Raw genomic sequence first — 144,179 nt, 5'->3', positions numbered from 1 at the left:
ATATATATATATATATATATATATATATATATATATATATATATATATATATATATATATATATATATGAGGGAATATAAATATATGAATGCAAGGATTATGTGGATTAAAATAAGGGTCGGATGCGAAAAGTAGGTCATAATAAGTGTGTATGCACCTGGAGAAGAGAGGAGTGTAGAGAAGAGAGAGAGAGATTTTGGGAGATGTTAAGCGAGTGTGTAGGAACTTTTGAACCAAGTGAGAGAGTAATTGCGTAGATGACCTAAATGTTAGAGTAGGAGAAACATTTAAAGAGGGTTTGGTAGGTAAGTTTGGGGAGCCAAGTGCAAATGATAATGGGGACCCTTTGATTGAACTGTGTATAGAAAGGAAGTTGGTTATGGGTAATACGTATTTTAAGAAAAAGAGGATAAATAAGTATACAAGATATGATGTAGGGTGTAATGACAGAAGTTTGTTGGACTATGTATTGGTAGATAAAAGACTTCTGGGTACACTTCAAGACTTCAAGATGTACATGTTTATAGAGGGATGACAAATATATCAGATCACTTTTTAGTTGTAGCTACAGTGAGAGTAAAAGGTAGATGGGATACAAGGAAAATGGAGGCAGCAGGTAAGAGAGAGGTGAAGGTTTATAAGCTAAAGAAGGAAGAAGCAGTTAGGGTAAGATGTAAACAACTATTGAAGGATAGATGGGCATGTGAGAACATAGGCAATGGGGTTGAAGATGTATCGGGTAAGTGTTAGAGTGTCCAGCAGAAGTTTGTGGTTACGGGAAAGTGGGTGTGGGAGGGAAGAAGAGCGATTGGCGGAATGATGATGTAAAGAGATTAGTATGAGAGAGTTTTTTACAAAGTAGAAGTGATGCAAGAAGGGAGGAGTATATGGAGAGGAAAAGAGAAACTAAAAGAGTGGTGAAGCATTGTAAAATGAGAACAAATGAAAGAGTGGGTGAGATGTTATTAACAAATTTTGTTGAAAACAAGAAAAAGTTTTGGAGTAAGATTAAGAAGTTGAGGAAGCCCAGGAAACGAATGGATTTGACAGTTTAAAGTATGAGAGTTATTAAACGGAGAGTTAGAGGTATTTGGAAGATGGAGGGAATATTTTGAGGAATTGTTGAATATTGATGAAGATAGGAAAGTTGTGATGTCGTGTATAGGCAAGGAGGAATAACATCTTGTAGGAGTGAGTGTGGCGGAACTTTGTGAGGCAGTGGGTAGAATGAAACGGGGTAAGGCAGCTGGGATTGAAGGGATAAAGAGAGAAATGTTAAAAGCAGGTGGGGATATAGCTCTTGAGTGGTTGTTGCTTTTATTTAATAAATGTATGGAAGAGGGTAAGGTATTCAGGGATTAGGCAGAGAGCATGCATAGTTCCTTTGTATAAAGGCAAAGGGAACATAAGAGAGTGCAAAATTATAAGGGAATAAGTCTGTTGAGTATACCTGGTAAAGTGTATGGTAGTTATTATTGAAAGAATTAAGAGTATGATGGCAGATGAACAAGGAGGCTTTAGGAAGGGCGTGTGGACCAAGTGTTTACAGAGAAACATATGGGTGAACAGTAATTAGATAAGGATAAAGCAGTTTTTGTGGCATTTATGTATCTGGAAAAGGCGTATGACAGGGTTGATAGGGAAGCAATGTGGAAGATATTGCAAATGTATGGAATTGGAGGTAGGTTATTGACAGCGGTGAAAAGTTTTTACGAGGATAGTGAGGCACAGGTTACAGTATGTAAGGAGCGAGGGAGACTATGTCCCAGTAAAAGAAGGCCTTAGACAGGGATGTGCGATGTCACCGTGGTTGTTCAATATATTTATAGATGGGGTTGTAAGAGAAGTGAATGCTCGGGTGTTGGTGAGAGGTGTGGAATTAAAAGATAAAAAATCTAACACAAAGTGGGAGTTGTCACAGATGCTCTTGGCTGATGACACTGTGCTTTTGGGAGATTCTGAAGAGAAGTTACAGAGGTTGGTGGATGAGTTTGGTAAGGTATGTAAAAGAAGGAAATTAAATGTGAATATAAGAAAGAGTAAGGTGATGAGGATGACAAAAAAAATAGGTAATGAAAGATTGGATATCAGATTGGAGGGAGAGAATATAGAGGAAGGGAATGTATTCAGATATTTAGGAGTGGACGTGTCAGTAGATGGGTCTATGAATGATGAGGTGAATCATAGAATGACGAGGGAAAAAACGTGAGTGGAGACAAAAAAAACTTTGTCCATGGAAGCAAAGAGAGGAATGTATGAGAGTATAGTTATACCAACGCTCGTATATGAGTGTGAAGCATGGGTGGTGAATGTTGCAGCAAGGAGAAAGCTGGAGGCAGTGGATATGTCATGTCTGAGGGCAATGTGTGGTGTGAATATAATGCAGAAAATTCGTAGTTTGGAAATTAGGAGGAGGTGCAGGACTACCAAAACTATTATCCAGAGAGACGAGGAGGGGTTGTTGAGGTGGTTCGGACATGAAGAGAGAATGGAACAAAACAGAATGACTTCGAGAGTGTATAAATCCGTACTGCAGGGAAGACGGTGTAGGGGTCGGCCTAGGAAAGTTTGGAGGGAGGGGGTAAAGGAGGTTTTGTGTGCGAGGGGCTTGGACTTCCAGCAAGCATGCGTGAGCATGTTTGATAGGAGCAAATGGAGACAAATGGTTTTTAGTACTTGACGTGCTGTTGGAGTGAGAGAAAGGTAACATGAAGGGATTCAGGGAAACCGACAGGCCGAACTTGAGTCCTGGAGATGGGAAGTACAGTGTCTGCACTTTGAAGGAGGGGTGTTAATGTTCCAGTTTTATAACTGTAGTGTAAGCGCGCCTCTGACAAGACAATGATGGGGTGAATGGTGAAAGTTTTTCTTTTGGGCCACCCTGCCTTGGTGGGAGACTACAGGTGTGTTAATAATAAAATATAATAAAAATATATAATATATATATATATATATATATATATATATATATATATATATATATATATATATATATATATATATATATATATATATATAATGTCGTATCGGATAGGTAAAAATGTTCAGTTAGCAAGAACTCGTTTCAAATTATGTCCTTTATAAAATATTCTCTTATACGTTTGAAGATATATTTTTTCATTTACGTTAATGTAAAATTTAATAAATTTGTACCAAAAGAACCTTAGAAAACTTACCTAACCTTATTATAAAGAGCGCAATTTAATTTAGTCTAATCCAACTAAATATGTTTTAGATAAGCTTACAATAATTTAATAATGAACAAACACAATGAAATATATTTTTTTCGTTAGGTTCAGAATGATTTTTGCGAAATTATTGCATACACAGATATCGCTTTCTTTATTTGGCAATAATTATATATATATATATATATATATATATATATATATATATATATATATATATATATATATATATATATATATATATATATTACACTCCTCCTCCTCCTGCCTCACCTCACCTGGCTACAGTATATAAGCCACGTCTACGGCTCTGTTCTGTACTTTCTACAAGATTGATAGACTGAACACATCGACTCCAGGCTGACTGAGTACCTCAAACCCCTCCTCTCCTTATTCCTTCCTGCTTTGTATAAGACTGATGAAGCCACTTTGTGGTGAAACGTTTCTTCATTAAAGATTCCCATATGTTGCACAAGTGTCTCAGTTCTTCAACTTGTCAGTTTTCAAAACCATTCATCACAACAAAAATGTAACAGAAACATTTACTCGAGTGTTAATGGCCATAAATATCACAAAAATACCCGCTGCTAAAAAAGTTTTAACTCTTTTTGAAAAACTATCTATTACATAGATACGTTATTTTAGTTACACCACTAGATTTATCGAAGTTAATGTTTTATTTTAGTTACACCACTAGATTTATCGGAGTTAATGTTTTATTTTAGTTACACCACTAGATTTATCTGAGTTAATGTTTTATTTTAGTTACACCACTAGATTTATCTGAGTTAATGTTTTATTTTTCATTTCGAATATTTTTAGAAGCTTAAAAGAAGCGACAACTGAAGAAGACTGAGGTAGTTGGTCTCCAGTGATGTACCACCGACAGCATCATCCAGGAGGACAGGAAGACTGAGGTAGTTGGTCTCCAGTGATGTACCACCGACAGCATCATCCAGGAGGACAGGAAGACTGAGGTAGTTGGTCTCCAGTGATGTACCACCGACAGCATCATCCAGGAGGACAGGAAGACTGAGGTAGTTGGTCTCCAGTGATGTACCACCGACAGCATCATCCAGGAGGACAGGAAGACTGAGGTAGTTGGTCTCCAGTGATGTACCACCGACAGCATCATCCAGGAGGACAGGAAGACTGAGGTAGTTGGTCTCCAGTGATGTACCACCGACAGCATCATCCAGGAGGACAGGAAGACTGAGGTAGTTGGTCTCCAGTGATGTACCACCGACAGCATCATCCAGGAGGACAGGAAGACTGAGGTAGTTGGTCTCCAGTGATGTTCCACCGACAGCATCATCCAGGAGGACAGGAAGACTGAGGTAGTTGGTCTCCAGTGATGTACCACCGACAGCATCATCCAGGAGGACAGGAAGACTGAGGTAGTTGGTCTCCAGTGATGTTCCACCGACAGCATCATCCAGGAGGACAGGAAGACTGAGGTAGTTGGTCTCCAGTGATGTAGCACCGACAGCATCATCCAGGAGGACAGGAAGACTGAGGTAGTTGGTCTCCAGTGATGTACCACCGACAGCATCATCCAGGAGGACAGGAAGACTGAGGTAGTTGGTCTCCAGTGATGTACCACCGATAGCATCATCCAGGAGGACAGGAAGACTGAGGTAGTTGGTCTCCAGTGATGTACCACCGACAGCATCATCCAGGAGGACAGGAAGACTGAGGTAGTTGGTCTCCAGTGATGTACCACCGACAGCATCATCCAGGAGGACAGGAAGACTGAGGTAGTTGGTCTCCAGTGATGTACCACCGACAGCATCATCCAGGAGGACAGGAAGACTGAGGTAGTTGGTCTCCACTGATGTACCACCGACAGCATAAACCAGCAGGAAGACTGAGGTAGTTGGTCATCCACAGCATCATCCAGGAGGACAGGAAGACTGAGGTAGTTGGTCTCCAGTGATGTACCACCGACAGGAGGACAGGAAGACTGAGGTAGTTGGTCTCCATGATGTACCACCGGAGGACAGGAAGACTGAGGTAGTTGGTCTCCAGTGATGTACCACCGACAGCATCATCCAGGAGGACAGGAAGACTGAGGTAGTTGGTCTCCAGTGATGTACCACCGACAGCATCATCCAGGAGGACAGGAAGACTGAGGTAGTTGGTCTCCAGTGATGTACCACCGACAGCATCATCCAGGAGGACAGGAAGACTGAGGTAGTTGGTCTCCAGTGATGTACCACCGACAGCATCATCCAGGAGGACAGGAAGACTGAGGTAGTTGGTCTCCAGTGATGTAGGTAGTTGGTCACCGACAGCATCATCCATGAGGACAGGAAGACTGAGGTAGTTGGTCTCCAGTGATGTTCCACCGACAGCATCATCCAGGAGGACAGGAAGACTGAGGTAGTTGGTCTCCAGTGATGTACCACCGACAGCATCATCCAGGAGGACAGGAAGACTGAGGTAGTTGGTCTCCAGTGATGTTCCACCGACAGCATCATCCAGGAGGACAGGAAGACTGAGGTAGTTGGTCTCCAGTGATGTACCACCGACAGCATCATCCAGGAGGACAGGAAGACTGAGGTAGTTGGTCTCCAGTGATGTACCACCGACAGCATCATCCAGGAGGACAGGAAGACTGAGGTAGTTGGTCTCCAGTGATGTACCACCGACAGCATCATCCAGGAGGACAGGAAGACTGAGGTAGTTGGTCTCCAGTGATGTACCACCGACAGCATCATCCAGGAGGACAGGAAGACTGAGGTAGTTGGTCTCCAGTGATGTAGCACCGACAGCATCATCCAGGAGGACAGGAAGACTGAGGTAGTTGGTCTCCAGTGATGTACCACCGACAGCATCATCCAGGAGGATAGGAAGACTGAGGTAGTTGGTCTCCAGTGATGTAGCACCGACAGCATCATCCAGGAGGACAGGAAGACTGAGGTAGTTGGTCTCCAGTGATGTACCACCGACAGCATCATCCAGGAGGACAGGAAGACTGAGGTAGTTGGTCTCCAGTGATGTACCACCGACAGCATCATCCAGGAGGACAGGAAGACTGAGGTAGTTGGTCTCCAATGATGTAGCACCGACAGCATCATCCAGGAGGACAGGAAGACTGAGGTAGTTGGTCTCCAGTGATGTACCACCGACAGCATCATCCAGGAGGACAGGAAGACTGAGGTAGTTGGTCTCCAGTGATGTACCACCGACAGCATCATCCAGGAGGACAGGAAGACTGAGGTAGTTGGTCTCCAATGATGTAGCACCGACAGCATCATCCAGGAGGACAGGAAGACTGAGGTAGTTGGTCTCCAATGATGTAGCACCGACAGCATCATCCAGGAGGACAGGAAGACTGAGGTAGTTGGTCTCCAATGATGTAGCACCGACAGCTGTCACTGTAGATTGGTCTTCATATGCACCTCCCACCAGAAGATGGAAGTCTAAAGTCTTTTCAAGATTATCTATACCTTGGACAGGTAAAAAAAAACAGCATACAAGTTATATACTTATTTCAAGCTTTAAAATATATAATGGTATATAATGGAGTTTAACTGATTTTCCAGTCTTCATCTGGAAGGTCACTAAACCAACCATTATTTTCCAGTCTTCATTTGGAAGGTCACTAAACCAACCATTATTTTCCAGTCTTCATTTGGAAGGTCACTAAACCAACCATTATTTTCCAGTCTTCATTTGGAAGGTCACTAAACCAACCATTATTTTCCAGTCTTCATTTGGAAGGTCACTAAACCAACAATTATTTTCCAGTCTTCATTTGGAAGGTCACTAAACCAACCATAATTTTCCAGTCTTCATTTGGAAGGTCACTAAACCAACCATTATTTTCCAGTCTTCATTTGGAAGGTCACTAAACCAACCATTATTTTCCAGTCTTCATCTGGAAGGTCACTAAACCAACCATTATTTTCCAGTCTTCATTTGGAAGGTCACTAAACCAACCATTATTTTCCAGTCTTCATTTGGAAGGTCACTAAACCAACCATTATTTTCCAGTCTTCATTTGGAAGGTCACTAAACCAACCATTATTTTCCAGTCTTCATTTGGAAGGTCACTAAACCAACCATTATTTTCCAGTCTTCATTTGGAAGGTCACTAAACCAACCATTATTTTCCAGTCTTCATTTGGAAGGTCACTAAACCAACCATTATATCAACATCATTAAAAATCCCAAACGTAAATTTATAATTAATTATATGTTCCAAGTTTTTACTATTACGAAAAAATAGCTGTCATTCTACTGTGTTAATATTATTATTAAAGGTGGTTACATTACGCTTTGTTAGAGGATACGTACTTGTAATTCTGCTGTGTTGACTTTAGAGGATGAATGGTGTTCTCAGTTATTTATCTAAGTAATTTCTTTGTCTCTAAATTAATAACTTTTTTCTAGATTAGTTATATTAGTTATATTTGTTATATTAATAGCTTTATCCCTCTTTCCCTATTTTAATTATCTGATGTTTGTGACTGATCGCTTCCGCACTCATGATGATGATTATTATGACCTATCATGATTGAGTTAACGGTGATACTGATTATTATAATGATTTATTCCTTATCTGTCTCATCCTATACTCTATATACTATAGTAGATTTACTCATCATATGTCTATTAAATCAAAGAAAATGCTTATCTGCTGATAAATGACTTCAGTGAAATTCATTTTACTAGGTAAGATAATTCCCGAGGTTAGTTATGTGTCCTAGTCGTCTTGCGCGTCCATCGCAGCAAATGTGTGTGTGTGTGTGTGTGTGTGTGTGTGTGTGTGTGTGTGTGTGTGTGTGTGTGTGTGTGTGTGTGTGTGTGTGTGTGTGTGTAACTTAATTCGTAGATGGGTGAAATTATTTACAAACATTATGGCTCACTTCACAGCAAGATTCGAACCTGCACACTCTGCAAAGTACGCAGTACTTTAGTCACTCAGCCAGACCCCAGCTAAGTTAAGCATTTCACAATCTCTTTCGAAGTTCACTGCATGTAACAGGATTTGATGAAATAACTTATCACTAACCTGGTGTTCAGGGGCATGGGAGTGACTGCCCAGTTGACTGGCTAAAGTATTGCATAGATCGAACCCACGACCCTGCGCGGGTTCGAATCCTGCAGACTGTGATCTCTTTATGCTCTCCTGTTTCTGCGTGGTGGATTGATATAAAAATCGATTATGAGATCAGAACATACAGGAGGAGAGGCTCATGCTTGAGGCTCACTGGTATGCCCGGGCTGGGAAGAAACGTCAGACATCTCTGGCTGAATGATGTAGACTAGAGGGTCAATTAGGGAACGCTGACAGTCACCCCTTTGTGGGTTCGAATTCTGCTGACTACGATCTTTCTCTGTGTATGTATATACACAGAAACAATGTCGTGCCTAATAAGCCGAATCGTCCAGTTTGGCCTATTGAAAAAGTTTTGGCCATAAATCAGCGGAAATCGATGTGAGAATAACGAAAAAAAATATTTATCATAGATTTAATTTAATATAATTAAGTTGATCGACGATATATATAGCAGAATTTAGCTAAAAAAATTAACACTTTTAGCGATGTTAGGTGAGGTTTCTAAGTTAGTTTTAGTCCAAACATAAAAATTATATTATTGATAGTAAAAAAAGATTAGCTATCTATAAAAATTTATGGGCAAAAGATTGATTTTTAAGTGAGTTCAGCCTATTCGGTAATTTCGGCTTATTTAGTACGACATATATATATATATATATATATATATATATATATATATATATATATATATATATATATATATATATATATATATATATATATATATATATATAACATTTAATTTGTCATTGTGTAGACTGTAGAGTCGAGCACCGCATCCCTGCATGCGCTAACCTGAACCTTACACACTGCATAAAGGTTTTCATTACCCTGTCTCCTCCTCTTCCATACATTTACAACATCTGCCACGTGACTTACCTATCCAGTCTCTCACATGCTTTTGCTAAATCCATTAATGCCATAAACAGGTCCTTACGATTATCTAAGTACTACTTACTACACTACTCTCGGTCTACTCATCCCCTGTCCTTCGTAAATTTTCCCTGTTCCTCTGAAATTTTTTTTGTTCTACCTTTATTTCTCTCCATAACAATTCTGCCATAAAGCTTACCTTGTATACTCAGTAGGGTTATCCCTCTATAATTCCTTATCGTTTTTGTTCCTTTTTCCTGTATATAAGGGAACTATGCACTCTCTCTGTCAATCCTTTGGTACTTTCCTTTCTTTCATACATTAAGTGAGCAGGTACACCAACCACTGAAATACTATACTAACATCTGATTTTAAGATCTCTATTTTAATTCTAACTACCCAAGCCGCTTTACCCACTGTCATTTTTCCCACTGACTAACTCACTTTCCCTACATCCACCACAGGCTCCACCCCATTTATATACAATGTTATCTTTGCCTTCCCTTTGCATGAAATCATCACCTCCCCTTCATTACAAACATCTGCCAACTCGTCAAAATATTCTCTCTTTCTTTCAGGAAATCATATATTTGCTGAATAAGTAGAGTGAAAATGTGTGGATGCAGTAAATTAGCGTAAAACAGAATGAACGTACTGTAAATTTGTGTTTCTTCAAGAGAAACTTTTTCCGTGTACTCTAGGAATAATCTTCCTCATAGATCCATCAAGCTGTAGTGATAAAGACAGCAACTGAATTCTATCGTCGAGGCATGAGTGTCTTGGGAGACAATGGCGAGGGTTACACTAGTGGGGCACTGTACTGGCAGCTTAATCATATCTGGCAAGGGGCATCTTGGGCATCAATTGGTAAGTTAAATGCTCTAGCACTCAGCATACCCTGCTATTCAGTATACTTTGGTGTTCAGTATATTCTTGTACTAAGTATACACTGGTACTCAGTATACTCTGGTGCTCAGTGTACACTGGCACTCAGAGTAACTAATACTAAGTATACACCTGTACTCAGTGTACACTGGTACTCAGTTTACTTTGGTGCTGCTAAGAAAAGACACAATAAATCTAACTGTTAAAAGGACCACTATTTTCTACATGTTGTAACTCTGAACATACCAAATACGTATGTATATATACTCCTGAGAGGTAAGACAGAAACATGTGAGAAACATGTAGGGATGATATGAGTGAAATCATTCGAGTGTGGTGAATCGCGAGCTCATGGCAGCAAGTACACTTCAATAATAATATAATCTTTATTTCTACAAGTACATGTACAGTCCTAGCTGACATCAATCACGTACTACTATACAGAAAGCCCCTTGTTATGAAGAGCATTTCGGGCAAATTAGGTCAGTTTTGTCCCCAGGATGCAACCCACACTAGTCGACTAACACCCAAGTTAGTCGACTGATAGGTGAACATGGATAGCAGGTGTCTTACGGAAACACACCTAATGTTTCCACCCTTGCCGGGGCTTGCACCACGGACACTCAGTGTGTGTGAAGCGAGAGCTTTGCCTACCAGGCCATGGGCCATGGTCACATATGTTGAAATGTCATCTGGTTACTGGCTGTTACGTTTTGTCCCATTGCTGGACAACTCTACTTCCAACAACTGTCCCGTAATATGATGCTTGTAAAGTGACTTAGGTAAAATTAACATGCCGTAGTTTTGGCCACTCGTATTCTACGTATCATTTGCAGGGAACAAGGTAACTGTTCCCTGCAGTACATATACGTAGTGGAGAAAGTATGTCACTGGTGAAGGTCAGGTGATGGCGTCAGGTCATCAAATAGGAAGGTAAAGTGGCAGAAGGGACGGCTGTGAGATAATGCCGTCACCTGATCTTCACCAGCGACCTGCTTTCTCCACTATTTCCTTTAGAGTGACGTAGATCCCAGAACTCAAACATATCCAGTAAAGATGTTCGAAGTGTCATTTTACCCATATTTTTACTATGGTTATATACTCTACTTTGTAGATGAATGGTTCAGAGAACCGACATGTTGATAAATTAGACACATGTGCAACTCTTGGGTATCTTTATTGAGGAAACGTTTCGCCACACAGTGGCTTCATCAGTCCATACGTAGGAGAAACTTGAAGAACAGGAGGAGAATGAGGTAATCAGTCCCTCAACCTTGAGTCGATGTGTACAGTCCATCAATCTTGAATATCAACATGTCGGTTCTCTGAACCATTCATCTACAAACCTGTCAGACACTGCAACTTCCTGGGATCTTAATACTTAGGAATTCTTCGCTTGCCTAATTCTTGGGCACGACCTACTTCCACATTGAACAAATGTGACACCACCTATGACTGCTGCACCTCTCCTGCCATACGGTTTATAAGCTGCTTCTACGCTCATATGCCGTATTCTATTCAAGATTGATGGACTGTACACATCGACTCAAGGTTGAGGGACTGATTACCTCATTCTCCTCCTGTTCTTCAAGTTTCTCCTACGTATGGACTGATGAAGCCACTGTGTGGCGAAACGTTTCCTCAATAAAGATACCCAAGAGTTGCACATGTGTCTAATTTATCAATATACTCTACTTAAAATATAATGTTCCGTGTACTCTTACACAAATAACCAGCACATAGGAGAGAGGCGCTAATGACGACGCTTCAGTCGTGACTATGTCAGTGGTCCAGGTCGAACCGAAATGTTATCGTAAACTTGTCTCTGCTATGTGAGGGTTATTTCTATGTTGTTCCAATTACGGTATTGTGCCTTTTTCTTCTTTAATGTACTGTTCATCACAACCATCACAGAAAATGGTGCACACTCCAGTGCTAATGTTGTTTTGGCTGTTGTGTTCTGTTGTGATGAAATTTATGGTGTTTTATGTAATGGCTGAATCATTAAATTCACTGTATATCTGCATAAAAGAAATTATACATATATAGTAATAATCATCCTCTTTGGGGGCAAAAATGATTTTCTGGTCCCTTTGTTTGTAATCAAGAAGACTTGTGAAGGAAAGTGCTGTGTTGTGAAACTGTACTAACAATGTCACATTCCTCTTCAAAATATTCGGCGCTGCTGTTCCTATAACTTTTCAGAAAGAACCCAGTCAAAACTTTTCATTTAGTTCTATCGCGATAAAAGAAACGTTATTTTTGGCCTAGTTTGATAGGCTGGCCATCAAGAAATAGAAAGGTGGGCGTGGGAGTGTTTGAGTTGGACCTGCCTAGTAATACATTCTTAAGTGTCTTTTTCAGAGTCACAGGTCTTTATATTAAACTCCTTTAGCCCACAGTGGCTTCTCAGACCTATATAAACATGAGGGGCTGTAACCACCCCTTTCTGAACTCATTAAGTTCATCATTTATGTATTACTAACCTTTTTACATTTACTGTTCTATTGTGTCAAGGGTTATAATGATTTAATTGAAATGAGAGTATTAAGTAATAAGTGGATTATTTTGTGTGACCATTCACAAGATAACTGCTAGTCTAGTCAAAACACAGCAGCACTCACAAGATAACTGCTAGTCTAGTCAACACACAGCAGCACTCACAAGATAACTGCTAGTCTAGTCAACACACAGCAGCACTCACAAGATAACTGCTAGTCTAGTCAACACACAGCAGCACTCACAAGATAACTGCTAGTCTAGTCAACACACAGCAGCACTCACAAGATAACTGCTAGTCTAGTCAACACACAGCAGCACTCACAAGATAACTGCTAGTCTAGTCAACACACAGCAGCACTCACAAGATAACTGCTAGTCTAGTCAACACACAGCAGCACTCACAAGATAACTGCTAGTCTAGTCAACACACAGCAGCACTCACAAGATAACTGCTAGTCTAGTCAACACACAGCAGCACTCACAAGATAACTGCTAGTCTAGTCAACACACAGCAGCACTCACAAGATAACTGCTAGTCTAGTCAACACACAGCAGCACTCACAAGATAACTGCTAGTCTAGTCAACACACAGCAGCACTCACAAGATAACTGCTAGTCTAGTCAACACACAGCAGCACTCACAAGATAACTGCTAGTCTAGTCAACACACAGCAGCACTCACAAGATAACTGCTAGTCTAGTCAACACACAGCAGCACTCACAAGATAACTGCTAGTCTAGTCAACACACAGCAGCACTCACAAGATAACTGCTAGTCTAGTCAACACACAGCAGCACTCACAAGATAACTGCTAGTCTAGTCAACACACAGCAGCACTCACAAGATAACTGCTAGTCTAGTCAACACACAGCAGCACTCACAAGATAACTGCTAGTCTAGTCAACACACAGCAGCACTCACAAGATAACTGCTAGTCTAGTCAACACACAGCAGCACTCACAAGATAACTGCTAGTCTAGTCAACACACAGCAGCACTCACAAGATAACTGCTAGTCTAGTCAACACTGCTAGTCTAGTCAACACACAGCACACTCACAAGATAACTGCTAGCACTCACAAGATAACTGCTAGTCTAGTCAACACACAGCAGCACTCACAAGATAACTGCTAGTCTAGTCAACACACAGCAGCACTCACAAGATAACTGCTAGTCTAGTCAACACACAGCAGCACTCACAAGATAACTGCTAGTCTAGTCAACACACAGCAGCACTCACAAGATAACTGCTAGTCTAGTCAACACACAGCAGCACTCACAAGATAACTGCTAGTCTAGTCAACACACAGCAGCACTCACAAGATAACTGCTAGTCTAGTCAACACACAGCAGCACTCACAAGATAACTGCTAGTCTAGTCAACACACAGCAGCACTCACAAGATAACTGCTAGTCTAGTCAACACACAGCAGCACTCACAAGATAACTGCTAGTCTAGTCAACACACAGCAGCACTCACAAGATAACTGCTAGTCTAGTCAACACACAGCAGCACTCACAAGATAACTGCTAGTCTAGTCAACACACAGCAGCACTCACAAGATAACTGCTAGTCTAGTCAACACACAGCAGCACTCACAAGATAACTGCTAGTCTAGTCAACACACAGCAGCACTCACAAGATAACTGCTAGTCTAGTCAACACACAGCAGCACTCACAAGATAACTGCTAGTCTAGTCAACACACAGCAGCACTCACAAGATAACTGCTAGTCTAGTCAACACACAGCAGCACTCACAAGATAACTGCTAGTCTAGTCAACACACAGCAGCACTCACAAGATAACTGCTAGTCTAGTCAACACACAGCAGCACTCACAAGATAACTGCTAGTCTAGTCAACACACAGCAGCACTCACAAGATAACTGCTAGTCTAGTCAACACACAGCAGCACTCACAAGATAACTGCTAGTCTAGTCAACACAGCAGCACTCACAAGATAACTGCTAGTCTAGTCAACACACAGCAGATAACTGCTAGTCTAGTCAACACACAGCAGCACTCACAAGATAACTGCTAGTCTAGTCAACACACAGCAGCACTCACAAGATAACTGCTAGTCTAGTCAACACACAGCAGCACTCACAAGATAACTGCTAGTCTAGTCAACACACAGCAGCACTCACAAGATAACTGCTAGTCTAGTCAACACACAGCAGCACTCACAAGATAACTGCTAGTCTAGTCAACACACAGCAGCACTCAAACTATAAAAGGCTTCAGAGAAACATAACTGTTTAGAAAATTATATATTGATATTAATATTATTTACAGCATATATTCAGTCACAAAAATGGGTAAGCCATGTTCCTCTCATGGCAGAAGTCACACTAACAACACCCTAACAAGTCCACCATCATGTTACTCTCATGGCAGAAGTCACACTAACAAGACCCTAACAAGTCCACCATCATGTTACTCTCATGGCAGAAGTCACACTAACAACACCCTAACAAGTCCACCATCATGTTACTCTCATGGCAGAAGTCACACTAACAACACCCTAACAAGTCCACCATCATGTTACTCTCATGGCAGAAGTCACACTAACAACACCCTAACAAGTCCACCATCATGTTCCTCTCATGGCAGAAGTCACACTAACAACACCCTAACAAGTCCACCATCATGTTACTGTCATGGCAGAAGTCACACTAACAACACCCTAACAAGTCCACCATCATGTTACTGTCATGGCAGAAGTCACACTAACAACACCCTAACAAGTCCACCATCATGTTACTGTCATGGCAGAAGTCACACTAACAACACCCTAACAAGTCCACCATCATGTTACTCTCATGGCAGAAGTCACACTAACAAGACCCTAACAAGTCCACCATCATGTTACTCTCATGGCAGAAGTCACACTAACAACACCCTAACAAGTCCACCATCATGTTCCTCTCATGGCAGAAGTCACACTAACAAGACCCTAACAAGTCCACCATCATGTTACTCTCATGGCAGAAGTCACACTAACAAGACCCTAACAAGTCCACCATCATGTTACTCTCATGGCAGAAGTCACACTAACAAGACCCTAACAAGTCCACCATCATGTTACTCTCATGGCAGAAGTCACACTAACAACACCCTAACAAGTCCACCATCGAGAAATGCTATGGTGAAACCTAACATTTCAAAAAATTTGATAAAAAAACTAGCTACCATCACTACACTCTACATCTACCATCAGTACACTATACTTCTACTGTCTCTACACTACACATCTAACACCACTACATTATACATCTACCATTACTACACTATACATCTACCACCACTAAACTACACATCTACCACCACTAAACTATACATGTACCATCACTATGCTATACATCTCTCATTACTACACTATACATCTACCACCACTACACTCCACATCTACCATCATAACACTACACATCTACTATCACTACTCTATATATCTACCATCACTACACTATACTCCTACCACCACCACTACACTTTCCATCTACCACCACTAAACTTCACATCAACAATTACTACACTATATTTCTGTCATCACTACACTAAACATCTACCACAACCACAATATATATCTACCACCACTACACTATATATCTACCACCACTACACTAAACATCTACCACAACCACAATATATATCTACCACCACTACACTATATATCTACCACCACTACACTAAACATCTACCACAACCACAATATATATCTACCACCACTACACTATATATCTACCACCACTACACTATACATCTACTTTCACTACTCTAAATATCTACCATCACTGCACTACACATCTAACACTATTATGGTAAACATCACTACACTGTATATCTAGCAACACTACCCTATACATTTAGGACCACTACACTACAGATCTATCACCACTACACCACACATATACCACCACTACACTATACATCTACTGCCACTACGCTATACATCTACTGCCACTACACTATACATCTACCACCACTTCACTATACATCTGCCATCAATGCATTATACATCTGCCATCACTGCAGTATACATCTACTATCAGTACACTATAAATCTACCATCACTACACTATACATCTACCATCACATCACTATACATCTATCACTGCTATACTTTACATCTTCCATCACTTCACTATACATCTACAATCACTACACTATACATCTACCATCACTATACTATACATCTAACATCATAACACTATACATCTATCACTACACTATACGTCTACCACCAATTCACTATACATCTACCATCATTTTGCTATACATCTACCATCATTACATTGTACATCTACCATCACTACACTATACATCTACCATCATTACATTGTACATCTACCATCACTACACTATACATCTACCATCACTTCACTATACATCTTCCATCACAACACTATACATTTTCCATCACTACAACTGTTCATCACTATACAAGTGTTATCGTCACTACAAATTATTACAACTCTCACTTTGATTATGGTACTGCTGCCACTTCAGTAATCACTTTAGTAAACACTTCAGTAAACACTTCGCTAAACACTACTAAACACTTCAGTAAGCACTTCATTAAACACTCTACTAAATACTTCAGCAAACAATTTACTTAAAACTTAACTGATTACTTTTCTAAATACATTGACACAACTTCATTCGAGAGTAAATATATTTGCTACTAAAGTTATATTAAGTGTATAATTAGATCATCACATATTACATAAGTTACAGTTTGTATGACTCTTCAAAATATACTCAAGAATATCAAAATGAGTTTCTAAAAAGTCTTGGTGTGCTCTTGCACATTGCTGTGTTTTGTTGGGCTTTTAGTGTACTTAGTAACATGGGTGAGATAACTGGAGAAAGAGAGACAACACCTCTTGCTGGAGGTGACGGAAGCCACAGATGGTTGTAAAACCTCCGCTCAAATACTTTGCTAATCAACCTGGATTGACGCAGTCTTCAAGTGTCCTGGCGACACAGATCCCCCTTAATTACCAGACCATCATTCGCCGCTTGACCTGAGCAGAGTGCGGACGTGTGACTACTGCCCTCTGCTGGCCATTGGAGGAGACTTATATTTTCACAACATGGCGCAGTCTGTGAGAAGGCGTGTGCACACGGTGTACCTTGGTGCGTGGTGCAATAATGCCTCAGTCTGCGCAAGCGCTTTTACCGCAAATTATCCGTGACACCTATGGTGTTGCGGATCAAGAACTGTATGGTGTGGCACTAAATGGTGCCTATCGTATTTTCGTCAAGTTGAGATCAGCTGGAGTGTATGAACGGCTGGTTGACAAGTACCAGGACGGGAGTGTGGACGTTAATTCAGCGATACGTGTTCGACTAATCGACGTGTCTAAGCATTACACATGGGTGAAAGTCCGAAATGTGCCATTTGAGGCGGACGAGACTGATCTGCGGTATGTATTTGAACAGTATGGACCTGTACACCTGGCTATGGCTGGTAAATGGACGGATGGGGCGTATGCCGGCTTGCCGGATGGTACGTTCACGATCAAGATGGCGTTGAGGCATGCCATCCCGTCTTACGTCATACTGGAAGCATTTAGGACACAGGTAATGGTGTACTACGCTGGGCAGCAGAAGACGTGTAGGTTATGTGGTGCATATGACCATATGGCGGCCCAGTGTGGGAGATGGCAGCGGAGAAAGAACCTAGGTAGTGAGATGGTGAAAGAGCCAGAACCAGAGGTGGGTCATGCTGATGAGTCACCTGTACATAGAAGTGGCACTTCCTGGAGTGAGGAAGTGGAGCGTGAGCTGCCACTGGTGGGTACCAGCCCATCACTGTCACAGTTAGTGGGAAGTGAGGCATCTGCCTTGGAGAACGTGAAGACTGTGCAGATTGGTGACGTGCGGGTAGAGGAAGGCCTACTGGTGAACGTGCAGGAAAAATCCTTTGAGAAGCAGGTTGCTGAGGATAACTTGAGTATGGTGAGGAGTACTGTTCAGATTGAAGATGAGCAACTTGGAAGATTGGCGAACATGGCAGATGACTCGCCAGGAGTGGTGGAAGTGATTGAGGTGACTGCTGAGATTCACAGGGAGGCATCCAGTGAGTTAGAAATGGATGCAGAGTGTGTCAACCGTAAGAGGGCGGCGACATATTCCGACTCGGATGATGTTTTGACCCCGGCACAGAGACCGGGGAAAAAGCCGTGGGTTGATGTGGTGCGTGGGAGCACTAAAGGCACGCCTGGTCGGGTGTTGGATCAGGGGAAGCCACCAGTGGGCAGTGGAGAGAAAAGTGGACGAAGCAGACACACTGAAAGCGTGTCAGTGAAAGGTGAAAAGGGGCAGAGGGTGAAATCACATAAGTAGGTTTCCGGTGCATGACAGTGAATATTAATGGATTGTGTGCGAGTGAGAAGCGTCTGTGGGTAAAGGGATTTTTAAGACGTTATGCTATAGACATTGTTTTTGTGCAGGAACATAATTTCAAGCTGGGAAAGGAATTGGAGGTGGATGGGTACAGAGTGTTTGTGATGTATTCGGAGCGAATGAAGGGAGGGGTGGGAATCCTGATCCGAGAGACGAGCCCGTTTGTTGTTCTTAGGAGTGAAGGGGGGGGGGGGTCGTGTGTTAAGAATAGATGGGTGGTGGAGAGGTGAGCGGATGGCAGTCGTTTGTGTGTATGTGCCGGCTGAGAATGATGTAAGGGTAAAGAATGAATTTGTGAATAACGTATTGGTATATTATTTGCGGTCATTACCGTCAGTGACAATAGTTGGTGGCGACTGGAACTGTGTGGTGCGCAGGAAGGATGTGGAACCGAGAGGGGCAGGGTGTTTTTTGGCAGATTTAGGGGATCTATTGAGAGGTGTGGGATTGAGGGATATAGTTGATGGAGGGGATTGCGAGATAGAGCACACATTTCATAGAAAGGGATATGCTGCACGATTAGATAGGTTGTATGTGACAAGGGGAGTGAGGGTGACGCGGGTGCAGACGGTGAATGTCGTTTATTCAGATCATAGGGCGGTTTATGCTGATTTAAATTGGGACGGTTTGCCTAAGAGATATTTGGGGTACTGGAAGCTGAATGTACGACTACTGGGTGAGGGGGTGGAGGGAGGGGATTTTGAAAGTTTGTGGGAGGACTTATGGGGTGGGGGTAAGAGTGCAAGCGATTTATTGGGTGGTGGGATGGGGTTGCAAAGACGAGGATCAGGCAATATTATGTGCGAATGGGAAAGAATGAGGCATGGATGACATATGGGCTTCAACAGTATTTAGAGGGGCGGTTGCAGGGTTGTTATCAGAGGGGTGCTGTGACAGGTGTGTATCCAATGGAGGAAATTGAAGCATTAAAGTGGCAGATAAGGGATATGCACAATGAGAGATTTGATGAGGCGAGGGTGCAAGGTGGGTTAGAGGAGGCGATTTGGGGTGACAGGCCGTCAGCCTGTGTGTTACGGGGTCAGCGGAGACGCAGGTTGGCAATGGAAATTGATAAGGTGGTAGTACACGAGAACTTAGGTGGGTATACGAAGGGTCAGGAGTTGAGAACTACTGAGGGTATGAGTGGTTTTATGGATAGTTGGTTTGGAAAATATTTGCGGAGTGTAGGAGTGAACGGTGAGGATTTAGAGAGATTGGGAGAGAATGTATCTTGTGTGCTGAGTGGAAGTGATCGTATGGCATTGGGAGGGGATATTGAAGAGGGGGAGGTATGGAGAGCTTTGGAGAATATGGCGAGAGGTAAAGCGCCAGGTATAGATGGGTTACCTTGTGAATTCTATGTGAAGCATTGGAGTGTGTTGAAGGATTTTTTAGTGAACCTGATGAATGTGATGAAAAGTGAGGGGAGGATGGGTGAGTTGCAGCGTCCCGCAGTAGTAGTATTGATTTCAAAAGGGGGAAGGCCCTACTACAGTGCAGAACTACAGGGCGTTGTCGTTATGTGCCGATTATAAGATATTCGCAAAAATCTTGGGGAACAGGCTGAAGTGCGTGATAGAGTTGTTGCGAGAGGTCAGTATGGGGTGCCTGGAAGGACGATGTATGAGGGACATGGAATAATAAAAGATTTTGTGGAAAGTATGGAGGGGGAGCATGAAAGGGGGGAGGTGTCTTAACAGTGGATTGGCAGGCTGCGTATGATTGCGTAGAACGAAAGGCACTGTGGCATATCTTACGGAGGCAGGGTTTTGGGGAAGAGATGGTACGTTGGATTGAGACTTTGTATAATAGGGTAGGTGTACGTGTGCAGGTGAATGGGAAATTGGGCGAGTGGGTTTCAATGGGTAGAGGCATAAGGCAGGGTTGTCCTCTGTCTCAACTGTTGTTTGCTTGTATACAGGACCCTTTATATAGGGCAGTGGGGCGATGTTTAGGGGTGGTACGTGGTGTGGAGAATGGTGGGATGGGAATAATAGGGTATGTGGATGATACAACAATTCTAATGAGCAGGGAGGAAAGTTTACATGAGGTGGAGGATGTAATTGGTGGTTTTGAAGGTGTTACAGGTTTAAAAGTGAATGTGGAGAAATCGAAATTATTGGTCTTAGGGAATTGGGTAGGGAGGGCGCGATGGGAAACAGCTGTGCGTTGGTGTGTGGTGGATAGACTAAAGGTGTGTGGGATAATTTATATGGGGAATGCCGGGGAAGCACGGATGCTTAATTCTGGGAGGGCAGTGGATAGGTTGGTGGGTAGGTTAAATGTTTTGAGACCCTTGCATTTGACGATACATCAACGTGTAATAGTGATGAATGTGATGTTATATAGTATGGTCTGGCATGTGGCAGCAGTATATCCGTTGGCAGGACCGGACATTAATAGAATGCTAAAAAAGGTTTTTCGATATATATGGGGTTCTGGGTGTGATTGGTTGGGTAGAAGTGTTGTTATGCTACCGGTCGACAAAGGTGGATTGGGTTTAATAGATATAAGATTAAGGGTTAAGTGTATATATTTGAAGAGGGGGTTTCTCCGAGTGGAAGGTCGTGTGGGGAAGGGTGTGCAAGCATTATATGAGGAGGCACGAAGGTGGTGGGTAGGATCAGAGATGAGAGAGTGTGAGGATGTGCTGCGAGCTTTATTGTATGTTAGAGATCCGTCTAGGATACGGGTAGGTGTTCTGGAGCGTGCTGTAGGGGTGAGGGTGATTGCAAATGTTGAGGGCATATACCCAATGTATGCATGGGGAGATATTTGGGTAAGGTTGCGGTTGGTGCGCATCAGACCAAGAGTGAGAGAGGTAATGTTTCGTTTCCTTCATGGAATATTGCCGTCTGGTGTGGTGCTTCGGGAGAGAGGGTTGATGGTGGAGGACGTATGTAGGGTGTGTGGGGATAGGGAGACAGCTTTTCATGTAGTATATTTTTGTAAAAATTTGGAGTGTATACGGGAGTGGATGGGTGGGATTTTGAGGAGGGTGGGTGGGGGAGGGATATCGGTATTAAGGGCATTGAGTTTAGATGTGGGAGGTGTGGAAGAGTCTGTGCAGCGTGCTTTGGTGTACATCATAGCGGATTTTGTTTTCGTATCATGGGCCATGAGGGGTAATGGGGATTGGATGGTGCGAAAGAAGGTATTGGCTGCAACAATGTACAAAACACTTAGTCGTAATAGGGGGATATATGGAAGTAGATGGGAAAGGGTTTTTCCTGAAGGATATCGAAGTATGAATGTCAGAGGTTTGTTGGCGGAGTGAGGGGAAAAAAAAAAAAAAAAAAAAAAAGGGGGGGGGATGTGTTTGGATTTTCAGGGGTTGCACCGGGCTCGTCTCAGAATTTGGGAATGTATGAGGAGTTCCGTGATATGGTGTGAAATGGCAGCGTAGTTGTGGAGTGTGTTTTAAGTAAGTTTGTGGTGGTTTGTAAGGGAAAAGTTAAGATTTTTATGGACATGGAAATGAGCAATATTTGTGTGCATGTGAAAAGTATACGGTCATACTCAGGATGGTATACTGATGTATGTTATGGATAAGTTAAATTTGGAATATGTTGTAATGTATTATCAGGATTGGTGGTTGTATTAAAGCAAAGGACATGAGGGCGTGATAAATATGTCTGTGTACCAAATGTACTGCTAATAATGAGATAATGTAATGTGTGTGATTTTTATCATACATCAAGTGTATATAGCAGTATGTAAGAGAGAATTTCATGTACTCAGTATGGGTTGTATATTGGTATTCGGTGAAGTTCAATGAATATTATTGACGAGTGATGGGTATATAAGGACGTGTTCATGTACAATGTGTTAAGTAGGGTTAGGATGGTGAGGCAAGAACTGCTGCGGTCTGTAGAATAAGAATATAGTCTTGTTTAAGTTAATGTTTAATAGTAATGACTATGTATATTTCATTATATGGTAGAAAAAGTTTGTTACTTAAAACTGGAAATTATATTTGAAAAATATTACTGAATATATGTGATTGTGTAAGTTCGCTTGTGTGATGAATGTAGTGTATGGAAGTGAGGTGGGATGAATGTAGTGTATGTTCACTTGTAGGACGAATGTAGTGTATGTTCACTTGTAGGATGATGTAGTGTATGTTCACTTGTAGGATGATGTAGTGTATGTTCACTTGTAGGATGATGTAGTGTATGTTCACTTGTAGGATGATGTAGTGTATGTTCACTTGTAGGATGATGTAGTGTATGTTCACTTGTAGGATGATGTAGTGTATGTTCACTTGTAGGATGATGTAGTGTATGTTCACTTGTAGGATGATGTAGTGTATGTTCACTTGTAGGATGATGTAGTGTATGTTCACTTGTAGGATGATGTAGTGTATGTTCACTTGTAGGATGATGTAGTGTATGTTCACTTGTAGGATGAATGTAGTGTATGTTCACTTGTAGGATGATGTAGTGTTTGTTCACTTGTAGGATGATGTAGTGTTTGTTCACTTGTAGGATGATGTAGTGTTTGTTCGCTTGTAGGATGATGTAGTGTTTGTTCACTTGTAGGATGATGTAGTGTTCGTTCGCTTGTAGGATGTAGTGTTTGTTCACTTGTAGGATGATGTAGTGTTTGTTCACTTGTAGGATGATGTAGTGTTTGTTCACTTGTAGGATGTAGTGTTCGCTTGTAGAATGATGTACTGTTTGTTCACTTGTAGGATGATGTAGTGTTTGTTCGCTTGTAGGATGATGTAGTGTTTGTTCGCTTGTAGGATGATGTAGTGTTTGTTCGCTTGTAGGATGATGTAGTGTTTGTTCGCTTGTAGGATGATGTAGTGTATGGAAGTGAGGTGGGATGAATGTAGTGTATGGAAGTGAGGTGGGACGAATGTAGTGTATGGAAGTGAGGTGGGATGAATGTAGTGTATGGAAGTGAGGTGGGATGAATGTAGTGTATGGAAGTGAGGTGGGATGAATGTAGTGTATGGAAGTGAGGTGGGATGAATGTAGTGTATGGAAGTGAGGTGGGACGAATGTAGTGTATGGAAGTGAGGTGGGACGAATGTAGTGTATGGAAGTGAGGTGGGACGAATGTAGTGTATGGAAGCGAGGTGGGACGAATGTAGTGTATGGAAGTGAGGTGGGACGAATGTAGTGTATGGAAGTGAGGTGGGACGAATGTAGTGTATGGAAGTGAGGTGGGACGAATGTAGTGTATGGAAGTGAGGTGGGACGAATGTAGTGTATGGAAGTGAGGTGGGACGAATGTAGTGTATGGAAGTGAGGTGGGATAATGTAGTGTATGGAAGTGAGGTGGGACGAATGTAGTGTATGGAAGTGAGGTGGGACGAATGTAGTGTATGGAAGTGAGGTGGGACGAATGTAGTGTATGGAAGTGAGGTGGGACGAATGTAGTGTATGGAAGTGAGGTGGGACGAATGTAGTGTATGGAAGTGAGGTGGGATGAATGTAGTGTATGGAAGTGAGGTGGGATGAATGTAGTGTATGGAAGTGAGGTGGGACGAATGAATGTAGTGTATGGAAGTGAGGTGGGACGAATGTAGTGTATGGAAGTGAGGTGGGACGAATGTAGTGTATGGAAGTGAGGTGGGACGAATGTAGTGTATGGAAGTGAGGTGGGACGAATGTAGTGTATGGAAGTGAGGTGGGACGAATGTAGTGTATGGAAGTGAGGTGGGACGAATGTAGTGTATGGAAGTGAGGTGGGACGAATGTAGTGTATGGAAGTGAGGTGGGACGAATGTAGTGTATGGAAGTGAGGTGGGACGAATGTAGTGTATGGAAGTGAGGTGGGACGAATGTAGTGTATGGAAGTGAGGTGGGACGAATGTAGTGTATGGAAGTGAGGTGGGACGAATGTAGTGTATGGAAGTGAGGTGGGATGAATGTAGTGTATGGAAGTGAGGTGGGATGAATGTAGTGTATGGAAGTGAGGTGGGATGAATGTAGTGTATGGAAGTGAGGTGGGATGAATGTAGTGTATGGAAGTGAGGTGGGACGAATGTAGTGTATGGAAGTGAGGTGGGATGAATGTAGTGTATGGAAGTGAGGTGGGACGAATGTAGTGTATGGAAGTGAGGTGGGATGAATGTAGTGTATGGAAGTGAGGTGGGATGAATGTAGTGTATGGAAGTGAGGTGGGACGAATGTAGTGTATGGAAGTGAGGTGGGATGAATGTAGTGTATGGAAGTGAGGTGGGATGAATGTAGTGTATGGAAGTGAGGTGGGACGAATGTAGTGTATGGAAGTGAGGTGGGACGAATGTAGTGTATGGACGTGAGGTGGGACGAATGTAGTGTATGGAAGTGAGGTGGGATGAATGTAGTGTATGGAAGTGAGGTGGGACGAATGTAGTGTATGGAAGTGAGGTGGGATGAATGTAGTGTATGGAAGTGAGGTGGGATGAATGTAGTGTATGGAAGTGAGGTGGGATGAATGTAGTGTATGGAAGTGAGGTGGGATGAATGTAGTGTATGGAAGTGAGGTGGGATGAATGTAGTGTATGGAAGTGAGGTGGGATGAATGTAGTGTATGGAAGTGAGGTGGGATGAATGTAGTGTATGGAAGTGAGGTGGGATGAATGTAGTGTATGGAAGTGAGGTGGGACGAATGTAGTGTATGGAAGTGAGGTGGGATGAATGTAGTGTATGGAAGTGAGGTGGGACGAATGTAGTGTATGGAAGTGAGTTGGGATGAATGTAGTGTATGGAAGTGAGGTGGGACGAATCATTTGTTATATTGTACTGTGTTTAGTTTTTCTGTGGTGAGGTGTGGAGATTGTTATTTTCTAACCTTTATTTGTTTCTTAATTATTGAGGTGTTACGTATTATGTATTTGATATGAAGTTTAATATACAACAATAATAAGTGTGTAAAGAATTTTTGGATAATTGAGAATGTCTTCGTACGTACAGTTTTATGTAAAATGTCAATACCTGTGACATTCTTTGGGTTATATTGCATATTGTGTTTATGGCTGCAATTTTGGATGTACTAAACCCACCTGTATATGAAGCTGTGGGCTGTCTTTAGTTTAGTTCTTATGTATAAGTTTAGTGCTACGGTAGAGAATGTGGAGTTTTCTTTTGTTATATATAATGGATACGTTTCATTGCTTACATTGTCTACATGTATAACTATGTATTGCGTTTTTCAATAAAATATAAAAAAAAAATGATTGCTCTAGTCTCTGTTGTTGGTATGAGTTACCAAGGTTTATCATCAGTCTTGTTTCTGATGCTGGCATAGTATGGGAGGTTCTTCCATTAACCAGTATACTAATTTGTTGAATCAATGAGTTTTGACAGGAATTGGCAGGTGCTTATGTAGTTTGGCGTTAGTTAATAAGGTTTTTTTTTAATATTTTATTTAAAACATATTACAAAAAATATAATATATAAAACTCATGTAGGGCTATAACATTAACACAATCCTACCTACAGCTAACATTACACACCACACTTACAACTCCGTGTGGGTACAACCCCCCCCCCCGTCTGTTCCCTCATCCAATCACTTAAACCAAACCTGTTGGAGATACCCAACAGAATTACACAATATGAACAACACTTATCTACACATTCCTCGAAATGTTACATAATCTGTACCCTCAGAGACATCCATTTTCTTCCCACATTCAGAATGTAATCGACCACTACAGACCATGCACTGAACATATTACACACAGACATATTACCCCCCCCCCCGTGGTTATCCAACCACCCCACTATTTACAACCTAACAACCTACTACAATCGATGGATGTTACCTAATTTAATTTCACTATCATTTACCTCCCAACTATGATGTCTCAACCTTTACATTGATAATGTTGCAAAGAAATACTGACTGAAAAACAGGTATTTTTTTTTTTTTTTTTTTATTTAAAACTTCATGTACAAATATTTATAGGTACATATATTAATATGTAACACTGACACTGATGATGAGCAATAACATTCACTACACAATCTACTGAATAAGCACATACATAAGGCCCTTAAAATAAACTTAACACAACCTACAGACTGCCGTACGTACATTGTTTCACAAGTACACAAGGGTTCATAGATATAATGGTACCTACCCATTATTACTTAGTCCCCTCTCCCCACCAATGAATACAGTCCACATTCCCTTGTTCACTTAAAATTAAAAACAAAAATGAACAAGGACAACATCAATAAAACAATATATAAACACAAAACAATCCAGGCAACATCTGACAGTCTACTATATACAAGTTTTTAAAACATATCACAATTTAAGAAGGAATAAAGGTATAATAACAAAGGCCACAAAATGGCTATAAATAAAACTCCTAAAATTACAACCTCAACACAATAATGCACCAAGCTTAATGACAATCACCCGTAATACAACTCGCAACAAATTACACCAGACCTACAATATGCCTTATTAAGAAACCTGTGCTGCAACACAGGTGACCCATCATCCCTCCCCCCCCACTCACACACGCACATTGAAAACTAAGACTGGTTATAAATGACCATAATTTTTAAAGGGGTGGACCGGTAAGCCAGCGGAAGGCATTGAAAACTAAAACATTTGTCCTGTTTCCTGACGAACCTTACCTAACCTAACCTAATTGAAAACTAACCCTATCACCAACCTGAATAATCATGACATTAATTATCCTCAATTTAGATTATTATGACACATGTCACTTGAGGAAACATTATTTACAACCATGAATGGTACAGGACTACCAAAATTACAATACCTTAAATAAGAATAATAATAATAGGTAATTACGTCAAAACTGATGCTGGACCACGTTACAAAAAAGGCAAAAATAACTCAGTGCTTCAAGGAAATAGTGAAAGGAAAACCCTCTCAAGAAAATTCAAATTCAATTGCAATACCAGTGCAAGTGGAACATAATACGCTACCAAAGAAATATACATGTTATATAATTTATAGGTTATACATTAATACATGTTATATATTTAATCTGCTCCTTACACCTTCCCCATCAAGGGAACTAAGCAAAACTTATCTTGCACAACCTCTCATCTGGTCACACACTAGTACCTCCAATCACACCCAACCATATCACTGCATTCCCAAGGAGGTGAGCCCGTTGAAATCCCCTGAACCCCCCCCCTTTTACCAACCTACTCACCCCGGCAGTTAAAGCCCCTTATAACGCCAATAAATTCCCTATTGTTAGTCCTCTATAACCCTCAGAAAAATACTCTTCCCACCTTTTCCCAAAAATGTCTCTATTGCGACACAAAGTTCGATAAAACGTCGCCGCCAAAGTCCTTCTCATCACATCCCCACCCACCTTCCCCCTCATACCCCATAAAACATATATGTAGTCCACGATGACATATGCTAAACCTCTTACCACACTCTCATCCACACCACTCATATCAAGACTCAACGCTCGCAATACCGACACACCTTGACCCCCCACCCTCACCACTACCTTACTCATCCATACCCTGATGCACTCCAAACCTTCACAAAAATAGACGACATGATACGCAGTCTCTTCCCCACTGCATCTGCCACACCCCCCACCCTCAATAACCTTCCTATCTCGGAGCATCGCTCCCGTTGGCAAAATCCCATGCAGGAAACGGTACATAACCTCACGCGCCCTAGGTCGTATCCTTAATTTACTAAATCTTCGCCATATTACATACATGGGGTAGATCCCTTCAACTGGCGCCACTACATATCCCCCTAACGATTTACACAAAGTTCCCACCTTTACTTTTCCCGGTTCCCTGGCTAACATTAAGGCACGTAACACCGTTTCACATTCCTTCATTTCCGCCCCTCCATACCATTTCCTCATGTGAGCATGTACCTTATCTAGCTGACCCTCCCTCCATCCACCTGCACGCATCACTTCCCTCTTAATGAGCACACATTTCACGCGCTTTCTCAAGTCCAACAAACCCAACCCTCCCCTACATACCGGAAATGTCACTACCTCCCTTCGCAACCAGTTGCACCCTGAACCCCACAAAAATTTGAACACCATACTCGTGATCGCCGTTCCTGTTAACGGCATCACAGCCAAAACAAACCAGACTTTACTATATAGTAATACATTGATGACGATTGCACGTTGCCTAAGGGTTAAATGGTGAGGTCGCAGCATTCCCAAACGTCGCTGCACCTGTTCCACCATCCTATTCGAATTGCTAACCCTTGCAGCACTCAGGTCAGCCTCATACATGACACCGCAGATTTTCAGACTCCCGGTCCTCCGCTGCACAACATCACATCCCCAATCTAATCTCTCTGTCCACTCTCCCAGCCCCATGATCATTGACTTTTCCAGATTTACCTTCATCCCAGTAGCTCTCCCAAAAGTGTGTACAACTTCCCCCAAAAGTCCTAACCGTGTCTCCTCACTTACCAAAATAGTGGTATCATCAACATAGCCCACCAAACCAGGCCACGGCTTCAGCTCACCATCCCTCCCCCCCGTCCTTAGACGATCCTCCACCATCCTATAAAAGGGATCCTGAACACATGCAAACAATATTTGTGATAAAGGACATCCCTGCCGAAGACCCCGCTCCATGTTGAATCCCCCCCCCACACATCCATTGATTTGCACCCTTACCTTCGCGTTTGAGTACAACGTATCCACCCACCCCACTATTTCTTCGCCAAACCCCTGACCTCGTAAGAGAATATCCCTCAAAGCCTTTCTTTCCACCCTATCATAAGCCCCTTGCCAATCCAACGCCACCAACGCCCCTCTTCCCCTTTCCATGTCCTCCAGGAACCCCTTGATAATCCCGTGGCCCTCGCCCATTGACCTACCAGGTAACCCAAACTGAGACTCAAACACGACCCTCCCCACAACACATTTAAGCCGATTCCCAAGAATTTTCGCAAATAATTTATAATCAGCACAAAGCAACGAAATGGCTCGGTAATCCCGAAGGGTACTCTGCTGTTTACCCTTTGGGACCAACACCACCACCGCCGTTGCCTGAGATTCTCCCATCTTACCTCCGTCTTTCATGGCATTCATTAACCTTACTAGGAAACCCCTAAGCAGACCCCAGTGCTGTACATAAAATTCGCTTGGTAAACCATCGATCCCGGGTGCCTTACCCTTCCTCATGTCCATAAGGGCTCTCCATATTTCCCCCTCCTCAATGACCCCACCCAGTGCCTCCCGATCACTCCTCCCCAGTTTGCACGGCACATACTCACATACCTTCCCAAGAACCTCGCCATCCACCCCACTACTTTTCCCGTATTACTCAAACCATGTATCTGCATATGCACTCATCCCCTTGGTGTCCCTTAATACCTGACCCTTCTAAAACCCCCCACAGAAGATATTACTTGCAAACCCGGTATTGTAGTCGTTCGCTGTCGTACCTTCTGTCCTCGCAGCACACAAGCTGATGGCTTGTCGCCCCAGAGTACTTCGTCCAACCCCGCCTGTACCCGTACAGCTGCAAAACGTTCTTCTTGCAAATCCCGTATCCTGTCCTTCAACATGTGTACATCCTCCACCGGGTACACCCCGGCCACCGCCCCCCCCCCTCGTAACAATCCCGTAATCTAGATTCTAAATAATTTGACAAACCATACCGCAATTGATTAATGCGTTTGCCCTCCCTCACATAAAATTGACGTATTCTTAACTTAGCCACACTATCCCACCATCCTACCACATCCTCCTCAGTCCTTTTGTCTGCCCAGAGCTGTTCCCAAAATACTGCAAAACCTTCCAGTCCCTCCCTATCCCTCAAAACCATCGTGTTCAGTTTCCAATAACTTCCCTGCCTACGAGCCAAAGCATCCCATCCCACCTCCACTAATACCGCCCTAGGATCGGAAGACACCATCTCAATAGTTTTAAAAGACTACCAAATCCCTCTGAGATAAATATAACCTGTCCAAACGAGCCGCATATCCCCTTCTTATAAACGTATGTTCCACCTCCCACAGACCTCCCCCGAAAGCATCACGTAACTGAAGATCTCTAAGCAGGCCCCCCAAGACTGAGGAAAAATATCCCGCTCCTCTGGGTTCCACGTCTGTCCTCTTAATTACACAATTCCAATCCCCCCCCACAATCGCCACAGACGGTAACGTGCGTAGGTAGTACACGAGCTCCTCCGGCACAAAATCCATCTTCACTTTTACGTCACTTTCTGCTGGGGCATACACACACACAAACGCCACTCTCTCTCCCATCCACCATCCTTCCACACGTAATACTCTCCCCCCTCCCCCCCCTCTTTCCTATGCAATACAAACGGGCTCGCCTCCCTGATCAACACACCCACTCCTCCTTTTAAACGCTCAGACGGCAACACATAAGCCTGATACCCAGCCACCACTAATTCACGACCAAGCTTAAAATTGTGCTCCTGCACAAAAGCTACGTCAACCTCGTACCTATTCAAAAACATCCTGAAGCACTCCCGTTTAACACCATCACACAGACCATTAATATTTATCGTTACACACCTGAGGCCAGTTTAAGGTTTCCTTCCCCGCCTCATGTCAAGATTCTTCCCTTTCAGACCGTTCCCCTGGACTGTGCCTTTGCCACAGACTCCCCCCTCCTTCCCAACCATCCCCCCCTTCTGTTGTGGCCCTCTCGCAGAGTCACTCTGGGTACCATAACCCCATGTCTTTTTCCCCGGCCTTTGCGCCGGCGTCAGAACATCGTCCGAATCTGACGCTGCTGCCCTTTTCCTTGTAGCTCCCTCAGTTTCCATATCTGAGTCCTGGGAGCCAGCACAATGGACTTCCACCTCTACCACCCTTAATCCGCCTCCATGTCCTTCCATGGCACTCGCACTGTCCACCACAGGTGCCACCTGATCCTCCCCTTCCCCACACACACCTTCTGCCCTGATCCCAGGTTCTTGTTCGCTGTAACTCTCCACCTCCGTAGACTGTAACATAGCCTGTATCACCGTCTCCAACTCCTCCTCAATAGCCTTCACTGCTGCGCCCTCCTGCACCTCCTCACTTGACAACTGTACTGTTGATGGGCCAGGTGATTCATGGATCACCACTTCTTCCGATTCCACAGGAGGAGCCACCACCTCTTCACTCCACATGCGACCACGCCCTCCTCCTTGCACCCGTTCTTACTTAGGCATCGGGTGCTCATGCGCAGGTGCTCCGCCCCTTGCCGGCCCAGGAGCCACTGTTGATGGGCCAGGTGATTCATGGATCACCCCTTCTTCCGATTCCACAGGAGGAGCCACTACCTCTTCACTCCACATGCGACCACGCCCTCCTCCTTGCCCCCGTTTTTCCTTAGGCATCGGGTGCTCATGCGCAGGTGCTCCGCCCCTTGCCGGCCCAGGAGCCATACTCCGCTTGCCACAGTCTGCCGCCATATGGTCATATTCGCCACACAGTCGGCACGTACGTCTCTGCCCCGCATACGCTACCATTACCTGGGTTCTAAACTCTTCGAGATATACATACGAGGGTATAGGATGCCTTAGCGTCATCTTGAGATTAAAAGAACCCTCAGGAAATCCTGTGTAAGCACCTCTTACTCATTTGCCAGGTTGGGCCAGATGTACAGTTCCATAACGTTCGAATACATTTCGAATATCTACCTCATCAGCCTCAAAAGGCACGTTGCGGAGCTTAACCCACGAATAATGTCGTGATACTTCCGTCAACTTGACCCTCACTGCCGGTGTTACGTTAATGCTGACATCTTGGTAACGATCAACCAAAGCCTCGTATACTTAAGCAGTTAGCACTTTCACGAAAATTCTATATACACCGTTCAGTGCCACTCCATATAAATCCTCGTCTCTGATGCCGTATGTCTCTCTTATAATTTTGGGCAATAACACATCGACTAACGTAGGCATTAAAGCCCCACTAATGAGTTCAATGCCCACAGTATTCTCTCTCCTGCGCACACCTGGCGCCATGTTGTTGACTGAGTAGCTCGTCTGGGAAACAGTAGAGGGGTGCAAAGCACGACCGCACTCTACCTCATCCAGGCAGCGAATGCACAACACCTCCTCGTACCACTGCTGTCAGGTTACTGAGGAGCGTCAGGCAAGGGGGTCTACACGGCCCAAGAGCGATGCAGACAATGATAGTTAATAAGGTAGCGAGATGACTAGTTGGTGAGTTGCCTAGTTGGTGAGTTGATTACTCGGGGTGTTGACTAGTTGGTGAGCTGTCTAGTTTGTGAGTTGACTAGTTGGTGAGCTATTGAGTTGGTGAGGTGATTAGTTGGTGAGATGACTAATTGGCGAGTTGACTAGTTGATGAGCTGTCTAGTTGGTAAGTTAATAAGGTAGCGAGATGACTAGTTGGTGAGTTGCCTAGTTGGTGAGTTGATTACTCGGGGTGTTGACTAGTTGGTGAGCTGTCTAGTTTGAGTTGACTAGTTGGTGAGCTATTGAGTTGGTGAGGTGATTAGTTGGTGAGATGACTAATTGGCGAGTTGACTAGTTGGTGAGCTGTCTAGTTGGTGAGTTGACTAGTTGGTGAACTATTGAGTTGGTGAGGTGATTAGTTGGTGAGATGACTAATTGGAGAGTTGGTTAACTAGGCAGTTAATAAGTGGGCGATGTGAATTATACTAAATATACAAATATATTACTAAGAAATATATTTGTTTATTCATTTATAATATAAGCAACCTTAACCTGCACGTAACACTCTCCATCGATGAATTAACTCAACTAATGAAGATACCAGGACGAAACGTTATATAATAAATGTGTCCTAATGTTTGCTTACCTGTCTTTCTAAACTAACTTGTCGGTATCTATTACTGAAGTTTATACAACTCTCTATCCTCTTCTCAGCAACACCCTCCATCCTCCCCTCCTCAGAGTCACCCTCCATCCTCCCCTCCTCAGCGTCACCCTCCATCCTCCCCTCCTCAGCATCACCCTCCATCCTCCCCTCCTCAGCATCACCCTCCATCCTCCCCTGCTCAGCATCACCCTTCATCCTCCCTTCCTCAGCATCACCCTCCATCCTCCCCTCCTCAACAACACCATCCATCCTCCCCTCCTCAGCAACACCCTCCATCAATCCCTTCCCCCTAAGAAAATAACACCCGCCATTATTTCCCCATCCATCACCCTAACCCCCTCCTCCCCACCATCACCACGCCCACCATGACCTTTCTATTTACAACACCTCCATCAATCAGCTCTGCAACCCCAACTCCCCTTCACTGTAGGTTCTTGTTTTTGTTACGTGGATGCAGTGGTACATGGCATGTGTCTGTTCCTTTATTAGTAATAAAATATACAGAGGAATGACGGGAAATTGGTAAATAGAGCCAAAGACAGTGAGCCAGAGGCAGATTACTGGGATTTATGTCAAGAAGTATTAGCAACAGAAGTCCAACGATTATACTACAGCTCCTCACTTATATTATGCAGCTCATTTCTGGTCTTCATATTACAGAATGGATAAAAATTCGTTAGAAGTGAGGAAAAGAATGACATTAATAAATAGCATAAGAAATCTTTCTTATGAAGAAAGATTGAAGTCTAAGGTCTTAATTTACATTCTCTTGTAAGACGAAGAATGAGAGGAGACATGATTGACGTGTATAAGTGGAAGATGTTTATCAACAAAGGAGATATAAGAAGGTCCTGAGGATATCCCTCCTAGAGAGAACCCTTAATAATGGATTCAATTTCGATAAGTTTAGATTTGTAAAGGCTGTAGGAAAGTATTGTTTTGGAAATAGAGTAGTCGATGAGTGGAACAGATGGCTTAGTAGGGTTATTGAAATTAAACCTTGAGTAGAAGCAAAACTCTTTTTTCAGGCTGAGGGACTGACCACCTCAAAACTACGTCTTCAAGGATGATGGACTGATTACATCGTCTTCATATCTCTACTGCTTCTGCTAACTGTTCTGTACTCGACTGAAGAAGCCTACTGAGTAGGCGAAACTTTTCAGAATAAAGATAAAACTGTTGCACATGCGTCTTACTTACCAAAAGAGAATGCAAATTAAGAGACTTCAAGCCCTACTACGTAGACTGCAAGGGCGTGGCCATTCGAGTGAGAATGAGGTAGGTTGCAGGGCGCTCATACTTAGAGAGGTGAGCATCACCACATTTGAAGTCCGACAAGCGCAGCCTTCTCTCGGTCACCCATTCTTTTCCTTTCGACTTTCTTAAGACACTTCATGTTGTATTACGCAGTGGAAAAAAATAGCTTTGACGTGGCAGATCGAGTTTTTTCCCCATGGCTATACAGAGGTAAAGAAATGAGGGAGAGAATAAGAGAAAAAAAAAACTCACTAGGATCGTGGTAAAAATTAAACTAAAAATCGAAAACGATTAATGCATCATAAAAGATACTCTCTTGAATGAACTATAGTCTGGAACAGTAGTATATCATTGTATAGTACGTGTTCGAAGCAGGCGCCAAATGTTCCTGGTGCAGTTCATTACGAAGTAATTGTAACTGAAGCAGAATGTAATTAAAGTTTTGTTAGAAATTATAATTGAATTTTCAGATTAGGTATAAGCTAGACTTGTCTTGCTTATACCTGCTTAAATTACATCATAAAACTAAGGCTAATGGCAAAATGAATGTACACATCAAATAGTACACAACTGTAGCTTCTGGTGTGACTCTTCTTGTTAAGGTCACGTCCTGAACGTGAACTGCAGAGAGTCATTTTTTACTTGTGCTTCATGAGACTGGACCCCTTTCCTTAATCGGAGTGGAGAATTGTTGACGAATAGGCGTTTTGTTTCGTTAGGAGCAAAGTTTATTTTTGAATGCTGGAAGCCATTGGTTATGAATTCTCGTATGAATAAACGTTAATGGTTTTCATGAACATCTCTCACTAGTGAATGAGAAACCATTTCTTATTACGTTTCATAATTTTGATATTAGGGATGACTTATTGGGAAGTTAAGTATGTTAACTGGCTTCCAAGTTAGTATTGTAATATTTTATACAGTTTCATGAGGGCAAAGGTCAAGGAAGGAGAGTGAAAGGCAAAAGTAACAGAAATAAGGTCACTATATCGCCAAAACTATCGTTTCCTTCATTAGTTTTTAAATTATATTTTTTCACTACTGCTATATTGTGATATTACATAACAAATTCTGAGTCATGAATATTAAATCTGCAAAGATGAAAGAGGAAAGCTATTTAACACAGTCTGTTAGTTCGGTCAACTGGACTGTGCTTGTGACAAACTTATGATTCTCCTTTTACACCGTATAGGTTCTTAGTTTATTGACAGGCTGGAGCTAGGAACAAAAGTGTAGTGAATATAATTTGAATGGAAACCTCAGAGGAAAGTATAATTTCCAAAGCATCTTCTGAAGTACAGTATTTTAGTCTCCATTAAGAAGTACCTGACCATACACACTTATCATACATATTTAAAACATTGTAATGACAGAAGAATGCTGAGAATTTAAAAGAGAAGAAAGATGATGCACTGTAGAAAATAACTGAAAGAGCTAGTGGGAATAACAGCAGTACACAGAAGCACTCGTCTATGTTGTCATATTTTAAGAGTAAGACAGAGAAGTTAATCAAGTCCAGCCAAAATGATTTGAAACGAAGATCATTAACTAAGACAACTCCTGCATTCTATTGCATGTGACCAACTGCCACTGAATATTGTAAAGAGTTGTACTTTCCTGGACCTTCATTTAGAAGCAAAACCGAAATTTGTGATTCCTACATGGTCAACAATTAGAAACACTTCAGCATTCGCAAGAAAGATGGAGGCTAGGGTAACATTAGTTCTCTGGACCAATCACAAAATGATGCCATTCCTTTGGAACAAGAACTGGTAACTGTAGTTAAGAGTTCTTGCTTGTCATACTTTAAGAGAAACTTACTGTCTTCAAAATAGCAACTGCATATGAGGAGCTGTTTGACGTTATGTTATCAGGAAATCCTCTTTAAGGGGGGCTCCTTGTCGTGGTAAAGAGGCTCTTGATCTGAGGAATTGGACCCTCTGGTCTTCTTCCTCAGACCGAATCTAATTATCACTCAATCCCCCTTCCCTATCTCATCCTCCCCATCTCCCCTTTTCCCTTTCCTCTCTCCCTCCCATCACTTCCTTTTCCCCGTCCCATTTGTAGCCTCTGAGGTCCTTCCCTTTGACATTACGTTTTCTAGGCAGGGGGAAGTGTGCAGGGGCTCATCCCGCTCCTTGGGATTTCTTGGGAGTGGTGTAGTTTGCCGTGGAATCTGGACGATTTGAAAGCGCCCTTCTCCCTTCCCGGATTTCCAGGAGGTGGGGTAAGGTGTCCTGCAGGTGATGGGTGTATCTCGAGAGGCTGCCTGCCGGTTCTGGGAGGTGGCAGACGAAGGAGGTATGCTTTGTGGTGGGATGTGAGGTTGCTATCCCAGAGTGCTGGTTTACTGGCGTGAAAGGTAGGGTATGGCACGGGTTCCACACTGCATCTGCACTGCTGGCGGTGCCGAGGTCATCTTGGATGAGAGGGGACTCTTACGGCCCATTCATGCCTTCTAGTAACTGTCCCTAGGCTGTCCCTCTTCCTTTTTTTTTCTTTCCTTCTTTCATTTTTTCCTTAAAATAATAATCAGAAAAAGGAACCACCACCATGGAGTCTTCGTTCCATGACCCCCCATCCCTTCTCCCAGGCCCCTTTTTGTTACCGCATCCTGTTCTGACCCGGCTTCGTTACTGGACTATCCTCCAGACTTTTCCCATACCGCTATACCTTCTGCTGGTGACGCATCGTCACCTGGTCCAGGTATCGAGCCTCCGCCCATTTCTTCTAGTGCCTCTGCCCCTTACACGTCTTTAACTATGCGTCCAGCTTCCCCAAATACTGTGCGACGGTTTTCGGATTGCCCACCTGCCTCAGGTCAGGCCACCTGCAGTCCTATGTCTAAACGTTGCAGACCATTTGCTGACGATGGCTATTCCATTTCTACTCATTCCACCGAGAAACGACCTACATGACACCTACTTCCCTTTCGCACCATGTTTACAAGTACACAGTGAACCAATTTTTTTTCCTCCCAGCCGACGTCTCCAACCGATTATCTTTAAGACCACCGTATCGGTAAAGCTCTTTTGCGACACGTTAGGCAAAATATATCCTTTCACACCCTTCAGAACAGTGCACACATTGTTACAGTTCAGAACGCAGGCCAACCTCATGACCTTTCCCATCTTACTTCCATTGATAACGTTCCTATCACAGTTCATAAGCATGCTACTCTCAGTTCTTGCAGTGGTATAGTCGTCTTACCGCATACCATTGTACAGTGTGATTTTGTGTCTTGCGGGTGACAATATTTTAGAGCAATTAGCCATTCAGGACCATCCGATTCTCAAAGTGGATACATATGTCCTGCCCGCTCGTGGGCGGAGGTGCTTTCCCAGTAACATCGCCCGCTTAATCTTTGACTGTCGTGAACTCCCGTCTTCTGTTTATATCGCGGAACATCGTCTAGGGGTCAGTAAAGTGGTTCCTACACCCCAACAGTGAAGAAATTGTTGACGTTTCAAGCATCCAGCTAAATACTGCAGGTCTGAACGGAGTGCCCGGTGGTGCCATGGATCATACGTCTTGCAGTCATCCCCCCACTTGTCTTATTTACAACGATCCTCGCCCTTTTTTTTTCCTGCTGATGTCAGGTCTATCTTAATGAACATTAAATCCATTGTCTCAAGGAGAGCGAAGGCCTTACTTATGTTATGGCTGTCTCTCGGCTCCGCCTTCAGGGGAATCTTCCTCGTGTTCCTTATTCTCGAGTAGCTAGGAGACCTCCAACCGATGCAGTGTCTTCCGGGGTCTCCCCCATCTCTAATTCTTTTGAAGTTTTACTCTCTGAAATCCCCGCCTCCTTACCTCTTCCTACCACTACTTCTTCATCTTCTCGCCCGCTAGTTTTTCAGTCTGTTAGGCCTCACAAGCCTGCACCTTCTTCGCACCTATCACCTGTAAAGCTGAACCTGTGGCCTAAGGACATGTCTCTTCGCATTCCTTTGATGATTAGAATTCCCCAGCAGCTCTCCTTTTCGGCCTCGGTGCCCAGTTCTCATCCTTTTTCTAACTCTCACGCGAAAGTGGAGGTTCATTAACCCTCCTGTGGTCTCCTCTATTCCTGTTCCCACGAGACTTCTTCCCCAGTCCCCTTCCAGCCTTCTTCCTCTCCTGTTCCACTGCAGGACTCTTCTGTCCCCGATGGCGCATCTCTCCAGGTTCATACTCCACTCCCCTCTCAGACTTCTTTGGTTCCCTCCATAGTCTCCTTGATCACTACTTGCTCTACCTCACCTGTATCTAAAGTCATGATATCGGCATCTTCCCTGTCTGCTGAAACACTTGACGCTATGTCTCACTATATTGCGGAGACGAAACCCTCGAAGGACACTGATGTCTGCAGACAGGGAAGATGACCCTTCTTATTTTTCACAACTCTCGCAGCAATCTTTTCCTTCACTGCATTCCTATTCCTCCAAGCTTACACGCTTTCCGTTGCCTCCACACACTGACTTCACTGACCCAACTAGCCCGTAGATTTTTATCTCTTCTCATTGTTGGTATACTTATCTTTGTGAATAATGACTTATTTACAATGGAATAATCGTGGCCTCAGGAGTAATCAGGCAGAGCTCCAGGTGTTGTTCTCCCAGTTTTTCTCAATACGTGTCGGTTTACAAGAGCCTCTCCGGTTTTAGATCTAAGCAGTAAAGTATATTGTGGGAAACGAAGCTTCTTTGGTTATGTGTAATCTTCCTGGATCTGAGTTAGAGCAGCAAATAATACGTATATTTTCTCCATTTCTTTGGCTCTGATTGAAAATGTAATTAATGGTATTCCTGCTCATTGTTCAAGTACTTACATTAAAATACAAAATATGAAGCAAAGTGTTTGCTTATTACATCGAATATTTAACATTGATTTCGACATTAATAAAATACGAAGCAACTAAAGAAAATTTACAACAAAATATCAAAATGAGCAGGAATACCATTAATTACATTTTCAATCAGAGCCAAAGAAACGGAGAACATATGCCTATTATTTGTTACTTTATCTCAGCTAAAGATCCAAGAAGATTACACATAACTAAAGAAGCTTCGTTTCCCACAATATACTTTACTGTGTAGATGTAAGACATAATAATATATTCATTCAGAACAATTTGAATAAGGAACCTACACTTCAAAAGGCGAAACAAAATTGGAATAATAGCTGAAAAGAATTGTTGCAGAAACTTGCAAATGAAGTATTTTGCAACGTTTAAAATAATGAAAATAATATTGACCTTCATTGTGTATAGCTAGGTGAGAGCGAAATATTTTTTTTTTTGTCCAATTTCAATGAGATTTTTACAGTGATTTTTGCAGCATTTAAAAACCTACACACTGTGTTTGTAGTGACTTTTTGCTTTGAAGTCAGATAGAAAAAATAAATTTTGCAAAATTTTATGAGGTATAAAGCTCTCCTTTTCCTACAAAATTGGGAAGATGTACAATGCTCTAGTAGACATTAGATGAAAGATAAAAGCTAGATAATTGTTAACCCTCACCGTCTGAGCGAAAATGTCAGTAGATTCCATAATAAAAAAATGTTGAATCTTGTGATTTTTTTGTTGTTTTTTTGGGGGGGAAAAAATAAAAACAAAGCTGTAAAAAATATCACAAATCTTCCCTGGGTGTTAGTAGAACCATCATTACTCAACAACTTATGCAAAAATCATTACACTCCTTTTAATACTTTTCGCAAAAAATGAAACACAATGTCATTAACTTATTTCTGAGTTGCTCACAAACTGTTTTCTGTAAAACTCTATGGTTACGGCGTGCCAAATCTCAGTGTGTTGCACACATCAACACAAGTTGAGACCCCACAGGCGACTGAGCTGTCATGAGTCCGGGCACTTGAATGGAGTCCTCAGAGATGTTGCTTTGTAGTATATTTCAAATCAATCAATCATGAAAATTGTAATTTTTGGAGACAGAAAAAAAAAGAAACACTAATTGCCATTCTGTCTTTTTTATGAGAGCAATTACAAAAAAATTGCATTTAAGGAAAAACATACTTAGAAATATAATAGAAACAAGCTGATTACATCAAATTGTTGCCAGAATTATGCACTATTTTTTCGGTAACAAAACACTATTTTCCATAATTTTTCAATGTTCCTTTCTTTATCACTCCAAAAATGCTCGCACCTCCCTTAGTTATGTGAAATCTTCCTGGATCTTTAGCTAAGTTAGAGTAACAAATAATACGCTTATGTTCTCCATTTCTTTGGCTCTGATTGAAAATGTAATTAATGGCATTTCTGCTCATTATTCAAGTACATTGTTTTCGACATTAGTAAAATACGAAGCAACTAAAGAAAACAATTTACAACAAAATATCAAGTAATTGTATTTGTAATTTGTTATTGTTCTGACCAACTAATTGTAATAGTAATATATTATTTTTCTAATCGAGTAATTATAATACTATTTGAAAACCTGGAAGAGGAATTGAAATTGATTTGGAATCACAAAATAACTTCAAGTCTTCAGTTCATTATTTCTGCTACTACAGGGACTATATTTCCTGAAGAGTGATAACAACAGGTCTCTAGTGAGGCGACAATATTACTACAAAGGCTGGGCTTTGGCATGGCAGCATTGCCGACAAATACTTACGAGACTGCACGGAGCCTGCACCCAAGAATCCTGGAATCAACAACATATGCAAGTGACACATAACCAAAACAATGCTTGTGACATTCATTGCAACAAATAGGCACAGTTAAATGACTAGACTAAACCTGAAATGACATAAAAAACAATAAATTAAACGAAACAGAGTTAAGAAGTACGTATACAGATTTCTATTACTATCGGATAGAACCACATATATAGTTTTCCATTACTATCGGATAGAACCACGTATACAGATTTCCATTACTATCGGATAGAACCACGTATACAGATTTCCATTACTATCGGATAGAACCACGTATACAGATGGGCATTTACCATCGTGAAACCGCTAGTTAATATTGTTTTGATAATTTCCAAAACACTTTCTACAGGTGACCCAGCAACTTACCAACGTTACTACCCCATTATCAGTCACCTGGTCAAACTTTCCTCTACGTCCCCATCTTTGTGTATATCGCCGTGACGTATGTGCTATGTATTGTCTTCAAAAAAGTTGTCATCAAGCGAACATTGTCTTCACACAAAAATGTTCAGCATATAGTGTATTCTTACCAAAGGTTTCGTTCTCAAAGTCATTTAAAATAGCTATATTAATAAAACAGTAAATAAAAAGTTGTTAGGTGTAACTTTGCCATGTTTTAATGTTAAAACTATAACCAATAACAACTCTGTGCAAGAAATCATATTGATTTTTCCATTATTTTATTGACTGGACTAATCCCTTTAACTAGTTTTACAGTCTATGGTCACTTAATCACATCTTGAATAGAAAAATAACATACTCGGCATATTCTTCATGGAGAGACGATGAACACATAAATGCTGAACTGACTGTAAGCAATTTGTACCATAAAAATGAAAAAGGTCGCTAAAGTGTAGACAAAAAGTTTTGGCTCAATTGGTAAACCCAGAGCTTTAATATTCATGAAATTTAATGAAAGTGTGTTATTGCAAAAATGAAATTTCCTATAAAAACGGAAACAAATAATGGTGATAAAATTCAGCTAACACTGCAATGACATGTCAAACTCCTGAAGAGAAAATGTTAGAAAATAGATTTTAAAATTTGAAGAATTACTGTGCAATAGTTACATCACAAGTAAATAACACAATATAAATTAAGACTGTGCATCTTGCACCGAGAATTGCAGAAGTGTTGCACAAGTAAATATGCTGTATGAGATATTGTGTATATTTTTAATATTATATATTGCAAACTCTGACATCACTCTTTAGAAGCAAAAATATTTCTAGATTTTGCTTATGAATTACAAAAGAAGATTAGTTACTACATTGCAAAAAATAACTGGGTAAGTTACTGATTACAATATAGCAAGAAAGATGATTCTGTCACACTAGAAAGAACTGCTTTCTCAATTCATATATGGAAAACTGAGAGTTGTAGAAATGTTGAACGACGAACCACAAGATGGAAGTCACAATTAGAGGCACCGGTGATGCTCGCAAACTCGGCAATGACACTAGTTACACCAGCAAAACATTCAGGTCCACAATCATTGACGAACACAACAGAACATCCTCAGCACTAGGAAAGGAACACACAGGTGGAAGGCACAACACTCACTCCTTCCTATCTTCTGTTCCCCTCGTCTCTTTGGAAGCGTTGCTTGATCCAGCTAGTGATCTTTCTCTGACAGATTTAACACTTTTCTTAATTACTGATTTGAGGAGTTCGTTGTATCCACTCAATATCCGTTATCAAAGGAGGCTACACAACTCTAAACAATAGGTTAGTCTGAGCGGTTAGACATTTTTTGAGAAGATACAAGGCACCGCGATCGATAGATTATTCCACATCATTTTTCTCAGTTCGTCCTCGGGTACACTATAGCCTGATGATCCAGTGATGCTCCCGGTAGTCTGTTGGGTTCTTAGCTGAGACTTCTGGCAAGATATATCTGAAATCAGTAATGCTTGGCTGGTTGGTTTGGAAGACTATCTCTCGAAGATCTGCTCTCACGGACTCCTTCGTAACTTCGAGAGCACCATCATGGTACCAGATCCTACTGCTCATTCTAGAAGTGAGTTCTCTTACCGCTATAGAAAAGAGGAAGCGGGAGAATGGATCTCCTTGCCGGACGCTCTATAACTAGGTGATTTCATGTTAGCAGAATACCATACTCGGATCTTTGTTGTAACAAATTGGAAGAAATAGGGATACGCTCTTGAAAGACTCCCAAAACCATGTCTCGTTTCACAAAGTTAAATGCATTTTTGTTATTTTTTAACTACGATTTTATCTACAGGTAAGTCCCCGAGGCTTACTGCCTTCCTTGCCTTGAGATATCTATGGTTTGGTTAAAGTAAGCTTGCAGCGTTTGTGTAAATGTCTGACTGCCCCTTGACATCGAGACATCGGTGTTACTATGGGCGATGGGCCTGATTTTTCTTGTCCCTTTACAATGCCCATAATGATGCAAACACCGTATTAACAGTTTTTTTAATGAGCATTGGTCGTATTCCAGTGTAACACACCGCAAAATTAGTCATCGATAGAATTGACTTGCAAAATTAGTCATCGATAGAATTGTTAGTGGCATTGACCGCCATGGAATCGAGCTAATCTCTCAATATTTGAGCTGTGGTAGCATCTCTGAGGTAATTTTGTCTTCAGTGGAAATTATTCCGATTCCCCTACTGAGTTGCCGTCTTGATTTTTTTTTTTTTGCTGATTTGTGCGCAAACTTTCTCGCACTATTTTTGCACTATTCTATTCCAATGACTTATAAGGATAGCGATTTGCTGACATTTACGGGCGATACTAAATAAACGTTGCCAAGCACGAGCAAGTTATGCAATGTCCCAACGGTACTTCGAGCTTCTAGGTTACTGGACCTTCCATTTACCTACCTGAGGAGGTCTGTAAATTTACCTACAGCACGTAAACGAGCTACTTTCTGCATGAGAGAGACTTCTCCTTGCAGATTTGATTGCCAATAGAAGGTGGCAATTTCACCACAGCCACTCTCACCATAGCCACTCTCACCAGAGCCACTCTCAATACAGCTACTCTCACCACAGTCATTTTCACCACAGCCACTCTCACCACAGTCATTTTCACCACAGCCACTCTCACCACTGTCATTTTCACCACAACCATTCTCAATGCAGCCACTCTCACCACAGCCTCTCCCACCACAACTACCACCTCACTACCACAGTGAGGACCACAATAACCACCACTCCATCACCACATCACAACTACCAACACAGTAACGCAGTCGGCAACACAATCATCACCTCCACCACACCACTGCAACACTACACATATAATACCACCACCACAATACAATACCACCCTCAACACCACCACTACACAACCACACTCAATACTACAATCACTACTACCAAACCACAACCACCACCACACGACGATCACGAACTCAAGTTAGCTCAAACACAAGAGTCAATAAGAAACACAGAAGGAAGTCATGTCAGTCTTAAGCAGTAATGTGCCATCGTAAATATTCACGATAGATAATCACAAGATTATTGAAAGCACCACAAATGGTTAACAAGGCAATCATTGTCTGAATGGCAAAGGGACACTTTGTTACCTAGCCTCCTAATGACCAATCAGGCACGAGTTCCTACTTGCAATAAGCATTCTGATTGCATCTTAATGAAAATAGATTAGCGGACAATCAGGGCAAGCAACTAGTATAACAGTGGACTAATGTCAGAGTAATCCTTGGCTCTGAACTGGTCGTTCGTAGTGGGTGCTTAGTTGACGCTCAGAAGCTCTTGTTTCGAGGAACCGGATCATATCTAGTTTCCCACTGCCCATGTGCTGCACAACCCCTATGGGTTTAGGGCTTCCTCATGGCTATAGTAATAATGTAGTTTGTTTCAACTCAAACTCCTCGACCCTTCCAAGGAATGTTCTCTGATACTAAGAGATCTTGATCCAAGGAGCTGGACTTGTCCTCTCTTTTCTTGGATCAATCAAGACAATCTTCCACTGTCAAGGCTGCGCGTGTTTCCTACGGATTTAGCGCTTTCCATTAAATATAATATTTTAATAGCTATCTATCACAACGTATACAGAATAATATTAGTCATGGAAAAGCGCTGAAACCGTATGGGTCACGTAGCATCCACGGCATTGGAGATATTCAGGATTGATCCTAAGTAGACGAGGGACTCTCTCTCTCTCTCTCTCTCTCTCTCTCTCTCTCTGAAACAAACCGAAAAAAGTTAAACGATGTTCTAATATCGTCATAGCGGATACGAGGAGAGCAGTGCAGGTAATTCCCCGTGGATGGATTCTCACGAACGCGGCGAACATTCGTGAACCAAATGGCGAGGAATCTCTCAGTTTATTAATTGTTTTTCCCACATTTGTCTTGATCAACGTTTCAACCGTCAGCTTAAACGTTTATGGGTGCCCAGGGGTGTGTTTATGCTAACTGATGATGCAGGTTTCTGCCTCTCCTTTTCAACTACTACTGATATATGCTTTATGTATTCGGCTAGAATCTTTGACATACATATATATATATATATATATATATATATATATATATATATATATATATATATATGCAAAACAACCACTCTGAAAGAATAGAGAAATTCCAAGCGCTTTCGTGACTACTACTAGTTGCTTGATAATGTGAGTAGTAGGCAGCCAGCTTTCAGGGAGAAGGCTTACAGCTTTTCATCTCATCCCCTGCATGCATCAGCCTTACTAGAGATTTGAACAATGCAAGGAATTCGCGAGTCTCCTTCAGCCAGAGATCAGTGTTTGTGTATATTTCGCATGCTCTCGCGAATTACTTGTATATATATATATATATATATATATATATATATATATATATATATATATATATATATATATATATATATATATATATATATATATATATATATATATATATATATATATATATATATTTGAATCACTGTCTGAATGCCACAACATAGGACCTGTTACACAAAGTTCCCCGGTTTGTTTTCTGTCGATTTCCTGTAAATATGCGAGTGAGAGAGAGAGAGAGAGAGAGAGAGAGAGAGAGAGAGAGAGACATCCTACCACCTATAACAGGAACTTGCACAGGCAAGCCTGTAGGCATATGGGTGACGTTCAAAAGTGGGCCATTGCTAAATGGGAGGTGGACACTAAAAGAAAGCTAGCATCAGGTAGGGTAGGCTCCAAAACCTGGTGGTCCCTGGTCAAGGACAGACAAGGTTATCTGCCTGATGAACTCATTCCACCTCTAAATCGACAGGATGGGACCACCTCTACTAGTAGTCAAGAGAAGGCGGACCTCTTTGCTGAACACTTTGCTACCAAAATGCAAGTTCCTGATCCAGCAAGGGACCCTCCTTGGCTAGCTGCAAGAACTGTGTCAAAACTGTCAGTGGTGACAATAAGGCAGGAGGAGGTGCATTTCCTTCTTAAATCGCTTGACCAAGAAAAGGCTGTGGGCCCAGACAAGTTGAGCCCAAGATTGCTGAGAAGATGTGTAGACCAGCTAGCAGCACCTCTAACTCGCATCTTTCAGCACTGCCTAGTACAGTGTAAATGGCCCTCTCTATGGAAAGAGGCAAATGTAGTCCCTGTTCACAGAAAGAGCAGAGCAGAAATCAGCGACTACAGACCAGTGTCACTCCTGTCAATCACTGGTAAGATCCTTGAGACAATCTCAAGACAAATGACAGAGTTTTTTGACTACCACTCACTACTTTGTGATCGTCAATATGGCTTCAGGAAAGGTTACTCTGCTGCTGATCTGTTGTTAAACCTCTCCACTAAGTGGCACCAGTCACTGGATGAATCCAAAGTCAGCTGTGTGGTAGCACTGGACATTGCTGGCGCTCTCGACCGGGTGTGGCACCAGGGCCTCTTAGCAAAACTTCAAGCACTGGGAATTGCAGGCTCTACGTAATGTCTCCTCAGTGATTACCTTCATGGTAGATCTCTAAGTGTAGTTCTCAATGGAACGGAATCAGCAAGACATCCTATTGGGGCAAGTGTTCCACAAGGAAGCGTACTGGGACCATTGTTATGGAATGTTTACTTCAACGACCTTCTTCATCTCATCCCAGAATCACATGCATATGCAGACGACTGTACACTGACATTCACTTATCCAAGAGAAGAAATGCCAGCTGCTCTAAGTTACATCAATCACCAGCTGAGAGCTATATCATCTTGGGGAAATAGATGGCAAGTAACATTTGCACCTGAGAAAATGCAAATGATGATAGTCTCTAGGCACCATGATGGTAATGCTGGTGCAGTAGTAAGGATGAATGGGAGGGTGATGGCACCTGGAGAAGAAGTTGATATCCTTGGGGTGAAATTTGACTCCAAACTAATCATGAAGAACCATATTGTGAACCTTGCAAACAAGGCAGCCAGGAAGCTTACAGCACTTCGCCGTATCTCGCATCTGCTTGACAGTAGGGGTTGCAAGATTCTGTGCGAGGCACAAGTACGCTCACACCTTGAGTATGCTCCACTTTCTTGGTTTGCCTGCCCCCCACTCTCATCTGCGACTGCTTGACAGAGTAGAGAACAGAGCAAGACGTCTCATCTCTCGCCTGGACCCATCCTGGATAGATCTGTCATTTCAGCAGAGCCTTCAACATAGGAGGGATGTGGGTGGCCTTACTGTTATGTACAAGGCCAATATTGTCAAAGTACCACACTTGGATCCACTTCGAGGACAGCGTGAAACAAGCTTTATTGCCACAAGACGGGCAGAAAGCAGCAACTTCACTCTGGCTGTACCCTTCTCCAGGACCTCACTCCATCTGAGATCATATATACCCAGGATGACTCGAGTGAGTATGGAACACATTCGTACAGCATAATGATGTCAACGAGATAAAGTCAGTTGATCACATGAAAATGCTGGCCCACAGATGGCTCCAACTTCATCCTGTTCCCTACTTGTATGTCTCATAACAATAAAAATGCTTTCAAATGAGCTGATGTAGGTAACAGCTCTTAGCTTGCCAATAAAGTTAGGAATCCTTAACCTGTAAATAGCTTGTCAATAAAGCTAGGGATCCTTAACCTTGTCAAACCCTGTGTAAAAAAAAGAGAAAGAAAGAGAGAGAGAGAAATGATTGCCTCGAAGTGCTGAAAACCACACATTAGAATTTCAGGCCTAGCCAGGTATGCTAGCTCAGTGTTCGAATCCTGGTACCAATAAGAAGACTTCTTAAAATAAGTACGAGAACTGAAAAAAAAACTGAAGAACAAACATCATGCACAGAACAACTAGGCGGGAGAGCTATTAGAATACATGTTAAGTTTTGCAGACAGGCGAGTAAAGGATTATGGATCGCGATTCATCCCACCAGCCTTCCCTATAATGAATCTTGTGTGTTGCATCAAGCTGTATTATGTTGCAGTGATGAATTATACTGACCTTTCTCGCCTCTCTCTATTCATTGTTATTCTCTTCTTTCTCGTCCATCTCTTGCTCCATCCCTCTCCTCATTTTCCTACATTCTCAACATACTTTCTCCCTCAATGTTTTCCTTGATCATCATTCCTTTCTCTTTTCTCATTCTTCTTCTATCTTATTAACCAATCTGGCATCATCTACCCATTTAATTTCTCCTTCTCCTTTGATCTATCTCTATATTTTTTCAGTTATTCGCTTTCCTCTTTTCCTTTCTTACCATTTTCTCCTCTATTCCTTCGTTCCTACAAGCACAAAATATGTTCAAATATATTTTTGAAATCGCTTCCTCGCTACTACTTACAAACATAGGTCTGGTTCGGCAATTTTTCGGTGTTAAGAATAATGGATTATGAATTCCAAGAACCTACTCTGTTAATTGTTTTCCATATCTATTTCTGTCTCTCTCTCTCCCTCCCTCTCTCTCTCTCTCTCTCTCTCTCTCTCTCTCTCTCTCTCTCTCTCTCTCTATATATATATATATATATATATATATATATATATATATATATATATATATATATATATATATATAATATATATATATATATACACACATATATATATCTTCTTTCAACAAACCGGCCGTATCCCACCGAGGCAGGGTGGCCCAAAAAGAAAATCGAAAGATTCTCTTTTTAAATTTAGTAATTTATATAGGAGATGGGGTTACTAGCCCCTCGCTCCCGGCATTTCAGTCGCCTCTTACAGAACCATCCCTCTGAACGAATCTGCTGAGATTTCTTACGTATTTCTGCATCTTTGCAAGCTCCTGATGATGTGTTGATTGCATCACGAAAGGTTGTTTGTAAAATTATTAAAAGATATTATGTTTGATACTGTTGTTGCTGAGAAAGTTACTCGTGCACATCGTTACTGGTGCTGCTGAGAAAGTTACTTGTGTAGCTCGTTACTTTTGTTGCTGAGAATGTTACTTGAGCAGCTTGTTACTGTTGTTGCTGAGAATGTTACTTGTGCAGTTTGTGACTGTTGTTGCTGAAAATGTTACTCGTGCAGCTTGTTACTGGTGTTGCTGAGAAAGTTACTTGTGCAGTTTGTTACTGTTGTTGCTGAAAAATTACTCCTGCAGCTTGTTACTGGTGTTTCTGAAACAGCTGCACGTGGAGGTTGCTACGTTACAGCCTGTCGCAGTAATGAGATCACTTTTAAGTAACGTAGCTTAACTCTAGAGTGCACACTAAACACCTATCAGATCTATCCAGGATCATTACTGTGTGGTATAATATACAAGGAATGAAGCATCAACAGGACATGGTGATGTATAGGAGATGGGTAGAGTACAGGACCTGAACCCGGGCTCTGCGATGAACTTTTGAGGGGCCTGAGCCTGGGATCTGCGATTAAGTAACTATTGAGGGTCCTGAGCCCGGGCTCTGTGATTGACTACTGAGGGACCTCAGCCCGGGCTCAGTGATTAACTACTGAGGTACCTGAGCCCGGGCTATATGACTAAGTAATTACTTACGTGCCAGCGATCAAGCCAGTGCTGGGTCACCAGGTACTTAGTATAACTGATCAAGCCACGTTGCACATGGTAAGCCAGCCATCGCTGGCTTACCAGGGGCTAGGTTGTAAGGTGAAAAGAAACCCAAGTCATTCACTGACGTGGGTACTAGAAAAAGAGACAAATGTTAGAAGGATTATACTCTGACGTGAAGTATATCTTGTAGCGTAAAGTACCTTATGCCTTGAAGAACATTATAACGTATAGAATATAATAACGTGAAGAACATTATGACGCGAATTACATTATGTAACGTACATTATGACTTTTGACTGTGGTTATATTACAGATTCAGATATCACGTGATTCCCGTGAGCTTCTTGCAATATATATATATATATATATATATATATATATATATATATATATATATATATATATATATATATATATATATATATATATATATATATATATATATATATGTATATGTATATATATATATATATATATATATATATATATATATATATATATATATATATATATATATAGATATATAATGTGAAGTACATAAACATGGGTACTAAAGTATATTAGCCTCCCTTCACACATAAGAGAGATTACGATTAGCCACGAGGGGGCGCTGACCCTCTAAACATCTTTCAGGTATCTTCCAGACTGACGTAAATTACATTAACCTGAAGTTCATAATCCAATGAGGTGAAGCCCATTATCCACGAACGTGAAGAAGAATGACTATGATAATCCCTTGAAATGTATTGAGGGATCACTGATCTCAAGACTAAAAGAGATCTGAAAGAAAATACTGGAGGCACGAAGCATCACGCTGAGGGAGATGGGGCAAACTGAGGACAGAGTCAAGAGTAGATCGAGTGGCATTTACATGGAGATAGAGTCGTGCCGAATACGTAAACTTGCGATTTTGGCTTAAATAGCAACGCACTTCTTGCCGAAAATTTGTGTATGCAATAATTTAGCAAAAATCATTCTGAACCTAAGGAAAAAAATATATTTCATTGTGTCTCTTTATTATTAAATTATTGTAAACTAATCTAAAATATATTTAGATGGATTAGGCTAAATTAAATTGGGCTTGTTAAAATAAGGTTAGGTAAGTTTCCTAAGGTCCTTTTGGTACAAAATTATTGATTTTTACATTAATTAAATGAAAAAAAATATCTTTAAACATATAAGAGAAAATTTTAGATAGGACTTAATTTTAAATGAGTTCTTGCTAACTGACTAATTTTGCCTATTCGACACGACATATAAGAATCCAAATTTCTTATAATTAATTGTTTGGTTTAGCTATCATTTTGAATACGTATGAAAATAGCTTGTGAATATTAGTCTCAACATTAAGTCTAATTGCTGAAACCAATTAGACTTAATGTCAGCCATGTCAGATAATCCATTGTCATCATAGATTTCATCAAAATAATTTTCAAAAGTGCTTCCGATGTATATAACATTACATTCTGGACAAGTAAGCTGATAAATTAATCCTTATAGCTAAGCAAACAACGATGCGGGTGGGGTTAAAATTCATGGGAAGTGGATCACAAAACTCTTTCATTAATCTTGTCGATTTCATTAATGTGCAGTAAATTTATATATTGTTATTTAATAATATAAGTTAAATGCCCCAAAATATCAAGTTTATCATATTAATAATTTTCAGAGACTGTAGTAAAAGGAATATGAAGTAACCTCTAAGAACAACTTAAATATTTTCTGCAATAATGAAGGTGGATTTTCATTACTTAAGAATATAAAGCAACACTGATTTTTCCAAAGAAATCAAATGATTATTCATTTTTTTTTTGAAAGAAAAAAAAATCGGCAAAAAATAGTGGGTTTCAGCTAATAGAAAATTATTTAAAACTATCGTAAAACATTTTCATTTTGGTTTTTCGCCAATAAGAAATTTTATGTAATATACGATGTACACATTTTTTAATAAACTTGATTTGGAAATGTAGACCCATATCGTGATTAGCCGCCCTGCCACACTAAGCAAATGTTGTATTAAAATTTAAAATGCAAAAGTGATATGCTACACCAGTGAGGCTTTGTCGCCCTAGTTTTTTTTTTTTTTTTTTGGATGTTGCTGCCAATCAAAACCGGGAACGGGAGCACAATTCCCGGAATTACTGAAACCTATCTATGCCCAAATTGTACTGTACCAAAAATATTTTCCTGTGTATGAGAGTCGGTTGCAGGGAATCAAGTATCTTTTTCGTGGAGAGTTAAAGGTTTCAGTCTCAAAAGAAAATCGAATTACCACGAGTAACAGTAGTAAGGAGAGATTAAATAAAAAAAATTTCGTCCTCTTCCCCTCCTCTTAATGTTGTGCATTGTTTAATAAAGTTGTTACAAGGGCAAGTTAAGATTTACTACCTTATTCTACAAGCTAAGAGCTGCTTTCTACCTCAGCTCTACACCCTAAAAGCTACTTTCTACCTCTGTTCATTTAAAAGCGTTCCCTAACATTGACTCTGAAGTGACTATAAATATATGTAGCCTTGAAACAGTTTTCAAATTACGTTTTAGAAAGAACATTGATTTTTTTTTGCAGCAGTAGTGTGATACCTTTCAACACTGATAGTGTAATAATTCACAAAATTAAGACAGCTTTAAATGTAAATTTGTTGTTGTTAATAAGGATATATTCCTGAACAAGGCATATTCAATCTTCCTCCAAATAGTAACACAACTATATACAATATAATACTTATATTTATACTTCAATATAATATTTATACTTAAGAATGAGGTCTGTTTGGTCCATAGACTTTACTATTGTTTAGATGTTGCTCGAACATGTTCCAGATCCAACTTAATCTAGGAAAGAAGGACCTTAGCTGAAGTGATGTTCTTGAGAAGGGTACAGCCAGAGTGTGCGTACTGTTTGCTGCACTTCTCGTGGAATAATGTCTTCTTGCTGACCGCAAAGTAGATCGAAGAGTAATACATACTTCGATAGCAATGGCCTTGAACAAACAGAAAGGCCACTCTCATCTTTCCGATGTTGATGGCCATGCTGAAGTGACAGATCCAACAAAACTGGGTTCACACGAGAGGTAAGCAACCTTCTCTATTTTGTTCAGAAATAGCAGATGAGATAGAGAGCCAGACAATCAAAGAAAGTGAAGCATACTCAGTGAGAGTTCACTTATGCCCCGTAGAAAGTTTTGCTGCCTATGCTGTCAAGCAGGTATGAGATACGCTTTAGTGTTGTTAACGTTTTGGCTATCTTACTTGCTAGATTTATCAAATGATTTTTCATAGATATTTTGAAATCAAATTTCATTCCTAAGATATTCACTTCATTTCCGGGTACTAATCCACTTTCACTCATTGTTACTGCACCCATAAAATCATGCTGTCTGCAGACCATCTTTTGTTTTGTCACTGAAGCAAATATAACTTGCTATCGCTTTCCCAAGGTTGATTTTCCTGTAAGCTGGTGATTAATATGCCTCTGAGAGGGAAGCATGTCCCCTCTTTGTAAGTGAATGATAGAGTACAGTCATCGGTATTGACATGGAATTCTGAGATGAAATGAAGTAGGTCATTGACAGAAATATTCCATTATAATGGACCAAGCACACTTCCTTGTAGAACACTGGCACCGACAAAGTGGCTTGAGAATTTTGCTCCACTGAGAACTACTCTAAAAGATCCATCTTGTAGTAATTAAGGAGATTCAATGGAGAGCTTAGCGACTGCTAGTTCTTGCACTTTTATCAGAGATCCTGGTGCCATATCCTGTCGAAGGCATCGACAATGTCCGGTGCAACTACACAGCTAATTTTGAATATATCCATTAAGTGGTGCCACTGAGCGGATATATTTATTAGAACAGTTACAGAGAGACTTTTTCTGAATCTATGCTGAGAGTCGCAGTGTGACAGTAAAAACAATACTGTCATTTGCCGTCTCAGGGAACTTGTCATTAACCAGAGGACTGTTGTTACTAATTATCCCACGTCTCCTCTTTTTGTTACCAGGGACTACACTGGCACTTGTCCACAAAGAAAGCAATTTACCACCTTTCTTTCTTGCTTCTACTAATCTTTCATTCTTCCAGTCATTAGTTCTCTCTATCTTCCACATTTTTCCTTCTTTCTCGTCTTCCTTCACTTTTATTATGCTCTCTCCTGTTTTCACTATTTCCTCCTCCTCCACAACTTTTTTTTCATCCTCAAGCCTCTCCTTCATCCTTTCTTCTCTCATATCCTCTTTTTTCATATTTTTTCTTTCTTTTATCCCTCCTCGTCCCTTCTCTTTTACATTTCTCATCTCCTATTCTTTATTCAAACTTTTTCTTTCTTCTAACCCTCCTCGTCCCATCTCTTTTACATGCTTTCTCCTTTCTCCTCTTCTCCCTCTTCCTCAACATACTTCCTCATCTCTTTCTCTCCAATCTTTGCTTTTTTCGTCATTTCTGCTTTTGTTTCATCCCCTTCCTCTTCCTTCCCACTCTCATAATAAATTTAACGTAACCAGGATATAACGGGATTTTAAACATTATTAACTTAACCTGGACATCACGTGTATTATATACAAGGTGTATATAACATGAATTATATATGACGTTACCCCAACCTGGATATAAGGTGAATTATATATGACGTTACCCCAACCTGGATATAAGGTGAATTATATATGACGTTACCCCAACCTGGATATAAAGTGAATTATATATGACGTTACCCCAACCTGGATATAAGGTGAATTATATATGACGTTACCCCAACCTGGATATAAGGTGAATTATATATGACGTTACCCCAACCTGGATATAAAGTGAATTATATATGACGTTACCCCAACCTGGATATAAGGTGAATTATATATGACGTTAACCCAACCTGGATATAAGGTGAATTATATATGACGTTACCCCAACCTGGATATAAGGTGAATTATATATGACGTTACCCCAACCTGGATATAAGGTGAATTATATATGACGTTACCCCAACCTGGATATAACATGAATTATATATGACGTTACCCCAACCTGGATATAAGGTGAATTATATATGACGTTACCCCAACCTGGATATAAGGTGAATTATATATGACGTTACCCCAACCTGGATATAAGGTGAATTATATATGACGTTACCCCAACCTGGATATAAGGTGAATTATATATGACGTTACCCCAACCTGGATATAAGGTGAATTATATATGACGTTACCCCAACCTGGATATAAAGTGAATTATATATGACGTTACCCCAACCTGGATATAAGGTGAATTATATATGACGTTAACCCAACCTGGATATAAGGTGAATTATATATGACGTTACCCCAACCTGGATATAAAGTGAATTATATATGGCGTTACCCCAACCTGGATATAAGGTGAATTATATATGACGTTACCCCAACCTGGATATAAGGTGAATTATATATGGCGTTACCCCAACCTGGATATAAGGTGAATTATATATGACGTTACCCCAACCTGGATATAAGGTGAATTATATATGACGTTACCCCAACCTGGATATAAAGTGAATTATATATGACGTTACCCCAACCTGGATATAAGGTGAATTATATATGACGTTACCCCAACCTGGATATAAGGTGAATTATATATGACGTTACCCCAACCTGGATATAAAGTGAATTATATATGACGTTACCCCAACCTGGATATAAGGTGAATTATATATGACGTTACCCCAACCTGGATATAAAGTGAATTATATATGACGTTACCCCAACCTGGATATAAGGTGAATTATATATGACGTTAACCCAACCTGGATATAAGGTGAATTATATATGACGTTACCCCAACCTGGATATAAGGTGAATTATATATGACGTTACCCCAACCTGGATATAAGGTGAATTATATATGACGTTACCCCAACCTGGATATAAGGTGTATTATAAACATATTACAATAACATTGATATATTAACCTGGCTATAACGTGTATATACAACTATATCATAACCTAAATATAGAAAAATCACAGTTTTAAAATTGCCATTTTTTCTTTGTGTTTCAGTTTTTCATATTTGTACTTTTGAACATTTTATTTAATCTTTTATTGTTTTTGTTTTCTATACAAAATTATGTTTTTTCCTCTTTCTGTTTGATTTTTTCCTTTCGTTTTGTTTTAACTTTTTAATGTTTTTTTTTTTTTGTTTCTTGTTTCTGTTTTTTTTTTTTCATTTATATTTACTTTCTTACATATTTTCTTGTGTTTTGTTTTTTCTTTTCATTTTGGACCTTTTTATTGGATTTGTTTTCCTGGGTTTGAATTTTTTTTTCTGTGATTTCTCTTTTGTTTAATTTTAATTAAAAAAATTTATTTACCATTTTTTCTTCTTGAGTTTTGTCTTATATTTTTTGTTTTACTTACTTGTGCAACACTTGTGCAACACTTGTGCAACACTTTTGCAACACTTGTGCAACACTTTGCAACACTTGTGCAACACTTTTGCAACACTTGTGCAACACTTTGCAACACTTGTGCAACACTTTTGCAACACTTGTGAAACACTTTTGCAACACTTGTGCGACACTTTTGCAACACTTGTGCAACACTTTTGCAACACTTGTGCAACACTTTGCAACACTTGTGCGACACTTTTGCAACACTTGTGCGACACTTTTGCAACACTTGTGCAACACTTTTGCAACACTTTTGCAACACTTGTGCGACACTTGTGCAACACTTTTGCAACACTTGTGCGACACTTGTGCAACACTTGTGCGACACTTTTGCAACACTTGTGCGACACTTGTGCAACACTTTTGCAACACTTTTGCAACACTTGTGCGACACTTGTGCAACACTTTTGCAACACTTGTGCGACACTTGTGCAACACTTTTGCAACACTTGTGCGACACTTGTGCAACATTTGTGCGACACTTGTGCAACACTTGTGAGACACTTGTGCAACACTTGTGCAACATTTGTGCGACACTTGTGCAAAACTTGTGCAACATTTGTGCGACACTTGTGCAACACTTGTGCAACATTTGCGCAACACTTGTGCGACACTTGTGCAACACTTTTGCAACACTTGTGCGACACTTGTGCAACACTTGTGCGACACTTTGGAACACTTGTGCGACACTTGTGCAACACTTTTGCAACACTTGTGCGACACTTGTGCAACACTTGTGCGACACTTTTGCAACACTTGTGCGACACTTGTGCAACACTTGTGCGACACTTGTGCAACACTTGTGCAACATTTGTGCGACACTTGTGCAAAACTTGTGCAACATTTGTGCGACACTTGTGCAACACTTGTGCGACACTTGTGCAACATTTGTGCGACACTTGTGCAACACTTGTGCAACATTTGCGCAACACTTGTGCGACACTTGTGCAACATTTGTGCAACACTTTTGCAACACTTGTGCGACACTTGTGCGACACTTGTGCGACACTTGTGCAACACTTGTGCAAAACTTGTGCAACACTTGTGGAACATTTGTGCGACACTTGTGCAACACTTGTGCGACACTTGTGCAACACTTGTGCAAAACTTGTGCAACACTTGTGCAACACTTGTGCAGCACTTTTGCAACATTTGTGCGACACTTGTGCAACACTTGTGCAACATTTGCGCAACACTTGTCCAACATTTGTGCGAAACTTGTGCAACACTTGTACAACACTTGTGCAACACTTGTGGAACATTTGTGCGACACTTGTGCAACACTTGTGCGACACTTGTGCAACACTTGTGCAAAACTTGTGCAACACTTGTGCAACACTTGTGCGACACTTGTGCGACACTTGTGCAACACTTGTGCAACACTTGTGCGACACTTGTGCGACACTTGTGCAACCCTTGTGCAAAACTTGTGCAACACTTGTGCAACACTTGTGCGACACTTGTGCGACACTTGTGCAACACTTGTGCAACACTTGTGCAACACTTGTGTGACACTTGTGCGACACTTGTGCAACACTTGTGCAAAACTTGTGCAACACTTGTGCAACACTTGTGCAAAACTTGTGCAACACTTGTGCAACACTTGTGCGACACTTGTGCGACACTTGTGCAACACTTGTGCAACACTTGTGCAACACTTCAGTATCTTTAATGTAAACACGTTTCTCCAACCAGTGGCTTTCTCAGTCAAATATAGATAAGAATGGTTAAAGATCAGGAGTTGAGGTAATCAGTCCCTCATGTTGGACTGATGCAGTTTTCATACTGACTCCAGGCTGAGGGACTGATTACCTCTGAGTCCTTCTGATCTTCAACCATTCTTCTCTCTATTGGACTGACAACGCCGCTGGTTGGAGAAACGTTTCCACGAAAAAGATATTGTAGTTATATTATGGTCTATTAGTTAAAAGAGGAAATGTTCATGTAAACTTTCGTACAGTGAACAAGCTGGTTGTTGTTGTTGGTTCCAGAGGTGCAGAAAGCTGGTTGTTGTTGTTGGTTCCAGAGGTGCAGAAAGCTGGTTGTTGTTGTTGGTTCCAGAGGTGCAGAAAGCTGGTTGTTGTTGTTGGTTCCAGAGGTGCAGAAAGCTGGTTATGTTGTTGGTTCCAGAGGTGCAGAAAGCTGGTTGTTGTTGTTGGTTCCAGAGGTGCAGAAAGCTGGTTATGTTGTTGGTTCCAGAGGTGCAGAAAGCTGGTTGTTGTTGTTGGTTCCAGAGGTGCAGAAAGCTGGTTATGTTGTTGGTTCCAGAGGTGCAGAAAGCTGGTTATGTTGTTGGTTCCAGAGGTGCAGAAAGCTGGTTGTTGTTGTTGGTTCCAGAGGTGCAGAAAGCTGGTTATGTTGTTGGTTCCAGAGGTGCAGAAAGCTGGTTATGTTGTTGGTTCCAGAGGTGCAGAAAGCTGGTTATGTTGTTGGTTCCAGAGGTGCAGAAAGCTGGTTATGTTGTTGGTTCCAGAGGTGCAGAAAGCTGGTTATGTTGTTGGTTCCAGAGGTGCAGAAAGCTGGTTATGTTGTTGGTTCCAGAGGTGCAGAAAGCTGGTTATGTTGTTGGTTCCAGAGGTGCAGAAAGCTGGTTATGTTGTTGGTTCCAGAGGTGCAGAAAGCTGGTTGTGTGATATTGGTTCCAGAGGTGCGGAAAGCTGGTTATGTTGTTGGTTCCAGAGGTGCAGAAAGCTGGTTTTGTTGTTGGTTCCAGAGGTGCAGAAAGCTGGTTATGTTGTTGGTTCCAGAGGTGCAGAAAGCTGGTTATGTTGTTGGTTCCAGAGGTGCAGAAAGCTGGTTATGTTGTTGGTTCCAGAGGTGCAGAAAGCTGGTTATGTTGTTGGTTCCAGAGGTGCAGAAAGCTGGTTATGTTGTTGGTTCCAGAGGTGCAGAAAGCTGGTTATGTAGTTGGTTCCAGAGGTGCAGAAAGCTGGTTATGTTGTTGGTTCCAGAGGTGCAGAAAGCTGGTTATGTTGTTGGTTCCAGAGGTGCAGAAAGCTGGTTGTGTTGTTGGTTCCAGAGGTGCAGAAAGCTGGTTATGTTGTTGGTTCCAGAGGTGCAGAAAGCTGGTTATGTTGTTGGTTCCAGAGGTGCAGAAAGCTGGTTATGTTGTTGGTTCCAGAGGTGCAGAAAGCTGGTTATGTTGTTGGTTCCAGAGGTGCAGAAAGCTGGTTGTTGTTTTTGGTTCCAGAGGTGCAGAAAGCTGGTTATGTTGTTGGTTCCAGAGGTGCAGAAAGCTGGTTATGTTGTTGGTTCCAGAGGTGCAGAAAGCTGGTTATGTTGTTGGTTCCAGAGGTGCAGAAAGCTGGTTATGTTGTTGGTTCCAGAGGTGCAGAAAGCTGGTTGTTGTTTTTGGTTCCAGAGGTGCAGAAAGCTGGTTATGTTGTTGGTTCCAGAGGTGCAGAAAGCTGGTTGTGTTATTGGTTCCAGAGGTGCAGAAAGCTGGTTATGTTGTTGGTTCCAGAGGTGCAGAAAGCTGGTTATGTTGTTGGTTCCAGAGGTGCAGAAAGCTGGTTGTTGTTTTTGGTTCCAGAGGTGCAGAAAGCTGGTTATGTTGTTGGTTCCAGAGGTGCAGAAAGCTGGTTATGTTGTTGGTTCCAGAGGTGCAGAAAGCTGGTTATGTTGTTGGTTCCAGAGGTGCAGAAAGCTGGTTATGTTGTTGGTTCCAGAGGTGCAGAAAGCTGGTTGTTGTTTTTGGTTCCAGAGGTGCAGAAAGCTGGTTATGTTGTTGGTTCCAGAGGTGCAGAAAGCTGGTTGTGTTGTTGGTTCCAGAGGTGCAGAAAGCTGGTTATGTTGTTGGTTCCAGAGGTGCAGAAAGCTGGTTATGTTGTTGGTTCCAGAGGTGCAGAAAGCTGGTTGTGTTGTTGGTTCCAGAGGTGCAGAAAGCTGGTTATGTTGTTGGTTCCAGAGGTGCAGAAAGCTGGTTGTGTTGTTGGTTCCAGAGGTGCAGAAAGCTGGTTATGTTGTTGGTTCCAGAGGTGCAGAAAGCTGGTTATGTTGTTGGTTCCAGAGGTGCAGAAAGCTGGTTATGTTGTTGGTTCCAGAGGTGCAGAAAGCTGGTTGTGTTGTTGGTTCCAGAGGTGCAGAAAGCTGGTTATGTTGTTGGTTCCAGAGGTGCAGAAAGCTGGTTATGTTGTTGGTTCCAGAGGTGCAGAAAGCTGGTTATGTTGTTGGTTCCAGAGGTGCAGAATGCTGGTTATGTTGTTGGTTCCAGAGGTGCAGAAAGCTGGTTATGTTGTTGGTTCCAGAGGTGCAGAAAGCTGGTTGTGTTGTTGGTTCCAGAGGTGCAGAAAGCTGGTTATGTTGTTGGTTCCAGAGGTGCAGAAAGCTGGTTGTGTTGTTGGTTCCAGAGGTGCAGAAAGCTGGTTATGTTGTTGGTTCCAGAGGTGCAGAAAGCTGGTTATGTTGTTGGTTCCAGAGGTGCAGAAAGCTGGTTGTGTTGTTGGTTCCAGAGGTGCAGAAAGCTGGTTGTGTGATGTTGGTTCCAGAGGTGCGGAAAGCTGGTTGTGTTGTTGGTTCCAGAGGTGCAGAAAGCTGGTTATGTTGTTGGTTCCAGAGGTGCAGAAAGCTGGTTATGTTGTTGGTTCCAGAGGTGCAGAAAGCTGGTTGTGTTGTTGGTTCCAGAGGTGCAGAAAGCTGGTTATGTTGTTGGTTCCAGAGGTGCAGAAAGCTGGTTGTGTTGTTGGTTCCAGAGGTGCAGAAAGCTGGTTGTGTTGTTGGTTCCAGAGGTGCAGAAAGCTGGTTATGTTGTTGGTTCCAGAGGTGCAGAAAGCTGGTTATGTTGTTGGTTCCAGAGGTGCAGAAAGCTAGTTATGTTGTTGGTTCCAGAGGTGCAGAAAGCTGGTTGTGTTGTTGGTTCCAGAGGTGCAGAAAGCTGGTTGTGTTGTTGGTTCCAGAGGTGCAGAAAGCTGGTTATGTTGTTGGTTCCAGAGGTGCAGAAAGCTGGTTATGTTGTTGGTTCCAGAGGTGCAGAAAGCTGGTTGTGTGATGTTGGTTCCAGAGGTGCAGAAAGCTGGTTGTGTTGTTGGTTCCAGAGGTGCAGAAAGCTGGATGTGTGATGTTGGTTCCAGAGGTGCAGAAATCTGGTTGCGTTGTTGGTTCCAGAGGTGCAGAAAGCTGGTTATGTTGTTGGTTCCAGAGGTGCAGAAAGCTGGTTATGTTGTTGGTTCCAGAGGTGCAGAAAGCTGGTTGTTGTTTTTGGTTCCAGAGGTGCAGAAAGCTGGTTATGTTGTTGGTTCCAGAGGTGCAGAAAGCTGGTTGTGTGATGTTGGTTCCAGAAGTGCAGAAAGCTGGTTGTGTTGTTGGTTCCAGAGGTGCAGAAAGCTGGTTGTGTGATGTTGGTTCCAGAGGTGCAGAAAGCTGGTTGCGTTGTTGGTTCCAGAGGTGCAGAAAGCTGGTTATGTTGTTGGTTCCAGAGGTGCAGAAAGCTGGTTATGTTGTTGGTTCCAGAGGTGCAGAAAGCTGGTTGTTGTTTTTGGTTCCAGAGGTGCAGAAAGCTGGTTATGTTGTTGGTTCCAGAGGTGCGGAAAGCTGGTTGTGTTGTTGGTTCCAGAGGTGCGGAAAGCTGGTTGTGTTGTTGGTTCCAGAGGTGCGGAAAGCTGGTTGTGTTGTTGGTTCCAGAGGTGCGGAAAGCTGGTTGTCTTGTTGATTCCAGATGTGCAGAAACCTGGTTGTGTTGTTGTTGGTTCCAAAGGTAACTTTGCTTTTCAGACCTAAATTCTAGAACCTGGGAATTGGACCATAAGACCTGAGACCTGGGAATTAAAACCTTGGACCTGAGACGTGAAGTCAAGAATATTTTAGTGTATTAAGTTTAGAAAACCAATGTCTTGAGAATGTAAGTAAATTTGTTATGCACGAGAATATGGGAGAGGGAGAGAGACAGAGAGAGAGAGAGAGAGAGAGAGAGAGAGAGAGAGAGAGAGAGAGAGAGAGAGAGAGAGAGAGAGAGAGAGAGAGAGAGAGTGAGAGAGAGAAACAGAGACAAACAAACACACAGTGGTAACACTGCTAATGCTCAATATTTAAATATAGGAGAATGAGTGCTTCTTCTGGATGAGTGAGTGAGTCATTCCCCGCGGATGTTTGAAGTCAAAATAAGAGCAGTGGTAAAGAGGATAATAACAAGGGTAGAAAAATCCGTGGTGGCGCAGTGCTCTCAGTAGTGCTGACAGTGACCATAACAGTTGCAAATGCATCACTGGAAACACTGTGCTTTCAGTGGAGCTAGCAGTGACAATAACGAACAGTGGTAAACACATCAGTGGTAGCACATTGCTCTCAGTGGAGCTGACAGTGACAGTAACAGTGGTAATCACTTCACTGGTAGCACAGTGCTCTCAGTGTTGCTGACAGTAACTATAACCACATCACTGGTAGCACAGTGTTGCTGACAGTACCTATAAGCAACAGTAGTAACACATCACTGGTAGCACAGTGCTCTCAGTGTTGCTGGCAGTAACTATAACCACACCACTGGTGGCAGTGTTGCTGTCAGTAACTATAAGCAACAGTAGTAACACATCACTGGTAGCACAGTGCTCTCAGTTTTGATGGAAGACAGTCAAACATGGGTTGTAACCTCCGTAGAGTTAAAAATAACTTTCTTAATTTTCATAAAATAGGCCTAACTAATATCACTAATATTTGGAACGCTGATTCTATATATAATATCACTTTTTCTCCGTAACATAATTATAATTAACAGGAAAATATTATTTGTTTTAATTTTATATTGCTGGTCTATAATCTTTACTGACTGTCACCCAATAGATAGGTAGGAGGAGAATAATAAAACTGTCGGTCTAAACTACTGATCTGTAAATAATAACTTTTTACACACATATACATACAAATCACGGGTAAGACTCATGTTAGGATGGCACCTCTTGTCCGTGCCATCCTAACTTGATTCATGCACTACAAGAGGAGGAGGAGGTGGCGGCAGACTTCATACACAGCTTGAAGAACAGGTACGGTAGGGCCCGAGAGAGGTTCACTGAATGTCAGTCAAGGTGAGTCAAATTGGCAGGATCAGAGGGTAGTTTCTCGTCCCAACACACACACACACACACACACACACACACACACACACACACACACACACACACACACACACGCACACGCACACACAGCAACGAGTCATGGTACGTGAAGAGGTATCACAGTGGGCGCCTGTTACGAGCGGGTTCCCACAGGGGTCATTTCTAGGGCCAGTGCTATTTTTGATATATGCGAACGACATGATGGAAGGAATAGACTCTGAAGAGTCCCTATTCGCAGATGACGTGAAGTTGATGAGAAGAATTAAATCGGATGAAGATGAGGCAGGACTGCAAAGAGACCTGGACAGGCTGGGCATGTGGTCCAGAAACTGGCTTCTCGAATTCAATCCTGTCAAATGCAAAGTCATGAAGATTGGGGAGGGGCAAAGAAGACCGCAGACAGAGTATAGGCTAGGTGGACAAAGACTACAGACCTCACTCAGGGAGAAAGACCTCGGGGTGACCATAACACCGAGCACGTCACCGGAGGCACACATCAACCAAATAACTGCTGCAGCATATGGGCGCCTGGCAAACCTGAGAATAGCGTTCCGATACCTAAATAAGGAATCGTTCAAGACACTGTGCACTATGTATGTTAGGCCCATACTGGAGTATGCAGCACCAGTCTGGAACCCACACCTGGTCAAGCACGTCAAGAAGTTAGAGAAAGTGCAAAGGTTTGCAACAAGGCTAGTCTCAGAGCTCAGGGGAATGTCGTACGAGGAAAGGTTGAGGGAAATCGGACTGACGACACTGGAGGACAGAAGGGTCAGGGGAGACATGATAACGACATACAATATACTGCGGGGAATAGATAAGGTGGACAGAGATAGGATGTTCCAGAGAGGGGACACAGGAACAAGGGGTCACAACTGGAAGCTGAAGACTCAGACGAGTCACAGGGACGTTAGGAAGTATTTCTTCAGTCATAGAGTCGTCAGGAAGAGGAATAGCCTAGCAAGTGAAGTTGTGGAGGCAGGAACCATACATAGTTTTAAGAAGAGGTATGATAAAGCTCAGGAAACAGAGAGAGAGAGGACCGAGTAACAATCAGTGAAGAGGCGGGGCCAGGAGCTGAGTCTCGGCCCTGCAACCACAATTAGGTGAGTACAATTAGGTGAGTACACGCACACACACACACATACACACACACACACACACACCCACACACACACCCACACACACCCACACACACACAATATTCAATACATCTATCGAAACAGGGAGATTGCCTGAGGCATGGAAGACAGCAAATATAGTCCCAATCTTTAAAAAAGGAGTCAGACATGAAGCATTAAATTACAGACCAGTGTCACTGACAAGTATAGTATGCAAAATCATGGAGAAGATTATCAGGAGAAGAGTGGTGGAACACCTAGAAAGGAACGATCTCACCAACAGCAGCCAACATGGTTTCAGGGACGGGAAATCCTGTGTCACTAACCTACTGGAGTTCTATGACATGGTGACAGCAGTAAGACAAGAGAGAGAGGGGTTGGTGGATTGCATTTTCTTGGACTGCAAGAAGGCGTTTGACACAGTTCCACACAAGAGATTGGTGCTAAAACTGGAGGACCAAGCAGGGATAACAGGGAAGGCACTACAATGGATCAGGGAATACTTGTCAGGAAGACAGCAGCGAGTCATGGTACGTGGCGAGGTGTCAGAGTGGGCACCTGTGACCAGCGGGGTCCCACAGGGGTCAGTCCTAGGACCAGTGCTGTTTCTGGTATTTGTTAACGACATGACGGAAGGAATAGACTCTGAGGTGTCCCTGTTTGCAGATGACGTGAAGTTGATGAGAAGAATTCACTCGATCGAAGACCAGGCAGAACTACAAAGGGATCTGGACAGGCTGCAGACCTGGTCCAGCAATTGGCTCCTGGAGTTCAATCCCACCAAGTGCAAAGTCATGAAGATTGGGGAAGGGCAAAGAAGACCGCAGACGGAGTACAGTCTAGGGGGCCAGAGACTACAAACCTGACTCAAGGAAAAAGATCTTGGGGTGAGTATAACACCAGGCACATCTCCTGAAGCGCACATCAACCAAATAACTGCTGCAGCATATGGGCGCCTAGCAAACCTCAGAACAGCATTCCGACATCTTAATAAGGAATCATTCAGGACCCTGTACACCGTGTACGTTAGGCCCATATTGGAGTATGCGGCACCAGTTTGGAACCCACACCTAGCCAAGCACGTAAGGAAACTAGAGAAAGTGCAAAGGTTTGCAACAAGACTAGTCCCAGAGCTAAGAGGAATGTCCTAGGAGGAGAGGTTAAGGGAAATCAACCTGACGACACTGGAGGACAGGAGAGATAGGGGGGACATGATAACGACATACAAAATACTGAGAGGAATTGACAAGGTGGACAAAGACAGGATGTTCCAGAGATTGGACACAGTAACAAGGGGACACAGTTGGAAGTTGAAGACACAGATGAATCACAGGGATGTTAAGAAGTATTTCTTCAGCCACAGAGTAGTCAGTAAGTGGAATAGTTTGGGAAGCGATGTAGTGGAGGCAGGATCCATACATAGCTTTAAGCAGAGGTATGATAAAGCTCACGGCTCAGGGAGAGTGACCTAGTAGCGATCAGTGAAGAGGCGGGGCCAGGAGCTCGGACTCGACCCCCGCAACCTCAACTAGGTGAGTACAACTAGGTGAGTACACACACACACACACACACACACACACACACACACATAGACACACACACACACACACACACACACACACACACACACACACACACACACACACACACACACACACACACACACATAGACACACACACACACACACACACACACACACACACACACACACACACACACACATACACAAGGCATAGGACCCAGGAAAACAAGGAGATTAGTAGAAGAGCCAGAAACGAGTATGCACAGATAAGGAGGGAGGCCCAGCGACAGTATGAAAACGACATAGCATCGAAAGTCAAATCTGACCCGAAACTGCTGTATAGCCACATTAGGAGGAAGACAACAGTCAAGGACCAGGTGAGAAGGCTGAGGAAAGAAGGTGGAGAACTCACAAGAAACGATCAAGAGGTATGTAAGGAGCTCAACACGAGATTTAAGGAAGTATTTACAGTAGAATCAGGAAGGACACTCGGGGGACAGACCAGATGGGGACACCAGCAAGGAATACACCAACAAGTGTTGGACGACATACATACAGATGAGGAGGAGGTGAAGAAACTGCTAAGGGACATCGATACCTCAAAGGCAATGGGACCGGACAACATCTCCCCGTGGGTCCTTAGAGAGGGAGCAGATATGTTGTGCGTGCCACTTACCACAATCTTCAACACGTCCCTGGAAACTGGGCAACTACCTGAGGTATGGAAGACGGCAAATGTAGTTCCTATTTTTAAAAAAGGAGACAGAAAAGAGGCACTAAACTATAGACCTGTGTCATTGACGTGTATAGTATGCAAAATTATGGAGAAGATTATCAGGAGGAGAGTGGTGGAGCACCTGGAACGGAACAAGAGTATAAATGCCAACCAGCACGGATTCATGGAAGGCAAATCCTGTGTCACAAACCTTCTGGAGTTTTATGATAAAATAACAGAAGTAAGACACGAGAGATAGGGGTGGGTTGATTGCATCTTCTTGGACTGCAAGAAGGCCTTTGACACAGTTCCTTACAAGAGATTAGTGCAGAAGCTAGAGCATCAGGCGCATATAACAGGAAGGGCACTGCAATGGATCAGAGAATACCTGACAGGGAGACAACAACGAGTCATGGTACGTAATGATGTATCACAGTGGGCACCTGTGACGAGCGGGGTCCCACAGTGGTCGGTCCTAGGACCAGTGCTATTTTTGGTATATGTGAACGACATGATGGAAGGGTTAGACTCAGAAGTGTCCCTGTTTGCAGATGATGTGAAGTTAATGAGGAGAATTAAATCTGATGAGGACCAGGCAGGACTTCAAAGAGACCTGGACAGACTGGACACCTGGTCCAGCAAATGGCTTCTCGAATTTAATCCTGCCAAATGCAAAGTCATGAAGATAGGGGAAGGGCACAGAAGACCACAGACCGAGTATAGGCTAGGTGGCCAAAGACTGCAAACCTCACTCAAGGAGAAAGATCTTGGGGTGAGTATAACACCGAGCGTGTCTCCGGAAGCACACATCAACCAGATAACTGCTGCAGCATATGGGCGCCTGGCAAACCTGAGAACAGCATTCCGATACCTTAGTAAGGAATCGTTCAAGAAACAAGAGGCCACAATTGGAAGTTGAAGACACAAATGAGTCAGAGAGATATTAGGAAATATTTCTTCAGTCATAGAGTTGTAAGGCAGTGGAATAGCCTAGAAAATGACGTAGTGGAGGCAGGAACCATACACAGTTTTAAGACGAGGTTTGATAAAGCTCATGGAGCGGGGAGAGAGAGGGCCCAGTAGCAACCGGTGAACATCAAAATGGTATACAATACCGACAGGTTGTTAGGTAAGACACATATGCAACAGTTAGACAACTTTATTCCGAAACGTTTCGCCTACACAGTAGGCTACTGTGTAGGCGAAACGTTTCGGAATAAAGTTGTCTAACTGTTGCATATGTGTCTTACCTAACAACCTGTCGGTATTGTATACCATTTTGATGTTCATCTTGTCAGACACTGCAACACGTGGCATCTTGGTACAGAAAACACCTTGGACAAGCTTTTCAAGTGAGAAGGGTTGGATCTGAGAGGGACATGACCTCTCAGTTGCCTCTCACTACTACTACTACTACTACCCTGCACCTCTCCTTCCGACAGTATTTAAGTCTCCGCACTGTCGCTTGATCTTCAGATAGTTCCTGACTATGGAACTGAACTTCTCCAGGCCGAGGGACTGACAACCTCAAATTCTACGACTTTAAGGGTGATGGACTGATTACATCGTCTTCACATCTCTACTGTTCCTGCCTACTTTCTGTATTCGACTGAAGAAGCCTACTGTGTAGGCGAAACGTTTCGGAATAAAGTTGTCTAACTGTTGCATATGTGTCTTACCTAACAGCAACCGGTGAAGAGGCGGGGCCAGGAGCTAAGAATCGACCCCTGCAACCACAAATAGGTGAGTACAAATAGGTGAGTACACACACACACACATACACACACACACACATACACACACACACACACATACACACACACTCACACACACATACATACATACACACACACACACACACACACACACACACACACACACACACACACACATACACACACACACACACACACACACACACACACACACACACACACACATACATACACATACACACACATAAATACATACAAACACACACACACACACACACACACACACACACACACACACACACGTATTTCTTCAGTCACAGAGTTGTCAGGAAGTGATGCAGTGGAGGCAGGAACCATACATAGTTTTAAGACGAGGTTTCATAAAGTTCATGGAGCAGAGAGAGAGGGCCCAGTAGCAATCAGTGAAGAGGCGGGGCCAGGAGCTATGACTCGACCCCTGCTGCCACAAATTGGTGTGTGCACATAGGTGAGTACACACAAGTACACACGCTCAGACACACCCCAGTTCAGGCGAAGTGTATGTCGACAAGTGAGTTTGGCAGCTGGTTACTAACTGAGTTGCTGGACAACACATTAACCAACACTGAACGTCACCAGGAGTACCTGGACAACACATTAACCAACACTGAACGTCACCAGGAGTAGCTGACAGCACATTAACCAACACTTAACGTCACCAAGAGCAGCTGGACAACACATTAACCAGCACTGAACGTCACCAGGAGCAGCTGGACAACACCATCACAAACACACAACCTCACCAACACTGTCATAAACACTGAACGTAACACACGCACATCACACCATAACACGACAAAACACAGTGCACTACAACAATCATTTTACATTATATGTTAACTATCACGCATCACAGCACATCACAACCTAACATATCATCAGAGACATTAACACAGAAGCGTACTGGCCAGGCTGCAGCAGCGACCACTGGCCAGGCTGCAGCAGCGACCACTGGCCAGGCTTCAGCAGCGACCACTGGCCAGGCTTCAGCAGCGACCACTGGCCAGTCTGCAGCAGCGGCCACTGGCCAGTCTGCAGCAGCGGCCACTGGCCAATCTGCAGCAGTGGCCACTGGCCAGGCTGCAGCAGCGACCGCTGGCCAGGCTGCAGCAGCGACCACTGGCCAGGCTGAAGCAACGACCACTGGCCAGGCTGAGGCAGCGGCCACTGGCCAGGCTGAAGCAACGACCGCTGGCCAGGCTGCAGCAGCGGCCACTGGCCAGGCTGAGGCAGCGGCCACTGGCCAGGCTGAAGCAACGACCACTGGCCAGGCTGCAGCAGCGGCCACTGGCCAGGCTGCAGCAGCGGCCACTGGCCAGGCTGAAGCAACGACCACTGGCCAGGCTGCAGCAGCGGCCACTGGCCAGGCTGCAGCAGCGACCTCCAGAATTCTTTTGATCAAGAGATAGTCTTCCGACTTGATGGTTCATATATTTTAAGCTCGAGATATTTTGTTTTGTGTTATTGATTGGGAATATATTTTTGTTGTCAGTTTGGGTGAGGTGAGAGAAATACTGATGTGTAAATTGAGAGACAGTATTTAATTGTTTAATAATTATATTTCGTTGGATTTTATCTTGCATAAGACCATTTATATGAGTGTTTCTTTTGCCTTATCTACAAGAGATTCAAACTTGTCACTTCTTCACATATTCACATCTTTCACAATGGTTATCCTCAAAATTGTATAAAACCAATAATTTCAATTTCATTTAGTCAGAATTTTTTTTTTATTTACACATCGTTGTTTCCCAACAAGTCGAGGTGAGGTGAAAAAGAAGGAGGACTTTCATCATCTTTCATTCCATCACTGTCTTGCCAGAGGCGTGCTTACACTACAGTTAAAAAAGGGCAAGAAATAAACAGGACTCAAGTCCGGCTTGTCGGTTTCCCTGTATCCCTTCATAAATGTTACTTTGCTCACACTCCAGTACCATTCGCTCTCGCACGCTTGCTGGAAGTTCAAGCCCTTTGCACACAAAACCTCTTTTACCCCTCCCTCAAACCTTCCTTAGGACGACCCCTACCGAGCCTTCCTCCCATTACAGATTTATATGCCCTCTAAGTCATTCTTATTTTGTTTCACCCTCTTTTAATGTCCAAACCACTTCAACAACTCCTCCTCTGCCATCTGGATAATACTTTTAGAAACCCTGCACCGTCTTCTGATCTTGACGCTACGAATACTTTGCATTATATTCTTATCGCTCATTGCCCTCAGACACATCTCCACTACCACCAGCCTTCCTCTTGTTGCAATATTCACCACTCATGCTTCATACTCATATAGGAGCGTCTATACAACTACACTCTCATGCAATTCCCTCCTCTTTTCTTCCATGGATTTGCTGATAAGCTGACTCCCAAATATTTGAATACATTCACCTCTTCCATACTCCCTCCCTCCAATCTGATACCAAATTTTTCTTTACCTAAATTTTTTGTTGTTCTCATTACCTTGCTGTTTTTTTTATGTTCACATACTAATTCCTTCTCTTACATACCCTTTCAAAATCGTTCACCAACCTCTGCAACTTCTTCTCAGAATCTTCCATGAGCAAAGTGTCGTCAGCAAAAAGCAACTGTGGCAACTCCCACTTTGTTAGATTCTTTCTCTCTTAATCCCACACCTCTTGCCAACACTTGAGCTTTTACTTCTCTTACAACCCCATCTATAAATATATTGAACAACAATGGTGATATCACGCACACCTGTCTAAGGCCTACTTTTATTGGGAAATAATTTCCCTCTTAATGGGAAATAATCTCCTCGTAAAAACTCTTAACTGCAAGTGCATAAACACTTATTATGATCCACTTTTCACATCCGACCCTTATTTTAAACCATATAATCCTTGAATTTATATATTTATATTACTACTTCTCTCTCCATAACTGATCCTTCAACATTATTGCTACCCCTTCCTTAGTTCTAACTCTCAGATTCTCTTCACTTAATCCCATTTAAACTGCCTACCCCCTTCATCTTTGTTTCGCTTAGGGCCAGGACATCCAACTTCTTTTCATTCATAACATTAGCAATCATTTCTTTCTTATCATCCGCACTTACATCCACGCTACTAGCTACTAGCCTATTGCTCCCGGCATTTAGTCGCCTCCTACGACACGCATAGCTTACAGAGATAAGCAGAAATAAAAGATAATCGGAGATAAGCAGAAATAAACAAGAGCAAGAACTAGGAAAAAACAGAAGAAAACCCGGAGGGGTAAGTATATTTATGCTTGTGTAGTGTGACCAATTACATTTTTATTACTATAATAATAATAATAATAATAATAATAATAATAATAATAATAATAATAATAATAATAATAATAATAATAATAATGATGATAATGATAATCTTTAATGAACTCATAAGTTCAGCCTCCTCTACTTCAATTATCCGAGAAAGGTATCCAGTGTGTCATAAACCGTAATACATGTATTAAGAAAAAAGTTTGCGACCACTGTCAGCCTCAGAATTATCTCTGAGTTACCAGACCTTGCCACTTGGAGGCCAGTGGTTCGTCTTTAAGGTCCACCCACCCACTTACTGTGTTTTTGATGCTTTCCCCAGGTCCATGTGTCCAGGAGTCCATCTGTGTCCCCTCAGATATTCTCCCTTCCCCACTTCCCCAAGGTCTGCCTCAGCAACCAGTATCCTTGTCTTTCACAGGTCCATGTGTCTAGGAGTCCATCTGTCCGCCTTCAGATTTTCTCCCTTACCCACTTTCCCAAGGTATCCTCGCCTTCCCCAGGTCCATGCGTCTAGGAATCCATCCGTGGGCCCCCGGATGTCTCCCCTTCCTCACTTCCCTTAGGATATCCTCCAGTCTCAGCCTTCCCCAGGTTATGTATCCCGAAGTCAGCTCAGCCACCCTCAGTGATCTAGCTAGATGAGAACGAGGCCTTGCCTAGCTGGTCTACAGTAGAGACTGTCCAGGTGAGTGGAATTACTGGAGGTGACACACACAGAAAACTGCGTCCAGTAATTATACCCACCAAGACAGCCTGGAACAGTAGGTCAGTCAGACGCAGCCAAGCTACCGTCCAGTTCCCCCACCAAAGTCTGGCCACTCAGTGAAAATTTGGGACTTCTATTTATATTATATAATTCATCAACATTAAATATAAGTTCTTTTTTGTATTTAATAAGCAGCTTAAGTACATTTGTGAATGTTTTATTGTGTGTTGATGAGTGTTGGTGTGTTAATATTGTGTGTTGATGAGTGTTGGTGTGTTAATATTGTGTGTTGATGAGTGTTGGTGTGTTAATATTGTGTGTTGATGAGTGTTGGTGTGTTAATATTGTGTGTTGATGAGTGTTGGTGTGTTAATATTGTGTGTTGATGAGTGTTGGTGTGTTAATATTGTGTGTTGATGAGTGTTGGTGTGTTAATATTGTGTGTTGATGAGTGTTGGTGTGTTAATATTGTGTGTTGATGAGTGTTGGTGTGTTAATATTGTGTGTTGATGAGTGTTGGTGTGTTAATATTGTGTGTTGATGAGTGTTGGTGTGTTAATATTGTGTGTTGATGAGTGTTGGTGTGTTAATATTGTGTGTTGATGAGTGTTGGTGTGTTAATATTGTGTGTTGATGAGTGTTGGTGTGTTAATATTGTGTGTTGATGAGTGTTGGTGTGTTAATATTGTGTGTTGATGAGTGTTGGTGTGTTAATATTGTGTGTTGATGAGTGTTGATGTGTTAATATGTCTGTCCACCTCCACCACAACTGTAATAAGTATTAAACTTCATATTTTTCTTTGGTTATTTATGTTATGTATTTGCTAAACGATCAGTTACAAGCAGTTACAGTGGAAATAAGTCACTTTATCTGACTTTTTCAGTTATCCTGGATAATTTACATATACCCTAATATACATGATAAATTGTGTAACTGTTTTAACATGTACTTGTACCTAAGTAAACTTTCTTAACTTACACATACACTTGTTTTTACACTCATTTGCGCATTTCCGCAACGAAAGTTATGGATTTACTATCATTCATACACGCACAAAACTACGCACATGAGCGCACACACACACACACACACACACACACACACACACACACACACACACACACACACACACACACACACACACATATATATATATATATGCACACTAACTCACGGTTGTTAAAATTATGTTTATCTTTTCAAAATAAAATCGAAAACTTGGAAGCAGAAAAAAAAATCAGCTTCCTAAATGTCGGGTAAATCAGAAACTTCATATTTTTCAATATTCTGGTGAATAATCTTGGTTTTCGGTATTTTAAGACAACCATTATGAAAGGTATGAAAATTTACTAGTTTTAGACACTTGTGGGTCAGGTAAAGAAGACACCATTATGAATGATCTTATGCAAGATATAATTTAGGAGAGAAATTTTTGTTAATCAAGTTTGTCTTTATTCTCATATTTTCACTTCTCTCACCTCCTCTAGACTATAATAAAACATTAGCCACCACACACACACACACACACACACACACACACACACACACACACACACACACTGGACAGTACGACTCTGTCTAAGGTACTGTGTTATGTTGTAATGTTCTGTGATATGTGAATGTTAGTCAAAATGTAAAATTAATGTTGTGTTGTAATGTGTTGAGATGTTTAAATGTTAGCAGTATTATACCTTGAATGTTGAGGCACACAATGGTATTTCTTCAGTCCTAATGTTTATGCTATAAATAATACTTAACGTTAATGTTTAAGTGATGTTTAACTCTTAGCTGAATATTATTCTGTTCATTATCCACCTGTCATTATCCACCTGTCATTATCCACCTGTCATTATCCACCTGTCATTATCCACCTGTCATTATCCACCTGTCATTATCCACCTGTCATTATCCACCACCCTGGACAGGTTTCTCTCTCATACTCCATCGCCTTAGACGGGTTTCCCTCTCATGTTACATCTCCCTGGACGGGTTTCTCTGTCATATTCCATCTCCCTTAACTGGTTTCATTGTCATATTACATCTCCCTGGACGGGTTTACCTTTTATAATCCGTCTCACTGGACTGGTTTCCATGTCATGTTCCATCTCCCTGGGCGGGTTTCTCTTTCATATTCCATCACCCTGGACGAGTTTTCGTGTCATGTTCAATCGCCCTGGACGGGTTTGTATTGCTGTCATCTATCGACGTCGTCATCTTGTCGACGGGTTTTTCTGTTTTCCATCGTCCTGGACAGAACAACGTCTCATTTTCCATCGCCTTGGACGGGTTTTTCTTTCATTTTCTATTAATATGGAACTGTTTTTCTGTCTTTTTCTATGCAGTGGATGAGTTTTCCTGTCATTTTCTATTTCAGTAGACAGATTTTCTTGTCATATTCTCTCGCTTTGGACGGTTTTCTGCAATATTCCATCGCCCTGACGGGTTTCCCGGTTATTTTCCATCACCCTGGACAGGTTTCCATGTCATATACCATTGCCCTGAAATTGTTTACCCTTCACATTCCATCGCCCTAGACGGGTTTCCCGATCATTTTTCATCGCCAGGACGGGTTTCCCTGTTATATTCTATCTCCCTGGACGGGTTTCTCTCTCATATTCCATCTCCTTGGACGGGTTTCTCTGTCATCATACTCCATCTTATCCCTGGACGGGTATTGTCTCTCTCATATCCCATTATCCACCACACTGGACGGGTATTCTCATTATCCACCACACTCATCCCTGTCATTATCCACCACCCTGGACGGGTATCCCTGTCATTATCCACCACCCTGGACGGCTATCCCTGTCATTATCCACCACCCTGGACGGGTATTCGTCATTATCCACCACCCTTGACGGTCATTATCCACCACCCTGTTTCCCTGGACGGGTATCCCTATCATTACCCACCACCATGGACGGGTATCCTCTGTCATTATTCACCACCCTGGACGTGTATCTTCCTGGATATTCCATCGGGTTCATACTCCATCGCCCTGGACAGGTTTACCTGTCATATTCCGTCTCCATGGACGGGTTTCCGTTTCATATTCAATCGCCCTGAACAGGTTTCTGTCATATTCCATCGTCCTGGATCGGGTTTCTCTCTCATGCTCTCTCATCTTCCTGGACGGGTTTCTCTCTCATGCTCCATCTTCCTGGACGGGTTTCTCTCTCATACTCCATCTTCCTGGACGGGTTTCTCTCTCATGCTCCATCTTCCTGGACGGGTTTCTCTCTCATATCTTCCATCTCTCCTGGACGGGTTTCTCTCTCATACTCCATCTTCCTGGACGGGTTTCTCTCTCATACTCCATCTTCCTGGACGGGTTTCTCTCTCATACTCCATCTTCCTGGACGGGTTTCTCTCTCATACTCCATCTTCCTGGACGGGTTTCTCTCTCATGCTCCATCTTCCTGGACGGGTTTCTCTCTCATACTCCATCTTCCTGGACGGGTTTCTCTCTCATATCTCCACGGGTCTCTCTCTATCTTCCTGGACGGGTTTCTCTCTCATACTCCATCTTCCTGGACGGGTTTCTCTCTCATGCTCCATCTTCCTGGACGGGTTTCTCTCTCATACTCCATCTTCCTGGACGGGTTTCTCTCTCATGCTCCATCTTCCTGGACGGGTTTCTCTCTCATGCTCCATCTTCCTGGACGGGTTTCTCTCTCATACTCCATCTTCCTGGACGGGTTTCTCTCTCATACTCCATCTTCCTGGACGGGTTTCTCTCTCATACTCCATCTTCCTGGACGGGTTTCTCTCTCATACTCCATCTTCCTGGACGGGTTTCTCTCTCATGCTCCATCTTCCTGGACGGGTTTCTCTCTCATACTCCATCTTCCTGGACGGGTTTCTCTCTCATACTCCATCTTCCTGGACGGGTTTCTCTCTCATACTCCATCTTCCTGGACGGGTTTCTCTCTCATGCTCCATCTTCCTGGACGGGTTTCTCTCTCATGCTCCATCTTCCTGGACGGGTTTCTCTCTCATACTCCATCTTCCTGGACGGGTTTCTCTCTCATGCTCCATCTTCCTGGACGGGTTTCTCTCTCATGCTCCATCTTCCTGGACGGGTTTCTCTCTCATACTCCATCTTCCTGGACGGGTTTCTCTCTCATACTCCATCTTCCTGGACGGGTTTCTCTCTCATACTCCATCTTCCTGGACGGGTTTCTCTCTCATACTCCATCTTCCTGGACGGGTTTCTCTCTCATGCTCCATCTTCCTGGACGGGTTTCTCTCTCATACTCCATCTTCCTGGACGGGTTTCTCTCTCATGCTCCATCTTCCTGGACGGGTTTCTCTCTCATGCTCCATCTTCCTGGACGGGTTTCTCTCTCATGCTCCATCTTCCTGGACGGGTTTCTCTCTCATGCTCCATCTTCCTGGACGGGTTTCTCTCTCATGCTCCATCTTCCTGGACGGGTTTCCCTGTTATTTTCCATCGCCCTAGACATAAACTTTTTCTGGTATGGTCAACAGTCTCCAGGATGACAGCAGAGTCAGCCAGGCTGACAGTATAGTCAACCAGGCTGACAGCAGAGTCAACCAGGCTGACAGTAAAGTCAGCCAGGCTAACAGCAGAGTCAGCCAGGCTGACAGCAAAGTCAGCCAGGCAGACAGCAGAGTCAGCCAGGCTGACAGCAGAGTCAGCCAGGCCGACAGCAGAGTCAGCCAGGCTGACAGCAGAGTCAGCCAGGCTGACAGCAGAGTCAGCCAGGCTGACAGCAGAGTCAGCCAAGCTGACAGCTGTACTACAGAACTCTGCTCTTCTTTATTGTGAAGAACATAATCATATCTAAATTTCCCATATATTGTCTCTGCTACATTGTTTAATCATGTGGACGAGTACATGTATGTCTATGAGAATGTGTACACATGTATGTGTACATAAGTGTTCGTGGGATGGGCTTTGGAGTGATATATTTGTGTGCATGTATGTGTGATCTCAGACATATTATAGTGATAGCAGATAACTGTGTACATTGTTGTGTGCGTATTTGTAGTACATGGGATTGTGTGTGATTTTTTATGCATGCAAGTGTATGTATAATGATGTATGAGTAAGGTGAATGTGTTTAAATGTATAAATATTTGGGAAAATACTTATATATGTGTATGCAAACAATTTCTGCGCTTGTTAGGCTTTCAGTGCCAAATGAAAAAGACGGATAAATAAACAAATATGAAAACAGTGTAATATTTAACATAGTTATGATGGTGGTGGACAAATTAACCAACACTTGGGTATTCATCTGCAATAATAAAACACTCACAAACACTTTTAAACAGCTAAAAAACTAAAAAAACAACTTGTTCCTCGTATATTTTCATAGTGTAACATAAAAGGATTTCCAAAATTTACGTTAATTAGCCTCTCGGAGGTGGCGGAACTGTGAGGCAGCTTGGTGGCGTCTAGCTGACCTACGGTCGCGGCTGTCTTGATATGTGTAATTACTGGACGCAGTTTTCTGTGTGTGTCACCTCCAGTAATTCCACCCACCTGGACAGTCTCTACCGTAGACCAGCTAGACAAGACCAAGTTTCCATGCAGCGAGGTCACTGAGGGTGGCAACCGCTGACTCTGGGGAAGTGGGGAAGGGAGTCCACCTGAGGTCACACTAGTGGACTCCTGGAGACACTGATCCGGGGAAGGCACCGCCGACCTTAGGGAAATGGGGAAGGGGAGACATCCGGGAGCAAACGGATGGATTCCTGGATACATGAACCTGGGCAAGGCAAGAATACATGCAGTTGAGGCTGACCTTGGGTAAGTGGGGAAGGGAAGATATCCAGCGGTAGACGGAAGGATTCCTGGATACTTGATCCTGGGGACGGCAAGAAAACCACTGACTTTGGGGAAGTGGGGAAATGGAGTACGCCTGAGGTGACATAAGTGGACTCCTGGAGACCACTGATCCGTGGAAGGCACCGCCGACCTTAGGTAAGTGGGTAAGGGAAGACATCCGGGAGCGAGCGGATGGATTCCTGGATACATAAACTTGAGGAAGGTTGTTGTTGAGGCTGTTCTTAGGTAAGTGGGGAAGAGGAGACATCCAGGAGCGAACGGATGGATTCCTGGATACATGAACCTGGGTAAGGCGTGAATACATGCAGTTGAGGCTGACCTTGGGTAAGTGGGGGAAGGGAAGATATCCGGCGGTAGACGGAAGGATTCCTGGATACATGATCCTGGGGACGGCAAGAAAACCGCTGACTTTGGGGAAGTGGGAAATGGACTCCGCCTGAGGTGACATAAGTGGACTCCTGGAGACACTGATCCGTGGAAGGCACCGCCGACCTTAGGTAAGTGGGTAAGGGAAGACATCCGGGAGCGAACGGATGGATTCCTGGATACATGAACCCGGGGAAAGCAAGAATACAGATTGGTGAGGCTGACCTTAGGGAAGTGAGAAAGGGGAGACATCCGGGGGCCCACGGATGAATTCCTGGACACATGAACCTGGGGAAGGCGAGGGGGGGGGACCTTAAAGACGAACCACTGGCCTCCACGTGGCAAGGTCTGGTAACACTGGCCTCCACGTGGCAAGGTCTGGTAACACTGGCCTCCACGTGGCAAGGTCTGGTAACTCAGAGATAACTCTGAGGCTGACAGTGGTCGCAAATATATTATAATTCATTATAATATATTATTATTATTATTATTATTATTATTATTATTATTATTATTATTATTATTATTATTATTATTATTATTATTATTATTATTTATTTTAAATTCATGATTTGGTAATTTGGATTCAAAAGCGTCAACCAGCCTCCCTGACAGTAGTCACGGTGGTGTTATTCCCACTCCAGCCTCCCTGACAGTAGTCACGGTGGTGTTATTCCCACTCCAGCCTCCCTGACAGTAGTCACGGTGGTGTTATTCCCACTCCAGCCTCCCTGACAGTAGTCACGGTGGTGTTATTCCCACTCCAGCCTCCCTGACAGTAGTCACGGTGGTGTTATTCCCACTCCAGCCTCCCTGACAGTAGTCACGGTGGTGTTATTCCCACTCCAGCCTCCCTGACAGTAGTCACGGTGGTGTTATTCCCACTCCAGCCTCCCTGACAGTAGTCACGGTGGTGTTATTCCCACTCTAGCCTCCCTGACAGTAGCCACAGTGGTGGTATTCCCACTCCAGCCTCCCTGACAGTAGTCACGGTGGTGTTATTCCCACTCCAGCCTCCCTGACAGTAACCACGGTGGTGTTATTCCTACTCGGGAATAGCACGTCAGTGGCATCTCGCTGGTGCCGTCCACGTTATCATAATCAGAAAAAATCCCCCTAAAGAAAATACTTTTATCATCATTCAACACCTTCACCTCACTTACACATAATCACTGTCTTTACAGAGGCGCTCAGATAAGACAGTTTAGAAGCATATATGAAGATATATAAGACACCCCTCTAAACTGCCAATATCACAATGGGTAAAACTGGTTAATTAAGTCCTTTCTTATATTTTCTCTGTACGTTTAAAGATACATTTTTTCATTTACGTTAATGTAAAAATTAATAACTTTGTTCAAAGAGAATCTTAGAAATCTTACATAACCTTTAATTTAATTTAGTTTGATTTAGCATAATTTAACTAAATATGTTTTAGATAAGTTTACAATAATTTAATAATAAACAAACACAATGAAATACATTTTTTTACCGTTATGTTCAGAATAATTTTTGCGAAATTATTACATACACAAACTTTTACTTGTCTTATTCGGCAAGTGAAAGTTTGTGTATGTGTTAGTATGTTGTTATTGAAAGTTACTGTACTTATCTTTTAAGTTACTGTACTTGTAAGTTATTCAACTGTTGTTGTTTGTTGTTGTTGCTCCGATTTTGTGTAATATTTTGTTGTTCTTTCAACTTGATGTGCTTGTTGTGTTGACGTGCTTGTTGTGTTGACGTGCTTGTTGTGTTGACGTGCTTGTTGTGTTGACGTGCTTGTTGTGTTGACGTGCTTGTTGTGTTGACGTGCTTGTTGTGTTGACGTGCTTGTTGTGTTGACGTGCTTGTTGTGTTGACGTGCTTGCTGTGTTGATGTGCTTGTTGTGTTGACGTGCTTGTTGTGTTGTGTGTTGACGTGCTTGTTGTGTTGACGTGCTTGTTGTGCTGACGTGCTTGTTGTGTTGACGTGCTTGTTGTGTTGACGTGCTTGTTGTGTTGACGTGCTTGTTGTGTTCATGTGCTTGTTGTGTTGACGTGCTTCTTGTGTTGACGTGCTTCTTGTGTTGACGTGCTTGTTGTGTTGACGTGCTTGTTGTGTTGATGTGCTTGTTGTGTTGACGTGCTTGTTGTGTTGACGTGCTTGTTGTGTTGACGTGCTTGTTGTGTTGACGTGCTTGCTGTGTTGATGTGCTTGTTGTGTTGACGTGCTTGTTGTGTTGGCGTGCTTGTTGTGTTGACGTGCTTGTTGTGTTGACGTGCTTGTTGTGTTGACGTGCTTGTTGTGTTGACGTGCTTTTTGTGTTGACGTGCTTGTTGTGTTGACGTACTTGTTGTGTTTACGTGCTTATTGTGTTGACGTGCTTGTTGTGTTGACGTGCTTGCTGTGTTGATGTGCTTGTTGTGTTGACGTGCTTGTTGTGTTGACGTGCTTGTTGTGTTGACGTGCTTGGTGTGTTGACGTGCTTGTTGTGTTGACATGCTTGGTGTGTTGACGTGCGTGTTGTGTTGACGTACTTGTTGTGTTGACATGCTTGTTGTGTAGACGTGCTTGGTGTGTTGAGGTGCTTGTTGTGTTGACATGCTTACTGTGTTGACATGCTTGCTATGTTGACGTGCTTGTTGTGTTGACGTGCTTGTTGTGCTGACGTGCTTGGTGTGTTGACGTGCTTGTTGTGTTGACGTGCTTGTTGTGTTGACATGCTTGTTGTGTTGACGTACTTGCTATGTTGACATGCTTGCTATGTTGACGTGCTTGTTGTGTTGACGTGCTTGTTGTGTTGACGTGCTTGTTGTGTTGACGTGCTTGGTGTATTGAAGTGCTTGTTGTGTTGACGTGCTTGTTGTGTTGACGTACTTGCTGTGTTGACGTGCTTGTTGTGTTGACGTGCTTGCTGTGTTGACATGCTTGCTGTGTTGACGTGCTTGCTGTGTTGACGTGCTTGTTGTGTTGACATGCTTACTGTGTTCACATGCTTGCTGTGTTCACATGCTTGTTGTGCTGACATACTTGCTGTGTTGACATGTTTGGTGTGTTACGTGCTTGGTGTGTTGACGTGCTTGGTGTGTTGACGTGCTTGGTGTGTTGACGTGCTTGCTGTGTTGACGTGTTTGGTGTGTTGACGTGCTTGCTGTGTTGACGTGCTTGCCGTGTTGACATGCTTGCTGTGTTGACGTGCTTGTGTTGACATGCTTGCTGTGTTGACATGCTGTGTTGACGTGCTTGCTGTGTTGACATGCTTGTGCTGACATGCTTGCTGTGTTGACATGCTTGCTGTGTTGACGTGCTTGCTGTGTTGACGTGCTTGCTGTGTTGACATGCTTGCTGTGTTGACATGCTTGATGTGTTGACATGCTTGATGTGTTGACATGCTTGCTGTGTTGACGTGCTTGCTGTGTTGACATGCTTGCTGTGTTGACGTGCTTGCTGTGTCGACATGCTTGATGTGTTGACATGCTTGCTGTGTTGACGTGCTTGCTGTGTTGACGTGCTTGCTGTGTTGACGTGCTTGCTGTGTTGACATTCTTGCTCTGTTGACATGCTTGATGTGTTGACATGCTTGATGTGTTGACATGCTTGCTGTGTTGACGTGCTTGCTGTGTTGACATGCTTGATGTGTTGACATGCTTTCTGCGTTAACGTGCTTGCTGTGTTGACGTGCTTGCCGTGTTGACGTGCTTGCTGTGTTGACGTGCTTGCTGTGTTAACGTGCTTTCTGTACTAACGTGCTTTCAGTGTTGACGTACTTGCTATGTTGACGTGCTTGCTGTGTTGACATGCTTTCTGTGTTGACATACTTGCTTTGTTGACGTGCTTGCTGTGTTGACGTGCTTTCTGTGTTGACGTACTTGCTATGTTGACGTGCTTGCTGCGTTGACGTGCTTTCTGTGTTGACGTATTTGCTATGTTGACGTGCTTTCTGTGTTGACGTGCTTTCTGTGTTGACGCGCTTGCTGTGTTGAAATGCTTGCTTTGTTGACGTGCTTTGTGTTTACGTGCTTGCTGTGTTGATGTGCTTGCTCTGTTGACGTGCTTGCTGTGTTGACGTGCTTGCTCTGTTGACGTGCTTGCTCTGTTGACGTGCTTGCTGTGTTGACGTGCTTGCTGTGTTGACGTACTTTCTGTGTTGACGTGCATGCTGTGATGACGTGCTTGCTCTGTTGACGTGCTTTGTGTTGACGTGGTTGCTGTGTTGACGTGGTTGCTGTGTTGACGTGGTTGCTGTGTTGACGGGGTTGCTGTGCTGACGTTGTTGCTGTGTTGACGTGCTTGTTGTGTTGACGTGCTTGTTGTGTTCACGTGCTTGTTGTGTTGACGTGCTTGTTGTGTTGACGTGCTTGTTGTGTTGACGTGCTTGTTGTGTTGACGTGCTTGTTGTGTTAACGTGCTTGCTGTGTTGACATGCTTGCTGTGTTGACGTGCTTGCTGAGTTGACGTGCTTGTTGTGTTGACATGCTTACTGTGTTGACATGCTTGCTGTGTTGACATGCTTGTTGTGCTGACATGCTTGCTGTGTTGACATGCTTGCTGTGTTGACGTGCTTGGTGTGTTGACGTGCTTGGTGTGTTGACGTGCTTGCTGTGTTGATGTGCTTGGTGTGTTGACGTGCTTGCTGTGTTGACGTGCTTGCTGTGTTGACATGCTTGTTGTGTTGACCTGCTTGCTGTGTTGACGTGCTTGTTGTGTTGACGTGCTTGTTGTGTTGACACGCTTGCTGTGTTGACATGCTTGTGCTGACATGCTTTCTGTGTTGACATGCTTGTTGTGTTGACGTGCTTGCTGTGTTGACGTGCTTGCTGTGTTGACATGCTTACTGTGTAAACATGCTTGATGTGTTGACATGCTTGATGTGTTGACATGCTTGCTGTGTTGACGTGCTTGTTGTGTTGACATGCTTGCTCCGTTGACGTGCTTGATGTGTTGACATGCTTGCTGTGTTGACGTGCTTGTTGTGTTGACATGCTTGCTGTGTTGACATGCTTATTGTGCTGACATGCTTGCTGTGTTGACATGCTTGCTGTGTTGACGCGCTTGCTGTGTTGACATGCTTGCTGTGTTGACATGCTTGCTGTGTTGACATGCTTGATGTGTTGACATGCTTGCTGTGTTGACGTGCTTTCTGTGTTGACATGCTTGATGTGTTGACATGCTTGCTGTGTTGGCGTGCTTGATGTGTTGACATGCTTGCTGTGTTGACGTGCTTGCCGTGTTGACGTGCTTGCTGTGTTGACGTGCTTGCTGTGTTGACGTGCTTGCTATGCTGACGTGCTTTCAGTGCTGACGTGCTTGCTGTGTTGACGTGCTTCTGTGTTGACGTGCTTGTTGTGTTGATATGCTTGCTGTGCTGACGTGCATGCTGTGTTGACGTGTTTGTTGTTGAGTCCATCTGAAGGTGTGTAGTGACCCTTCATTGTCTGCTGAAGGTGTGTGGTTACCCGTCACTGTCTGCTGAAGGTGTATGGTGACCCGTCACTGTCTGCTGAAGGTGTGTGTTAACCCGTCACTGTCTGCTGAAGGTGTGTGGTGACCCGTCACTGTCTGCTGAAGGTGTGTGGTGACCCGTTACTGTCTGCTGAAGGTGTGTGGTGACCCGTCACTGTCTGCTGAAGGTGTGTGGTGACCCGTCACTGTATGCTGAATGTGTGTGGTGACCCGTCACTGTCTGCTTAAGGTGTGTAGTGACCCGTCACTGTCTGCTGAAGGTGTGTGGTGACCCTTCACTGTCTGATAGAGGTGTGTGGTGACCTGTCACTCTCTGCTGAAGGTGTGTGGTGACCCGCCACTATCTGGTGAAGGTGTGTGGTGACCCGTCACTCTCTGCTGAAGGTGTGTGGTGACCCGTCACTGTCTGCTGAAGGTGTGTGGTGACCTGTCACTATATGCTGAAGGTGTGTGGTGACCCGTCACTATCACCATATTGCCGTATTGTCTAAGGTCACCATATTACCTGTTATGTCACTATATTGCCTAAGGTCACCATATTGCCTGTATGGTCACTATATTATTTGTATTGTCTAAGGTCACCATATTGCCTGTAAGGTCACCATATTGTCTAAGGTCATCATATTGTCTTAGGTCACCATATTGCCTGTAAGGTCACCATATTACCTGTAAGGTCACCATATTGTCTGTAAGGTCACCATATTGCTTTTAAGGTAGCCATATTGCCTGTAAGGTCACCATATTGCTTGTAAGGTCACCATATTGCTTGTAAGGTCACCATATTGCTTGTAAGGTCACTACACTGTCAGTAAAATGAACCACGATGTCTGTATAGTAAACAATACAAGCTGAGCTGCCTTGTAAAGTGGACCACGTAGTAAGGTGGACCACTATGTAAGGTGGATCACTATGTAAGGTGGACCACTATGTAAGGTGGACCACTATGTAAGGTGGACCACTATGTAAGGTGGACCACTATGTAAGGTGGACCACTGTGTAAGATAGACCACTTTGTAAGGTGGACCACTATGTAAGGTGGACCACTATGTAAGGTGGACCACTATGTAAGGTGGACCACTATGTAAGGTGGACCACTATGTAAGGTGGACCACTGTGTAAGATGGACCACTTTGTAAGGTGGACCACTATGTAAGGTGGACCACTGTGCAAGGTGGACCACTGTGTAAGGTGGACCACTATGTAAGGTGGACCGCTTTGTAAGGTGGACCACTATGTAAGGTGGATCACTATGTAAGGCGTACCACTTTGTAAGGTGGACCACTTTGTAAGGTGGACCACTTTGTAAGGTGGACCACTATGTAAGGTGGACCACTTTGTAAGGTGGACCACTCTGTAAGGTGGACCACTCTGTAAGGTGGACCACTTCATAAAGAGCACCACATGGTAAGATAGATCACATTATAAAGTGGACTACACTTTTGTAAGGTGGATCACATGTTAAGATAGATAACATTGTTTTAAGGTGTAACCCACTGCTCACAAGGTTACCTTGTTTTATGATAGAAAACATTGTCTTCAAGGTTACCTTGTGTTATGATAGACAACATTGTCTTCAAGGTTACCTTGTTTTATGATAGGCAATATTGTCTTCAAGGTTACCTTGTGTTATGATAGAAAACATTGTCTTCAAGGTTACCTTGTGTTATGATAGACAACATTGTCTTCAAGGTTACCTTGTGTTATGATAGACAACATTGTCTTCAAGGTTACCTTGTGTTATGATAGACAACATTGTCTTCAAGGTTACCTTGTGTTATGATAGACAACATTGTCTTCAAGGTTACCTTGTGTTATGATAGACAACATTGTCTTCAAGGTTACCTTGTGTTATGATAGACAACATTGTCTTCAAGGTTACCTTGTGTTATGATAGACAACATTGTCTTCAAGGTTACCTTGTGTTATGATAGACAACATTGTCTTCAAGGTTACCTTGTGTTATGATAGACAACGTTGTCTTCAAGGTTACCTTGTGTTATGATAGGCAACATTGATAAGACCTATACTCGAATACCCATGTGTCCCAATGTCGTTAACGACAAAGACCGACATGATACGGTCACAACGGCTCCAGAATAGAGCTCTCCGCTTTATTACGGGTACCAGGAGGAGAGACAGAATCAAGATTTCAAATTTACACGTACAAGAGGATATTACTGCCTTAAACGTACACTATGGTATGCTGAAGGAGAGGCAACTCAATGCAATGCAAGAACTGTACATACCAGATAGAGAACATCCTCCCCAAGTTGAAAATACTACCAACTATATCATTAACACTCCTCTCCACAAAACCCGAAGAATGACTTCCTCAGAGGCTGCGTCGCTTCATTCATAAAGACGATTACCAACGACCAATGATCTTGAGCAACCTCCTGCAGATGAAGATGATTGGCTAACACCAGAACCCTTCTATGTCTACTAAGAATATTATCGCCCTTAATTATGGAGATATCTTATATAACGTTTTTACTTTCACATCTACTATTAAAAATTCGCTATATTTACTATGGCGGGACACCACCTTGAAAGACACCAACGTGTCCAGTTATTTTACATGAATTGTCTATATATTCATCGCCCTGGCTTGTCGTTGAAATCATCGTTATGTAATCGCAAAAAAAAGCAATTGCAACTTGTATTTCTATTATGGACTCAGTAATGTACCTATGTATGTGTTATGTGTGTGTGACTGATGGGTAAGTGTTATATCCCTTCCATACACTTATTATATTGCACCAAAGTGGTTGTGTCACTTCACTTTTATATCCTACCTCGTTCCCCCACCCATCCTTTTCCCATATTTCTATCCTTATCCATCCTTCTTCCTTACCCATCCTTCTTCCTTACCCTTCTTACCAAAGCTCTGGTCGTAAGTACTAGTAGAGAGGAAGGAACACGTTTTTTAGTCTCATTTAAGCAAGGCTGTAAAACAGGGTCAAGGTTGTCAGTCAAGTTTCTTAAACTAGGTGTAAGGTTAACTAGGTACCGCTTATGACAAACTGTAGGTGAAGTAACTAGGTACCGCTTATGACAAACTGTAGGTGATGTAACCAATCAAGAATGATAGAAAAGAAAAATATGATATAAAATTAAATAAAAACGAAGCAATAATGGAAATAATAGTAATAATAATAATAATTATTATTATTATATGACAAAATTCTAATGATTATGACTCACAGGATCCAGTTACCGACAACAACAGTAAAAGATCCAACCATGACATTATTTCTTCCTCCCATTAGATATATTTCTTCAATATTCACTTTAACAGACGTAATTAAAAAATAAGGTAAAAAAGAATACTTGTGATCAATGTAGATAACACCAATTTATAACGAATAATAGGAAGCGTCAGTTGAAACGTGAGCTCGACCTGATGATCTTGACGACACAGAGGTCAACCTCATACAGAGGTCAACATCACACAGAGGTCAACCTCATACAGAGGTCAACCTCACACAGAGGTCAACCTCACTCTCAGGATACTGATCTTCCTGCTTAATGAAGATTTAAAAATTAATATATATCTCCACGTCAGGTGGTGACCAACATGCTGGTTCATGGTACCCAGATTAATATTGATATTAGGATTTATCCAGCTGGCTCAGCTATATGTACAAGGATGTATACTAGTGGATTGATAACTACTGGTGAATGGATAATTTGGTGATTTACTGGAGGAAGGATAACAACTGGAACGATAACTACTGCAATTAAAACTACTTGTAGAAGGAATGTCCGTGGAATGATTACTGGTGGAATAATAACTACTGAATAAAAAAGTTATTGTTTAAAGTATTGCTATTGTGAAAGAATAACTACATACGGAAGGAAAACTACTGGAAGAATGATAACTACTAATCGAATATTGACTGATAGATGAATAACTTATGGGGGAAATATCATTGCTAGTGGAAGGATATTTACTTGTGAAAGGATTAGTTCTCGTTCAAGAATAACTACCGGAAGGATAACTACTGGTGACTGGGCAACAGTAGTTGCCCGGTCACCAGTAGCGAAGATAACTAGCCATGGAAGGGCAAATTCCGATAAAAAATCTTCGAACTAGTAGCTACCAATACTGGGTAACTGCTGTGAGAGGAATAACTATAGGTGGAATGATAACTGCTGGAAGGCAAATACTCGTAATAACTTATGTAATGTTAGGAGAGTTCTGGAAAAAAACTTAATGTCTGAGTGTTACTACTGGTAGATGGTACACTACTGGTAGTGTTACTACTGGTAATGTCAGTACTGGTTGGAGGTACACTACTGGTAGAAGGTACACAACTGGTAGTGTCAGTACTGGTAAAAGGTACACTACTGGTCGAAGGTACACTATTGGTAGAAGGTACACAACTGGTAGTGTCAGTACTGGTAGAAGGTACACTACTGGTAGAAGGTACACAACTGGTAGCATCACTACTGGTAGTGTCAGTACTGGTAGAAGGTGGACTACTGGTAGAAGGTGCACAACTGGTAGTGTCAGTACTGGTAAAAGGTACACTACTGGTCGAAGGTACACTATTGGGTAGAAGGTACACAACTGGTAGTGTTAGTACTGGTAGAAGGTACACTACTGGTAGAAGATACACAACTGGTAGCATCACTACTGGTAGTGTCAGTACTGGTAGAAGGTGGACTACTGGTAGAAGGTGCACAACTGGTAGTGTCACTGCTGGTAGAAGGGCCGCTACTAGTAGAAGGTACATTACTGGTAGAAGATACACAACTGGTAGCGTCACTACTCGTAGTGTCAGTACTGGTAGAAGGTACACAATTGGTAGTGTCACTGCTGGTAGAAGGGTCGCTACTGGTGGAAGGTACATTACTTGTAGTGTCACTACTAGTAGTCTCATTTCTGATAATGTCATTACTGGTAAAAGGTATACTACTGGTAGTGTAAGTTGGATTACATGCTCCCAGCAGCAACAGCCTGGTTGATCAAACCCTGATCAACCCAGAGGCCTGGTCAAGAACTGGGTCGCGGGGACGTTGACCCTTCTGGAACACCCTCCAGATTTACTCCAGATATGGTAGTTATGGCAGTATGTAGTATAGTAGGGTAGTATGTAGTATAGTATAGCCTTCTTAAAACCCATTACCGATTAAGCACTTAAATCGCCTTATTATGTATATATTTATTAACAAATACGTTGTTCTTAACGATCAGGTTTCCCTGACACACTCGTTCAAGGAGCCTGTGAGCTTTCCTTCTCCAGACTGACTGGATACTCGGCTGTTTTCTCATTTATATACAACATAGACACTCTTACTATACTATTTGCCTTGTTTCTCTGCGTACTTGTAAAGTCTGCACATTGTCCTGTGTCGACTTAGTTTAGACTCGTATATATAAATTATTTGCCTTGTGGTGACAATATATTTCGCATGTGAGATGATGGACTTTGGCAGGTCTTGAGATGTTTACTTTATTGTGACTACATTGTTTATTACCTAGAACACTGTCAACTTAAGACGCTTCTTTCACGTCAGTCACAACTGGTTCTTAAGCAAGACTTTTTTTATCACTAATTATATTCAGGATGACCTTTATTAAAGACAAAATTCCTGTACACTTCTTCCTTTTACCTCACTAGTTTTGTCACATAGTCTTCATGATGTACATGTAAGATATTCTCTCACTTTTTTTTACTATTTGCAAAGATTGGTGTGTAATTAATCAGTTAGGTGATCACATTACAATTGAGTCTATCTAGGATCTATTGTCTGATTATCAGGGATCAATATTCTAAATGTTTGGAAGTTAAACTTTGCCTGTCTGGGCTGTCTGAAATCTAGATTCTAAATGACCTGTAGAAATAGAGTTAGAAACTGACTAAGAGTTGTTTGGCAGATAGTCTGGGAACTAGATATGAATTTTTATTCTTAATAAAGATGTCCTCACAAATTCCATTTTGTGTGTGTGTGACACACCAGCCGCTGGGTAATTCCCACGTCTTAGTAAGTTATCTATTGGAATGTAACTTATTAACTTTCTTAGCTACTGTACCCATAGTGAAATACTTGACAATGTCCTAATCGTCTTATTAAATAAAGTCCCACAGAAAAAGTTGACAGTTTACACTCCTTCACTCACGGAACACACTCTGAGTGACTCACGGAACACACTCTGAGTGACTCACGGAACACACTCTGAGTGACTCACGGAACACACTCTGAGTGACTCACGGAACACACTCTGAGTGACTCACGGAACACACTCTGAGTGACTCACGGAACACACTCTGAGTGACTCACGGAACACACTCTGAGTGACCCACGGAACACACCCTGAGTGATAGAATATAAACGCACAACATACCATATAATGGGAATGTCCAAGACAACTCAATTACATAGAATTGGATGCTGTGCTTTGTGGGTGTACCCAGTTTTATTAATATCAAATGGGCACCGAAGTCACAACTATTTCCACGTAAGATGTACTGATTCGCTACCGTGAAATTTTAATATATTTTTAAGATAATTTCTTGTACTTGGGTAATTTAGATTATCCTAGGAGCAATGATCTGCACTAATAAACGTTCTATAAGAGTTATAATGAATTACTTTCCTGAATAAAAACTTTAAGAGCATTAGCACAAACATATATTTAATAAAGTTCCATATAAAATAATATAAAGTTTGAAGGTAATCAGAGGTTCTCATAATGAAACACCAAGAACTACCGAAGATATAATATTCAATCTATGTCAGCGGTTCTTAACCGCTAATTAATTTCCAGGGGAATATAAGAGAACCCAGAGCAACAGTATGGAATGGCCGCCCACATGTTTGTATGCTCTTATTTCCATTTCCATAGGTGGGGGGTGACGCTCCCCGTATATCATAATGTGAAATTCCACTAAGAGCGAATAAGTAGATATCCTTCCAACATTATTATTCTTCCACCAGTAGTTATAATACCACCAGTAGTTATCCTTCCACCAATAGTTATCCTTCCACCAATAGTTATCCTTCCAACAGTAGTTATACTTCTGTCAGTAAACCATCCACCAGTAGCTATCCTTTCACAAGTAGTTATATTTCCACCAGCAGTTAATTAGTTAGATCAGCAGTTATCCTTCCAACATTAGTTATTCTTCAACCAGTAGTTATTCTTAGTTATTCTTCCACCAGTAGTCATCCTTCCACCGGCAGTTATCCTTAGATCAGTAGTTATCCTTCAAACATTATTATTCTTCAACCAGTAGTTATCCTTCCATTAGTAGTTAATTATCCACCAGTAGTTATCCTTCCATCAGTAGTTAATTATCCACCGGTAGTTAATTATCCACCAGTAGTTATCCTTCCATCAGTAGTTAATTATCCACCGGTAGTTAATTATTCACCAGTAGTTATCCTTCCATCAGTAGCTAATCATCCACCAGTAGCTATCCTTCCATCAGTAGTTAATCATCCACCAGTAGTTATCCTTCCATCAGTAGTTAATTATCCACCAGCAGTTATCCTTGCATCAGTAGTTACTCATCCACCTTTAGTTATCCTTCCTCCAGTCGTCATCCTTCCACCAGTAGTAATCATTCCACCAGTAATCATTCCACCAGTAATCATTCCACCAGTAATCATTCCACCAGTAATCATTCCACCAGTAATCATTCCACCAGTAATCATTCCACCAGTAGTTATCATTCCACCAGTAGATATCATTCCAGTAGTTATCCTTCCACCAGCAATTATCCTTTCACCAGCAGTTATTCTTCCACCAGTAGTTATCCTTCCACCAGCAGTTATACTTCCACCAATAGTTATACTTCTTCCACCAGTAGTTATCCTTCCAAAAGTAGTTATCCTTCCACCAGCAGTTATATTTCCTCCAGTAGTTATACTTCCACCAGTAGTTATCCTTCCAGTAGTTATCCTTCCACCAGTAGTTATCCTGCCACTGGTAGTTATCCTGCCACCAGTAGTTATCCTTCCACCAGTAGTTATCCTTCCACAAATAGTTATCCTTCCACCAGCAGTTATACTTCCACCAGTAGTTATCCTTCAACCAGTAGTTATCCTTCTAGTAGTTACTCTTCCACCAGTAGTTATCCTTCCACCAGTAGTTTTCCTTCCAGCAGTTATACTTCCACCAGTAGTTATACTTCCACCAGTAGTTATCCTTGCACCTGCAGTTATCCTTCCATCAGTAGTTATCCTTCCACCAGTAGTTATCCTTCCACCAGTAGTCATCCTTCTAGTAGTTATCCTTCCACCAGTAGTTATCCTTACACCAGTAGTTATCCTTCCACCAGTAGTTTTCCTTCCAGCAGTTATACTTCAACCAGTAGTTATACTTCCACCAGTAGTTATCCTTGCACCTGCAGTTATCCTTCCACCAGTAGTTATCCTTCCACCAGTAGTTATCCTTCCACCAGTAGTTATCCTTCCTCCAGTAGCTATCCTTCCACCAGTAGTTATCCCTCCACCAGTAGTTATCCCTCCACCAGTAGTTATCCCTCCACCAGTAGTTATCCCTCCACCAGTAGTTATCCTTCCACCAGTAGTTATCCCTCCACCAGTAGTTATCCCTCCACCAGTAGTTATCCCTCCACCAGTAGTTATCCTTCCACCAGTAATCCTTCCACCAGCAGTAATCCTTCCACCAGTAGTTATCCTTCTACCAGTAGTTATACTTCCACCAGTATTTACCCTTCCACTAGAAGTTATCCTTCCATCAATAGTTATCCTTCCACTAGCAGTTATCCTTCCCATAGTTATCCTTCCATCAGTCGTTATCCTTCCAGTAGTTATCCTTCCACCAGTAGTTATCCTCCCACCAGTAGTTATCCTTCCATCAGTCGTTATCCTTCCAGTAGTTATCCTTCCACCAGTAGTTATCCTCCCACCAGTAGTTATCCTCCCACCAGTAGTTATCCTTCCACCAGTAGTTATCCTCCCACCAGTAGTTATCCTCCCACCAGTAGTTATCCTTCCATCAGTAGTTATCCTTCCACCAGTAGTTATCCTTCCATCAGTAGTTATCCTCCCACCAGTAGTTATCCTTCCACCAGTAGTTATCCTCCCACCAGTAGTTATCCTCCCACCAGTAGTTATCCTTCCATCAGTAGTTATCCTTCCACCAGTAGTTATCCTTCCACCAGTAGTTATCCTCCCACCAGTAGTTATCCTCCCACCAGTAGTTATCCTTCCATCAGTAGTTATCCTCCCAAAAGTAGTTATCCTTCCATCAGTCGTTATCCTTCCAGTAGTTATCCTTCCACCAGTAGTTATCCTCCCACCAGTAGTTATCCTCCCACCAGTAGTTATCCTCCCACCAGTAGTTATCCTTCCATCAGTAGTTATCCTCCCACCAGTAGTTATCCTCCCACCAGTAGTTATCCTTCCACCAGTAGTTATCCTCCCACCAGTAGTTATCCTTCCATCTTAGTCAACTATCCTGAGACAGGAGAAAGTTTAATAACAATGATTCTTGCGTGGCAGCTGGTGCCATGAACTTGCCTACTGGGCACCACCTGACAGTGAGGTCGGCAGCTGGTGCCATGAACTTACCTACTGCGCACCACCTGACAGTGAGGTCGGCAGCTGGTGCCATGAACTTGCCTACTGGGCACCACCTGACAGTGAGGTCGGCAGCTGGTGCCATGAACTTGCCTACTGGGCACCACCTGACAGTGAGGTCGGCAGCTGGTGCCATGAACTTGCCTACTGGGCACCACCTGACAGTGAGGTCGGCAGCTGGTGCCATGAACTTGCCTACTGGGCACCACCTGACAGTGAGGTCGGCAGCTGGTGCCATGAACTTGCCTACTGGGCACCCTGACCTGACAGTGAGGTCGGCAGCTGGTGCCATGAACTTGCCTACTGGGCACCACCTGTCAGTGAGGTCGGCAGCTGGTGCCATGAACTTGCCTACTGGGCACCACCTGTCAGTGAGGTCGGCAGCTGGTGCCATGAACTTGCCTACTGGGCACCACCTGACAGTGAGGTCGGCAGCTGGTGCCATGAACTTGCCTACTGGGCACCACCTGTCAGTGAGGTCGGCAGCTGGTGCCATGAACTTGCCTACTGGGCACCACCTGACAGTGAGGTCGGCAGCTGGTGCCATGAACTTGCCTACTGGGCACCACCTGACAGTGAGGTCGGCAGCTGGTGCCATGAACTTGCCTACTGGGCACCACCTGACAGTGAGGTCGGCAGCTGGTGCCATGAACTTACCTACTGGGCACCACCTGACAGTGAGGTCGGCAGCTGGTGCCATGAACTTACCTACTGGGCACCACCTGACAGTGAGGTCGGCAGCTGGTGCCATGAACTTGCCTACTGGGCACCACCTGACAGTGAGGTCGGCAGCTGGTGCCATGAACTTGCCTACTGGGCACCACCTGACAGTGAGGTCGGCAGCTGGTGCCATGAACTTGCCTACTGGGCACCACCTGACAGTGAGGTCGGCAGCTGGTGCCATGAACTTGCCTACTGGGCACCACCTGACAGTGAGGTCGGCAGCTGGTGCCATGAACTTGCCTACTGGGCACCACCTGACAGTGAGGTCGGCAGCTGGTGCCATGAACTTGCCTACTGGGCACCACCTGACAGTGAGGTCGGCAGCTGGTGCCATGAACTTACCTACTGGGCACCACCTGACAGTGAGGTCGGCAGCTGGTGCCATGAACTTGCCTACTGGGCACCACCTGACAGTGAGGTCGGCAGCTGGTGCCATGAACTTGCCTACTGGGCACCACCTGACAGTGAGGTCGGCAGCTGGTGCCATGAACTTGCCTACTGGGCACCACCTGACAGTGAGGTCGGCAGCTGGTGCCATGAACTTGCCTACTGGGCACCACCTGACAGTGAGGTCGGCAGCTGGTGCCATGAACTTACCTACTGGGCACCACCTGACAGTGAGGTCGGAGGTCAGCTGGTGCCATGAACTTGCCTACTGGGCACCACCTGACAGTGAGGTCGGCAGCTGGTGCCATGAACTTGCCTACTGGGCACCACCTGACAGTGAGGTCGGCAGCTGGTGCCATGAACTTACCTACTGGGCACCACCTGACAGTGAGGTCGGCAGCTGGTGCCATGAACTTACCTACTGGGCACCACCTGACAGTGAGGTCGGCAGCTGGTGCCATGAACTTACCTACTGGGCACCACCTGACAGTGAGGTCGGCAGCTGGTGCCATGAACTTACCTACTGGGCACCACCTGACAGTGAGGTCGGCAGCTGGTGCCATGAACTTACCTACTGGGCACCACCTGACAGTGAGGTCGGCAGCTGGTGCCATGAACTTACCTACTGGGCACCACCTGACAGTGAGGTCGGCAGCTGGTGCCATGAACTTGCCTACTGGGCACCACCTGACAGTGAGGTCGGCAGCTGGTGCCATGAACTTGCCTACTGGGCAGCGCCTGACCGTGAGGTCGGCAGGTGGTGCCAGGAACTTGCCTACCTACTGGGCACCACCTGACAGTGAGGTCGGCAGCTGGTGCCATGAACTTGCCTACTGGGCACCACCTGACAGTGAGGTCGGCAGCTGGTGCCATGAACTTGCCTACTGGGCACCACCTGACAGTGAGGTCGGCAGCTGGTGCCATGAACTTGCCTACCTACTGAGGTCACCACCTGACAGTGAGGTCGGCAGCTGGTGCCATGAACTTGCCTACTGAGCACCACCTGACAGTGAGGTCGGCAGCTGGTGCCATGAACTTGCCTACTGCGCACCACCTGACAGTGAGGTCGGCAGCTGGTGCCATGAACTTGCCTACTGGGCACCACCTGACAGTGAGGTCGGCAGCTGGTGCCATGAACTTACCTACTGGGCACCACCTGACAGTGAGGTCGGCAGCTGGTGCCATGAACTTGCCTACTGGGCACCACCTGACAGTGAGGTCGGCAGCTGGTGCCATGAACTTGCCTACTGGGCACCACCTGACAGTGAGGTCGGCAGCTGGTGCCATGAACTTACCTACTGGGCACCACCTGACAGTGAGGTCGGCAGCTGGTGCCATGAACTTACCTACTGGGCACCACCTGACAGTGAGGTCGGCAGCTGGTGCCATGAACTTGCCTACTGGGCACCACCTGACAGTGAGGTCGGCAGCTGGTGCCATGAACTTGCCTACTGGGCACCACCTGACAGTGAGGTCGGCAGCTGGTGCCATGAACTTGCCTACTGGGCACCACCTGACAGTGAGGTCGGCAGCTGGTGCCATGAACTTGCCTACTGGGCACCACCTGACAGTGAGGTCGGCAGCTGGTGCCATGAACTTGCCTACTGAGCACCACCTGACAGTGAGGTCGGCAGCTGGTGCCATGAACTTGCCTACTGGCCACCACCTGACAGTGAGGTCGGCAGCTGGTGCCATGAACTTGCCTACTGGGCACCACCTGACAGTGAGGTCGGCAGCTGGTGCCATGAACTTGCCTACTGGGCACCACCTGACAGTGAGGTCGGCAGCTGGTGCCATGAACTTGCCTACTGAGCACCACCTGACAGAGAGGTCGGCAGCTGGTGCCATGAACTTGCCTACTGCGCACCACCTGACAGTGAGGTCGGCAGCTGGTGCCATGAACTTGCCTACTGGGCACCACCTGACAGTGAGGTCGGCAGCTGGTGCCATGAACTTACCTACTGGGCACCACATGACAGTGAGGTCGGCAGCTGGTGCCATGAACTTGCCTACTGGGCACCACCTGACAGTGAGGTCGGCAGCTGGTGCCATGAATTTGCCTACTGGGCACCACCTGACAGTGAGCTCGGCAGCTGGTGCCATGAACTTACCTACTGGGCACCACCTGACAGTGAGGTCGGCAGCTGGTGCCATGAACTTGCCTACTGGGCACCACCTGACAGTGAGGTCGGCAGCTGGTGCCATGAACTTGCCTACTGGGCACCACCTGACAGTGAGGTCGGCAGCTGGTGCCATGAACTTGCCTACTGGGCACCACCTGACAGTGAGGTCGGCAGCTGGTGCCATGAACTTGCCTACTGGGCACCACCTGACAGTGAGGTCGGCAGCTGGTGCCATGAACTTGCCTACAGGGCACCACCTGACAGTGAGGTCGGCAGCTGGTGCCATGAACTTACCTACTGGGCACCACCTGACAGTGAGGTCGGCAGCTGGTGCCATGAACTTGCCTACTGGGCACCACCTGACAGTGAGGTCGGCAGCTGGTGCCATGAACTTACCTACTGGGCACCACCTGACAGTGAGGTCGGCAGCTGGTGCCATGAACTTGCCTACTGGGCACCACCTGACAGTGAGGTCGGCAGCTGGTGCCATGAACTTGCTTACTGGGCACCACCTGACAGTGAGGTCGGCAGCTGGTGCCATGAACTTACCTACTGGGCACCACCTGACAGTGAGGTCGGCAGCTGGTGCCATGAACTTACCTACTGAGCACCACCTGACAGTGAGGTCGGCAGCTGGTGTCATGAACTTACCTACTGGGCACCACCTGACAGTGAGGTCGGCAGCTGGTGTCATGAACTTACCTACTGGCCACCACCTGACAGTGAGGTCGGCAGCTGGTGCCATGAACTTACCTACTGGGCACCACCTGACAGTGAGGTCGGCAGCTGGTGCCATGAACTTACCTACTGAGCACCACCTGACAGTGAGGTCGGCAGCTGGTGTCATGAACTTACCTACTGTTCACCACCTGACAGTGAGGTCGGCAGCTGGTGTCATGAACTTACCTACTGGCCACCACCTGACAGTGAGGTCGGCAGCTGGTGCCATGAACTTGCCTACTGGGCACCACCTGACACTGAGGTCGGCAGCTGGTGCCATGAACTTGCCTACTGGGCACCACCTGACAGTGAGGTCGGCAGCTGGTGCCATGAACTTGCCTACTGGGCACCACCTGACAGTGAGGTCGGCAGCTGGTGCCATGAACTTGCCTACTGGGCACCACCTGACAGTGAGGTCGGCAGCTGGTGCCATGAACTTGCCTACTGGGCACCACCTGACAGTGAGGTCGGCAGCTGGTGCCATGAACTTGCCTACTGGGCACCACCTGACAGTGAGGTCGGCAGCTGGTGCCATGAACTTACCTACTGGCCACCACCTGACAGTGAGGTCGGCAGCTGGTGCCATGAACTTGCCTACTGGGCACCACCTGACAGTGAGGTCGGCAGCTGGTGCCATGAACTTGCCTACTGGGCACCACCTGACAGTGAGGTCGGCAGCTGGTGCCATGAACTTACCTACTGGGCACCACCTGACAGTGAGGTCGGCAGCTGGTGCCATGAACTTACCTACTGGCCACCACCTGACAGTGAGGTCGGCAGCTGGTGCCATGAACTTGCCTACTGGGCACCACCTGACAGTGAGGTCGGCAGCTGGTGCCATGAACTTGCCTACTGGGCACCACCTGACAGTGAGGTCGGCAGCTGGTGCCATGAACTTACCTACTGGGCACCACCTGACAGTGAGGTCGGCAGCTGGTGCCATGAACTTACCTACTGGGCACCACCTGACAGTGAGGTCGGCAGCTGGTGCCATGAACTTACCTACTGGGCAGCTGGTGCCCACCTGACAGTGAGGTCGGCAGCTGGTGCCATGAACTTGCCTACTGGGCACCACCTGACAGTGAGGTCGGCAGCTGGTGCCATGAACTTGCCTACTGGGCACCACCTGACAGTGAGGTCGGCAGCTGGTGCCATGAACTTGCCTACTGGGCACCACCTGACAGTGAGGTCGGCAGCTGGTGCCATGAACTTGCCTACTGGGCACCACCTGACAGTGAGGTCGGCAGCTGGTGCCATGAACTTGCCTACTGGGCACCACCTGACAGTGAGGTCGGCAGCTGGTGCCATGAACTTGCCTACTGGGCACCACCTGACAGTGAGGTCGGCAGCTGGTGCCATGAACTTGCCTACTGGGCACCACCTGACAGTGAGGTCGGCAGCTGGTGCCATGAACTTGCCTACTGGGCACCACCTGACAGTGAGGTCGGCAGCTGGTGCCATGAACTTGCCTACTGGGCACCACCTGACAGTGAGGTCGGCAGCTGGTGCCATGAACTTGCCTACTGGGCACCACCTGACAGTGAGGTCGGCAGCTGGTGCCATGAACTTGCCTACTGGGCACCACCTGACAGTGAGGTCGGCAGCTGGTGCCATGAACTTACCTACTGGGCACCACCTGACAGTGAGGTCGGCAGCTGGTGCCATGAACTTACCTACTGGGCACCACCTGACAGTGAGGTCGGCAGCTGGTGCCATGAACTTACCTACTGGGCACCACCTGACAGTGAGGTCGGCAGCTGGTGCCATGAACTTGCCTACTGGGCACCACCTGACAGTGAGGTCGGCAGCTGGTGCCATGAACTTGCCTACTGGGCACCACCTGACAGTGAGGTCGGCAGCTGGTGCCATGAACTTACCTACTGGGCACCACCTGACAGTGAGGTCGGCAGCTGGTGCCATGAACTTACCTACTGGGCACCACCTGACAGTGAGGTCGGCAGCTGGTGCCATGAACTTACCTACTGGGCACCACCTGACAGTGAGGTCGGCAGCTGGTGCCATGAACTTACCTACTGGGCACCACCTGACAGTGAGGTCGGCAGCTGGTGCCATGAACTTACCTACTGGGCACCACCTGACAGTGAGGTCGGCAGCTGGTGCCATGAACTTACCTACTGGGCACCACCTGACAGTGAGGTCGGCAGCTGGTGCCATGAACTTGCCTACTGGGCACCACCTGACAGTGAGGTCGGCAGCTGGTGCCATGAACTTGCCTACTGGGCACCACCTGACAGTGAGGTCGGCAGCTGGTGCCATGAACTTGCCTACTGGGCACCACCTGACAGTGAGGTCGGCAGCTGGTGCCATGAACTTGCCTACTGGGCACCACCTGACAGTGAGGTCGGCAGCTGGTGCCATGAACTTGCCTACTGGGCACCACCTGACAGTGAGGTCGGCAGCTGGTGCCATGAACTTACCTACTGGGCACCACCTGACAGTGAGGTCGGCAGCTGGTGCCATGAACTTGCCTACTGGGCACCACCTGACAGTGAGGTCGGCAGCTGGTGCCATGAACTTGCCTACTGGGCACCACCTGACAGTGAGGTCGGCAGCTGGTGCCATGAACTTGCCTACTGGGCACCACCTGACAGTGAGGTCGGCAGCTGGTGCCATGAACTTACCTACTGGGCACCACCTGACAGTGAGGTCGGCAGCTGGTGCCATGAACTTGCCTACTGGGCACCACCTGACAGTGAGGTCGGCAGCTGGTGCCATGAACTTACCTACTGGGCACCACCTGACAGTGAGGTCGGCAGCTGGTGCCATGAACTTACCTACTGGGCACCACCTGACAGTGAGGTCGGCAGCTGGTGCCATGAACTTGCCTACTGGGCACCACCTGACAGTGAGGTCGGCAGCTGGTGCCATGAACTTGCCTACTGGGCACCACCTGACAGTGAGGTCGGCAGCTGGTGCCATGAACTTACCTACTGGGCACCACCTGACAGTGAGGTCGGCAGCTGGTGCCATGAACTTGCCTACTGGGCACCACCTGACAGTGAGGTCGGCAGCTGGTGCCATGAACTTGCCTACTGGGCACCACCTGACAGTGAGGTCGGCAGCTGGTGCCATGAACTTGCCTACTGGGCACCACCTGACAGTGAGGTCGGCAGCTGGTGCCATGAACTTGCCTACTGGGCACCACCTGACAGTGAGGTCGGCAGCTGGTGCCATGAACTTACCTACTGGGCACCACCTGACAGTGAGGTCGGCAGCTGGTGCCATGAACTTGCCTACTGGGCACCACCTGACAGTGAGGTCGGCAGCTGGTGCCATGAACTTACCTACTGGGCACCACCTGACAGTGAGGTCGGCAGCTGGTGCCATGAACTTACCTACTGGGCACCACCTGACAGTGAGGTCGGCAGCTGGTGCCATGAACTTACCTACTGGGCACCACCTGACAGTGAGGTCGGCAGCTGGTGCCATGAACTTACCTACTGGGCACCACCTGACAGTGAGGTCGGCAGCTGGTGCCATGAACTTGCCTACTGGGCACCACCTGACAGTGAGGTCGGCAGCTGGTGCCATGAACTTACCTACTGGGCACCACCTGACAGTGAGGTCGGCAGCTGGTGCCATGAACTTACCTACTGGGCACCACCTGACAGTGAGGTCGGCAGCTGGTGCCATGAACTTACCTACTGGGCACCACCTGACAGTGAGGTCGGCAGCTGGTGCCATGAACTTACCTACTGGGCACCACCTGACAGTGAGGTCGGCAGCTGGTGCCATGAACTTGCCTACTGGGCACCACCTGACAGTGAGGTCGGCAGCTGGTGCCATGAACTTGCCTACTGGGCACCACCTGACAGTGAGGTCGGCAGCTGGTGCCATGAACTTGCCTACTGGGCACCACCTGACAGTGAGGTCGGCAGCTGGTGCCATGAACTTGCCTACTGGGCACCACCTGACAGTGAGGTCGGCAGCTGGTGCCATGAACTTGCCTACTGGGCACCACCTGACAGTGAGGTCGGCAGCTGGTGCCATGAACTTGCCTACTGGGCACCACCTGACAGTGAGGTCGGCAGCTGGTGCCATGAACTTGCCTACTGGGCACCACCTGACAGTGAGGTCGGCAGCTGGTGCCATGAACTTGCCTACTGGGCACCACCTGACAGTGAGGTCGGCAGCTGGTGCCATGAACTTACCTACTGGGCACCACCTGACAGTGAGGTCGGCAGCTGGTGCCATGAACTTACCTACTGGGCACCACCTGACAGTGAGGTCGGCAGCTGGTGCCATGAACTTACCTACTGGGCACCACCTGACAGTGAGGTCGGCAGCTGGTGCCATGAACTTACCTACTGGGCACCACCTGACAGTGAGGTCGGCAGCTGGTGCCATGAACTTACCTACTGGGCACCACCTGACAGTGAGGTCGGCAGCTGGTGCCATGAACTTACCTACTGGGCACCACCTGACAGTGAGGTCGGCAGCTGGTGCCATGAACTTACCTACTGGGCACCACCTGACAGTGAGGTCGGCAGCTGGTGCCATGAACTTGCCTACTGGGCACCACCTGACAGTGAGGTCGGCAGCTGGTGCCATGAACTTGCCTACTGGGCACCACCTGACAGTGAGGTCGGCAGCTGGTGCCATGAACTTGCCTACTGGGCACCACCTGACAGTGAGGTCGGCAGCTGGTGCCATGAACTTGCCTACTGGGCACCACCTGACAGTGAGGTCGGCAGCTGGTGCCATGAACTTGCCTACTGGGCACCACCTGACAGTGAGGTCGGCAGCTGGTGCCATGAACTTGCCTACTGGGCACCACCTGACAGTGAGGTCGGCAGCTGGTGCCATGAACTTGCCTACTGGGCACCACCTGACAGTGAGGTCGGCAGCTGGTGCCATGAACTTGCCTACTGGGCACCACCTGACAGTGAGGTCGGCAGCTGGTGCCATGAACTTACCTACTGGGCACCACCTGACAGTGAGGTCGGCAGCTGGTGCCATGAACTTACCTACTGGGCACCACCTGACAGTGAGGTCGGCAGCTGGTGCCATGAACTTACCTACTGGGCACCACCTGACAGTGAGGTCGGCAGCTGGTGCCATGAACTTACCTACTGGGCACCACCTGACAGTGAGGTCGGCAGCTGGTGCCATGAACTTACCTACTGGGCACCACCTGACAGTGAGGTCGGCAGCTGGTGCCATGAACTTACCTACTGGGCACCACCTGACAGTGAGGTCGGCAGCTGGTGCCATGAACTTACCTACTGGGCACCACCTGACAGTGAGGTCGGCAGCTGGTGCCATGAACTTACCTGCTGGGCACCACCTGACAGTGAGGTCGGCAGCTGGTGCCATGAACTTGCCTACTGGGCACCACCTGACAGTGAGGTCGGCAGCTGGTGCCATGAACTTACCTGCTGGGCACCACCTGACAGTGAGGTCGGCAGCTGGTGCCATGAACTTGCCTACTGGGCACCACCTGACAGTGAGGTCGGCAGCTGGTGCCATGAACTTACCTACTGGGCACCACCTGACAGTGAGGTCGGCAGCTGGTGCCATGAACTTACCTACTGGGCACCACCTGACAGTGAGGTCGGCAGCTGGTGCCATGAACTTACCTACTGGGCACCACCTGACAGTGAGGTCGGCAGCTGGTGCCATGAACTTACCTACTGGGCACCACCTGACAGTGAGGTCGGCAGCTGGTGCCATGAACTTACCTACTGGGCACCACCTGACAGTGAGGTCGGCAGCTGGTGCCATGAACTTACCTACTGGGCACCACCTGACAGTGAGGTCGGCAGCTGGTGCCATGAACTTACCTACTGGGCACCACCTGACAGTGAGGTCGGCAGCTGGTGCCATGAACTTACCTACTGGGCACCACCTGACAGTGAGGTCGGCAGCTGGTGCCATGAACTTACCTACTGGGCACCACCTGACAGTGAGGTCGGCAGCTGGTGCCATGAACTTACCTACTGGGCACCACCTGACAGTGAGGTCGGCAGCTGGTGCCATGAACTTACCTACTGGGCACCACCTGACAGTGAGGTCGGCAGCTGGTGCCATGAACTTACCTACTGGGCACCACCTGACAGTGAGGTCGGCAGCTGGTGCCATGAACTTACCTACTGGGCACCACCTGACAGTGAGGTCGGCAGCTGGTGCCATGAACTTACCTACTGGGCACCACCTGACAGTGAGGTCGGCAGCTGGTGCCATGAACTTGCCTACTGGGCACCACCTGACAGTGAGGTCGGCAGCTGGTGCCATGAACTTACCTACTGGGCACCACCTGACAGTGAGGTCGGCAGCTGGTGCCATGAACTTACCTACTGGGCACCACCTGACAGTGAGGTCGGCAGCTGGTGCCATGAACTTACCTACTGGGCACCACCTGACAGTGAGGTCGGCAGCTGGTGCCATGAACTTGCCTACTGGGCACCACCTGACAGTGAGGTCGGCAGCTGGTGCCATGAACTTACCTACTGGGCACCACCTGACAGTGAGGTCGGCAGCTGGTGCCATGAACTTACCTACTGGGCACCACCTGACAGTGAGGTCGGCAGCTGGTGCCATGAACTTACCTACTGGGCACCACCTGACAGTGAGGTCGGCAGCTGGTGCCATGAACTTACCTACTGGGCACCACCTGACAGTGAGGTCGGCAGCTGGTGCCATGAACTTACCTACTGGGCACCACCTGACAGTGAGGTCGGCAGCTGGTGCCATGAACTTACCTACTGGGCACCACCTGACAGTGAGGTCGGCAGCTGGTGCCATGAACTTACCTACTGGGCACCACCTGACAGTGAGGTCGGCAGCTGGTGCCATGAACTTGCCTACTGGGCACCACCTGACAGTGAGGTCGGCAGCTGGTGCCATGAACTTGCCTACTGGGCACCACCTGACAGTGAGGTCGGCAGCTGGTGCCATGAACTTGCCTACTGGGCACCACCTGACAGTGAGGTCGGCAGCTGGTGCCATGAACTTGCCTACTGGGCACCACCTGACAGTGAGGTCGGCAGCTGGTGCCATGAACTTGCCTACTGGGCACCACCTGACAGTGAGGTCGGCAGCTGGTGCCATGAACTTGCCTACTGGGCACCACCTGACAGTGAGGTCGGCAGCTGGTGCCATGAACTTGCCTACTGGGCACCACCTGACAGTGAGGTCGGCAGCTGGTGCCATGAACTTACCTACTGGGCACCACCTGACAGTGAGGTCGGCAGCTGGTGCCATGAACTTACCTACTGGGCACCACCTGACAGTGAGGTCGGCAGCTGGTGCCATGAACTTACCTACTGGGCACCACCTGACAGTGAGGTCGGCAGCTGGTGCCATGAACTTACCTACTGGGCACCACCTGACAGTGAGGTCGGCAGCTGGTGCCATGAACTTGCCTACTGGGCACCACCTGACAGTGAGGTCGGCAGCTGGTGCCATGAACTTACCTACTGGGCACCACCTGACAGTGAGGTCGGCAGCTGGTGCCATGAACTTGCCTACTGGGCACCACCTGACAGTGAGGTCGGCAGCTGGTGCCATGAACTTACCTACTGGGCACCACCTGACAGTGAGGTCGGCAGCTGGTGCCATGAACTTACCTACTGGGCACCACCTGACAGTGAGGTCGGCAGCTGGTGCCATGAACTTGCCTACTGGGCACCACCTGACAGTGAGGTCGGCAGCTGGTGCCATGAACTTACCTACTGGGCACCACCTGACAGTGAGGTCGGCAGCTGGTGCCATGAACTTACCTACTGGGCACCACCTGACAGTGAGGTCGGCAGCTGGTGCCATGAACTTGCCTACTGGGCACCACCTGACAGTGAGGTCGGCAGCTGGTGCCATGAACTTACCTACTGGGCACCACCTGACAGTGAGGTCGGCAGCTGGTGCCATGAACTTACCTACTGGGCACCACCTGACAGTGAGGTCGGCAGCTGGTGCCATGAACTTACCTACTGGGCACCACCTGACAGTGAGGTCGGCAGCTGGTGCCATGAACTTACCTACTGGGCACCACCTGACAGTGAGGTCGGCAGCTGGTGCCATGAACTTACCTACTGGGCACCACCTGACAGTGAGGTCGGCAGCTGGTGCCATGAACTTACCTACTGGGCACCACCTGACAGTGAGGTCGGCAGCTGGTGCCATGAACTTACCTACTGGGCACCACCTGACAGTGAGGTCGGCAGCTGGTGCCATGAACTTACCTACTGGGCACCACCTGACAGTGAGGTCGGCAGCTGGTGCCATGAACTTACCTACTGGGCACCACCTGACAGTGAGGTCGGCAGCTGGTGCCATGAACTTACCTACTGGGCACCACCTGACAGTGAGGTCGGCAGCTGGTGCCATGAACTTACCTACTGGGCACCACCTGACAGTGAGGTCGGCAGCTGGTGCCATGAACTTACCTACTGGGCACCACCTGACAGTGAGGTCGGCAGCTGGTGCCATGAACTTACCTACTGGGCACCACCTGACAGTGAGGTCGGCAGCTGGTGCCATGAACTTACCTACTGGGCACCACCTGACAGTGAGGTCGGCAGCTGGTGCCATGAACTTACCTACTGGGCACCACCTGACAGTGAGGTCGGCAGCTGGTGCCATGAACTTACCTACTGGGCACCACCTGACAGTGAGGTCGGCAGCTGGTGCCATGAACTTACCTACTGGGCACCACCTGACAGTGAGGTCGGCAGCTGGTGCCATGAACTTACCTACTGGGCACCACCTGACAGTGAGGTCGGCAGCTGGTGCCATGAACTTACCTGCTGGGCACCACCTGACAGTGAGGTCGGCAGCTGGTGCCATGAACTTACCTACTGGGCTGACAGTGCACCACCTGACAGTGAGGTCGGCAGCTGGTGCCATGAACTTACCTACTGGGCACCACCTGACAGTGAGGTCGGCAGCTGGTGCCATGAACTTACCTACTGGGCACCACCTGACAGTGAGGTCGGCAGCTGGTGCCATGAACTTACCTACTGGGCACCACCTGACAGTGAGGTCGGCAGCTGGTGCCATGAACTTACCTACTGGGCACCACCTGACAGTGAGGTCGGCAGCTGGTGCCATGAACTTACCTACTGGGCACCACCTGACAGTGAGGTCGGCAGCTGGTGCCATGAACTTACCTACTGGGCACCACCTGACAGTGAGGTCGGCAGCTGGTGCCATGAACTTACCTACTGGGCACCACCTGACAGTGAGGTCGGCAGCTGGTGCCATGAACTTGCCTACTGGGCACCACCTGACAGTGAGGTCGGCAGCTGGTGCCATGAACTTGCCTACTGGGCACCACCTGACAGTGAGGTCGGCAGCTGGTGCCATGAACTTGCCTACTGGGCACCACCTGACAGTGAGGTCGGCAGCTGGTGCCATGAACTTGCCTACTGGGCACCACCTGACAGTGAGGTCGGCAGCTGGTGCCATGAACTTGCCTACTGGGCACCACCTGACAGTGAGGTCGGCAGCTGGTGCCATGAACTTACCTACTGGGCACCACCTGACAGTGAGGTCGGCAGCTGGTGCCATGAACTTGCCTACTGGGCACCACCTGACAGTGAGGTCGGCAGCTGGTGCCATGAACTTACCTACTGGGCACCACCTGACAGTGAGGTCGGCAGCTGGTGCCATGAACTTACCTACTGGGCACCACCTGACAGTGAGGTCGGCAGCTGGTGCCATGAACTTACCTACTGGGCACCACCTGACAGTGAGGTCGGCAGCTGGTGCCATGAACTTACCTACTGGGCACCACCTGACAGTGAGGTCGGCAGCTGGTGCCATGAACTTACCTACTGGGCACCACCTGACAGTGAGGTCGGCAGCTGGTGCCATGAACTTACCTACTGGGCACCACCTGACAGTGAGGTCGGCAGCTGGTGCCATGAACTTACCTACTGGGCACCACCTGACAGTGAGGTCGGCAGCTGGTGCCATGAACTTACCTACTGGGCACCACCTGACAGTGAGGTCGGCAGCTGGTGCCATGAACTTACCTACTGGGCACCACCTGACAGTGAGGTCGGCAGCTGGTGCCATGAACTTGCCTACTGGGCACCACCTGACAGTGAGGTCGGCAGCTGGTGCCATGAACTTGCCTACTGGCACCACCTGACAGTGAGGTCGGCAGCTGGTGCCATGAACTTGCCTACTGGCCACCACCTGACAGTGAGGTCGGCAGCTGGTGCCATGAACTTGCCTACTGGCCACCACCTGACAGTGAGGTCGGCAGCTGGTGCCATGAACTTGCCTACTGAGCACCACCTGACAGTGAGGTCGGCAGCTGGTGCCATGAACTTGCCTACTGGGCACCACCTGACAGTGAGGTCGGCAGCTGGTGCCATGAACTTGCCTACTGGGCACCACCTGACAGTGAGGTCGGCAGCTGGTGCCATGAACTTGCCTACTGGGCACCACCTGACAGTGAGGTCGGCAGCTGGTGCCATGAACTTGCCTACTGGGCACCACCTGACAGTGAGGTCGGCAGCTGGTGCCATGAACTTACCTACTGGGCACCACCTGACAGTGAGGTCGGCAGCTGGTGCCATGAACTTACCTACTGGGCACCACCTGACAGTGAGGTCGGCAGCTGGTGCCATGAACTTACCTACTGGGCACCACCTGACAGTGAGGTCGGCAGCTGGTGCCATGAACTTACCTACTGGGCACCACCTGTCAGTGAGGTCGGCAGCTGGTGCCATGAACTTGCCTACTGGCCACCACCTGACAGTGAGGTCGGCAGCTGGTGCCATGAACTTGCCTACTGGCCACCACCTGACAGTGAGGTCGGCAGCTGGTGCCATGAACTTGCCTACTGGCCACCACCTGACAGTGAGGTCGGCAGCTGGTGCCATGAACTTGCCTACTGGGCACCACCTGACAGTGAGGTCGGCAGCTGGTGCCATGAACTTGCCTACTGGGCACCACCTGACAGTGAGGTCGGCAGCTGGTGCCATGAACTTGCCTACTGGGCACCACCTGACAGTGAGGTCGGCAGCTGGTGCCATGAACTTGCCTACTGGGCACCACCTGACAGTGAGGTCGGCAGCTGGTGCCATGAACTTGCCTACTGGGCACCACCTGACAGTGAGGTCGGCAGCTGGTGCCATGAACTTGCCTACTGGGCACCACCTGACAGTGAGGTCGGCAGCTGGTGCCATGAACTTACCTACTGGGCACCACCTGACAGTGAGGTCGGCAGCTGGTGCCATGAACTTACCTACTGGGCACCACCTGACAGTGAGGTCGGCAGCTGGTGCCATGAACTTACCTACTGGGCACCACCTGACAGTGAGGTCGGCAGCTGGTGCCATGAACTTACCTACTGGGCACCACCTGACAGTGAGGTCGGCAGCTGGTGCCATGAACTTGCCTACTGGGCACCACCTGACAGTGAGGTCGGCAGCTGGTGCCATGAACTTACCTACTGGGCACCACCTGACAGTGAGGTCGGCAGCTGGTGCCATGAACTTACCTACTGGGCACCACCTGACAGTGAGGTCGGCAGCTGGTGCCATGAACTTACCTACTGGGCACCACCTGACAGTGAGGTCGGCAGCTGGTGCCATGAACTTACCTACTGGCCACCACCTGACAGTGAGGTCGGCAGCTGGTGCCATGAACTTACCTACTGGGCACCACCTGACAGTGAGGTCGGCAGCTGGTGCCATGAACTTACCTACTGGGCACCACCTGACAGTGAGGTCGGCAGCTGGTGCCATGAACTTGCCTACTGGGCACCACCTGACAGTGAGGTCGGCAGCTGGTGCCATGAACTTGCCTACTGGCCACCACCTGACAGTGAGGTCGGCAGCTGGTGCCATGAACTTGCCTACTGGGCACCACCTGACAGTGAGGTCGGCAGCTGGTGCCATGAACTTGCCTACTGGGCACCACCTGACAGTGAGGTCGGCAGCTGGTGCCATGAACTTGCCTACTGGGCACCACCTGACAGTGAGGTCGGCAGCTGGTGCCATGAACTTGCCTACTGGGCACCACCTGACAGTGAGGTCGGCAGCTGGTGCCATGAACTTGCCTACTGAGCACCACCTGACAGTGAGGTCGGCAGCTGGTGCCATGAACTTGCCTACTGGGCACCACCTGACAGTGAGGTCGGCAGCTGGTGCCATGAACTTGCCTACTGGGCACCACCTGACAGTGAGGTCGGCAGCTGGTGCCATGAACTTGCCTACTGGGCACCACCTGACAGTGAGGTCGGCAGCTGGTGCCATGAACTTGCCTACTGGGCACCACCTGACAGTGAGGTCGGCAGCTGGTGCCATGAACTTGCCTACTGGGCACCACCTGACAGTGAGGTCGGCAGCTGGTGCCATGAACTTGCCTACTGGGCACCACCTGACAGTGAGGTCGGCAGCTGGTGCCATGAACTTGCCTACTGGGCACCACCTGACAGTGAGGTCGGCAGCTGGTGCCATGAACTTGCCTACTGGGCACCACCTGACAGTGAGGTCGGCAGCTGGTGCCATGAACTTGCCTACTGGGCACCACCTGACAGTGAGGTCGGCAGCTGGTGCCATGAACTTGCCTACTGGGCACCACCTGACAGTGAGGTCGGCAGCTGGTGCCATGAACTTGCCTACTGGGCACCACCTGACAGTGAGGTCGGCAGCTGGTGCCATGAACTTGCCTACTGGGCACCACCTGACAGTGAGGTCGGCAGCTGGTGCCATGAACTTGCCTACTGGGCACCACCTGACAGTGAGGTCGGCAGCTGGTGCCATGAACTTGCCTACTGGGCACCACCTGACAGTGAGGTCGGCAGCTGGTGCCATGAACTTGCCTACTGGGCACCACCTGACAGTGAGGTCGGCAGCTGGTGCCATGAACTTACCTACTGGGCACCACCTGACAGTGAGGTCGGCAGCTGGTGCCATGAACTTACCTACTGGGCACCACCTGACAGTGAGGTCGGCAGCTGGTGCCATGAACTTGCCTACTGGGCACCACCTGACAGTGAGGTCGGCAGCTGGTGCCATGAACTTACCTACTGGGCACCACCTGACAGTGAGGTCGGCAGCTGGTGCCATGAACTTGCCTACTGGGCACCACCTGACAGTGAGGTCGGCAGCTGGTGCCATGAACTTACCTACTGGCCACCACCTGACAGTGAGGTCGGCAGCTGGTGCCATGAACTTGCCTACTGGGCACCACCTGACAGTGAGGTCGGCAGCTGGTGCCATGAACTTACCTACTGAGCACCACCTGACAGTGAGGTCGGCAGCTGGTGCCATGAACTTGCCTACTGGGCACCACCTGACAGTGAGGTCGGCAGCTGGTGCCATGAACTTGCCTACTGAGCACCACCTGACAGTGAGGTCGGCAGCTGGTGCCATGAACTTGCCTACTGGGCACCACCTGACAGTGAGGTCGGCAGCTGGTGCCATGAACTTGCCTACTGGGCACCACCTGACAGTGAGGTCGGCAGCTGGTGCCATGAACTTACCTACTGAGCACCACCTGACAGTGAGGTCGGCAGCTGGTGCCATGAACTTGCCTACTGGGCACCACCTGACAGTGAGGTCGGCAGCTGGTGCCATGAACTTGCCTACTGGGCACCACCTGACAGTGAGGTCGGCAGCTGGTGCCATGAACTTGCCTACTGGGCACCACCTGACAGTGAGGTCGGCAGCTGGTGCCATGAACTTACCTACTGGGCACCACCTGACAGTGAGGTCGGCAGCTGGTGCCATGAACTTGCCTACTGGGCACCACCTGACAGTGAGGTCGGCAGCTGGTGCCATGAACTTGCCTACTGGGCACCACCTGACAGTGAGGTCGGCAGCTGGTGCCATGAACTTACCTACTGAGCACCACCTGACAGTGAGGTCGGCAGCTGGTGCCATGAACTTGCCTACTGGGCACCACCTGACAGTGAGGTCGGCAGCTGGTGCCATGAACTTGCCTACTGGGCACCACCTGTCAGTGAGGTCGGCAGCTGGTGCCATGAACTTGCCTACTGGGCACCACCTGACAGTGAGGTCGGCAGCTGGTGCCATGAACTTGCCTACTGGGCACCACCTGACAGTGAGGTCGGCAGCTGGTGCCATGAACTTGCCTACTGGGCACCACCTGACAGTGAGGTCGGCAGCTGGTGCCATGAACTTGCCTACTGGGCACCACCTGACAGTGAGGTCGGCAGCTGGTGCCATGAACTTGCCTACTGGGCACCACCTGACAGTGAGGTCGGCAGCTGGTGCCATGAACTTGCCTACTGGGCACCACCTGACAGTGAGGTCGGCAGCTGGTGCCATGAACTTGCCTACTGGGCACCACCTGACAGTGAGGTCGGCAGCTGGTGCCATGAACTTGCCTACTGGGCACCACCTGACAGTGAGGTCGGCAGCTGGTGCCATGAACTTGCCTACTGGGCACCACCTGACAGTGAGGTCGGCAGCTGGTGCCATGAACTTACCTACTGGGCACCACCTGACAGTGAGGTCGGCAGCTGGTGCCATGAACTTGCCTACTGGGCACAACCTGACAGTGAGGTCGGCAGCTGGTGCCATGAACTTGCCTACTGGGCACCACCTGACAGTGAGGTCGGCAGCTGGTGCCATGAACTTGCCTACTGGGCACCACCTGACAGTGAGGTCGGCAGCTGGTGCCATGAACTTGCCTACTGGGCACCACCTGACAGTGAGGTCGGCAGCTGGTGCCATGAACTTGCCTACTGGGCACCCCCTGACAGTGAGGTCGGCAGCTGGTGCCATGAACTTGCCTACTGGGCACCACCTGACAGTGAGGTCGGCAGCTGGTGCCATGAACTTACCTACTCGGCACCACCTGACAGTGAGGTCGGCAGCTGGTGCCATGAACTTGCCTACTGGGCACCACCTGACAGTGAGGTCGGCAGCTGGTGCCATGAACTTGCCTACTGGGCACCACCTGACAGTGAGGTCGGCAGCTGGTGCCATGAACTTGCCTACTGGGCACCACCTGACAGTGAGGTCGGCAGCTGGTGCCATGAACTTGCCTACTGGGCACCACCTGACAGTGAGGTCGGCAGCTGGTGCCATGAACTTGCCTACTGGGCACCACCTGACAGTGAGGTCGGCAGCTGGTGCCATGAACTTGCCTACTGGGCACCACCTGACAGTGAGGTCGGCAGCTGGTGCCATGAACTTGCCTACTGGGCACCACCTGACAGTGAGGTCGGCAGCTGGTGCCATGAACTTGCCTACTGGGCACCACCTGACAGTGAGGTCGGCAGCTGGTGCCATGAACTTACCTACTGGGCACCACCTGACAGTGAGGTCGGCAGCTGGTGCCATGAACTTGCCTACTGGGCACCACCTGACAGTGAGGTCGGCAGCTGGTGCCATGAACTTGCCTACTGGGCACCACCTGACAGTGAGGTCGGCAGCTGGTGCCATGAACTTGCCTACTGGGCACCACCTGACAGTGAGGTCGGCAGCTGGTGCCATGAACTTACCTACTGGGCACCACCTGACAGTGAGGTCGGCAGCTGGTGCCATGAACTTACCTACTGGGCACCACCTGTCAGTGAGGTCGGCAGCTGGTGCCATGAACTTGCCTACTGGGCACCACCTGACAGTGAGGTCGGCAGCTGGTGCCATGAACTTACCTACTGGCCACCACCTGACAGTGAGGTCGGCAGCTGGTGCCATGAACTTGCCTACTGGGCACCACCTGACAGTGAGGTCGGCAGCTGGTGCCATGAACTTGCCTACTGAGCACCACCTGACAGTGAGGTCGGCAGCTGGTGCCATGAACTTGCCTACTGGGCACCACCTGACAGTTAGGTCGGCAGCTGGAGCCATGAACTTACCTACTGGCCACCACCTGACAGTGAGGTCGGCAGCTGGTGTCATGAACTTGCCTACTGAGCACCACCTGTCAGTGAGGTCGGCAGCTGTTGTCATGAACTTGCCTACGGGGCACCACCTGACAGTGAGGTCGGCAGCTGGTGTCATGAACTTACCTACTGGGCACCACCTGACAGTGAGGTCGGCAGCTGGTGCCATGAACTTACCTACTGGCCACCACCTGACAGTGAGGTCGGCAGCTGGTGTCATGAACTTACCTACTGGCCACCACCTGACAGTGAGGTCGGCAGCTGGTGCCATGAACTTACCTACTGGCCATCACCTGACAGTGAGGTCGGCAGCTGGTGCCATGAACTTACCTGCTGAGCACCACCTGACAGTGAGGTCGGCAGCTGGTGTCATGAACTTACCTACTGGCCATCACCTGACAGTGAGGTCGGCAGCTGGTGCCATGAACTTACCTACTGGCCACCACCTGACAGTGAGGTCGGCAGCTGGTGCCATGAACTTACCTACTGGGCACCACCTGACAGTGAGGTCGGCAGCTGGTGCCATGAACTTACCTACTGGCCACCACCTGACAGTGAGGTCGGTAGATGGTGTCATAAACTTACCTACTGGCCACCACCTGAGAGTGAGGTCGGCAGCTGGTGTCATGACCTTACCTACTGGCCACCATCTGACAGTGAGGTCGGCAGCTGGTGTCATGAACTTACCTACTGGCCACCACCTGACAGTTAGGTCGGCAGCTGGTGTCATGAACTTACCTGAACAACACGGGATCGATCACCGGCTAGCCACGGCTCATTGCTATAAGACCACTTGTTCATGGTTGCATTTATATATATATATATATATATATATATATATATATATATATATATATATATATATATATATATATATATATATATATATATATATATATATATATATATATATATTCAACAAGTCGGCCGTCTCCCACCGAGGCTGGGTGACCCAAAAAAGAAAGAAAATCCCCAAAAAGAAAATACTTTCATCATCATTCAACACTTTCTCCACACTCACACATTATCACTGCTTTTGCAGAGGTGCTCAGAATACAACAGTTCAGAGTCATATATGTATAAAGATACACATCATATCCCTCCAAACTGCCAATATCCCAAACCTCTCCTTTAAAGTGCAGGCATTGTACGTCCCATTTCCACTACTCAAATCCGACTATATGAAAATAACCGGTTTCCCTGAATCCCTTCACTAAATATTACCCTGCTCACACTCCAACAGATCGTCAGGTCCCAAGTATCATTCGCCTCCATTCACTCCTATCTAATACGCTCATGCACGCTTGCTGGATGTCCAAGCCCCTAGCCCACAAAACCTCCTTTACCCCCTCTTTCCAACCCTTTCGAGGACGACCCCTACCCCTCCTTCCTTCCCCTATAGATTTATATGCTTTCCATGTCATTCTACTTTGATCCATTCTCTCTAAATGACCAAACCACCTCAACAACCCCTCTTCTGCCCTCTGACTAATGCTTTTATTAACTCCACACCTCCTAATTTCCACACTCCGAATTTTCTGCATAATATTTACACCACACATTGCCCTTAGACAGGACATCTCCACTGCCTCCAACCGTCTCCTCGCTGCTGCATTTACCACCCAAGCTTCACATCCATATAAGAGTGTTGGTACTACTATACTTTCATACATTCCCTTCTTTGCCTCCATAGATAACGTTTTTTAACTCCACATATACCTCAACGCACCACTCACCTTTTTTCCCTCATCAATTCTATGATTACCCTCATCCTTCATAAATCCATCCGCCGACACGTCAACTCCCAAGTATCTGAAAACATTCACTTCTTCCATACTCCTCCTCCCCAATTTGATATCCAATTTTTCTTTATCTAAATCATTTGATACCCTCATCGCCTTACTCTTTTCTATGTTCACTTTCAACTTCCTACCTTTACACACATTCTCAAACTCATCCAATAACCTTTGCAGTTTTTCTTTAGAATCTCCCATAAGCACAGTATCATCAGCAAAAAGTAACTGTGTCAATTCCCATTTTGAATTTGATTCCCCATAATTTAATCCCACCCCTCTCCCGAGCACCCTAGCATTTACTTCTTTTACAACCCCATCTATAAATATATTAAACAACCATGGTGACATTACACATCCCTGTCTAAGACCTACTTTTACCGAGAAGTGTTCTCCTTCTCTTCTACACACCCTAACCTGAGCCTCACTATCCTCATAAAAACTCTTTACAGCATTTAGTAACTTACCACCTATTCCATATACTTGCAACATCTGCCACATTGCTCCTCTATCCACTCTATCATATGCCTTTTCTAAATCCATAAATGCAATAAAAACTTCCCTACCTTTATCTAAATACTGTTCACATATATGCTTCAATGTAAACACTTGATCTACACATCCCCTACCCACTCTGAAGCCTCCCTGCTCATCCGCAATCCTACATTCTGTCTTACCTCTAATTCTTTCAATTATAACCCTACCGTATACTTTTCCTGGTATACTCAGTAAACTTATTCCTCTATAATTTTTACAATCTCTTTTGTCCCCTTTCCTTTTATATAAAGGGACTATACATGCTCTCCGCCAATCCCTAGGTACCTTCCCCTCTTTCATACATTTATTAAACAAAAGTACCAACCACTCCAACACTATATCCCCCCCTGCTTTTAACATTTCTGTCATGATCCCATCAGTTCCAGCTGCTTTACCCCCTTTCATTTTACGTAATGCCTCACGTACCTCCACCACACTTACATTCTGCTCTTCTTCACTCCTAAAAGATGGTATACCTCCCTGGCCAGTGCATGAAATTTCCGCCTCCCTTTCTTCCTTAACATTTAAAAGTTCCTCAAAATATTCTCGCCATCTACCTAATACCTCCCTCTCCCCATCTACTAACTCCCCTACTCTGTTTTTAACTGAGAAATCCATACTTTCCCTAGGCTTTCTTAACTTGTTTAACTCACTCCAAAATTTTTTCTTATTTTCATTAAAATTTCTTGACAGTGCCTCTCCCACTCTTTCATCTGCTCTCCTTTTGCACTCTCTCACCACTCTCTTCACCTTTCTTTTACTCTCCATATACTCTGCTCTTCTTATAACACTTCTGCTTTGTAAAAACCTCTCGTAAGCTACCTTTTTCTCTTTTATCACACCCTTTACTTCATCATTCCACCAATCACTCCTCTTTCTTCCTGCCCCCACCCACCTATAACCACAAACTTCTGCCCCACATTCTAATACTGCATTTTTAAAACTATTCCAACCTTCTTCAACCCCCCCCCCCCCACTACTCATCTTTGCACTAGCCCACCTTTGTGCCAATAGTCGCTTATATCTCGCCCGAACTTCCTCCTCCCTTAGTTTATACACTTTCACCTCCCTCTTACTTGTTGTTGCCACCTTCCTCTTTTCCCATCTACCTCTTACTCTAACTGTAGCTACAACTAAATAATGATCCGATATATCAGTTGCCCCTCTATAAACATGTACATCCTGGAGCCTACCCATCAACCTTTTATCCACCAATACATAATCTAACAAACTACTTTCATTACGTGCTACATCATACCTTGTATATTTATTTATCCTCTTTTTTATAAAATATGTATTACTTATTACCAAATTTCTTTCTACACATAGCTCAATTAAAGGCTCCCCATTTACATTTACCCCTGGCACCCCAAATTTACCTACTACTCCCTCTATAACATTTTTACCCACTTTAGCATTGAAATCCCCAACCACCATTACTCTCACACTTGATTCAAAACTCCCCACGCATTCACTCAACATTTCCCAGAATCTCTCTCTCTCCTCTACACTTCTCTCTTCTCCAGGTGCATACACGCTTACTATAACCCACTTTTCACATCCAATCTTTATTTTACTCCACATAATCCTTGAATTTATACATTTGTAGTCCCTCTTTTCCTGCCATAGCTTATCCTTCAACATTATTGCTACTCCTTCTTTAGCTCTAACTCTATTTGAAACCCCTGACCTAATCCCATTTATTCCTCTCCATTGAAACTCTCCCACCCCCTTCAGCTTTGTTTCACTTAAAGCCAGGACATCCAGTTTCTTCTCATTCATAACATCCACAATCATCTCTTTCTTATCATTTGCACAACATCCACGCACATTCAGACTTCCCACTTTGACAATTTTCTTCTTCTTATTCTTTTTAGTAATCTTTACAGGAAAAGGGGTTACTAGCCCATTGTTCCCGGCATTTTAGTTGACTTTTACAACACGCATGGCTTACGGAGGAAAGATTCTTATTCCACTTCCCCATGGATATAAAAGGAAAAGTAATAAGACCAAGAACTATTAAGATAAAATCAAACAAAACTCAGATGAGTGTGTATAAATAAACGTGTACATGTATGTGTAGTGTGACCTAAGTGTAAGTAGAAGTAGCAAGACATGCCTGTAATCTTGCATATTTATGAGACAGACAAAAGACACCAGCAATCCTACCATCATGTAAAACAATTACAGGCTTTCATTTTACACTCACTTGGCTGGACGGTAGTACCTCCCTGGGTGGTTGCTGTCTACCAACCTACTACTATATATATATATATATATATATATATATATATATATATATATATATATATATATATATATATATATATATATATATATATATATATATATATATATATATATATATATATATATATATATATTGTTATTTAGTGAAGTCTATTGTGCACAGCCTTAAACAACAATGTTATACAAAAGCGCAGAATTGCTCCTTATGCCAGGGAGTTTCGTGATGTTTCGGTTATGTTCGACCAGAGTCTGCAAACTGAACATCTTGGTACGCCCGTCGTGGTCATCGATATAATATATAACATCTTGTTAAGTCCGTCGCGAACGTCGATATTTAATATATTAGGTCGGCCGTGACTGTCGATATAACCCACTCAGCACCTGGACCAGATTCATGGAATGCTCTGTTTATAAAGAAGTGCAAAGTACCACTAGCACGAGCCCTCGGTATTCTTTGGAGAAAGAGCTTAGATCTAGGTGAAATACCAGAGGTCATAAAGAGTGCAGACATAGCTCCTTTGCACAAGAGAGGCATTGGAGCACTAGCTAAAAATTACAGACCAGTAGCCCTAACCTCTCACATAAAAATCTTCGAAAGAGTGATGAGACGGCAGGTTACAAATTTCATGGACTAGCACAATCAAAATAACCCGAACCAGCATGGTTTTAAAGCAGGACAATCATGCCTGTCACAGCTGTTGAACCATTATGACAGAATTACGGAGGCACTGGAAGACGACCAAAACACAGATGTGATTTACACAGATTTTGCAAAGGCGTTTGACAAATGCGATCATGGAGTGATAGCGCACAAAATGAAGGCCATGGGCATTACGGGGAAGGTAGGCAGATGGATCTTCGGTTTCCTAACACACACAACACAGAAAGTAGTAGTGAACAGGGCAAGATCCAGCATCAGCAAGGTCAAAAGCTCAGTGCCCCAAGGCACTGTCCTGGCACCTCTGCTGTTCCTCATCCTCATAGCAGACATAGACAAAAACACCCGGCACGCTTTTGTATCATCATCTGCAGATGACACTAAAATAAGCATGAAAGTCAGTACGGTAGAGGACACTGAAAAAGTACAGGAAGACATAAACAGGGTTTTCCAGTGGGCAGTGGAAAACAACATGACGTTAAATGGTGATAAGTTCCAGCTGCTTAGGTATGGAAAGAATGAAGAACTCAAAAGGAGCACTATATACAAAACTCAAGAAGGTTACCAAATAGAACGTAAGGAACACGTAAAAGACCTAGGAATAATTATGTCAGCGGACCTTTACAAGACATAACAAGACAAAGATCACGACAGCCAAGAAGATGACGGGGTGGGTATTGAGAACTTTCAAAACAAGGGAAACAATTCCGATGGTGACACTCTTCAAATCGCTAGTGCTCCCTCACTTAGAATGTTGCTCAGTGCTGACGGCCCCGTTCAGGGCAGGAGAAATATCGGAGCTGGAACAAATACAGAGATCGTTTACGGCTCACACTGAGCCTGCAAGTCTTGAACATGTACTCACTGGAACGGAGGAGAAAGAGTTACATGGTAATATATACCTGGAAGGTATTCGAGGGCTTGGCCCCAAATCTGCACACTGCCATAACAACATACTGGAGTGAGAGATATGGGAGTGTAAAATAAACCCAGTGAAGAGCAGGGGTGCGGTGAGGACAATATGGGAACATTGTATCAACATCCGGGGTCCCAGACTTTTCAACATCTTACCAGAAGATATCAGAAACACTGCTGGAACTAGTGTTGAAGCCTTCAAAAGGAAACTAGACAAGTATCTTCACCAGGTGCCAGATCAACCAGGCTGTGATGGATATGTGGGGCAGCGGGCCTCCAGCAGCAACAGCCTGGTTGACCAGGCGAGCACCAGACGAGCCTGGCCCATGGCCGGGCTCAGAGAGTAAATATACTCTAGAAATTCTTCAAAGGTATAAAGGTAAGGTAGGTATCGTAATGCTACAGGTGCTCTAAGTGGTGTACTGCAATACAGACTGCAACCTGAGCGATGTAACATCAGTAGTAAGGAAGTAGTCATGGGGGTTCATTTAGGTATGGGTGAACATGTGCGATCATCCTAGGATACCCCAAAAGATATGCAGAATGACTTATAGAGGTCCTAACCTGTCTAGGTACATAATTTCAAGGTACACATAGTTGACTACAACATGGTGATTGCGACTAGTTTAGTGATTTACTGAATTAGGTTGTTAGTAATATTATAATGATAATGATATTAACGGATGATAGTGGATAACAATAATAGAAATGGTGTTAAAAATCAGGTGCCTAGTTATTATAAGAAAGAAAAACCTGAACAGGAGAATTCACACTGACATATTAATTGACACAGAGTATTTTCTGAATATTCTAGAACGTTCTGCGACACCGGTTGACAAAATGAGGGATTTATTGGCTCTGTTTCATTAGTTAGCAGGTTGTTCACATTAGCTACATTCTGTATGTAAATGATCCACTATTGTTATGTAACTTCTTACGTCACATGAGCTGTTTCCAGCGGTGAGAAGCTTAGGGCTGGCTATTAACTATCTCCTAGTTATTTTACCTAATGCTAAACTGTGCGTGGTTGACATTCCGCTGGCCTCTCTCTCTCTAGGTCAGTTGCTGGCTGGTGCCACCGCGCTACCAAACTCTGAAAAACTTGCCCTATTACTCCTGTTGCTGCCCTTGCAACATTGCACAGCTCCTGATGACGCACTGAGAAGTGTGAAAGTACTTGAGTTAAAGATTTCCACCCCCCTCCCCCAGTGGCTTGTCTTGCATTGTTAAGACCGTCTGTCTGCGATTGTTTTGCATTATGAACGCCACTCACCAACTCTTCTCCCAATTCTCACGTTCTTTTCTTCCTTGACTTTTGCTGTTACCTCCTACAAACGCTCACTATTCAAAGGACATCAAGCTGCACTCAAGTTAGTATTCTTAAGCGCCTAAGTGGACAGGTTCTACCGAAATCGCTACTGCAGAACAGGTTGGTCCGGATGGCTACTACACCGTTTGATCAACTACACAGGTTAGTGCTTACTAAAAATACTGAATTAGAACAACATAAAAAGAAGATGCTTTTTATAGAAAAGAGGAGAACCAAGACGGTATTCTTTAACAAGATTTTCCCAGGTTGACAAGACTACGTGCTTGATTATATTTAGAAGATTATATTTTAGAAGAGTCAGAGAGAACACAGAACGTATGCATACGAGGAAATTAAATAACCTCACAGCACAGAGCGGCTGGACTACACATTCAAATCCGGAGTTTGTAATGAACTTGTCTAGCAAAGAATTAAGTAGTGAACAACAGGCAGCACTAGGGTTTGGATTAAGCTTTGCACCAACAGCTAAAGATGTTAATTACGTTAACACAGCAAAATGCTTCTGCATGCTAGAAAAATATAGTGACCTGACGCCCGATACATTTAATATATGTAAAGGGATTGTATATTGGTCTTTACTCTGTCCGGTGGTCCCCAACTGCCCATTAAGATTCACTAAAGTACACAAAGCGCTCAGTAACTATCAGACCTTGCATCTCTCGAGAGGTGATAAATCCAATATTGTTATTTTAGATAGCACATATGCTGTATTCTATTCAAGATTGATGGACTGAACACATCGACTCACTGTTTGTAACGGCTTGATAAAGCTCCTGGAAAGTGAAACGTTGCCACAATAAAATGTCACATTAGTTGCACTTTTGTCCTTTTACTTTATTCAGTCAGTTAACCTGAACAGCTTATAAGTGTATCTGTCTTGTCCATAATCTTTCTCTTATTTACATGAAAGAATACTTTAGTTATTCGTTGAGTTCGTTGCGACTTTAACTTCATGATCTCTTTTGGCTTTTCTTATTCCGTTTTCTAAATTTCTCTTTTTAATTGAATATACTGACCTACCAGATATGTTAATCTGTTGTTTTTCCATATAAGTAATTATTTTTTATCTAATTTCCCTATCAGGAACCTTCGGGACCTTTGAGTGGGCCTCTGGTCCTTTTGTCTTATCTCCCTGGACTATCTTCTCAACTTGTCTTATCTCCCTGGACTATCTTCTCAACTTGTCTTATCTCCCTGAACTATCTTGCCAACTTGTCTTATCTCCCTGAACTATCTTACCAACTTGTCTTACCAGACATTACCGTGAATTTTTCAATCTGGTCTCCAGTAAACATGTCTACACACGTATTTCACTTCGCTCTTCCTTATGGTTTACCTCTGCCTAGTCTACCATTGTTTACCTCTGCCCCTTCTACCATTGTTTACCTCTGCCTCGTCTACTTTTGTTTACCTCTGCCTCCTCTACCATTATTTACCTCTGTCTCCTCTACCATTGTTTACCTCTGCCTCGTCTATCATTGTTTACCTCCGCCTCCTCTACCATTGGAAATATAAACACATATTCAGTATAATGTGATCCTTTATTGACAACGTTTCGCCCACACGGTGGGCTTTTTCAAGTCACATCATTTCCTGTACTGGTTTTCCTGTCAGTTCTCTCTCCCACTGAATGTCTTGCAGGAAGTTCTTCATGCCTGAGTAGTGCCCCCTTCTGTAGTTTGGTTTCCCAATTCTATTCCTGCTACTCTCTCCACTTGAAGCTCAACTATGTAGTCAAAGCACAGAACCACATGATCACTAAGCTCCTAGGGGCCTTTCATACATAATATCCTTGATGTCCGAACTAATCAAGGTGAATACAAGGTCCAGTCTGCTCGATCATTCTCACCTCTCTCTCTGGTAGTGTCTCTAACATGTTGATGCATGAGGTTTTCCAGTACCACATCCATCATCTTGGCTCTCCATGTTTCGGGCCCCCTATGGGGATCCAGGTTTTCCTAGTCAATCGCCTGTGTGTGTGTGTGTGTGTGTGTGTGTGTGTGTGTGTGTGTGTGTGTGTGTGTGTGTGTGTGTGTGTGTATGTGTGTGTGTGTGTGTGAATATGTGCGTGTGTACTCACCTAGTTGTAGTTTCAGAGGTCGTATCACAGCTCCTGGCTCCGCCTCTTCACTGGCCGCTACTAGGTCACTCTTCCCTCTCCATGAGCTTTATCATACTTCTTCTTAAAGCTATGTATGGATCCTGCCTTCACTACATCACTATCCAGACTATTCCACTTCCTGACAAATCTGTGACTGAAGAAATACTTCCTAACATCCCTGTGATTTATCTGAGTCTTCAACTTCCAAATGTGATCCCTTGTTGCTGTGTCCCTTTTATAGATCATCCTGTCTCTGTTCACCTTGTCGATTCCTCTCAGTATTTTATATGTTGTTATCATATCCCCCTATATCTCCTGTCTTCCAGTGTCGTCAGGTCGATTTCCCTTAGCCTCTCCTCGTAGGACATACCTCTTAGCTCTGGGACTAGTCTTGTTGCAAACCTTGGCACTTTCTTTAGTTTCCTTACATGCTTGGCTAGGTGTGAGTTCCAAACTGGTGCCGCATACTCCAATATGAACCTAACGTACACAGTATACAGAGTCCTGAATGAGTCCTTATTTAGATGTCGGAATGCTGTCCTTGGGTTTGCTAGGCGCCCGTATGCTGCAGCAGTTATTTGGTTGATGTGCGCCCCAGGATATGTATCCGCTGTTATACTCACCTCAAGATCCTTTTCCTTGAGTGAGGCTTGTAGTCTCTGGCCCCTTTGACTGTACTCCCTCTGTGGTCTTCTTTGCCGTTCCCTAATTATCGCCAAGCTTTATCAAACTTCGTCTTAAAACCATGGATGGTTCCTGCATCCACTACGTCACTTTCTATGCTATTCCACTTCCCGATAACTCTATGACTGAAGAAATACATCGTAACATCCTTTTGACTCTTCTGAGTCTTCAACTTCCTATTGTGACCTCTTGTGTCTGTGTCCCATCTTTGGAACATTCTGTCCTTGTCCACCTTGTCAATTCTTCGCAGTATTTTATATGTCATGATCATGTTTCCCACTAACTTTCCTGTCCTCCAGCCTCGTCAGACCGATTTCCCTTAACCTTTCTTCGTAGGACAATCCCTTTAGCTGTGGGACTAGTCTTGTTGCAAACTTTTGCACTTTCTCTAATTTCTTGTCGTGCTTAACCAGGTGTGGATTTCAAATTGGTGCTGCATACACCAATATGGGCCTGACGTACATGGTGAACAGAGTCTTGAAGTATTCCTTAATGAGTTAACGGAACGCTATTCTTAGGTTTGCCATGCGCCCATATGCTGCAACAGTTATCTGGTTAATGAGCGCCTCAGTATTATATTCGGTATTATATTCACCCTAAGATCTTTTTCCTTGAGTGAGTTTTGCACTCTTTGGCCATACTTTGCATTTGGTGGGGTTAAATTCAAGGAGCCATTTGCTGGACCAGACTTGTAGCTTGTCCAGGTGTCTTTGTTGTCCTGACTGATCCTCATCCGATTTAATTCTCCTCATTAACTTCACATCATCTGCTAACAGAGACACTTCTGAAAGTATCTCTTCCGTCATGTTGTTCACATGTACCATAAACAGCACAGGTCCCAGGACCGACCCCAGTGGAACCCCGCTCGTCACAGGTCCTAGGACCGACCCCTGTGGAACCCCGCTCGTCACAGACCTCCCTGCCAGATATTCTCTCATTCATTGCAATGCCTTTCCTGTTATGCATGCCTGATCCTCTAGGTTTTGCATTAACCTCTTGTGAGGAACTCTGTCGAAGACCTTCTTGCAGCCCAAGAAATTGCAATCTATCCACTGCTCTCTCTCGTGTCTTCCGTTATGTAGTCATAAAACTCTAGTAGGTTTGTGACACAGGATTTCCTTCCCTGAAACCGTGCTAGTTGTCATTTATAAGCTTATTCCGCTCTAGGTGCTCCACTCCTCCTGATAATTTCCATAACTTTGCATGCTATACACGTCAGTGACACGGGTCTGTAGTTTAATGCTTCGTGTCTGTCTCTTAAAAGCTGGGACTGCATTTGCCATATTCCATACCTCAGGCGTTTTATTGCATGTCTATGTGTATACGTTATTTCAGTTTTACAAACTGAAATGACGTTCTTACTGTTGTTTTAGGCTAGCATACTGGACGTACAAATGCGTTTAATTTTTTTTTATTATGTTTCCAAATGCTACCTGTAAGTGATTGGCTGAAAATTGCTTTTCTTAGTTTAGAAAAACAATATGTATTTCCCCGAGGAAATAAATGACGTCGTACTATTTCCTAGAGTTATCTGTAGTTATCAAGGGCTGTTGAGGCTTGAGTTTATATACTTCCAATCTTTCTTATGGTATACGCGCGCTACATCGTCCTCTACATCAGCGCACTGTCAATAAGAGCATGGAAATTGTATAGCATTTCAGCAAGATTTTTCTTGTATGCTCATAAGGTCTTTCCCAACATTCTCTTTCAAATATTTGTCAAACATATGTTAAAGCTATTTGGAAGATTGGTCAAATTTGTTGAAGTTCTTAAAATTCGAGAAATCACTGCAAAATAACAAGAAGAGACGAATATTACATGTAGAGTCGTAATAGCTGTAAGTAAGGCTGTTAAGATATAATATAATAAGCAATCTATTATTGAGTCTAATAACCTTCATTTCTTAGCGAAACGTAGCCGTTTAGTCACACTAACGAAAAGGAGAGCAGGATGGGTATATATATATATATATAGGCAGGAGGTGGTAGTAGTAGTGGTGGTGGTGGTAGTAGTACTACTACCACCTCCTGCCTATATATACCCATCCTGCTCTCCTTTTCGTTAGTGTGACTTTGTAAATGGTTCAAGTCGGACCGAAACGTCGTCGTAGCCTCCTCTCTTCTATGTGCTGGTTATTTGTGTATTGAAAAATGGTCATTGCCTTGGAGGTTATTGAGAAATGGCTTTTTGAATATGAATATGTCATTGTTGGAAAAGATGTAGAGGTCATTGAAGGAAAAATTATAGCATGGATAGTTTGGTAGTTGGGTACGAACACACCATCATAATACACAACATACCACAACACACTACACACCACAACACACAACAAACCATATCACACCACCACAATATACCACTACAACACACCAGAAGACACAGCACAACACAACACAGAACATACCACAACAACATACCACAACACACCACCACAGTATACCACAACACAGAACACAGAGAACACACCAGACACATCACAACACACAATACACACAACACAGAGAACACCCCCACCACAACACACAGTATACCACGCACCACCTTGTCTCATCTTGCACCACCTCTAGTAATATTACTCTCTACGCACTTCCTCACCCTGTTGCTGTTGTTATTAGCATTGTTGCCATTGTTGTTTTTACCTTTGTTATTGTTATTGTTGCCAATGTTGGTTCCGTTGTTATTGTTACTGTTGTTACAATTGTTGTTAACTGCCACGAAGACTTTCATTTATCACTTCAGAACGCCCTATTCGATCGGTTTCAAATTTTCAACCCTGGTTAACTATTATTAAATATAGACATTGAATAATGTATGTGGTCATGTATTAGCTGGTATCCTTATCTATATACCTGTGTATGAGTGCATATCTTTATGTATTCATAAACGTATTCATATGTAATGCAATGTATATATATATATATATATATATATATATATATATATATATATATATATATATATATATATATATATATATATATATATATATATATATATATATATATATATATATATATATATATATATATATATATATATATACATATATATATATATATACATATATATATATATATATATATATATATATATATATATATATATATATATATATATATATATATATATGTCGTGCCGAATAGGCAGAACTTGCGATCTTGGCTTAAATAGCAACGTTCATCTTGCCATATAGGACAAGTTAAAATTTGTGTATGGAATAATTTCGCCAAAATCATTCTGAAGCTAACGAAAAAAATATATTTGATTGTGTTTGTTTAGTACTAAATTATTATAAACGTATTTAAAATATATTTAGTTGGGTTAGGCTAAAATAAATTGTTCTTGTTATAATAAGGTTAGGTAAGTTTTCTAAGATTCTTTTGGTGCAAAAATTAAAATTTTTTACATTAACATTAATGAAAAATATATATCTTTAAACGTATAAGAGAAAATTTCAGAAAGGACTTAATTTTAAATGAGTTCTTGCTAATTGGCCAGTTTTACATATTCGGCACGACATATATATATATATATATATATATATATATATATATATATATATATATATATATATATATATATATATATATATATATATATGGTTATATGTGCAGAACAACCACTGTGAAAAACAGTGAAATTTCAAGCTTTGTCGTGATTTCTCACATTAACGAGGAGCTGTTTACTGTGATCTTATTGCATGTTTGTACTCACCTAGTTGAGGTTGCAGGGGTCGAGTCCAAGCTCCTGGTCCCGCCTCTTCACTGGTCGCTACTAGGTCACTCTCCCTGAACCATGAGCTTTATCGTACCTCTGCTTAAAGCTATGTATGGATCCTGCCTCCACTACATCACTTCCTAAACTATTCCACTTCCTGACTACTCTGTGGCTGAAGAAATACTTCCTAACATCCCTGTGATTCATCTGTGTCTTCAGCTTCCGACTGTGTCCCCGTGTTGCTGTGTCCAGTCTCTGGAACATCCTGTCTTTGTCCACCTTGTGCATATACGTGTGTGTGTGTGTGTGTGTGTGTGTGTGTGTGTGTGTGTGTGTGTGTGTGTGTGTGTGTGTTTGTGTGTCTGTGTGTGTGTGTGTGTGTGTGTGTGTGTGTACATGTGTGCACGCGCGAGAGATCGAGATACAGACGGTGATTCCTATAGAGTTGTGGGATTTTAACAGGATTTAAAAAAAACAGTGTTCACAGTGTTTAAAGAACAGCGTTCAGAGTGTTTAAATAACAGTTTTCAGAGTGTTTAAATAACAATGTCTAAACAACAGTGGTGAGAGTGCTTAAAAAATAGTGTTCAATCTTGAGACTACTAGTGATCAGTGATTCTGTCACTGATAGCTCCATCTTGAGGATACTAGTGCCTACTGCTTCTGTCACTGCTAGCACCAACTTTTAGGATACTAGCGACCAGTGATTCTACCACTGCTGGCTCCAACCTTGAGGATCCTAGTGACCAGTGATTGTTACTGCTAGCTCCAATCTTGAGAATTCTAGTCATTCTGTCATTGATAGTTCCAGTGATTCTATCAATGATAGCTCCAGCTTTGAGGGAACTAGTGCCAGTGATTCTGTCAATGCTTGCTCCAATCTTGAGGGTAATAGTGACTAGTGATTCTGTCACTGATTGCATCAACTTTAAGAGTACTAGTGACCAGAAATTCTATCACTTCCGGCACCAAATTTGAGAGTACTAGTGACCAGTGATTGTCACTGATGGCATCAACTTTGAGAGTACTAGTGACCAGTGATTCTGTCACTGCTGGCACCAACTTTGACCAATGCTTCTGTCCCTGCTGTATATCTCTGTATATCAGGGATATACAAAGATGTACACGAACCCACATATTTACATAGAAATAAAATATATAGATATTCCACTCTAGTGAATAATAAAAGTAGATCTAAAAATCGCGTTGTACATATATCATTATTATTCACTGTAGCAACAACTACATATATCACACTGTATTCACTGTAACAACAGAAATACATATATCACATTATTATTCACTGTAACAACATTGATACATATATCATTATTATTCACTGTAGCAACATAGATACATATATCACACTGTATACACTGCAACAACACAAATACATATATCACATTGTTATTCACTGTAACAACAGATACAAAGATTACATTGTTATACACAGTAACACCTCAAATGCAGATCTTACGCTGTTATAGACAATACTAACAAAAATACACAGCTCAGACTAGTGTACACAATAACAGAAATATCACACTGGTGTACACAATAACAGAAATATCACACTGGTGTACACAATAACAGAAATATCACACTGGTGTACACAACAACAGAAATATCACACTGGTGTACACAATAACAGAAATATCACACTGGTGTACACAATAACAGAAATATCACACTGGTGTACACAATAACAGAAATATCACACTGGTGTACACAACAACAGAAATATCACACTGGTGTACACAATAACAGAAATATCACACTGGTGTACACAATAACAGAAATATCACACTGGTGTACACAATAACAGAAATATCACACTGGTGTACACAATAACAGAAATATTACACTGGTATACACAATAAAAGAAATATCACACTAGTGTACACAATAAAAGAAATATCACACTGGTGTACACAATAACAGAAATATCACACTGGTGTACACAATAACAGAAATATCACACTAGTGTACACTTTAACAGAAATAACACACTTGTGTACTCAATAATAGAAAGATCACACTAGTGTACACAGTAACAACAGTTACAAAGATCACACTAGTGTACAAAATAACAACAGTTACGAAGATCACACTAGTGTACACAATAACAACAGTTACAAAGATCACACTGTTGTACACAATAACAACAGAGATACACAGATCACACTGTTATACTGTGTGATCAAAATACTAATTATTACGTTTGCGTAAGAATGATAATGTCTTAAAGTTCAGTCTGAGTAGATGCAACGTTGAAATTTTACTTAAATGAATAAAAAAAAAAGCTTGGTATCGTTGAAACCACACACTGGAGAACTCCTTTTCTGATAGGCTTGAAACTTTCACCATTGATTTACTTTGTTAAAAGATAGCTTGGTGTTAACTTCGAGCTGTGTAAATTTAAATTTGCTAATTTTATTAAATTGCTTCCCATGTAATAACTAGAGAATGGCTCTGCTGCTCGACTTCAAACCCTAAAGACCGATATATCTTAAATATAAGTACTTTTACAGTAATTTCGCCCAGTATGCCTGGCAATTTGTTATTTTTTAAAAACAAAATTAATAAAGATAAAAAATACCTGAAAAATATTTCTCAAATTTAGTGGGTTTTTAAATTTTCCGAGACAGGGCTTTCTTATTTTCAGAATTTTTCTGATAAAAATTTTTTTTCTCGAAATTTTTCGTTTATAAGTGTTGTATGTCTTATTTGATCAACTTCAAATTTTTAACAGTGTAGCACTGTATCTGGGGCAAGATTCACAGTACCTGGCTGGTCAACGCACAATGTTACACAGACTATTTGATTATCTGGCAGGTCAATGGACAATGTTACACAGACTATTTGATTACCGGGCTGGTCAATAGACAATGTTACGCAGACAGCTAAGGTAATCAGGTAATCAGGCTAAGGAAGGAAGGAGAGGCAACAAGAAATGACCGTGAAGTATGTGAGGAATTCAACAAGAAATTCAAAGAAGTGTTCACAGAGGAGACAGAAGGGGCTCCAGGAAGACGGAGAGGTGGAGTACACCACCAAGTGCTGGACACAGTACACACAACCGAGGAAGAAGTGAAGAGGCTTCTGAGTGAACTAGATACCTCGAAGGCAATGGGGCCAGATAACATCTGCATGGGTCCTGAGAGAGGGAGCAGAGGCACTATGTGTACCCATAACAACAATATTCAATGCATCTATCGTAACAGGGAGATTGCCTGAGGCATGGAAGACAGCAAATGTAGTCCCAATCTTTAAAAAAGGAGACAGACATGAAGCACTAAAGACCAGTGTCACTGACATGTATAGTATGCAAAGTCATGGAGAAGATTATCAGGAGAAGAGTGGTGGAACACCTAGAAAGGAATGATCTCATCAGCAGCAGCCAACATGATTTCAGGGATGGGAAATCCTGTGTCACAAACCTACTAGAGTTCTATGACATGGTGACAGCAGCCAGGTGTCAGAGTGAGCACCTGTGACCAGCGGGGTCCCACAGGGGTCAGTCCTAGGACCAGTGCTATTTCTGGTATTTGTGAATGACATGAAGGGAGGAATAGACTCTGAAGTGTCCCTGTTTGCAGATGACGTGAAGTTGATGAGAAGAATTCATTCGATAAAAGACCAGGCAGAACTACAAAGGGATCTGGACAGGCTGCAGACCTGGTCCAGCAATTGGCTCCTGGAGTTTAACCCCACCTAGTGCAAAGTCATGAGGATTGGGGAAGGGCAAAGAAGACCGCAGACGGAGTACAGTCTAGGAGGGCTAGAGACTACAAACCTCGCTCAAGGAAAAAGATCTTGGGGTGAGTATAACACCAGGCACATCTCCTGAAGCGCACATCAACCAAATAACTGCTGCAGCATATGGGCGCCTAGCAAACCTCAGAACAGCATTCCGACATCTTAATAAGGAATCGTTCAGGACCCTGTACACAGTGTACGTTAGGCCCATGTTGGAGTATGAGGCACCTGTTTGGAACCCACACCTAGCCAAGCACGTAAAGAAAGTAGACAAATTGCAAAGGCTTGAAACAAGACTAGTCCCAGAGCTAAGAGGTATGTCCTACTAGGAGAGGTTAAGGGAAATCAACCTGACGACACTGGAGGACAGGAGAGATAGGGAGACATGATAACGACATACAAAATACTGAGAGGAATTGACAAGGTGGACAAAGACAGGATGTTCCAGAGATTGGACACAGTATCAAGGGGACACAGTTGGAAGTTGAAGGCACAGATAATCACAGGGATGTTAGGAAGTACTTCTTCAGCCACAGAGTAGTCAGGAAGTGGAATAGATTGGGAAGCGATGTAGTGGAGGCAGGATCCATACACAGCTTTAAGCAGAGGTATGATAAAGCTCACGGTTCAGGGAGAGTGACCTAGTAGCGACCAGTGAAGAGGCGGGACCAGGAGCTTGGACTCGACCCCTTCAACCTCAACTAGGTGAGTACACAGACACACACGCACGCACACACACAATACACAGTAGAGCTGCAAGTGGAGGGGGAAGCAGGAAGACCAGGACGAATGAAGCCAAACTACAAGAAAGGGAACTACACGGGAATGAGGAACTTCCTGAACGAGGTTCAGTGGGACAGAGAACTGGCAGGGAAGCCAGTTAATGAGATGATGGAATATGTAGCAACAATGTGCAAGGAGGCTCATGAGAGGCTTGTACCCAAGGGAAACAGGAATAATGAAAAAGCCGGGATGAGGCCATAGTTCACCCAAAGGTGCAGGGAGGCAAAAACCAAGTATGCTAGGGAATGGAAGAAATATAGAAGGCAAAGGACCCAGGAGACTAAGGAAAGCAGTCGTGAAGCCAGAAATGAATATGCACAGATAAGAAGGTAGGCCCAACGACAATATCAAAACGACATAGCAGCGAAAGCCAAATCTTCCCCGAAGCTTTTATACAGCCACATCAGGAGAAAAACAACAGTCAAGAACCAGGTAATCAGGCTAAGAAAGGAAGGAGAGACAGCTAGAAATGACCGTGAAGTATGTGAGGAACTCAAAAGATTCAAAGTGTTCACAGAGGAGACAGAAGGGGCTCTAGAAAGACAGAGAGGTGGGGCACACCACCTTGTCAAACCCTGTGTAAAAAAAAAATAAAAAAAAAGAGAGAGGAGAGAGAGGGGGAGAGACAGGAGACAAGGGGAAGAGAGGAGGAGATGGAAGAGAGAGAGGGGAGAGACAGGATAGGGAGAGAGAGAGAGGAGGAGGGGAGAGAGAGATGGGAAATGAGGGGGGGGAGATATAATGAGAGGGGGAGAGATGTTAGAGGGGATGAGATGTTAGAGGGGGGAGGTGTTAGAGGGAAGAGATGTTAGAGGGGGGAGAGGGGAGAGAGAGATAGGTAGAGAGATGTAGAGAGAGAGAGAGAGAGAGAGACAGGTATTGAGAGAAAGAGAGAGAAAGAGATGGGGGATAGTGGATAGTGGAATGTTAGAGGGAGGGTTATCAGGTCAGTTAACAGGAAGGTGTGAAATCCTGTGTATGTGTGTGTGTGCGTGCGTACTACAGCTTTTACAAGTGCCTGGCTGCTTGTTCCTGTGTGTGTGTGTGTGTGTGTGTGTGTGTGTGTGTGTGTGTGTGTGCCTCCACTTCTAAATATTCATACTAATACTTACCAATAGTAATTCTAACACTTATCAATTCTACTTATAAAATACAGAAAGTAACTAAGTTGTAAAATTTAGCTTGTCTCAGCTTCTAGGAGTGTCTGACATTACCCCTCTAGACCGCTTTACTCCTCGCACTCTCGTCACCCCTATCTTCACCTTACCTATACTTTTTCTACTCTAATTCTGGTAATAGTTTGCAGGAGTGAGTATCCAGTATCTAACAGTGATGCAAGACCAGAATCCAGAACCCGACAACATGCAACCACAATAGGTGAGCAATACTTGCGCTGGCAGCGGTGTGGTGACAGGTTGCCAGATGCTGATGACGTAGTCGTTGTACCTAGGCCTTCTATCACTATTTGAAAAATCCTTCACCCGTGATGTTTATAACTATATATGCTCATACATCCCGCATTCTTTAAGTGATTTCACTTTTCACTTATGATAGAATACACTTCACATTCGGTGTTACACTTTAAATGTATAATGTCACACAACTGTTATGACGTCACTTCTTCAGCAGGCCTACTGCCACCTTCCCTTGTTATATATTTTATTTTTCCTTTCTCCTTTTGCTTATTAACTTTTTCACTCTCACTGTATGGTGCCCCACATTTCACTTGTTAACCGATCTCTCGTAATTCTTGAACACCCGCTTCCACACTCACTTTGATCTTTGTATATTTGAATCTGTGTGGCATCAGGTGCCTTCTAGGTCCCTAATGATTTGGCACTTTGAAATATTAATGATTTCAGGCTTCCTCTCGACTTTTTTTAACGAATAACTTGGGTTATCACTGACATTGTCACTACCACTGATTACTGCTAGCAGTTACTGCACGCCTTAAAAACACTAAGGTTCTTGGAGCCTTGTGCCCCAACGTTTGCGTGACTGTGACTGTGTGATGGTGTGTGTGTGAGTGTGTGTGTGTGTGTGTGTGTGTGTGTGTACTCACCTATTTGTGGTTGCAGGGGTCGAGTCATAGCTCCTGGCCCCGCCTCTTCACCGGTTGCTACTGGGCCCTCTCTCTCCCCGCTCCATGAGCTTTATCAAACCTCGTCTTAAAACTGTGTATGGTTCCTGCCTCCACTACGTCATTTTCTAGGCTATTCCACTGCCTTACAACTCTATGACTGAAGAAATACTTCCTACTATCTCTCTGACTCATTTGTGTCTTCAACTTCCAATTGTGGCCTCTTGTTTCTGTGTCCCCTCCCTGGAACATCCTGTCTTTGTCCACCTTGTCTATTCCACGCAGTATTTTATATGTCGTTATCATGTCTCCCCTGACCCTCCTGTCCTCCAGTGTGGTCAGGCCGATTTCCCTTAATCTTTCCTCATAGGACATTCCCCTTAGCTCTGGAACTAACCTTGTCGCAAACCTTTGTACTTTCTCTAGTTTCTTGACGTGCTTTATCAAGTGCGGGTTCCAAACAGGTGCTGCATACTCCAGTATGGGCCTGACATACACGGTGTACAGTGTCTTGAATGATTCCTTACTAAGGTATCGGAATGCTGTTCTCAGGTTTGCCAGGCGCCCATATGCTGCAGCAGTTATCTGATTGATGTGTGCTTCCGGAGACATGCTCGGTGTTATACTCACCCCAAGATCTTTCTCCTTGAGTGAGGTTTGCAGTCTTTTGCCACCTAGCCTATACTCTGTCTGTGGTCTTCTGTGCCCCTCCCCCATCTTCATGACTTTGCATTTGGCAGGATTAAATTCGAGAAGCCATTTGCTGGACCAGGTGTCCAGTCTGTCCAGGTCTCTTTGAAGTCCTGCCTGGTCCTCATCAGATTTAATTCTCCTCATTAACTTCACATCATCTGCAAACAGGGACACTTCTGAGTCTAACCCTTCCGTCATGTCGTTCACATATACCAAAAATAGCACTGGTCCTAGGACCGACCCCTGTGGGACCCCGCTCGTCACAGGTGCCCACTGTGATACATCATTACGTACCATGACTCGTTGTTGCCTCCCTGTCAGGTATTCTCTGATCCATTGCAGTGCCCTTCCTGTTATATGCGCCTGATGCTCTAGCTTCTGCACTAATCTCTTGTGAGGAACTGTGTCAAAGGCCTTCTTGCAGTCCAAGAAGATGTGTGTGTGTGTGTGTGTGTGTGTGTGTGTGTGTGTGTGTGTGTGTGTGTGTGTGTGTGTGTGTGTGTGTGTGTGTGTGGGTGTGTGTGGGTATGCATGTATATGCGTTCTTGTCCGTGTGTCTTTGTGTGTGTGTGTGTGTGCGCATGTGTGAATGATAGAATTCATAACATAGCTTCTTTAATACCGCTACTGCTACCGTCTTCTATGGTCGAATTCAGAACAGTAAAAACAGTAGAAGAAGCAGTTTTGATGGTATTAGTCTGTCGTCTTCGTAGGGGTGATCAATCTCTCGTTTCTTAAAGATATATTGAGTTGGATGGTTAATGGGGTTCAAAATCTACCCACAAAAATAATTTAATTCCTAAAATTCATTGACCTCTTCGCTTTCGGGCCGAGAGGTTGTGCTTCGCTTTTGCTTCTGCATCCCTCAAACACCATTGGTGGAGGACGGACGTTGGCTGCTGCACTCGCTACACAGGCGCAGTTTATAACACCAATACATCAGTTATGCTGCCTGCCATCTTAAGAGATACCTACTGCATCAACAGCGACGATTTGTATAGAATTGCTTTGAATGGAGCTACAACAATCTTTGTGAAATTCGTGACGGCTGCTGTATATGACAAGATGGTGGAAAAGTACCAGGATGTGTATATGCTGCTTAACGCTGGTTTAGAAGTACGTATGAGGGATGTATCCAAGTATTATACTTGGGTAAAGTTACGGAATGTCCCATTTGAGGCGAATGAGGAAGACATAAAAGCAGCTTTCGAAGAGTTAACATGAATCACGAAATCGTAATGACACGATTGCAAACAAATCATACCACGGGTGGGGATAGAACCAGCGATCAGAGAGTCTCAAAACTCAAAACCGTCGCGTTAGCCACTAGACCAGCTAGCCACAATAAGATTCGTCCAACTAGGTATATTTCTACACCATAGGAAGGTTAGCATAGGCACCACTGTGACCACAAATGCAAGTTTTTACAGACGAATCTCCAGCTAGCGTGGCCGTGACGAACTCTAGCTCAAGTCCCCTCAAAGCCGCTAACATGACTCACGAAATCGTAATGACACGATTGCAAACAAACCTATGGTGTAGAAATATACCTAGTTGGACGAATCTTATTGTGGCTAGCTGGTCCAGTGGCTAACGCGACGGTCTGGAGTTTTGAGACTCTCTGACCGCGGGATCAAATCCCACCCGTGGTATGGTTTGTTTGCAATCGTGTCATTACGATTTCGTGAGTCATGTTAACGGCGTTGAGGGGACTTGAGCTAGAGTTCGTCACGGCCGCGCTAGCTGGAGATTCGTTGGTAAAAACTTGCATTTGTGGTCACAGTGGTGCCTCTGCTAACCTTCCTATGGTGTAGAAATATACCTAGTTGGACGAATCTTATTGTGGCTAGCTGGTCCAGTGGCTAACGCGACGGTCTGGAGTTTTGAGACGCTCTGACCGCGGGATCAAACCCCACCCGTTGGATGGTTTCGAAGAGCTTGGTGTTATACATCAAGCAACAGTTGGAAGGTGGTCTGAGGGAATGTATGCTGGACTGCGTGAGGAATCCTTTACCCTTAAGATGTCCTTGCGCAAAACTATACCATCATATATGACATTGAGTGACTTTAGAACTCAGGTATATGTCACATATGCAGGGCAGAGAGGAACATGCAGACTGTGTGGAGCGTATGATGTGTCCTCAACGATCGTCAACTGAGACACATGGAGAAGGGAAAGGAGTGGAGAAGGAGAGAGGTGACGACCCAGTCAACACGGGAGCATCCTCGGGCCCACAGAGCATGAAGTGAAATCGTGGAGGACAATCGCGGTGGAATGTGTAACATTACCGGAGGTCTCTCAGGTGATTGAGACCATGTGTATAGAGGAGGAGGTGAGACAAGGTGAATTGGGTAGCGAAGTTACAGCTGCAATAGATACTGTTATACAGGGATTCTTGGAGGATCAGAATAGGGACGGAATACTACGTATGGTGTCGGATGGGACATCTGCAGATAAGGGTGGAATTCAAGAGGAGGGCAATGTGGGTGGTGGGGATGGGCAACCACAGAGGATTTGTGAGGCTGTGGTTGAAGTGCATGAAGTTGAAAATGCAGATGAGGGCATGCACATAGTTGAGGCATCACGAAAGAGAGAGGCAGGTGCTTCTGACAGTGATGATGTTCTGACACCTGCGCAAAGATCTGGTAAGAAACACTCTGTGGATGTCCCAAAAAAGTATCAAGGGGAGGTAAGAGGCAGGGGAAAGGTGAGGCAAGGAAAGGGCATTGTGAAAAGCATACTGTGCAAAAACGTAAGGACCCGTATGGACATCGGTCGTTTGGTAAGCCCCCGATAGCATTAAGTGCCTAACGTTGAATGTAAATGGCCTAAGGGCCGATGTAAAGCGCAGGATCTTTAGTGACTTTTTGAAGAGACATGGAATACAGATCATATTTTTACAAGAGCATAATTTTAAGTATGGAAGGGATTTATTGATAGATGAGTATAAGGTTTATGCTGGGTATACTGGGAAGCTGAAGGGAGGTGCTGCGGTATTAATAGCTGAGGCCAGTCCTTTTCAATTGTTGCACTGGGAAGAAGGGGGAGATGGGAGAGTAGTGAGGGTGGATGGGACATGGGGTGGGGTACGAGTGTGTTTTGTGAGTGTGTACATGCCGGCGGACAGCAATAGGCGTGTTAAAGAGGAGTTTGTTCGGGACACACTAATTTATCATATGAGGGGGTTACCAGTTTATACATTATTTGGAGGGGATTGGAATAGTGTGATACTTAAGAAGGATGTGGAGCCGCGGGGAGCTGGATGTGTGTTGGAAATCCTACGGAATGTATTAGGGAGAGTCGGATTAATTGATGTAGTTAGTGGGGAGGGGTGGGGGGTGGAGCATACTTATGTGAAGAACGGTTATGCAGCACGCTTGGACCGCATATATGCATCTCCTGGGATACAAGTTAATTATATGGAAACTGTAAATGTTGTATTTTCGGATCATAGAGGGGTGGTTGTGGACGTGGGCTGGGGTGAGTTACCGAAACGTTTAATGAGTTATTGGAAACTAAATGTGAGCTTGTTAGAGGATATGGAGGATGGACTTAGTTTTGAGGAATGGTGGAAAAATTAATGGAATAAAGGAAAGCTGGGAGGTGATATATTACTGTGGTGGGAGCAATGTACTAAACCGGGGATCCGTAGTTTTTATATGAGGAAAGGAAGGGAGGCCGGACAATGGAAATATGGATTACAGAGGTATTTGGAGAGGCAGCTAAAGCTTTTATGAAGGTTGTCGTGGAGTATATCCGGTTTCAGAAATCGAGGGTATAAAGACGCAATTACTGGAGATGCAGAATGCAAGGTTTGATGGTGAAAGATTAAGGGGTGGGTTGGAGGATGTTTTATGGGGTGATAAACCATCAGCTTGCGTTCTGCGGCGATTAAAGATCCGGCAAAATATAATGAATATGTTAAAATTAGAGGTACATCAGGACGTGAGTGGGTACACGGTGGGACAGCGGTTAGTAACGACTGAAGGTATGAGTGGTTTTGCGGATGAATGATTTGAGATATATGCGAGAGGGAGTAATAGGAAGATGGGGAACTTGCATATTATGAAGGTAGGGATATCACGTATCTTGGAACCAGAAGGCAGGGTGGAGATAGAGGAGCCCATAAGTGAAGATGAGGTTTTGAAGGCGTTACAAGGGATGAGTGTAAGGAAGACGCCAGGGATTGATGGCATTCCAAATTATTTTTATTTAAATAACTGGGAGGTCTTGAAGGAATGCTTGGTGCGTTTGTTAAATGAAATGAAGGTAAAGGGATGCATGGGTATGACGCAACAAACAGGGGTCGTTGTCATGATACCGAAGGGAGAAGTGCAGAATAGCATCCTGGATTATGGAGGTTTATCCTTAATGTGCGGTGATTACAAATTGTTTGCAAGGGTTTTAAGTAATAGGTTACGTAGTGTTATTGGGAGGGTTATAGATAAGGGACTAATGGGTGTGCCAGGGCGGTAAATGATTAGTGGACATGGGAGGATTAAGGATTTTATAGATGATTGTAGAATGAGTGGACGGGGTGTACTTGCTTTGGTTTGGAAGGCTGCTTATGATTGTGTAGAGCGAGAGACGTTATGGATGATAATGACGCACATGGGTTTAGGCGAGGAAATTGTCCGATGGGCGGAAACATTATACAAAGGCGCAGTATTACAGGTGCAAATCAATGGACGTATGGGGAAGGTAGTTAGTATGGGTAGGGGACTGGGACAGGGATGCCCCATGTCTCAGATCCTATTTGCATGTCTACAAGATCCTTTATATAGGATGATTAATGTTGGGGTAGATGAAGGGGGGGAGGGGTACGGCAGCGGGGTGCTCCTGGTATAGTTGGTTATGTTGACGATACGACGGTTTTAGTTGGGGAGAGGAGGGATTAAGGAATTTAAGTCGAATCGTTGAGATATTTAGTGGGGCAACAGGTATGCGTCTTAATGGAGTTAAGTCAAAATTGTTAGAGGTTGGTTCATGGGTGGGAGGGAACTTGGTTGGCAGGTAGTAGATCAAATTAAAGTATGTGGAGTATTATACAGAAGGGCAGCGCAAGAAGCTAGAGAGGTCAACTCCGTAAGGGTTGTGCAAGGAGTATTAAGGAGATTGGGGGGAATACGGACGAGTGAGCTGGCGATCCATCAGAGGGTCATAGTTATAAATACAATCATTTACCCTAAATCGTGGCATGTGGCAGTGGTTTATCCATTGATGAAGAATGATGTGAGGTTGGTGCAAAAGAAGGTAATGCGTTTTATTTGGGGATATGGTTATCATTGGCTTAAGCAGACAGTCGTGACAACATCATTGGGGAGGGGAGGATTAGGATTAATTCCACTGTGTAGTAGACTGAAAAGCATGTATGTGAAACATAGTTATATACGGTTGGTTGGGGATCGGGGTGTAAGGATGAGTGAGGTTATGGATGATGTGCGGCAGTGGTGGGGGTAGGGAATTGGAGGAGTGTATGTGTATGTTGAGATTTTTATTGAGGGTTAGTATACCGGGAAAAGTGTTGGTGCGAGTATTGGGGAGGACTGTGAGGGGTAATGAGGTGATGGAGGGGAAGAGTCTCTTTCCTTTATATAACTGGGCAAGTATCTGGGGTGCGTTTCGTAAGGTACGTTTAAAGTAAAGGGCGCGGGAAACTGTGTATACGTTTTTACATGGGATATTACCCACTAAAGTACGTTTGAATCAGATGAGAGTTGTGCAGTCCACATGTTGTGCTTTGTGTGGGGAGGCGGAGACTGCATATCATGTGGTGTATTTTTGTGAGGGTATCGCAAGGGTACGTCTATGGTTTCGTAGGGTCTTGGATGGGGTTGGAGGAGGTAGGTTAATGGTATTGAAAGCATTGAGTTTGGACATAGAGGGAGTGGGTGATAGTGTGAGAAGGGCGGTCATGTATTTGGTAGTGGATTGCATTAATACATCGTGGGCTATGAGGGAGGTGGAGAGGGAAGTGCGAATACGGGCTTTAGCTGGCATTTTTATAAAACAAAGTGTAGGAATGAGGTCGTGTATGGAAGGAGATGGGATATAGAAATTCTAGTTCAGTATAGAGTTATGAATATGCGTAGGTTGCGAGAATTAACGGTATAATGGTTGAATGGGGTTGGTCTCAGCCAGATGGGGGGGGGAGGGATGAGTGTATTCCTAGCATAAATTTTAAATAGAAAACTCTCTTGATGGGGCAAAGCTTTAAAAGTAGATGTGTTTTATCATGGGTGGTCATGGGGAAGCGAAGGGGCGCACCAAATTGGTTGGGTATTTTTATATTTGTATATATGTTACCGGGCATGTAGGGCACTGTTATAAATCCTGTGGACATATTGTTCAATCACATGTCATGTGATATTATGTTTGGACTTTTGTACATATATATGTAAAAAGTGATTCTGTGAATATATCAGGAGTAATGTTACCATGGCTGATGACATTCTTAACTATAAGTCGGGTTTTGTGTTGGTCATAATAATAAGTTCAACCATGTGTTAATTTTCTTAATGTCAAATTGTAATGTGCACATAACAGTATGTATATTAAACTATTGGAAAGATTTTTTCGTCATCAAGATACTATGTCCTAGGGTTAAATTATGGTTATTTGTCTCTGTGTTCAATGAACAATGGTAAGACGTTGTCCAATATGATGATCTGAGGTAAATGGGGGGGGGGGGTAGTTGAACTATCCAAAAATATTTGTTATTGAATGTGCTTAATTAATGTCTATATTGGGCATGGGAATGCGAGGAGTCTTAATAAATTGATTCGGTATTTTTAATATCTTATGTAAGTTAATGGACATGTATGACACTGATATAATTCCTGTGAATATAAATTTTCATAAGTCATGTGATATTATGTATCAACTTTTGTATATATGTGTATATGCAATATGTGAATCCGTGACTATATCATGTGAAATGTTCTCATGGGTGACGACATTCATAATTATATAAACGGTTTTTATTTATAGTCAAAATACTAAGTTCAATCTTATGTTCTTTTTTCTAAATATCATTTGTCATGTTGACATAATCTATGCATCTTGTACTAAAGAGGAAATTTTTTATTGTTAACAAGATACTATGTTCAAGGTTTAAATTATGTTGGTTATTCGTTTCTGTGTTCAGTGAACAATGGTATAATCTGGGGTGGCGGGGGCGGGGGAGGGTTGTGGGGGGTTGTGGGGGGGTTGTGGGTGTACTGCTCATACATATTTTATTACATGTACATAATTAATGTTTATATTGCCGATAGGAAGGGGTAATTGAGTACTGTTTTTAATTAATATTGCTTGCACAGTTTTCCTTTGTTTTTGTATAAAGACATTTTATATGTATGAGGTGTGTGCAGTGTACTGACATATTATTGTAACTTGAAATGATGTGATTGATGTTGGTATAATATTGTGTGATCTTGTTGTTCACACACGTGTTGGTGTTGTACCGAGGCATTTGAAGAGAAAATTTTCTAAAGGCAGTGTAACACTTGTAGTGTTTTGCTTATGAGGACATAATTGTTTTTGTATGTGAAATATCTGACACTGTATGTATGTATATATATATATATATATATATATATATATATATATATATATATATATATATATATATATATATATATATATATATATATATATATATATATATATGTAGTAGGTTGGTAGACAGCAACCACCCAGGGAAGTACTACCGTCCTGCCAGATGACTGTGAAACAGAAACCTGTAACTGTTTTGCATGATGGTAGGATTGCTGGTCTCTTTTTCTGTCTCATAAACACGCTAGATAACAGGGATATCTTGCTACTCCAACTTACACTTTGGTCACACTTCACAGACATGCACATACATATATATATATACATACATCTAGGTTTTTCTCCTTTTTCTACATAGCTCTTGTTCTTCTTTATTTTTTCTATTGTCCATGGGGAAGTGGAAAAGAATCTTTCCTCCTTAAGCCATGCGTGTCATATGAGGCGACTAAAATGCCGGGAGCAATGGGCTAGTAACCCCTTCTCCTGTAGACATTTACTAAAAAAGAGAAGAAGAAAAACTTTATAAAACTGGGATGCTTGAATGTGCGTGGATGTAGTGCAGATGACAAGAAACAGATGATTGCTGATGTTATGAATGAAAAGAAGTTGGATGTCCTGGCCCTAAGCGAAACAAAGCTGAAGGGGGTAGGGGAGTTTCGGTGGGGGGAAATAAATGGGATTAAATCTAGAGTATCTGAGAGAGTTAGAGCAAAGGAAGGGGTAGCAGTAATGTTGAATGATCAGTTATGGAAGGAGAAAAGAGAATATGAATGTGTAAATGCAAGAATTATGTGGATTAAAGTAAAGGTTAGATGCGAGAAGTGGGTCATAATAAGCGTGTATGCACCTGGAGAAGAGAGGAATGCAGAGTAGAGAGAGAGAGATTTTGGGAGATGTTAAGTGAATGTATAGGAGTCTTTGAACCAAGTGAGAGAGTAATTGTGGTAGGGGACCTGAATGCTAAAGTAGGAGAAACTTTTAGAGAGGGTGTGGTAGGTAAGTTTGGGGTGCCAGGTGTAAATGATAATGGGAGCCCTTTGATTAAACTTTGTAATGAAAGGGGTTTAGTTATAGGTAATACATATTTCAAGAAAAAGAGGATAAATAAGTATACAAGATATGATGTAGGGCGAAATGACAGTAGTTTGTTTGATTATGTATTGGTAGATAATAGACTGTTGAGTAGACTTCAGGATGTACATGTTTATAGAGGGGCCACAGATATATCAGATCACTTTCTAGTTGTAGCTACACTGAGAGTAAAAGGTAGA

Source organism: Cherax quadricarinatus, unplaced genomic scaffold (assembly GCF_038502225.1).
Source record: "Cherax quadricarinatus isolate ZL_2023a unplaced genomic scaffold, ASM3850222v1 Contig230, whole genome shotgun sequence".
NCBI classification, from domain to species: domain Eukaryota; kingdom Metazoa; phylum Arthropoda; class Malacostraca; order Decapoda; family Parastacidae; genus Cherax; species Cherax quadricarinatus.
The sequence above is the reverse complement of the archived record's forward strand: the minus strand, read 5'-3'. Positions refer to the sequence as shown.